General features: G+C 30.5%; 3 protein-coding genes across 8 annotated transcripts; 2 read left to right on the forward strand and 1 right to left on the reverse strand.

The window, feature by feature from the left end:
• Positions 1–1366: 1366 nt before the first annotated feature.
• LOC142331072 (uncharacterized) lies at positions 1367–20630 on the reverse strand. 3 transcript variants are annotated; one of them, XM_075376729.1, is made up of 3 exons: positions 7520–7806; positions 5086–5667; positions 1367–2571 (listed from the first exon to the last, which is right to left on the reverse strand). In XM_075376729.1, exons 2-3 carry the CDS (start codon positions 5417–5419, stop codon positions 2486–2488), a joined length of 420 nt encoding a protein of 139 aa, XP_075232844.1. In that variant the 5' UTR covers positions 5420–5667; positions 7520–7806; the 3' UTR covers positions 1367–2485. The 3 variants fall into 3 exon arrangements, with proteins under 3 accessions (XP_075232844.1, XP_075232843.1, XP_075232841.1); XM_075376728.1 differs by lacking the exons at positions 1367–2571; positions 7520–7806 and adding an exon at positions 20213–20630 and having other exon boundaries at positions 4136–5667; XM_075376726.1 differs by lacking the exon at positions 1367–2571 and having other exon boundaries at positions 4136–5667; positions 7520–7799.
• A 14199-nt stretch (positions 20631–34829) lies between these two features.
• On the forward strand, positions 34830–74513 carry Coq8 (ubiquinone biosynthesis protein COQ8, mitochondrial). Of its 4 annotated transcripts, none has more exons than XM_075377740.1 (11): positions 34832–35065; positions 36405–36608; positions 37818–37986; positions 44047–44690; positions 45051–45276; positions 51548–51672; positions 53563–53785; positions 57412–57552; positions 63313–63515; positions 70273–70425; positions 74155–74513. In XM_075377740.1, the coding sequence occupies exons 2-11, from the start codon at positions 36423–36425 to the stop codon at positions 74428–74430; spliced, it is 2346 nt and encodes a 781-aa protein (XP_075233855.1). In that variant the 5' UTR covers positions 34832–35065; positions 36405–36422; the 3' UTR covers positions 74431–74513. The 4 variants fall into 4 exon arrangements, with proteins under 4 accessions (XP_075233858.1, XP_075233857.1, XP_075233855.1 ...); XM_075377741.1 differs by having other exon boundaries at positions 34833–35065; positions 37818–37899; XM_075377743.1 differs by lacking the exon at positions 70273–70425 and having other exon boundaries at positions 34830–35065.
• Positions 74514–82564: 8051 nt separating this feature from the next.
• Polr2F (RNA polymerase II subunit RpII18) lies at positions 82565–97869 on the forward strand. Its single transcript, XM_075376313.1, has 4 exons — positions 82565–82970; positions 86783–86846; positions 92678–92769; positions 95760–97869. Exons 1-4 carry the CDS (start codon positions 82942–82944, stop codon positions 95968–95970), a joined length of 396 nt encoding a protein of 131 aa, XP_075232428.1. The 5' UTR covers positions 82565–82941; the 3' UTR covers positions 95971–97869.
• The last annotated feature ends 29023 nt before the right edge of the window (positions 97870–126892 follow it).

Below are 126892 nucleotides of genomic sequence, written 5' to 3' on the forward strand. Positions count from 1 at the left end.
AATAGCAACCTAGATGGCTAGGGGCTTGCCTGGGTGCTTACTTTGCCCAGATAAGTGTTTTGGCATGAAGTAATGGTTAGCTGAGATATTCACTGTTAGAATAAGAATGTTTGTGTGGAGAACTCTGTGATGGAGCTGCAGTATGGGAGGGTGTAGACATCCACCTTGCTCCTGAAAACAGACCAGAGCAGAGAAAGATAGGGTATGTTTTCATTAGAGGCTTATTAAATTTGTGAATCTGTTTCTTGATTTTTAAATAGTATAGATTCAGTCCATCTACCTCCATAATTTTTTTCTCTTTGTAATATATCTTAATGCAACCTTCAATCTTTTTCATTTTTCATTTAATTTTTCTAGTTCAGTAAGAATTTATCTATTTAGAAAGCACTATTTTCAGATTTTCTGTTTCTAAGAAAATCTTAAATCTTTCAAAGATTTTCAACAGAAATTCAAAAATTTAACTAATAAATTTGAACTGGATGTTAAAAAAAAAGAGTGGAGTTAATTAAAAACAAATTTCACTTCAAAACATTCCTTTAATGGCCTATTCACCTTTTAGAGCACAACATACCACTTGTTGAAGCTTCAGTCACTGCCAGATGATAAATACCGCTCACTGCATTATACCAGTTACCCACAGTTTACAAGCACCATGTAGGTGCTTGTAAACTTTCATTAATTTTTTAGGAGAACTGCTTCAGTGTTGAAGAAAATAATTTTCATCTGTTTTACTTTCCTGGCATCATAGCTCTAGAACTATGCTACAAGAAGGAAAGTATGGTAATCAGTCAAAAAATGGAGTACGGATGTTTTGGTTTTTTTTATGTTTCATGACCCAAGGACCCCAAAACACAAAAAACAAGTTGGGGAGTAATGTTCCTCCACAAGTGTGTACATGTGTTGGCGTATTTGAGGCTTAATAACTTTTATCTTTTGACTAATAAATTTTGATAAACTTTGCTCCAGATTTATGTGTTTGGGACAATTTGATGGTAAAAGTTTGGGGGCCAATATCTCCAAGATGTGTGGTAGATAATTTCTTTGGGATCAATTTTCTCAAAATTTTACAAATATAACACTACTTTATATTAAGCTGGATACATGGATACATGCTTATCTTACCATTTTAAAAAAAAATTTGCCTCCCCAAATCGAATTATAATTTATTGCATATTTTTTAACTAAATTTTTATATCTTCGTAGGCGTAGTATTTTAATTTTTAATTTCTTCCATTTAACGGAGTAAATGTAAATAAATAAAAACATTTATTTAGGAGGTGATTTTGTGAATGGGGAGCTGAAAAAAGTAATTTTTTTAACTCTTCATGTATCATTATTTTTCCACTGTAAAAAAGTTAATAACATATGCCAGAAAAGTATAAAAACTTTATTGTCAGTTTTTTTATTAATAATTTTCATTTACATTTAATAATATAAGTATGAAATTATTAACACTGTTAGACTATTTTATAGTTCAAGGTTAATTATCTAATTTAAGCTTACATGAAAACCTCTTTGTTTTATGTAGGGCAACATTTTAGGTAGTAAAATGATGCAAACTAATATTTTATGTAAATACTAAATCATATTTATTTAAATTATATGTATTTAAGAAAAGAATAATTATAGTAAAAAAATGCATTTCATATATATATATATCAACCATTAATAAATGATTTATATTATGATCTATTAGCTGGTTGATGACTCAGGTTTATATTTTTATTACCAGAAAATAAAATAATTAAACGATACATATAATAATAAAAACAAATGTGAATAGTCATAATATTCATTAGTATATGTATGTTATCGTATTCATCGAATAAAATTTGAAATATCTTTGTAATAAACTAATAAATGTGACTGCAATATGTCTCGCCTTATGTCTCCTGTTTTCTTTTGTTTCAAGAACAATATTTGTATCTCATTTTGGGTAGAAGAAATACAAATTTCACAATAAGTTTCAGTTTTTCCTGTTTCTTATTTGTTTTTAAATGTAAACACTTGTGTTCTGATTTAACAATTTTTATGAATATTGCAATTCTTGAATCTAGTATGAAATAATTATTAAATGAATATGTACTATAAATATTCATTGTGTTAATTTAACAAAAATATATATTTAAATAATTCAGTTTAGTAAATGAACTGTTCATTATTATTTTTTGATTTTATATCTTTATAAGAGTCTTGAACATATACCTAAAAACATATAAAAAGACTTTGTTTCTAAATGCATTATTTCTATTTTTAATAGCTTTAAGGTTGTTGCATGATGCTGATGTTTTGATCGGTTTTCAATAATACGCTACAGCTTATCTAGACACAGTGGTACTTGATTCTATATTGTGTATGAAGTATTGGAATTATACAAACATTTCCATTTTCCTTTTTTCATTTTCTACAGAAATATGATTGTTCCTTTAAGAACAGCCTTATTTTTCAATTTTTGTTGTAAAACTTTTTATTAATTTGAAAAAGATTATTTTGATACTGTAACAGGATATGTTGATAGTAAATTTTTGGATGTTCCACCGTTGCCAAGATATTGAACCAAACAACCTGAAACTTGATCGGGAAAGATAGAGGTCAATAATTTAAAATTTGTTAATCATGCATTCTACAAAAACATTTTGTCAAAGTTATAGAGGCCAGAAATAGCATATACAAAAAAAAGGCTACAAAATATCTCCTGTATGTTTATTGTTGTTTAAGTTCTTTATAAACTAATATAGAAGGCTTTATTTTTTTAATTTATTGCATTTTTTAAGATAGTCTATTGAGAAATTATTGCAGTTTAAGTTCAGGTGCATTTGTTCATTTGGCAGACTGTAGATAATCAAGAGAACATTGACACTGATATTTTAATGCTCTGGAAGCATAGAAGAGATTGTATGAAATATGAGGCATCATTATGAGGTACAGGTAAAAAATATAATTATTTTCTTTTGTCCTGATATAATATTTTTTTGTTTCATCCATTTACTTTATTACGCTATTTTACTTTATTTAATTTATTACACTTGACTGTATTGTAGTCAAAATTTACATTACAAGAAATTGATGACTTCATGCAATATGTAAATAATAATTAATTATGTTGCATTATATTTATTTATATACTTACATATACACTTAACTTCTGTCTTGATTGAAGTAAGATTATAATTATTAAACATACTTAAGTATGTGAGTAACTTCATTTTTTTATAAAAACTTATTTTTGTAAAATACCATAATAAATAAAAACTTAATCCAATCCAATATAATGCAAATAATTTGAGTACAATACATTGCATCCTATATAATATAATATGCAGGGAGTGGACAAAAGGTATGTTACGGTTATTGTTATTAAAATTTTTTTTAACTGAAAAGTTATCTCAATTTCTTAATTTTTCAAATTGTCGGTTTTCATTGTTAACATAATCTTGTAGTTTACTTGGTACACTCAAACACATTTAGTGTTCTTTACCAATTTAAAGTTTTTGATATACATCTTTTTTTAGCAAATCATATCACGCACAGTATAAAAGCTTTTTAAAGTTAACAAAAACTGAAAACAGTAACGAATTCTAGACAACTCTTAAGTATAATGAAAAATAACCCTGATTCAAAAAAATGTTCAGTCTGAATAGAAACATGGAAAAATTTTCCGGAAGGATTCAATCAAGATTGTCCTCATCGTTTTAGATAATGATATATCTTAAAGGAAATTTTAGATAGGTTAATTATTGTCTTGAACATATACTTAAAAACATATAAAAAAACTGAAAAAATATTTTTTCTGTAGATTTTAATGTGTTATATATATTATCTTAATGTATAAATGTAAAAAATGAAGAAAAATTTTAAAGAAAAATTACTGAAGATGGGCTTACGTCTGAAAGTGATATAATGAATAAAAAAAGTAAAGGTAAGAATGTTCTTTAATTCTGTTTTTTGTGGAGTCCCTGAAAAAATTTTATATTATATGATTAGCTAATATTTACATACAAAGGAGCAATGGCCTACAAAAAGTTTAATTTAAATAAATTAATGAATATATATATATATATATATATATATATATATATATATATATATATATATATATATACAAAGTAATAAAATAATTAAAATATTTATTGTTAAAGTTTAGAGCTATTTAAATTTATATCACTGTTGTTTATTTTCAATTCTTCATTGTGAGATAAAAATTAAGTACTCTGCTGAAATCATTAAATTCTGAATGAAAGATATCTTTTAAAAATTTAGACACAGCAAACTATAATTTCATTATCAGAAGGTTAACTTCTGAATGTAAACTTTTATTATTCTTCAAAATTTGAATTAGTGAGGTTTCATGTAGGCTGCTTATTAAAACTAAATCTTAACAAGAATCTTTTTCATCATTTACATTAATTGTAATATTCATATAAATTTTATTTAATTCGAGAATGTACTTTGTAGAACAAAACTTAAATATTGATAATGATAATGAATTATTTGTAAAAATATCTCCTTCACTCTTTAGATATTCTATAAGTTTATTAAAACTTTCTATTTGTTTCTTTACCATAGCTTGTCCTGGGCATATATTTGAACCAATAAATACTTGTACTAATAAAAACGTATCAGTACAATTTCTATATATCGGAACTGTTTCGCACTTTATTGAACGACCTTCGTACAATAAACCGTCTTCTCCTATACCATAATGGTATATTATATCACCATAACTAAAATTCATATTATGTTGTTGTTCATATTGAATATTGGGACGACATACTGAAAAATTCTTGCAGTTTTGAAAAGAATATATTAATTTAACATTATTTGTTGTTATTAGATTTTGATCACAAGGTTCTGCTTTGAGAGCACCCCATTGTTCACGAGTAACGAACCAAGAAATGTTATAAATCGGTATCTCTGTCGTTACCATTTGAGTAGAAGAAATTTGTGAAATTTTAGTCGATGTGATAAAATCAGTGTTATTATCTTTTTTGTACTCTGTAAAATATAATGCTGATATTCCAATAAAAAGTACTAAAATTATTACAAAACATATTATTAATCTTAGTTTATTAAAACAAACCTTACCGCCGATTAAACAATAAATATCAGTCTTTTCTGTGATATTTTCAAAATTGTTTTTTTTAAGTTTTTGCGGTATTCCTTCAAATGTATCTGCATTCGGATCTAATACAGTTACGTTTGATGTTATTATTTTTGTACCGATTTGTACATTTTTACATGTGGATAAATCAATACCAGAAAAGTTACTTGATAAAGGAGGCATATTACTACAAGATGCTATTTCATTTTCTCTTTGAAACTGAAAATCATCACTATTTGAAAGAGTATCGTTTAAATCAAATGGAGATAATTGTAATTCTTTTAAGGTATTAGAAGAATTTGCATTCTCCTCTTCCATTTCTGTGATTTATAACTTTATCTGTAACAGCACTTATCCACACATTTATTTATTCTTTTCTAAACTTTTTATATTGTTATGAAAAGAAAGCTTTTTAGCAAATATAATCTTTTTCATATTGTATCTTTAATTACATCACTGCTGAATTACATTACACATTTCTGTTAGTACTTTTTAATTATTTTCTTCATATTTCTCTTTATATTATTCATGTTTAGTTGTAATATATGTTCAAAGTTTAATGGTACCTGAAAAAAATAAATTGAACAGTCTTGATTGAAATCTATGTATATTGTTTGTGCAAGCAAATACTTCTTTTGCTTGGAAAATAACTAATAACCTACTAATCCTGTTAATGCCAAATTTTATTATAGATGCCTAAAGGTAGATAACTGTATTGATTTTATAATCGTTGTGTTAACTGTAAATTGTGATTCCGATCTTCCTAATATAATAACTAGTCAGTGTCAACTGTTAATAGGATTTAAATTTTTGACTAGAAATATGTAAAATGTAATCATAGAGAGGTTATCGCATTGTGGTGCTGGAGTTATTTGAAAAAAATTAAGTTACTTTAAAAATTAAGTACTTACTTTTAATAAATAAAACATTTTCTATTTAGATAAAGACATGGATTAATGAGAAAATCATATGATTCCAAAGGTATGGCATGTTATGATCATAAGATCAGTAAAACAAGCTTTTTTAGCAGGCATTAGCAGGGAGCTAAAATCATCTAGTGAAGGAAAAATTTAATTTTACTTTGTAAGTTAAAATCAAAACTGGTTTTTTTCTTTAAATTTCGGCCTCTATTTTAATTAAAAGAATCCGGTGATTTTCATGCGGAAATGAACAAATTTTCAAACTTATTTATTTAGTAAATGTATGCATGTACAACAAATTTCATTAAATATCTCAATCCTTAAAATAGAAATATTTATTAAAAAATATAAAATGGTGAACAGAGGGAAAATAAAGTGAGATAGTGCATTTGTTCGCATGAACATTTTTGTTTATTTCAATATCATGAATCAATACCTTATGTTCGGTTAACAGCCCCCAGGACACATTTGACTTATATTTATTATATGCTTAACAATCAGAAGTGGATTTAGATAAACAAATATTAAAAAATTGGATTGATTAATATAATGAATAAATCCTAAAAATGCAGAACTAATTTTCAGTAGATAAATAAATTTAAAGTTAGTTCTATAAACATAGTCATAAAAGACAGGAAATTCCTGACTTTATTTCTACTACAGTTCATCATAGAATTGTACATGTAATTGCTTGGAAGATGTGATAAATTTCAATGCACTGTTTTTCAAAATCTTTTGTTCTCCTTCCTGATTGTTGACTATTTTATATACAAAAGTATGTTGTGTCATATTCACTGAAATTAATGAAGGTGTTTAATTGTAGCAATCACAGAAATTACAGGTTTTGGAATGATACGAGTAATCTACAATTCTTATAGTATATGAGTCAAATATTGCAGATAAAGATATAATAAAAATATTGTTGTTTATTACTGTGAAGTTAATGAGTATAAATATAAATAGATTTCATTATATAAATTATGAAAATGCGCTTCTAAAAGAATTTTCAGATCTTTTATTCAGTTCCTTCACCATTGGTGTTTGTCGATAGCTATCAATGCCTGTTTTCAGGTGCTAAGTAACCTCCCTCACTTATTATCTACTATACAGCATGTATTCCTTGTTTTATATATTCATTGAATATAATTTGTTGTTTTTTTTTCAAATTTAGTGTGTTAATGGCATCAACGGTTTAAAAATAACTTGAATGACTATTGCTAACTTAAACAATATGAAATTTACAAACACACTGCAAAACCATTAGTGAATTTTTTAATTTAGTTTACAGTATATTATAAAGAATTTTATTCTCAAAATAAATACAATGATTAAAATTTATATGTATGATAAATTTAAACTTAATTTCTGATAAATGGTTATAGATATAAGTGTATTTAATTTAAAAAATTGTCTTTTTAACATAACCATGTACAAGTATAATGTATATTTTGATAATGTATCGTTCATAAATCTAAAGTAGGATTTGAATATCACTTACCATTATCACAAAAATAAACTGAAGTTGTACTATAACTAAATTTGATATTAAAATTTATATTTCTAATTATATAAATTTATCACATAGGTATTACTTATGTACGTAGTTGTGTTATATTTATAATAATTTTTGCTGTGATATTTAGATGTGCGTAAATGCTTTTATAGACACAGATTAGATAAGTTCATATTTTTTTGTAATATGTAAGGTTGTTTTGATAACCTAATTGCATGTTTAAGGGTTAACTACGATTTTCTCATTTGAAAAAAACAAAGACTTTTGTACTTTGTATACTGTTCAGAAGAATTGTTAATTTGAATGTTTGTATATCAGTATATAAGCCATTCAATAGTTATGATAACTTTCTTTGATTTTAGTTTTTCATTACAGTATAAATATTGTAAGCTTGAGCAGAAATTCATGAGTTAAAAATGTTTCTTTAGACATTTCAGATTACGTAAAAAAAAAAATATTTTTAATAATCTTTATTTAGTCTATTTTATATCACTAGTTTTACTATTACTTTATTCCTAGAATTCTTTTAATTACAAGGTATAAATAAAAATTATTTATAAAACTTATTTTAGATTGATATTTAATTTTAAGGTTAAAGCTATAAAAACTTAACTTGATTCTTTTGCCCTACTTCAGTCTTCTTAGAGATTGAGATTGTTTGTTAAACAAATATTAAAATTTTCTTGTTACAGCAGAAAAATGTTCATTTTGTTTCAGATTTAAGATTCTAAAAAGAACTTTCTACAGACCAATATGATGGAAATATAATGTATATGTAATGGGACTATATTTTCTGGTCCCATTATGGTAAATGGTTTCATTTGATGTAAAAATTCTCCAAAAAAAAAATGACTTCTTAATTACTAATCAGCCAAGCTAACTGAAAAACCTACTGTTTGTTATAAATTAAACTTGATTCTATAAATCTTGAGCTAGTACAATATCTTCTTTTGACAAATAGATTACAGAAATTTTTATCAGTTTTATCTTTGAATGCTGTTCGTTCTTAATTTAATTATTTATTAGCTAATATTTATTGTTATATTTAGAAATAATATTTAATAATTATATTACACATAATTATATATTACATATAATTAAATTATATTACATATATATTTCATTACAATTTGTTTTAAAATTGTTTACATTTTTTGAATGATTTTGTACTAGTTAAAATGTATTAATCATCAGTTCATCTAAATCAGCGGTTCTCATACTTTTTTTTATGGATTACAGATCACATCATGATTCACTCTTGTGAATTACAGATCGTAGCATACACTACTGAACCATTAAATGTGTAATATATCATTAGGAAAGTGATGGGAGTTGTATCTCAAAATGATGAAGCAATAAACAATTGCATTACTTTTGAAAGTATCTATTTATTTTATAAAAAAAAATCATGTATCACAATTTTTTTATGTACATTTTTTAATAATTTTTTATAAAACATTTATTTACAAAGAAATGTTACTTTATACATTTACTTACATTACTGATTACAGTATTCTTGAAGACTAAACATTCGAGAGAAGATGGTGCTGCATGTTTGAAACAAGTGATGATATATCTGTTTCAGTTGAACTTAATTTTAATCTCAAATTTGGATCAAGGTCCAGTTTAATCAAAATTCATATTTTACTGTCACCGTAGCAGAAATTTCAGTTTCATAAAGATACGTGATGAAAAATAGAATTTAAAATAACAATGCTTTTCTGGGTAGCAATGAATATTCATTTTTTATCTTTAGCCAAAATTCATACAACAATAATTCAGCAAATCACATTTTCTAACCTCCAATAAAGATAGTTCTATCAAATATTTTGTTTTGTTGTTAGTTACGATATCCAGTAGGAAAGGGTTTCATAACCATAGGAATTCAGAATAGTCTTCTTTAAAATATTCTTCAAAAGTTTCAATAAGCATTAGAGAGTGGTGTTTCATATTATTGGTGAGATTATCTTTTATTTAAATTTTACAAATTGGAAAAGACTGCAAGTTTTCATTAGAAACAATTCATCATTTGACATTTTTTGATAAATGCCTTTATTTTATTGTCTACTGAAAATTTATTGGTTGTTTCACCTTGCTAAGTTAAATTTAAGTCATTGAGGAAATTGAAAATATCTGATAAGTAAGCTAATGTTTTGATCTACAGATCGTGTGTCGATTGATTATGCATTTCAAAATCTGCATCCATTAGAAACTCCTGCTACTCTGAATGTAGCTCATATAACTTGCTTAGCATTATTTCTATAGAAAGCCATCTTATCTTTGTGTGTAGCAGTAACAGAATGCAGTCATTGCCCATTTCAGAACACAGTTTTGAAAATAAGTAAGACTTTAAAGCCCAAGATTTAACACAATTGACCACCTTGACAGTCTCCTGGAGAATATGTTTAAATTGTTCAGGCATCTATTTTACTGTTAAAGCTTCTCTGAGGACACTGCATGAGTGAGGGTACAATTTTCTGTAACCAATTTTACTTTGGTGATAACCCCTCCATATTTTCCTGTCATAACTCAAGCATCACTCAAAAGAAGCCAATACACTGCTTCTGTCCAGTTCATTTTGTGCAAAGAAGTCCAGCTTTTTGAAGCCCAGTCAAATCCAATAAAAGAAATATCCAGGTTGGAAGGTTTTTTCTGTTTTCATATGGTTATTTCACCTGCACTAGTTGATGTCGATAGCTCATCACAAAATAAATTATCCTCTTTAATTGTACTTTGAAATGCATATCACATGAAAACCATAAGTTGAGTGTAGTTTCTTACATCTGCTCTTGTTCAGTTGTATGGCAAAAACATCTGTTTTTGAGTTGAGCTGTTAAGTACTCTTTAATGTTTAATGCCGAGCTTTCATTTCTGTGATGCATTTGACAATGATATTGTACCTAACTGTTTAGCTGACAATTCAGCCAAGATACAAATTACCACATCTTTCACAGCAGTTAACAACAGCTCTTCACCGATTGTATGAGTTTTTCTACACTTCGCTATTCTTAAGCTTGCTAAAAAAGATGCCTCAACTGCTTTTTCTGAGTACTGCCTGTAAAATACAACATAATTTTTTTGTGTATTTTACCTCTGATAATTTTCTAACAAAATAATCCTTAGGTTTGTTTTCTAACATTGAATGTTTAGTACTAAGATGCCGTTTCAATAATAAGGGTTTCATGGTTTGGTTTGAAAGAATTTCAGAGCAAATTACACATTGAGGTCAAGGCTCATTGCTTACATCCATGACAATAAATCCAATATAATGTACTAATCAGGATCATATTTTCTTCTATCTTTTTGTATTTTAGTAAGAAAAAGATCTGGATTTACCAAAATTCTGATTCTGAAGTGGAGCCTGATGGTATAGGGTTTTAACTATGTTTGGTCTGTCTTTGCTATTAAACCACTTTTGCATGTTGATTTGTATTTTACATCAACTAAACCAAATTAATTCAAACACAGTATATAGGCTTGTATACAAGAAAAAAAGTAACACACTAACAATATTTTCAAATCAGATGTAAAAAAATATTGATTTTCAAATATAACAAAGTACTCATTTTCAAATCAGTATTCAATGCTGGAAGCAACTGCATTTATATGTCTGTAGAAAAACCATGACTGACTCTTAATTGCTGGAGAAATGTATAGTAATCCTTTTATGGTTAATTAAGAAACTTGTTTGTACATGTTTAATGTGGTGCATGTACTGAGACAGACAATTTACTACATGTGTGATGTGGCATGTAAGTGCCCACAGGCGTTACATGTTCATTTTTGCTAGCTGAATAATTGATATTCTTGTTCTTGTTAAACACAAATAATTTCTTCAAATTAAGGGAAAAGAAAATGCATGATATAATATTTTCATATTATATCAAAAAGTTTGAAAACCGCTGATCCACTTTATTAATAATAATAATACATAAATACTAATAATAAATATCTATTGTTGTAATAACCCTGTATTTAATATAAAATTTTTTTATTATATTAGTTTTTTTTTGTATTATGTCTGCATACAATCTTGATAAGCTCTGTGAACTACCAGAGGAACGCGTGTCATAGTTTTATAGCAAAAAGTCAGTTTAGTTTCAACTGCGAAGCATGCTTTTGGTGCCTTTATTTTAATTTAAAAGCGTAGTTTAATTGAAAATAATAATAATAATTGAGATTTTGATTTTTTTAGTGTGCCCTCAAATGGTGTTACTGTTTTGTTTTTATTTTTCAATTAGATTCTTATGCAAAATGGATAAATTTGTGAAAAAAACAATGTGAACCATCTACATTCAGTGAATTTATTGGTAAAAAGACAAAGTTGTTTAAATTATGATTTTATCCAATTGGATAAAATGCCACAGTGTGTTGTTTGCTTTTAACTCCTCTCTGATTAAAGTATAAAGCCATCAGAATTAATTTGATCCTTAGAAACTAATCTGGATAATAAAAGGAAACCCTTGGAATTTTTCGAAAGAACATTACATACTTTGAGAAATCAACTTGCTTCTTTTATTTGTAAATCAAGCCATACTGATAAAAGTACAATTGAAGCATTACAAGTCGTAGCATTAAGAGTAGCTAAGTTGTTCAAACCCCTTAAGATTGCAGAAAAAAATAAATTGCCTGCTGTGTTTGATGTAGTCAATGTTTTTTAATAGGCATGGAAGAAACAAAAAAGTTTCTGCTTTCTAACAACACAGTATCAAGGCGGATTGAGGACATGGTTGCCAATATTCGTGATCAGATAATTTAACAATTGAGTTCAAGTGAATTTTTAATATTCAATTTGATGAATCAGCAGATTTGGTAGACATTTCTCAGTTCTTATATTTTGTGAGATATGAGTGCAATTGGGACAGATCAGTCAAAGAAAATTTGTTTTGCAAATTGATAACAGGTCATACAATAGTACGATGTCTTTTTTATATTTTTTATGAAGCTGCTAAAAACTATATCATAGATTGGACAAAATGTATTGCAGTATGTAGTGATGGTGAATAGGTGATATCAGGAAAAAACAGTGGGTTTATGAAAAAATCAAAAGATCATGTTATACCATGGGTGTAAGGGATGCACTGCTTCCTTCACAGATATGCTCTTGCCACAAAAAAATGCCAGAAAATCTGAACCAAATTCTTTTTAAAGCATTAAAAATGGTTAATTTTGTTATAAGTCGACTGTTATAGATTAGGCTGTTTGCTAAAATGTGTGAAAAGAAAAAATCTCTTTTTTTGCATACAGAAGACAGATGGTTATCACAGAGGAAAGCGTTAAACCCAGTTTTTGGAATTGCAAGATGAATTAATAATAATTCTCAAGAATAAACAGAATAATGTGCATATGTTTGCTGTTGGCTTACTTAGCTGGTGTATTTTTGCATTTAAACGACTTGAATGTGAATTTACTAGGACGTGATAAAAACATTTTATTAATAACAGACAAAGTACATGCTTTCATTAAGAAGCTTGATATCTGAATTATTTTCCTTCAAAGCAAAAATTTTCATGTTTTCACTCACTTCTGATTATATTTAGAAAAACTTGGATGAAGAAGACACTATTATTCACCACAGTTTGGGTAGCATTAAGATGCATTTGCATTAGCAAAAAATTCAGTTAGCGGAGTATTTCCTGGAAGATTTAAATGATTTCTCAAAAAGATGGGTAATGAATCCATTTAGTGGGAATGTCTTTGCAGGTTCTATGTTACCAGTCGAGATTCACAACCATCTCATTGAAATATCTGCTGATAAAATGTTACAATTCACATCTGAAGTTTAAGTTATGTTTTGGCTTGCTCATTGAAGTGAATATGAAGATTTAGTCAATAGAAGCATTGTAAATATTAATCCCTTTCACCATGTCTTATCTCGGTGAAAAGGATTTTTCATTTATGGTTACGCTAAAAACTAAATATAGAGATTGTCTTTCATTACTTGAAAACAATTTACTTTTGAGTATTCTAACATAGAATCCACGTAGAAAGAAACTTTTAAATGAAAATAAACACAACCATTTCATTAATTTAATTTCATTACATGTGTACTTAAAAATGTAAGTAAAATGTATATAAAAAATGATTTTTTTCTCATAAAATGATTTCATTATTGTTTATGCGTAAAGTTGTACGCTAATTTTGCAACCCCCCACTTTCATATCACTACAAACCCAGGTTGAGAAACGCTGCTCTGAAGTAAACAGAATGAAGGTATCACTTATAGGTGTGAATGTCACCTGGATTTCACTGGTCTTGATATGTTGATGTATATTTGTATATTTGGAAAGTGAAAAAACAATAGAAAATTCTTCACTCCTCCCTAGTAACCACTCCACTTTCCCTAGTAAGCCTGGCATGGAATGCCTGTTATCATTAAGGATGGCTGTCATTTTTTTGGAGAGTGACTTGTGACTGTAATGGTTACAGTCACAAAGTCATATATTTTAAGGCACTTAAAATATATACGCAGGATAAAAATTTATTTTACATGACAAAAAAAAATTTATTGACTGAAAAACTTTAGTTTGTGATGTATTATAACGATTAACACATAAACCTCATCATATACGTGAAGTAAAAATCACTGTGTCATTTGCTCATTTATTACAAGTATATTTTTTTCACTAAAACAAGTTAGTGCCAGCTAGCTTCTGTTAAATAGCCAACTGTGTAACAGAAAATCAATAGCTAGCTTTGACATATTATGCTTACAAGATATAGGCAAGAACATTGAAAAAAAGATCCAAACAAATTTGCTTAAAATTTGACTTTAAACTCTAAATAATTTTTATTTATCTTGTAGATGAAATTTGTTACTGTTATATTTTAATTACACCACAAAGTTTTTTAAACCATAAGTTTTGCTCAATTCATTAATACTTGAAAAGGTAGATTATTATGTGAGAAATATAGTAACTTTGGAATCAACTTAAAAATTTACATGGACTATTAGTAAATGTTTTGGAAACATTTTCATAGACTATGAATGAAATAAAACTAAATTCAAACTGTTCGATAAACATTGATGATTCATGCACTGATAGAAACAGTTTCTATCAGTAAGTTACATTGCGGTGATGACTATTAGCTGCTTATAATAAGTCCTTTATTCTGATTTCTACATAATAATACATAATATCGATCATATCAAGAATGGGTAGTTATGCTATTACACAGATGAGAAAAGGAAATGTTCAAGTATTTGGCTGGATGGATCAAGAGAAATCCAATGGTAAAACTTTGGTCAGTGCAGGATCACAAAATATAAAATAATTATATAATAACAGGTTGAAGCGATTGAATTTCATATTAATAATTAAAGTTGAGTAGGTAGCTGAAGATACAAAATAAATAAAGTAATTATAAAATAAATTACAAGAATACAGAGAATTAGGAATAATTAATACTTTTTTTAAATTATTGAGTGAGTAATTTTTTTTTGTGTAAAAGGAAATCTGTCAATTTCGTTTAAAATAATTGATGAAAAAACTTTTTAAATAGTTAGGAAGTTTATTAAAAAATGGCAATGTAAGTATAATCAGGCCCTTTCTCATAACTCCCAAGTGTTGTGTTGAGTTATATGAAAGAAAAGATGTAGTTTGAAAGAGGTGAATATCGTTATTTCTTAAGAATAATTGACTATTCTTTTCAACAAAGGTTGCAAATTCATAAATGCATTAATAATTTAATATTTTTGTTATACTAAATATCAGTCTATATGATTCATATTTACATGCACTGTTCAATGACCTGATAGCTAATTTTAATATTTTAAAAACTTGTACTGATTTTTGAAGAAGCCCTAACGTATTTGTAGCCATAAAAATATATAATTATTGCATGCTTAGTGTTCTATTAAGACACTTCAGAGCAAAACAATTTGGTTTAATTTTAATGCAAACAAAATTGATGTGATCTTTGCTAGAGAATTAGGCATATAATAAAATACCCAAAAATTTTGCAATTTGGGCAAAGAAATAAAATCATTATCATTAATGGAAATTCTAACCACAAGATTAACAGTGTTAGTCTATATGTAAAGCACAATGCAATGGTAGTTACAGTTAGGTGGCTATAATTCATCCAGTGAATAGTATTTTTTGAACCACTGATTTAGAATTCTCAAATCGTTTTAAATAATTATCTTCAGATATAGATACAGTTGTGTCATCTGTAAGGAGGGTAACAATTAATGATTTGAGGCAGATATATAAATAATATGAGTAAGAACCGAGGACAGTTCTCTGTGGTGCTCTGAATTTATACAAGTTGAAGTGAGGACTAATGATTTATATGTGTGTTCTTATCAATAGATGAAATTTCAGTTCACTTTTATTGCTAGCAAGATATAACTTAAAAGTGATTGTGAACAGAATCTCTGATACCATAGTAACTAGGTTATTCACTGATGACAATGTGGAATTTAAAAAAATACTTTTTAAAAACTGGAAGAAAAATAGAGAATTTTTTACCAGTCTAATTTTTTTTTAGAGAAAGTTTGTTATACCCTTCAAGAAACTTTAAAAGTTTATTTTTCATAATTTTTTCAAATACTTTAGAAAATCTGGGCAGTAATGAAATTGGTTTATGATTTTTTAAATTAAACGTAGAACTTCCTTAAGGAGGGAAATAACAATTTAAATCTGGCAAATGGCAGCTGAGAAATACTTCAGTAATGAAAGTTTAATTAATTAAATTTCTACTGACATAAATAAGAGCATCAATAAATTCTTTAAAATACTAAGATGAATTTCATCAGTGCCCACTGAATGTTCATTCTTTATATTTAAAATACAATTTTTAAGCTCCTGAGTACCAGTGAAAAATAAAAATACCGATTTATCTGCAAAACTACTCAAGGCTTTGTTTGAAATCTATCAATATTATTATTATTATTATTTGAAATACTGATTTCTTCTACTTCAAGAGCAGAGAAAAGTAAAAGATTGATCAAATTATTGTACCTGAATCGAGTATGAAAATGAATAATGTTGTCTATAAGCAGTGTTCTATATGTTTATTGGAAGTATGATTGAAAATGCTCTATAAGAAGGACTCAGTGTTGAAGGAAAAAGAATATTGTATAAGATTTACGGCGACATGATTTTTTTTTTTTTTAGCAGATTAAGTACAAGATATTCAGCAGATGATTTTAAAATTAATAACTAAGACAAAACAGAATGAAGAGGATCAGTAATTAAGACAGTAACTAAGGTTCAAAGTTCAGAATAGAGGCAGTAAATCAATAAATTTTGTGCAAAAGGAGGAAAACTAAACAAATAGAATAAAACAGATACTTAGTTACTGTGTTAATAAGAAATCACAGAAGTAAAAACAAAAAATTATTGTATAGTAAGATGAAAAAGTTAAGAGCTGAAAAACTATCTTGTGGGATACACTTTTTTATGTGAAACATGGACACTAACAAAAGGAAAACAAGAAAGGTAGAACACCAGCATTTGAAATGCGGTCATGAAAGTACCTGGAGAAGATTGTATGAATGGGTGAAATGAAAAATGAAGTAATGAGGAGAACAAATGAGAATAGAAACTTATCAAAACATTTCAGAATAAGAAAGCTTACTGGTTAGGACATATCATGAAAGTAGAAGGATTGATTAAAACAGTGCTTGAAATATCATTAGAAGGTGCAAAAAAAAGTAAGATTATATACAATAAAGTTAACTTCATTTCTGTTGGTGGCTGAAGATATAGAGAGAGGATTTGGTAGGGGAGACTGCCAATGAGGTGGTGGGGCGAGTAGGTGCGTGGCTGCATGAGTGGTGGTTGTAGTTGGACCCGAGCAAGACAGCAATGATAACTTTAGTTGGACATAGGCAGCTGTGACAATTGAAGATTTGGTCATTCAGTATAGGAGAGTAGAAATGCTAGGTACCTAGAAGTGTGGCTAAATCGATCCTGCCGCTTCATTGTCTACATCCAGAAGGTGATGGAGAGAGCAGAATTATTTATATTTCCCAAATCTATCAGTTCTGATAGATTTGGGAAATATCCTATCTATCCTGATATCTGGGTAATACGTATTACCAGGGTTGGAGCTGCATCCGGCCTTAATCGTAATAGGCTTAGGTATTAGAGTAAGGTTCTTAGTAATTAGTACATGCTGAATTGTAATTTTTCAGGTTATTGTGTTGTTTTTGTCTTGTTTTACATTTGATGTATTTGTCTGTGATTATCAGTGATATAAGCAGACTTGTAATATTATGTAAAATACTCATATGGGATGAATTGTAATTTTAGTAACAATTTTTTGCATCAGTTGTATGAATTTGTGTAATTTGTACTAAACTATTATGTACTTGTAAATAGCTCCTTGGAGTAGTGTAATTTACACCTTATTGTGAATTAAATTGGCAGTGATAATGGGCACTAGTGTGGGTCATGTTGAACTGGTGCTCATCACAGATTTGTAACCTGTAAATATTGTATATAAATGTTGTATTGTGTAATATTAATAACTGACTGGGCACGAATGTCCCGTTGCACTGAGCTGGCGGTCATGGCCGAATTGATATATGTTACGTATCAAATTTATTGTGTTAATATATTTTGTAAACTGTATTTTTTAATAACTTGTATATTGTTATAATACTAATTTTAAGATTGTTGTATTGTATTGTTAAAGCTAATTTTGTTGTGCTCACGGGCACCATTGATTGTGCCGCTAAGCTTGTGATCATAGCTGTTCTGAGCTATGCTGATAAGTATGTGTTTGTAAATAATGAAATTAGGTTAGTGATTTGATTGTATTCTTTTGTATTCAATGTTCCATATTTTGTTGTATAAATAATGTAGCAGCTTCTGCATCCTCAACAGCTTGAAGGTGATCACTCAAGGAAGTATTATGATACCAAGGAGAGCAGGAGACATTCGAATAAAAAAAAAAACAATAAAAAAATATTTTTGGGAAGAGACTTTAAAAATAAAGGAAGTCAGGATGAAATGTGGTGACATCTAGGGCCCAACAGGCAGCCTCTTTGCCTAGGACATCTTAAATGCATGCAAAACAAGGGAGTCAGGATGCTTCCGATGATGGCACGGAGGACCGTGATGTTATGAGAGGGTGCGTTGAGGGGAAGGGCATGCGAATTGCATGCCTGGAACCTAGTAGGTTAGGGCTGGGAAGGACAGCTTCCTTGGAGAGGTGCATCTTGGCTATCCAGAAGCGGAAGTCGGGTTGTTCCTATGATCCAAGGGAGACCCCGATGGGGCCTCTGGGGAGGACCAAGTTATGGTGGGGCGATCTGCTGCCATGACATTCCGGAGTGATTGAGGTAATGATTTAAGGCTGTACTGATTGATTGCTCTTGAACTGGTTAAAAAAAAAAAATTAACTTCAACAGAAACATAAAACCTGTTCAGTTTCTGAGTAGACTTTCATTAACTCCTCGCATAGTTTTAACTTAACCATTTGAATTATATATTAAATTATCATAATTCAATCTTTTAGTATTATTATGAATAAAGTTTGGATAAATTTGCTTGTAATTTTTCAAATAATCTTGGAAGTTATCAGTCAAATTATATTTAGACATTTCTCAGATTCCTTTGCATATTTAATAGTTCTTTTTGTAATCAATCTGTCTCTTTTTATATTTAAAGTGTTTATTTTTTTATTAAAGGATGAGCTAGAAAGGCCTACAAAACTTTATGAAATTGTTATAATACTAAATAAGAAAAAATCTGAACGTTCTTTATACTCATTTTAATATCTGAACATGTATTTCATTAAATACATAATTTATATTATCATGCAAAACTTTTAAAATTGTAATTTCATTTTTTCTGATTTTATTTATTTATTATTTTTACATAGTTATATGATTATTATTTTGGTAATATTAATGCCATTCTATGTGATCAGGTGGTAGCATCTCTGCCATTCATCCACAGATCCAATTCCTGATCAGGCATGGCATTTTTTCACATGCTGAAAAGATTTAATTTCATTATCATCCATCAGCAACTGTTCCAGGCTGCCAGCCAGAATAATGCAAAATATAGATGTGTTAATTTCTGTTGAGCTTTCTTTCCTTCAAGTCAATTTATAGACATTCTACATATCTATTCATTGTTCCAAGGGTGCATGTTGTAGATATTTGATTATCAACAACAAAAAATAATAATAATTAATATGGATTGTAACTACTCTTTTTCATTAATTTCATATTTTGATTTGCTGGTTTGATCAAGTTTTGTTTGTATAGTTTCCCTTGATCCTTCCAAGCAAATACTGAAACAATTCTTTTTTGTTATGTGTGGAATTATACACTTTCATCTCTATTATAATCTATGTAATTTATAATTATTTCTGATCTAAACCAATTATTTATTTATTTTATTTGTAGATGTTTATTTATAAGTGATGCCTACCCTTATGAATAATTATTGTGTAAATTATTGTTTGTTCTACTTATAATTTATTTTTACTATAATTAATCATAAATATAAATAATCACTACAGATTTATTTTTATTTTTAAATTGAACTAAATGTTTTTCTTTACTTACCCGTTTAAGTGAATTAACTCAAAAAAATACTACAGAACTATCTGTCTGTAAATTTATAGCTATTTATAAAAATAAAGTTATCTGAAGTATTATTTGAACTAAAAGATATGATTATATTTAAGATACCTTAATTACTTAAAACACACCTGTATTGGAGAATTTATATGATAAAATAATCAATCACAACTTGTAAAAAAGGTTCTAGCTGATCAGTATAGTTTCACCATAAAACTCTTTTTGTCAGTTTTTAATGACATATCTAAATAATGTTATATATACTGAATTTTAAATGATAAATTAAGATGATTAAATAAATTTAATTAATTAATCAAGATGATTAAATTAATTTCGAACTATATAAATTATAAACTGTCATTCATTAATATTTTTTAACTGCTTCACTGTAGTAACATTTTTATAGGTTAAGATAAAAATGTAGGTTCTTTGTTTTTATAACCATGCGTATTATACAGAAACAAGTATGTACATATATAATGATTCACTATCCTCTTTGAATGATTATTACAAAGTTGTAATCTAGCGTTACTTTTCACTGTAATTCTCTTTTCCTTGTTTATTAAACTGCAACCAGTATTTTTTCTATGTAAATTTTATAGTCTATTTGTATTGCTTGGTGCAAATACAGTATATACATTTAGAAAGTTTATAATAAATTAAATGTATTAAAAAAAATAATTTTTTATCATTAACTTTTTTTTTGTAATAATAGTACTTTTTATTTTAATGATAGTAGTTTTCCTTTTTTTAGTTCAGTATTAAAGAATTTTATTATGTAACCATTAATTATAGCCTCCCAAGGTTAAGTAACATTAGTTTTCTTCGTACTTCAAGGTAACACATTACCTTTTAATAAGTTAAATAAAACAATACATTCTGCTTGCTGATGTACTCTTTATGCACTTGTAAGCAATACTTGTTAAAAGAAAATATCACTCTTAACAAGTTCTTTTGACATACAAAGGCTACTTACAAAAAAATATATATATATTTAAATAGGTTTTGGGTATTTTCAATAAAGTTTTATGTACTTACTGAAAATCAAGCAGTATCTGATTAAATGTTATGTATGATCAACTCTGAGGAAAACTATTTTGGAAATGGACTGTCCAAATTAAAATTATGAAATTTAATTACATTTTAAAAATGTAATTTCATTCAGTTGAATGCTAATTGCTTAGCTTTAAAGATTGAGATGATTTTTAAATACAAAAACAATAATTAGTTCCCTGATTCTGAAGGCTTGAAAATGCATCTAACAAATCTCAAAGTAATAAATTTTATTCTTTTTCATTCTTTATCCTCTTTTAAAATGTGATATCACTGATCACTATCACTTTTAAAAGTATGAGACTCATAGTGTTCATTTCCTTTTAAATTCAGTAATTAAATTAAATATTGATTGGAAGTTATGATGAGTAGATTTTTTATTGCAATATTATTTAATAATTATTATAAAATTTATTAATACATGGTGAAAGTGGCAGTGAAATAGGTACAATTAAAATCATGCTATTCCTTTTGGGCACAAAAGTTTTATTGCCAAAAAGGAACCTGGCAACCATTCATCACTTTGCAGTCATATAATAAAGATTGTTTTTAAAATTAATAAACAATCTACTACCACTCATTTGTCACATATTTTTAATGTTTATTTTCAAACTGAATTCAAGATGAATATAACTGAATGTGTTTTATATCCTTAACATTTTTACAAATAATGAGAAAGATTAAATGTTGCTAATTTATGATTTAACAGATCCATTTGATTAACGGATTCAACAGATCTGATTGAACAGATCTGATTGTTAAATATTAAAGGGAGACTTGTTTCAAAATTTGGAGCACAAAAAATCGTGGAATATCATTTAAATTACAGGTTCCTCTAAAAAGATTTAAAAACCGCCAGATCTATTAAATTTCAATTATAAAAATATACTACCTTAGAAAAAAATTACTAATTAAGAATAACAGGGTATCTAATCCTGGTTTAAATTCAAATATACATAGAAAAAAAAAATTTATTATATAAATTTCACCTAAATACAAAATATTAAAACCAAATAAGACTAAATTCTAAAAAAATTAACTTGAACCTGAGGAATAACCGCAAATGCTGGCACAACATTTTTTGGTTCTAAAAAATATAACTTAAATTAAAAAATTAAATTAAAAAACCTTAACACTGAAAATAAAAATTAACCATTAAGGATATTTAACCTAACAAAAATTTACATGCGTTATAAATTTAAAGCCAAATTTTAAAACAAAAATCAAATTTTTTTCAAAACTATATTTAAAGGGGACCTTAACTAAAAAATTATAAACAACAAATTAAACAAATTACATTTAAAAAAGGATCTCCTCCCTTGTGCAGATATAACTTCAAGTCACCCCTAACTGAAGTTAAATAAATTATAGCTTAAACCAGTAATAAAATCAAAGCTAATAATTTAAAAAAAAGAAATATTAAATAAAGCTATCCCTAGCATTATCTAATTTAAATGAAAAAACAGTAGTTAAAATAAATAAAAGTAAACTTAAAAGTTGATATCTAAAGCCACGCAAATGTAAGATAAAGCTACCCCTAACATTATCTAATTTAAATGAAAAAACAGTAGTTAAAATAAATAAAAGTAAACTTAAAAGTTGATATCTAAAGCCACACAAATGTAAGATAAAGCTACCCCTAACATTATCTAATTTAAATGAAAAAACAGTAGTTAAAATAAATAAAAGTAAACTTAAAAGTTGATATCTAAAGCCACACAAATGTAAGATAAAGCTACCCCTAACATTATCTAATTTAAATGAAAAAACAGTAGTTAAAATAAATAAAAGTAAACTTAAAAGTTGATATCTAAAGCCACACAAATGTAAGATAAAGCTACCCCTAACATTATCTAATTTAAATGAAAAAACAGTAGTTAAAATAAATAAAAGTAAACTTAAAAATTAAGGTATAAAAGCCACACGAAAATAAGTCAAAGCTATCCTAACATTATCATAATTTTATATAAAAAAAAAAACAATGGTTCAAAGTATATAAAAGTGAACTTAAACAACAATAATATTTAAGTAATTAATAACAATAGTATAATAATAAATTTGTTTTTAAAGAACCGAAATAAATATTTAAATAAAACATATGTAATTATTTTATTAAACTAAACCTTAAGATAAAAATTAAACCATGAGGTTTTTTTTTTTTTTTTTTAATAATTATATATTTTTAAATACACTTATCATAATATAATTATATCCCTTAGGTTTTTTAAACTTTAAAATTTATTTAAATGAATAAAATTATTTTTAATAAAATTCTATTTAATTTAATTAAAAGTCAATTTTAATTAAATCCTTATAAATTAAGTATTTAATTAAAATTAAAAATTATTCTTATTAAATATCTTGTTGATGCATTTAATTAAGTAATTTATTTTAGATGATTATTTTTACAAAAACTATTTTACATTAAAATAAAAATCTATATTATATTAAAATCTTTATTTAAATATAAGAGGTTATCTATTATATAATAAATTTTTTAATTTATATAACACATATGAATTAAAATATTATATTTAATAAGATTAAATATTAAAGGGAGATTGTTATAATATTGTTACAATATTTAAGGGAGATTTATTTTATGCTCCAAATTTTGAAACAAGTCTATTTAAGTATTTCATAATTATAAACAGTTAAATTTTTTCAGATTTACCCAAAAATATCTCTGTTAAAGGATCTGAAAATTGTGTAGTGTAGTCAAGAAATGCAAAACTGAATCGGTTAGATTTTTACATTTATTTTTTAAGAAAGTTTGTTAGTCCATTTCCAAGATGACCCTTAAACTTGACTGAACATAATATCAGGTGTGCCAAATAAACTGTGCACCAATGTTTACAAAATTTTAATTTATTGTACTCAAATAATAATAATAATAGAAACAGGAATAGTGCTTACTATAATGGATTTTTATTTGCAAGAGATGCTAGAAATGCCCTTTGTTTGCCTCCAGGCATGTCTGAACACATTTAAACACATCGAAAATAGACGCTGAAGTAACAAAGGAGTGATTGCATTTATAAACGCTTATGTTATTTTTCAGTCCATCCAAGGTATGAAGATTGTTCTTATAAACAGATTCTTTCATTGCTACCTATAAATAAAAAGATGTAGATTTATAAGATCTTTTGGGATCTCGATGGGGAAATGTGGTTTGAAATGAACTTATCCCTGAAAATTCCATGTAGCAAATTTAACAAAATACTGGTAGTGTGTGCTATTGCTCCATCTTATTGAAAGTTTCTCCAGCATTTTATTCCACATTTAGTTAGCCAAAGAAACTATAAATGATTTTATTGCAATAATATTCTGAGTTTACTGTGTTCTGTAAAAACTGAATGATTATGTGCTTTCATGATATAGTACTAAACAATAATTTTCTAATCATGTATTCTTGGTTATTCCAAGATCTATAAGGATTATTTACAAAACACACCTCCTCATTTTTAATGTTGTTGAACATTTGATTGTTCTAGCTGTTGACACAGCCCAAATGGAAAAGCATTTCATCTGAAAAAAAATATTAGATCAAAAATGTCTTTCCTTTTTACTTCCTTGTATGAAGTAAAGGAATTTTGTGATCACGAAAAATTTCAGTTTTCAGATTTACATAAATATCCATTTTGACCATCCCTGTGACTATTTGGTGTGATGTCTGTGTATGTATGTATGTGTGTGTGTGTGTATCTCATATAATTCTAAAACGATTAGCCGTAGAATGTTGAAATTTTGGATTTAGGACTGCTGTAACAGTTGTATCCATCTAGTTGTACACCTCCCCTTATGATTGCAATCGATTGGACCAAAAGTGTCCAAAATCCCAAAAATTTGGATTTTGGATTTTTTTAACTGCACCTTATAATAATACTCCATTGTGGCTTTTCAATGATATATCATAATATAAAAATAATTAAAAGTTTTTGTATCCACCTTACCAGCAAAAACGATATGTTTTCTCAAGATCTTTTGGTTAATTTCAAACCACCATCAGGAGATGGACAATATAGTGAAACAGAAGACAATCGTAGTAACAATATTATTAGAAGACAATCAGCAGAAGACAATATAGTGAATTCTGGTGGAATAAAATAGAAATAATGTTTTATTCAAAACATTTCTATTTTATTCCACCAGAATTCACTATATTGTCTTCAGTACACTCACGACGTTAAAACAGACAGTCATGACTGTATTATTATAATTTTTTGACTTATCATATTATTTTTTATCTCCTGTTGATGGTTTGAAATAAACCGAAAGATCTCAAGAAAATTTTTAATAATTTTTATTTGATTAAAAAATTATCAGCGGAAACAATGTTTAAGAAAGATATATCATAAGTGGTACTTATTTTCATTGGTTCCAGAGTTATAGCCAAATAAAATTTTAAGTAATGAAATATTTGGATCTTACAAGGGCAAGGGGACATCAGTTCAATCTGGTTTCATCTCCTTTTTTTTAACTTTTTTTTTAATTTAAATATATAGATTTATTAATAATTACTAACTCTGATTGTAAATAAATTTTTACAATAAATAATAATTCAATAATAACAATAAAAAAAATGTTAAAAAATATCAGAAGTTATTAATGAAATAAAATTTTTATGTACTTTTCATTTAAAAAAAATGTATGTATGTAATTTAATAGGTGTACAAGGAAGTCATGTGGTGTACACATCAGATATTTTTTGTTTATTAAAATTCCTAAAACTACTAGCAATATTCATCATGTTTAGAGAAATTAATATCTCATAACAGATGCGCAGAAGTTATTTTGCATGGGTGGAGTTTTAAATGTTTAGTCCAGTGCTACATGTGAACTACTCCTTGATGTTTCTGCTTATATATTGTGTCTGGTGATCTGCCAGGGTTTTCTTGTTGGAAGAAGTTCTATTGTGGTTCTGGAACATGTCTGTTGTTTTATGCAGAAGGAAACTTGATTGTGTCTTTATTTGACAGCTCTCAGATAATCATCATGTTATTGTTCGTGTGGATGTTCAGAACTTGCATCTTGTGTTGCTAGTTCATATGTCCAGTTTAGAGATCCTGCTGATTGTCATCTTGAGGTCTGGGATAAAATCCTACAATTCTCTGGCACTGGTCCAATCCTTTTAGGTTTGGATGTGAATGCTAAGTCACTCTTGTGGCATAGCAGATTGTATCATGGTGGAATAGGGTGCTGTCCGGCATGAAGAGGGTGGTTTGTGGTTTGTGGAGAGCTTCTCAATGTGAGAATGATCTGGAATGACAGCAGTTCTTGTTGCTGAATACAGGACCCTTTCTTTTTTTTTTCCTGTTTAGCCTCCGGTAACTACCGTTTAAATAATTCTTCAGAGGATGAATGAGGATGATATGTATGAGTGTAGTCTTGTACATTCTCAGTTCGACCATTCCTGAGATGTGTGGTTAATTGAAACCCAACCACCAAAGAACACCAGTATCCACGATCTAGTATTCAAATCCATGTAAAAATATCTGGCTTTACTAGGACTTGAACGCTTTAACTCTCAACTTCCAAATCAGCTGATTTGGGAAGGCGCGTTAACCACTAGACCAACCCGGTGGATTGAATACAGGACCCTGAAATGTCATTACTTTCATAAAGTCTGGACTGGAAAAAGGGACTCCTGGCATTCCTTTGTTCATGAGCAAGGGAGCAGGGATCCCTGGGATGTAGCATATGGGGTCTTAGGACACAAACGACGAAAGGACGTTCTTCTGTCTGCTCTCTCGAACAGGTTTGGTGTAACTTCAGATACTTCTGAGATTTTATACAAATTACTAGATGATTTACTACCTGATGATAGTGAAGCTGGAGAGACTGCATACCATCTGCGGGTGTGGCAAAGATTGCTCAGTTCTGCGAGGGTGTAGTGTCCTTCGAGATTACCAAGACTGAGGTGCATCAAGCTATCTGTAGTTTAGGTAGGGGTAAGGTCCCAGGCTTTGGTGGAATAGCACAGAAGCTTCTTGTTCGCTTAGATGGGGTGAGTGTAAGAGTTGTCACACATGTATTTAATAAATTGTTGTGCAGGATACTTCCCTGTGTGTTGGAAGAATGGGATTGTGAAATGGTTGTTTGAAGGTGGCGACTAGGATCCTGCTGTTAGTTCATCATTTAGGCCTCTGATGTTACTTCCGGTTATTGGCAAGCTCTTTGAAAAGGTTTTATATCTATGTATAAATGAGAGGTTAACACCGTAAAGATTGTTGATGGAGAATCAGTACATGTTTGTTCCGGAAAGGGTACTGAGACTGAGGACGCCATACTCCATGTGATGAGTGTGGTAACGACCAGTGAGACGGAATATGTCCTGAGGATTTTCTTGGACATTTTTGGAGCATTTAATAATCTATGGTGGCCTTCTGCTATTTACCAACTCCAAAAAAGAGAATGTACTATAAGTGAATTGCAAGTTATGCAAAGTTACTTCAGTCATCAGGATGTGCTGCTCTGCGAGGACAACCATGAGGTTGGCAAGATGCTGTCTAAGGGATGTCCCCAGGGCAGCGTTTTGGTTATTGTGGGTGGTGAGGTTTGATTCTCTCCTGCGATTGAGGTTGCCCTGCAGGTGTTGCATCATGGCTTTTGCTGACGGTGGGCTCCTGATGGTTGAAGAAAGCTCGCAGAAAGAGGTTGAACCCTGAGAGCCACTCAGCTTGCAGGGTGCTTGAGCTGTGGGATCATCAACACAAGGTGACGTTTAGCCCGAAAATACCACGATGATGCTCCTCAAAGGCCGTGTATTGATGGCAGGTCAGCGTATAAAGTATGTTCAGGTTCAAAAGTACTTTCAAGTGTTTCTTGATGAGAAACTGCAATGTAAGAAACACTTTCAATATGTCGTGGAGAGAGCTTGCAATGCCTTCTTCAGTATTCAACATGTGGTGAATCCTGATTGGGGTCTTAACTTTAAGATCATGAGCATCCTGTATAAAGGCGTGTGTGAGGCTACTATGCTGTACACTGCGTACAGCATAGTGCCCAAACAGGCACTGCGCCTGTTTGGGCAGATAGGCTAAAATATAAAAGTTATTGGGACATATTATTAAGGGCTCAATGCCTAATATTGTTAATGGTAACAGGTGGTTACCGTACTATTTCAGGGGAGGCAGTCTTGGGGATTGCAAGCGTGAAACCGAGAGACTTGATTGCATCTGAGAAGCAGCAGCGATATATTGGTAAGAAGTCCGGTGAGTTGAATCCGGATAAAGTTTGAGAAATTGAACAACATGGCAATGCCTTGTGGTAGGCTAGATGGGATGAGAAAGATGGTGGATGTCATACACATGATCTCTCTCCAAATGTTGTTGGTTTATGGAACGCCTCTTGGGTGCATCCTAATAAATATGTGATGCAATTTCTTTCAGGCCATGGTGCTTTTAGGGACAGACTGCAGAAATCCGACCTGGTAGATTCTGGGATGTGTTCTCAGTGTGGACAATTGGACAATACGTACCATGTTCTTTATGAGTGCTCGAAGTACCAGTTAATGCGTACGGAGACCATCTGTCGGCTTGATCTTATTGGGTTGGTGTTGGGTCTCCTTGTAAACTGGAGGAGCCAGGCTGAATGGGTAATTGTGGAGAGTTTTATAGTGTACTTAGCAAAGGAAAGGATTGCTGAGGGGATCTAGAGATCTGCTTAAATTTCTCTTGCATTTTGTTTTTGTTGTTTTTGCCCTCTGTTTTTTTTTCACCTTCATTTACCTTGCCACCTTGGAGCCGAAACAAGCATTTAAGCATTACTTAGCTCTGGGGAGTGCCTTCACCTCAAACTACCTGGGCAGAACACAAGGTCCTGCCCAGGTAGCCGGGGATCGGTCTTGCAGTACATGCCACGTCTCTAATGAGAGGATCCCAAAGGGGTCTCACTGAGATTCCGGTCTTAATGCCCAGTCTCTAATGGGGACCCCCAAGGGATCCCCCACCGGGACTATGGTGTTATATTCCCTCCCCCAGAGGTGCTGCGAAGGAGTCCTCATCCATTCATTGATGGTGGGACGCAGGAGCCTCCCACCAATCCTGGACGAAGCTGTCCCTCACAGACACCCATTAGCACTTAGCAGGTGCCGCAGGTGAAGCCTTGCATCCTCTATCCTGGGTGCATGTTCATGCAACCGACAGGAAGGACACTGAGCCTCTCACCAGCAGACCTTCTGCAGATGACCGGCCTCAACACAAGTGAAACAGTGGCCACTACGATCTGGCCTGGTACATGAATTGGTCCTGTGGCTTGGCTTCCAGCGGCGAAAACAAAGTTCATCAAATGAACGTCTCATAACACTACAAGACACCCATCCGATACGGATACGTTCATCAACCAATAATTTATCTGCAAGTATGAGCGACACAGCCACAGTGACCACCTGCATTGCACCATAGGCCGGTCGCATGAACATAACTTTGATCGACACTAACTCCCCTGTGATTTTCTGAAATTCTGTAATGAACTCATCCTGAGTGGTGAGTACATCCATATCGTTTAAAAGGACGTGGACCCTCCTACCACCCCTCCCAGTCAGAGCCATAGTGGTGTCCTTGAGTTTCGCAGAAATATCCTTGCTTATCCGTTCAGCAGCACTACTATCGGTCCGCACCTGAATATGGAGGTCCTCATCCTGACTCTTACGCGCAGAGGGGACCCCGACTTCACCTGGCGACACAGTTCCTTTCACCAAGCAGAGGAGATCAGCGTAAGTTTTTCCCTTTGCTTTGACTACAGATGTCGTCGTCGGCGGGTCTACCGGCACATATAGAAATTTAAATGATAAAAAACTAGATAGAATATGTGTAATCTGTGACTAATCAGACCTATAATTTCTAAAGAATTATCTATAAATGAAAAAAAAAGTGAGCTTATTTAAATGAAACAAAAGAAAGACAGAACATAACGTTAGGGAAGGGGAGGAATTAAGTACGGTGGGGTGGAGAACCTCCATCCTGAAAAATGGCTTTACTTTTGTTGAAAATTCATTATTTAAAATTTAAATTCTACTTATAAAAAAAGTGGATAATTTTCAATATATATTTTTATTTGTACTAAAAAAAAATATTTTTTTTAATAAAATTTTCAACATCAACTTTTTTATTCTAACTTAATAATACAGATGCTTCAGTGAATCAAGTGTTGTTTTAAAAATTTAATGAACAATAAATTATTCCTCTTATTTAATTTTTAAACATAAAAACAAATTTTATGTATAAAACTATTTAGATAAAAAACTTCAGGTTTGTCTCTGTTGTGTGTAGTCTCTCAGGAAGTTGCACAGTTCATTCACTGCTTTTTGTTTCATCTCCAAAGGAGTTTGTTCAGTTAACTTTTTAGGTGGATTTGATATTCAAAATCCTGAATTGTGTGGGGTACTGGAATTAGAATTTTCTAATAAACCCAGAGAGGAAGAAAATGTCAACCCTTTTTTGTCACCTTGGAATAGCAAACCCTACCGTTCCAGACATGATATATATAAAATGTATTTATTATATTATGATATTAATAAATTATTAAATTAATCCTTATTCTGATTGGCATGTAATGTTATATTATATAAATAACGCCAGGAACACGTAGATATGTTACACCACAGATTAAAAAAAATTTGACTGAGCATTTGCCTAGATGAATCAACAAAAACCATGGTAAAACTTTGATCAGAACACCTCTGCAAAATACAAAGTTATAAAATAAAAAATCTGATGTGGACTTCCTTGTACACCTATTAAATTACACATACACATTTTCTGTTGCACTTCATTTAAACTTATTTCATTTGAAAGTGAGATACGATCCTCCAATTCTTTAATAAAGTGAACAGTTACAAAATTGCTAAAATATTAGTTTTTATTAACATCAAATATTTATACAATTATTAATTCAACAATCTTACCTGAAATTAATATTTCAGGTACCTGAAAATTAATGTATCCTAAAATTTAATATAAATTAATTATTAAAAATAAATAATAATGTAATGAAATTAATATATCCTAATGGATAGAGTAAAAGTTCCTTTATTACTCTTTAAATAAATGTAAGTCTTATATCTATCTAATCAGTATAAGGAACCTAAGATTCATATTACTGTAGCTAACAAGGGGAATACAAGGGGTTCGGGACACAGATTTGAACCATATGGTGTGTCTGAATAGTACAATGTTTATCTGTCTTCATCACAAAATTCTAACATGCAATATTCAATTATACTCAAGAAAAGTAACCCAAAAAGTATCCTTAGCATTTTATATTAGTTTGTATATTAATTTTGTTTCACATCGCTCAGTGGATATGTGGTGTAAGTGAGAATGTGTTGGATATGTAACCATGCACACATCGGTTTGAATCTGACTTCATATATATATATATTTTTTTAACTTTTTTTTTAAATTTAAATATATTGATTTATTAATAATTATTAACCTCTGATTTAAAAAATTTTTTAATTAAAATGAAAAGTACATAAAATTTTATTTCTCTTATAATTTCTGATTTTTTTTGTTGCATTATTATTGAAATATTATTTATTGTTAAATTTTTTTTAGTCAGAGGTTTTTACAATCAGTAAAAACCTTACTGGTATGCCTTCCCCTTGTAAGGTGAAGGCACACCGGTTCAAATTCCTTCCAAATATTTTTATTATTGAAATATTTGGAACTCTGGAACCAGTAAAAATAAGTACCACAATATATCGTTGAAAAGCTCACAACGAGGGCTTATTACTGCAGTTAAGAAAAAGTCCAAAATCCAAATATTTCAAAATTGAAAATCCCCCTTTACACACACCTTTGGCCTAGTCGATTGTAATTAAAAGGGGAGCTGCACAATTAGATGTTACAACAATCCTAAAAACAAAATTTCAACATTCTACGGCTAATCGTTTTTGAGTTATGGGAGATACATACGCACGTACGTACAGACGTCACGCTGAAACTAATAAAATTGGATTCAGTGATGGTCAAAATGGATATTACTATTGAAATCTGAAAACCGATATTTTTCGCGATTACAATACTTCCTTTACTTCGTACAAGGAATTAAAAATTACTATGACTTAAGTCCGTATTAATTGTTTAAGATATATACACATAAATTATATGAAGATATTAAATAAAAAAATGACTATAACATAATTTGCAACTCGGAAGGCATTAATGAAAATTAATTGACCGCATATAATAAAAAAACATTGAACTGGATGCAGAAATTCAGGATTTTTTAAAATTATGTTTTAAACAAATTACTGGAAAGATTTTTTTTTTAACTGGTTCGGTAATCAGTTAAAAATGGCCATGAAAGTGTAATAGGTCGTTTCTGGTAAGCTAAATTATTGTGTTGTTGAATTACATGAAAATAATTCTGTTGCCTGGTATAATGGCTGTGAATAGTATTATTTTTTAAAGAAAATTGTTAAAAATATCCTTTTAAAATACACTTAACATGTCACTTTGTAGAGGCATTACAATTATTACATTCACTATAATTACAGCAACACAAGGTAATAAAATAAATTAAGATACTAAAATTACATGGATATAAATAATTTTAGGCTAACAAATTATTTTAGGCTATAAGAATTTTAGTGATCTAACAAAGAATAAAACTAATGAAAATAATATGTTTTTTAATCTTTATACGCGAATTGCGATTTCTGTATGTGCGCGCGCGCGCGTGTGTGTGTGTGTGTATACCGACGTTCGCATAAATCTTAAGATTCCTACCGATTTGATCGATCTTTTACAATTTTTTTTTTAATCATTTTGAGGATGACTTAGGATGTAAATTTTACATTATTGGCTAAGCGGTAGATGTTTCATATTTTAAACGCCAATTTTCATGTAATATTCTGAATTCCTAATTGGATCACACTATGCGAGAGCGATAGTTATTAGGCGGATGAGGTGCCCGTGAGGTGAATATAGAAAGTAAGACTTTATTTTATTTTGGTATCCCATTTAGAAAATTCAAATAAATTGTGCTCAATATAACAGCAATTAATTAAAAATTGTAAATATTCTACGATTTTGGTAGGTACGTATTTTTGTGCAGTGGACGCTAACAACTGCATATGTGTCATTAAATTTACGAATTTGTACGATTACTAAGATGAGTTTTACTTGCATGATAACTTTAAGTTCCATACAAAACTACAGCAAAATACTTTTGCTGAAATGACTTTGTTTATATCAATTTGTACCAATTTACCCAATTGCCGTTAAAACGCAAAATCTATTGCGTTTCAACGGCAAAACCTGTTTTAATTCAATTTTCAGATACAGATTTTTTTGTTAGTTTACAGGAATGAAACTTTAAAATCAGCTTTCAATTTGTTATAATTTTATTTAGACGTTCAGAATGCACGGTAAAAAAATTTCAAGCGATGAAAATTAAAGGAAAGTTTAAATAAAATTCTGGTTAAAACGTTTTTAAATTTCGACTGGGGAAAACGAAAAAATGATACTAACTATCATTTTGCAATTTAAATTGATTGCTGGTAACAACATTTATTGGCCATTGTGAATCACGCTTTTAATTTTTGATTCTTCAGTTGATTGTATTGGAAAATTGCAAAGTGTTGATAATTTTTTTCAGTAGTGTGGTTATATTAAGTTGCATTCAAGCAAAATAATTTGGAAGTTATGAATCTGTACTTTTGTTGGAGGCTAGGTAACTTAAAACTATTTAAGTATGCAAATTATCTCTTAAATTATCTCTAATTTAAGATATAATGCTATGTAAGATTACTCAAACTTTCAACATTGAACATATATGTATATTAATCAAAGAATTGTATTCCATGTTTTTTCTTCCTTAAAATGATTGACCGCGTATTTTTTTTTTGTAATACCTTCTTTTGATAATTGTTTACAATTAGGGATTCACCTCCGATTTTGATGAAATTGGAATATAACTTATTTAGGAACTAAGTTATTAACATTATAATTGAAATTTTTCGTCGGAAACGCCTTTCACCCGAGTTACGTGCCTCGTAAGTTACATAGTAGTACCCTTACCAAACATTTCGTAAATCAACCCTGCACAAGTGTAAAATGCACCACTTTCGGAGTAAGTAATTGAAATTCAGTTGAGTTTAGTAGATTTAAGTCAAGGTCTCTGATTGTAAATAATTATCCTTTTAAAATTATTATTCAGATAAGGGAATTTTATAATGTGGGAGTGGGTACTAAGAAAATATTTAACTTATTGTAAAGCCAGTACATTATTAATTAACCAACTTTATGCTGTGGGGAAAGTTCGTGACCATTTACACGTTTTGAATATTATAAAAGTTTAATCAGAAATAAAATTATTTTGTTATAACGACAGGGCTATTTTTTTTTTACAATTTTAGAGGTTCAATAACATCTTGTCTTGCTCCGTTATCGTAAGCTATCAGTGTCGAAGGATTATATTATTACTTGGATTTCTGCCAGATCGACCTCGCTGAGCAAAGAGAACGTTAAATACTCATGTGTGTGTGTGTATAATATATCGTATATATATATATATATATATATATATAATTTATTTTTTTTTAAATTACATAATTAAGGGGTTTTTCTTTTTGTGAAATGTGCTACTATTTTTAACATTTCTCTCCGTCGTTTTAAGTGGGGGATGTCGTTTTTGTCAGGAGTTATTTTGCATGTTTAGGTTATTGTAGTATTTTCATCGCGAACAGCTGTGTTGCCTCATTATATAACAGATGATTCGAGTTCAAACTACTGTAACTGGACATTAAAGATAGCATGTCCGGTGGTTTGATCAAAATTTTGTTTTCATTGAATTTCACGTCTGGATAGTCGTCTAGCGTGTATTTTAAATCATAAGATGTAATTTGCTATGTAGTAATCTGTGTTATAGATATTATTTTTTTACTTTGTTACATGTGAAGTATAGTTGTCAGTTGAACTTTTGTAAGTTGATAACTTAAATTTTTTAGAAGAATTAAGTTTATTATTTGGAGAATTCAGTTGTTTGTACTATTTATTAGAATATATTGAATGATTGTTTAATATCTCTGGCAGCGTAATTCTGGTTTTGCGGTTAATCCAAAAATTTTCAATATTAATATTTATTTCCTTTTAACGTTCTTGAATCTTTGTATTATTTTATTTTGTTAATTTATTAAGAAAAATTTGTTTTCTTGAGATTTTCTGTTTTTAATATATATATTACTGTAATATAATATTGTACACAAGTATATTTTTTGTATTATTAGAAAAAATAATTGATTTCACTTGAGGATTAGAAATGAATAATCTGTTTTATTATTTTTGATATTGGACAATATGTATATTATAAATTAAGTTATAGTCCATAAAAACAAGTTTCCTCTTTGAATTGTTATGAAAAGTTAACAGATTATACAAATACAATTTATTACATTACAATATATATTATACAAATACAAATTATAGGAATAAAAATTTGATAAGCTGTAATTATTACCAAAGTTGAGATTTTTTTTAAATTCATTCTCTTTTGAGACTTTTTAAAAATTTTGGCATTTTTGTTTCCTGTAAGAAAGAGTATTGAGATTAGGGGTTGGTCTTTTGCATGATTACACTATTGCTAATGTCATTTATATAATTACTATATTGGAATATATGATTCCAATATCTTATGAAATGATGTTATCGTAAGGGTTTCATGTAAGTGATACTGTTTTATTTATAGTTTGATATAATATGCATTTTTTACTTAAGTTTTAATAATTTTTCTTTAGCACATTTGATGTTACTAAAGTAATACTACTAATTTTCAGTTCTGTTAAAGAGGCTGGAGGAGTGATAAATAGAATGCATTGATGCTTTTATTTTTACAACATATTTGTTAATGTCCCTATTTATGTTGAATAAACTTAGTTAATAATTATTATTCATATATTATAATGTAAATTATGTTAATGATTGGTTTATTATAAAGTTATTATAAAAATTAAGGAAAATATGAAAGTTAGGTTAGTTTGAGTGTTAATGATATCAGATAGTTATGAAATTTCTAGTTCAAAACATTAAATACTCAGAAATTTTTGTTATTTTCAATTTATTAAATATGGAATAATTTTCATATAGAATTAATGTATTGTTGAACATAAGAGGACGTTTATACATCATGAGAGAAAGCATGGTTAAAATGAATGATAACAGTGATTGAATTTAATCAGTGATTTTTTAGTTTTATTATTTTATCTTATTGAATTAATGTATTGTTTTGATTTTCATTCTTTACTAATTAAATCTACTTGTGCAGGTAAATTAAAAAAAAAAAATGAACCGACAACGGGCATCAGATCTGTTAGGAATTTTAAGAGGAGCACAGCAAGTGTTATCTGCTTTAGTTAAAAGCCAACAAAAAGAAACGAATCATCTGTGGAAGAATTCATCTTTGGCATCAGCAAATTTAGCAATGCAAGCTACAATCAATGAAGCTATTAAACAGTCATCAAATCTTAAGGTAACAAATCATAATAATTCTTTAATAATGTATTAGTCTATGTACTTTATAATTTGGTATTTTATATTTGTCAGAAAACAAACAAATGCTTTTTGATGCAGGTTCATGACTTATCTTTTAATGTATTAAGGGAAGACATTAAAAATATTGTTCAAGAGCTTCAAGCTTGAATCGCATACATTAGTATGCGATCCAGTATTAACTGGAGGTTACATGTAACTATCAAAGATTGAAAGGATAGTTGATGAATATCAACTTAACCGCTGAGACGATTTGGTTGGTTCAAAAAGTTGTATATACCTTCAAAATTTAGGGAGATTTTTGGGATCGGCAAAGTGGAAAAATAAAAAAATGTGAAATTAAATAAAAAAATCTAGCAGAGGTCATTTGGAGTCAATTGCACACAACATAGACTAATTTTGCTGTGATTTAGATTGCACTTCATGATTTTTTACCTCTAACTTGTAATATCTTTAACATTTATAAGTATTACTTTTTTAATTTTTCATGTAATAATTAGGTGAATTAGTCTTAAGTGTGGTTCAGTTAATAGAAAAGTACTTTTGATCTTGTAACTAATACTTTTTACAATTAAAAAAAAAACCAAAGCTTTTGCCCAGAAATATTGAAAAATTAAGTTTTTTAATTGATGATTAAAATTTTTATATGACTTTCAGATTATGTTCCTAGATTATGGTCTTATGTTTGTACTTAGTCTTGAAATCTATTTGCTCCTGCCTGATCTACATAGCGATTCCCAATGTGGGCATTATCAGTCCCCTAGAGGCATTAGGGGACTGGATTGATTTGGACACCAAGAGTGCAACAATTGCATTTGTATAAAAAAATTTTTAGGGATAAGGAATTGCATATTTATACTAAATTAATAATATATCCCATTTATTTAATGAAATATTAGTTAAATTAATGTTCAATTGGTATTTTTCCTCGTTTTTGAAAATAGACAGTTAAGGATGAGAACCGGTTGGAAAACATTTGGCAGTTCTTTACTTAAAAACATTGGCCTGCATCTTTACTTAAGTTTTTTTTTGTGTTGGTTTTTTTTTATGTTAGTGTCTTTTATATAATGTGGTATAGTAATTTACATTAAACAGAGTTTTACATAAAGGCTCATATTACTTGTGTTAAAAATTTTAATAATTACTGTTAAGAAAACAAAGTATTATATATCTATATTTATCTTTTCAGTTAGATAAATTATCAACTGAAGCATTACAGAGAAGTTCGATGGTTCTGGAAGGATTGCGTGCTTATATTAAATATTCTCAAGGTAGGGATATAATCGATGTTACTTCACAAAATGTACCTGATACTTTCCTTCTAAAAATAAATATTTCGCTTGAATTTTTCCGTGGAGGTAACTGATTTTTAAATAACACAGTCTTTTACTTTAACTTCTTTATAATTATAATTGTTTCTGTTGATTGCTAGAAAACGTTTGCTGATTTAAATTCAAAATACTAAATTTTATAGTAAATCTTAATTTTTTTTAACTGCTTGATAATTATATTTTTAAATTTATTTATCTTCTTTAACTAGAGAACTATGGAATGTACAGAGATAAAAATGTTGTGGGTTATACATCTTTATTTGTATGTATATATATATATATATATATATATATATATATGTATATATATATATATATATTGAAGGACATAGTAGTCTGATTTGAGTTAGCTAAAATATTGTGGGCTATATACTGGAGGATTACAAAATAAGCACAATTTTTCCAGTTTATAAAATGCTTACCTTTAAATGAAAAGACAGCAACTAAAATGGTTTTACAGAGAATGTTTTTAATTCAGTACAATTACTGTTGTTGATGTCAGTATTAATTATTGTGTTCTATAATTGCATAATCAGTCTGACAAGACGACTGCTACTCGTGTAGAGAAAGCTTTTTTGTGCCTCAATTAGCCAAAATAAACATTATATCATGCAGCAATTTTCAAACAGAATATGGTAAATGACCAGAAAGAAGGCAATTCATCAACAACTGGAAAAACAATTGGAAAACACAGGTAAACATGTCTATAGTATTTACACTGTGTACTGACATGGTCAAGGCAAATTTAGTGAATTTTAGAATTGCAAGTTCCACAACCAACCAACAATTCGAAATGACACCTTATAAATTACAGTTACAAAGTTTAAGTGATGATAAAGTTTTATGTAAAGATTTTTGTGTGAACATGCAGGAATGTGTTGATGAAGAAGAGTGTTTCTTTTATCACTTAATGCTTGGTGATGATTGTAAGTTTCACGTTGGTGAGAAGATCAATTGATACAATGTATGAAAATAGGGAACAAAAAACCTAGAAACATATACTTGATTCACCTAAAATTAATGTTTTTTTGTGCAATTTCCTGAAAAATAGTCTATGGACTGTTCTTTTTTCACAAGCTGGAAGAATCTGTCTTAACATTTTCAATGAATGACTAACACCTCAAACCTGAGAAGTTCTTTCTCATATAAGATGAAGTGAGAAGTTCATTTTCATACAAGATGAAGCAACACTTTAAAATATGTTGAATTTAAAGTTTTTATAAGTAAATGTCTCTCAAAACGTAACTGAACATCAACAGTTATTTACACTAATCTTCTGACGATAAAAATTACAGTTTTTTATACTGGCATATAGAAGTTCCAAATTGAACACCTTCTGAGAAGTTCCTTTTGGCTGTACAATTGATGAAAACATGATATTGATATATTGGCTACCAAGAAGTTTAGCCTTTTGATTATTTTTTGTAAGGTTTTGTAAAGACAAACTTTTTGTCTCTTTCCCTCCACTTGATTTAAATGATTTAAAACAGTGTATCACAAATGGTGTTGCTATTCTTCAGTCGAATATGCTATCACACGTATGGGATAAATTGGTCTTTTTTTTTAAACTCCCCCAAGACGACCAGCCCACGCTAAAAAGCTTAACACAGTTGCCTCAGGGTTACATGGCAGCGCAGTCTGCTCTCCCTAGCTCGTCCGAACTCAGACATCCCATCGGGGTCTCCCGTGCCTCTTCAAAAATATACTATATATCACCTCTTCCGGTGATCAGAATGTTTCTCCGCAGGACAGCTACCCTTTCCGTCCCTATTATACCTGATCCAGACACACATTTCGCTTGTCCTTTACAGTTATGCATCCCCCTGCACACCTCGAGGGTTCCCCATGCCATCATCGGGGAGCTCCAACCTACCCACTCTTGCGCATGAGTAGGCCCAAACACCCTAGGCATAGAGGCTGTCTCCCTGGCTCCTACGCGCATCAAGATGGACTTGTACCTGTCCTCGATCCCCCACACATTCCCATGATCCCTCATTACTTGTTGCACCATGTCTTCCTCGGCATCAGCAGTAGAGCACCGCACACAATATCCCCCCACTCCATGTCTATCGGTATATCCGGCAGCATATTCCAATAACAACATGAGCAAAGACACATAATACAATCATAAATTCCTAACCTAACAAAGTACATTAACAACTACAAAATTAAAACACATTTTGACGCCTCTGATGAGATCGAGGGCCGTGTGCACGTCAAGGGGGTTCCTCCTTCCTCTTCACTGTTAGTACGAGATGAGCCACTCTCTCTACCTCCCTCCATCCATTCTCACTCTGGAGCATGTGTCTGACAACATTATCTGGTGTTACAGCCACCGGAATCTGACGTCTCTTGTTCTCCCACCTAAAACAGTCGAGCCAGGTGTGTTTGGCTGTGTCAGCTGTTGCACAATATCTGCAAACTGCCGTTCTCCTCTTCTTGAAGTGATGCAGATAGCTATCAAAGTCCCCGTGGCCCAAAAGTAGTTCACTATGCTTACGCCCCACCCAAGCACTCACATCCAGAATCAGACGCATAGTCCACCGTCCTACCTGGCTCACCTCCCACCATTGCTGCCAGATGGCCATGATCTGCGCCCTTGCATTCTCTTTGCTTACACCTTCAAACTGCAAGCATCATTCCTCCACCAGTAGGTCTATTGGCAGTGTTCCCACAATGACGCAGATCGCATCATAGGAGACCATCCTGTAGACACATGTCACCCACAGAAGCATCCTCCATGAGTGGCCTCTAGCTTCCTCCTGGACTTCTGAACCGCCACTGCATTTATCCATGCAGGGGCCGCATACGATAGGACTGATGTCACGGTTGTAGCTATGACTCTTCGACGTTTCTCTCGTGGCCCTACTGTGTTCGCCATCAGCCTCGAGATAGCCCTCAGCTGTTGTTCTGCCTTCTTTATTGCTTCCTCTACATGAGGTCCGAATGAACGGTGCTTGTCCATCCAGACCCCGAGGTATTTGGCCCTCGAGACTTGGCTTATCTCTGCGCCATCGATGGTGAAGCGCATCTCCCTTAGCTGGCGTCGACCTGCAAGCACCAGCGCCTCCGACTTTTCTGGTGCTATTTGCAGACCGTGAGTCACCATCCATTGGTGCACCATTGCCAATGGTGCTCCATCTGCCTCTCATCCCTTCCTTTGATCAGTAGGGCCAGATCATCGGCGAATCCGAAGACTTCAACCCCTTCCGGATAAACCTGGCAAAGAACTCCTTCATATGTGATGTTCCACAAGAGAGGGCCCAGCACAGAGCCTTGTGGGACCCCCGCTCGTATCTGAAACACCCGTTCGCCAGTATCCGTGAACGTGCACACTTCCCTGTCACTTAAGTAGTTACTAGTGATCGCTTGAAGTTGTCTGGAGACTCCATTCGCCCTCAATGCCTGCCTGATGACCTCCCATGGTAGGCTGTTAAAGGCGTTCCGGACATCCAACAGTATCAGGGCTGGAATCGCTCTTGTCCGCCACGTACCATTTGCTGCTGCGTCAACAGAGTATATAACCTCACGAATTGGGATAAATTCTACCAATGTTGATATAAATTATCAACATGGTTGACTACCATGTTGATAGTTTGTCATGTGATTCATGGTATACACATAGAACATTTATAGACACAAACTAATTTCATATAAGTAATAAACCCGTATTTGAAAAGTACATTTTTTACATACTATGAAGAAAGTCTATTTCTTTTATAATCACTCTGTATGTGTCATTTGACGCATTATCTTTCTTAATTACATTAGCTTTTTGATTGTTATTTTAATTGATTAGTGTATTGATTAATAGATATTGACTAAAAACTTAACAACTCATTTGATATTTATTTCTACGCTCAATGACTTAACAAATATTCTATTTTGTGCATTATTTTTTTTAATTCTATACGCACATTTGTAAATTAATTTAACATACGTGACATTTAATTATTAATAAAAAAAAAACAAAGGTTAATGAAATTTTATTCAATTTATTTTCAAGTTATAGTTCTGCATAGTCTGTTATTTAATGTCTCGCCATCAGATGACATGTGAATGTGTAAAGTTTTGTTGAAAAAACTAGTCATTATCGAGATGAATACAGTCGCAGAGTATGCTCATTATTTAAGATTTCATGAACCTCAACTAATTGTTATGGTATATGAGAAATTAAAAAATGATTACTTCAAAGATCTAATTCAAAGATTAGTAATTACTCCAATTTACAGATGAGGTGATTCATGTAACACAATAGACATTGTTATTCAAAGAAATCGACTAATAAATTTTAGAACCATCTTAAAAGAGATTATTCTAAAACTTTAATGTGGAGAATGTTTGAAGGAATGAATGCCTGCAGTTTAAGTCACTGCCTGATTTGGAACAAGAAGTAGGAGATCTGACCAGTAAAGAGCTTATTTACAGTCTGGCCTATTACTCTCCATTAAAGAGGCAGCCATTTTGCTGGCTGACAGATGGTACCAACATGACACCATACTTGTAACCCAACTCCAGTGCCGCTTGTCTGTGGAAAAAGTAATAAGAAATGGGTAAGGGAGAGCGACAATCAACCAAAAATTTGGATACATCTGATTAGGATAATTTATCTTCTTACCTGAATGTTGTAGTTGGCATTACAGTCGCTATTTTTTAAACATGTTTACGCGATTAATAATACCAGTTTGTTGTAGTCGGCTGCTTTGAGCATTATGCCAATCTGTTTCTGATGTTTACTATGGAAGGAAGAAGGACACAAGGAAAAGGAAATCTGCTGCGGTCAGTCAACCCAAAGATGGATTACATAAGATAAAAATGGAACTTTTATCATCTTGTCCAAAGCATAAAAGCATTTGCCAAGCATCTTGGCAAAGCATGGTTTTTCTTTTAAAAATTAAAAATAGGTCTCATTGTTACTTTATTTATGTTATTTTTACGTACTGTTTAATTTGTCTTAACTGTTTAATAATATAAATATTCAGTAAATAATCCCTGATAAATTTTTCTTCTATTTGAGTATTCATAAATCTAAAGTATTTCTGTATTAATATACTCGTTCTCAAAAATATGGCAAAGTTATTAGCACATATGTGCTATAGCAGTAAATGTATTTGTATTATAATTTTATGTACCTTTTTTATTCTTATAATGTGCATTTATTTTTAAAATCAATTTACAATGTTATTTTTATTGTATATTTGTTCTTATAACAATTTTTTTTTTACATCCCTCCAATTTTTTAGCAAATCAATGTATTTTCTATATCTGTAAGAGGGAGAAGTAATAGAAGATTGAGCCGTAACAAAAAATTCAGTCTTTTTAATGAAAACTTGACTACATTTTAGAGTAAACGGTAGTCGACTAATTTCTTTATTTTAACAGTGATCACTAAACTTTTAAAGTATCCTAACTTTGTGCTGAAATTTAATTTTCTGAATTTATAAGAAACGTAAAGCTATTCTTGAATCCTAGTTCCTTATATTTGGGGTTCAATGAATATTTTTGAAAAAATAATATTTAATTTTACTCCAAAATTAATATTTTTCAAAACTGTCTAAACTGAGATTTAAAAAATTTTTTATTTACGATTCACCATATATGATTTACCATATAAGCTTCGAAACTTTTGCATGGAAATATAAAATGGAAATATGAAAAGATTTCTTCAAAAATGAAAAATAATTTCATTTTTTAAGATTCACATTAAATTTATAATAGTAATAGTCCTATGGTTGTTGTAAAACTGTGTTTCTGGCACAGGCGTTTTTTGGACACTTTTGGTTCAGTTGATTGCAATCAAAAGGGAAGGTGCACAACTAGATATTATAACATTCCTAAATCCAAAATTTCAACATTATACGGCTAATCGTTTTTGAGTTATGCAACATACATTCATATGTACATACAGATATCACACCGAAACTAGTCAAAATGGATATTTCCGTTGATATCTGAAAACCAAAATTTTCCATGATTACAGTACTTCAAACAAGGAAGTAAAAATGTTTATACTTTTCTTTAAAAAAAATATTAATTTTAACAATTAAAAAGTTTTTAAATTGGAGTTTGTTTTTTATCTTTTTACAGGTTTAACTTTCGGAAACGGGGATTCTGGTTTTCATTTTGAAAGAGAAACCATTTATGAAGATGTTGAAAATTTATTGAAACTTCCATTAAAAGACAATTTATCATTTAGTAATATAAAAGAAAAAAATGCTAAACAAGCTGACAATTCATTTCTAAATAAAAGTAATGGAAATTATCTTACAAAAGCAAAGTCTGTTTCTGGTAGTACAATGCAGTCAAAAGTGAATATCAATGATGGTTTTGTTGACGATGAGGTCAGACAGATACAATTACATTCATTAGTAAATAAGAAAACGCTTAATTTAATAAAAAGCTTAAATTTATCACAAGAAAAAAAAATTGATTTATCAACTGGCACTATTGAAGAATCAAAAATTCAGTCTTCAACTAATAATACAGAAATTTCATCATTTGCTGGTAATACAACGGTTTCACCTTCTAGTGGTCCGGCTGTTTCATCTTCAACTGACCAGGTCCTTACTTCAGGTACTACTACTACTACTACTATTGGTGATAGTAAAGAAATTTATGATTTCACAAATGAAAAACCCAAGCTGTATTCAAGTCAAACACAGACAGGATCTGATGTAAAACCAGCTCCACCTAAACCTGTTGCAAGAAAAGCTCCTAAAAGAAAACCAGTAGTAAGTGATAAAATATTTTCATTTTTAATATTAAAACTAAATTTATACCACTGTTTTATAGTCAGAAAGTATTACAATAATTTATATTAATAAATTATACATTTCAGTAAATCCTAAAATTGAATGTTTAAATTTTATTTTGGATTATCTTTTTATAGTTATAAGTACAATATAGTGGTTTGCTTTTAGGAAATGTAGAGGCAACTGCCCTCTGCTGCCATTTTGTTTTTCTGTAAAAGTGTTACGGATGGTTGCTAGTGAATCATTTGGTATGTGACATATTCCTCTGTCTTGTTGAAAGAAACCAACATTATTTTATTAAAATAACTATAAATATGTTGTTTTGTACTTCTTGCACAGTTAAGTGAATCTGCAAAGCAGCGTTCGGTGCCATCTTCTAGATTAGGTAGGATGTTTTCATTTGGATCCCTCGCAGCAGGTCTTGGTGTTGGTACAGTTACTGAGTTTACTCTTCGTTCCCTTGGATTAAAAGAGTCTCCTAAAGGAACACCGACTTCATTAGACAGTGTTTTCTTAACCCCAGCCAATGCTGAACGCATTGTTAAAACTCTGTGTGAAGTTAGAGGTATGTGTTTGTTTTTTTTTAATATGTATTTGTAGAACATGAAAAAGAATATTCATGTTGATATATATATTTACTTATTAATGAAATTAATGCATTTTAATGTTTCAATGAATATTCTTAGTCCAAATTAAAAGCTTATTAGAATTGTCTCTTGACAGAATATCAAAATAAAGTTTATCAGAGATTACATTCCTGTTTGCATTTTATGAGACTGACTTTTTTATTCCGTGCCGAGTTGACCTTTAAATTTCTTTAGTCAACAGAAGTTGAGTGCTGATTCTTAATGGACTGATTCTTGTACTCCTAGTGTTTTACAAAGGTGTCCTTGAAAGGCTCAGGATAAGAGTGATTTGCGTGAGACCAGACATTGCAGACAAGTGGATACTTAATCATGACAATGCCCTGTGTCACACGGCCATTTCCATCAGGGAATTTTTGACCTCAAAACGCATTCCTACAGTTCCTCAACCCCTTTATTCACCTGATTTGAGTCCTTGTGACTTTTTCCTTTTCCCGAAATTGAAACATGTCTTAAAAGGACGTTATTTTAGAATTCTGGAGAACATTCAAAAGACTGTGACCGACCAGTTAAAGCCCTACCAGTCGAAGGCTTCCAGTGCTGATACCAGGAGTGAGGACAACTACTCTGCTGGTGTATAGCTGCCCAAGGGAACTACTTTGAAGGGGATAATATTGTTGTTTGAAAAAATAAAAACTTTGGTAAGTAAAATGCCAGTCTCATTACTTTTCTCACACACCTTGTGTGTGTGTGTGTATATATATATATATATATACACATATATATATATATATATATATATATAACTACTTTGAAGGGGATAATATTGTTGTTTGAAAAAATAAAAACTTTGGTAAGTAAAATGCCAGTCTCATTACTTTTCTCACACACCTTGTGTGTGTGTGTGTATATATATATATATACACATATATATATATATATATATATATATATATATATATATATATATATATATATATATATATATATACTAGTGAAATTAATTATTATCAATAATAAAAATTGTTATTACTACATAAAATTAAATACAACTTTATCAGATATTTCAAATAAAAAACTTTTTATGTTAAAAATTAAAATAGAAAAGTATGTTTTCAGTAAAAATAATTGCTCTTATTGAAGTAGAAGATGAAACATATGTTTTTTAATACATTTTTTTTTTGACCTAGAAGATAAAACACTTGTTTTCAATTTTAAGTTTTTTCATAAAAAGTGTTTTATATGAAATATATGATGAAGTAATGATCACTTCAAAAGTACTTAAAAAATAAAATATTAAAAACACTTATAAAAATTAAAAAAAGAAAATAAAGTATAGAAATAAAGGACTAAACATCATTATGCAGTATTTAATTAAATATAATAATACGTGACCGATCAACTTTCAGACAGTTTTAGTTTGTTTAAATTTATTTGACATGTTGTAGAAATAGTAGGCATTTAAGATTGTCTCATTAGGTCTTACATTGATAAGAAAATTTTGTCCAATGAAAATATTTAAATGCAGTCAGGAGGCTCTTAATATAGAATAATTACTATTCAGAGCTCTTTATTATAGGGCTGTTATTATTCAGATCCCCACAACTGCATTTAAATATCTTCGTTGGACAAAATTATTGATGTAGGACCAGGTGAGAACTTAATCATTAGTCAACCTTAAAAGTTTGCTGTTTCTACAGTACATTTAAAATTAAAACTGTTGCATAACGATGTTTAGTCCTTTATTTCTATACCCTGTTTTCTTTTTTTTAGTTTGATTTATTTAGTTTTTATGATTTTAGTTTATTATTTTTATTATTTAGTAACGACAACATTTGGAAATGCTTCATATGAGGGACATTAAGAAACCCCAAGAATTCTTTGAATTAAAATTAAAATCATATGAAAAGCAAACATCATTTTTAAAAAAAACATTGTGAATAAAAAAGCTTTGCTTGCCTCTTAACAAAATTTCATATAAACAGCCAGATGTAAAAATTCTTTCACCATTGGTGAAGAGCGTATTTTGGTAGCGGCAATTGAGATTGTAGAAACTATGTTTGGAGATAATTTTACCAAACAATTGCAGGTCATCTATCAAATGATACAAGTTGCCTGTCGAATCAGTGATATAGCTGAAGGTGTACACCATCAGATTTTTGGGAAGGTACGTGAGAAATTGTTTTCAATTCAGCTTAATGAGGCAGCAGATAGCAATCATAAAATAAGATGCTCATTTCATTGCCTATATTCGACTTTGTGATGGTATGTCAGCAGTAGAACTACTACTTTTCTGCAAACCAATAGAACTTAAAGCAACAGTACTCACATTATTTACTACCTTAACACATTGTGGACTGGTCACGAGAATTCTCGTGATTTGTTTCATTTTGTCAAAAGATTGTTCATGAGAATCACTGGGCTTTGTACATTGGTACAAACCCATCTCTTGCTATCTCTTATATTTTTTGTGAACTTCTTGTTAGTTCTAGAGGTTCATAGCATTGACTGAATATTCTCTCAACACTTACACACTTGTTTCATTAATGAATGCCTATTCATCCTTGACTTTGAAGACGTCATTCATTTCAGCTGCGCAAGAGGGGATTTACAGCCAGTCTAAAGACGGTATCGCCCAAGTTGATGGGTTTAAATTGTAACCACGACAAAAAAGATAATGAATTAAGCAAATTAATTTTTTTATATACTGTCAGATTTTCCTAGTGAAGAAGATGATGACCTGGATTCTAGTGATAGTGGAAGTGTTATACTACAGCAAATTACTCATACAAGGCCAGTGCCATTGAATATTATTTTGGATTCAAAATCAATCAATTCAAGTGATGACTCAAATTCAGGTAATCTTTGGACAGTTATAGACAATTTACCAAATTTAGAACCTTTTGAGGATATTCCAGGTGTTATGTTTCTACCTACTAATAATGAAGATATAAATGTTATTATAGAACTAATTTTTGGAGAAGATAATTTTTTTATGATGTGTAATGAAACAAACAGGTACCACCAACAAATGATAGGAGTACATAGTCACCTAAACTCTCAATTGGAAATATGTGACTGTAAATGTAATGAAAGCATTACATCTTCTTTTGCTAATGGGAAAAGTACAAAAAAACCACATTAGCGACTAATGGGCCACTGACTTATATTGAGACACCAGTTTTTCTAAAATTATGAACAAGGTAGCTTCAAACAAATTTGATGGTTTTGGCATTTTAGTGACAATGAACAAGCAGGAAATAACACAGACAAGTTGTACAAAATTACACCTTTTATTTCATATCTTCTGAATAAATTCAAAACTGTTTATAAATCCAAGCAAAATTTGTCTTTAGATGAAGGAATGATTCCCTGGTAGGGTAGGCGGCGGTTTCGAACATACAATCCTGCTAAAATTATAAAATGTGGGTTATTAATCAGAATGTGAAAGTGACACAGGTTAGGTTTGTAACGTGGAACTGTACAATGGGGAAGGAAAAAGATTGGAAGAAACTATTCTTTCTGTCCTTGATTGTAATTTTGGTTTATGGCATCATGTACACCAAGATAACTATTACAATAATGTTTTCAATTGCTGAAAGGTTATTAGAAAATAAAACCAGAGTTTGTGGAACAATAAAGGCTAATAGAGGTTTACTGTGCACTTTGAAAGCTAAATTGAAAAACTTGAAAAAAAGGGGAATCCTCATTTGCCCGTAAGGGTGGTGTGCTACCTGTTGGATGGAAAGATAAAAGGGAGATCAGAATGATTTCAACAATCCATGGTAGTCAATAGCAAACAGCTGGTAAAAGGGATAGAAAAACAGGAGACAAAATATCCAAGCCTGTATGCATTTTAGAATACAACAACCATATGAAAGGTGTAGATCGTGCAGATCAGTACTTGTTATATTACTCAAATATGAGAAAGACAAGAAAATGGTACAAGAAGGTGGCTTTCTTCCTAATAAATTGTCATCTTTTCAATTTATTCAGAATATACAACTATATGAACCCCCAAAAAAAAATTACATTAAGAACTTTCTTTTGGCTGTGTAAAAAATTGGATACCAATAGTAAAGGAACCTCATAAAATTCTGACTCCGATTCAGACACTGACAGTGTTTGTCCAGGTCCTTCCCAACCAACCAAACGTGCCCCATTTAGTGACTCCCCTCCTATATAGACTGAGTGATGAGATGAAGAAACATGCTGTTTGATGTTATTGTTAGTTCTGGTGGGAAAAAATATCCTACAAGAGCATGTAGTGTGCTGCAAAAAAACTTAGAAAAGAAACAAGGTACATTTGTAAGTTTTGCCGGGTACCACATCATAAAGGAAGCTGCTTTCAGAGGTACCACACCTTGAAGCAGTATTACAATCTCCCCTCATGATTTTCAGCAAGTTTTGTGGAATTTGGACAATGGTGAGTGAAGATATGATTTTCTAAATGCAAGGATAGATTTAAAGATCCTGGTTTAAATGCCCAGGAACTAGGGTAAATGAAGGTCATCTAAACCTAGTCCACAATGTGTTAAATTATTTTAACAAGGCAAACATAGAGTGTAAAAATTGCATCGGAATCTGCACCGATGGTGCTTGTTCAATGACTGAAAGATTCGAAAGTAATTTCCACGGTGCGTCTGGACACATTGCATGATCCATAGAGAAGCTCTGGCTTCCAAAGAAATGAGTCCTGGCTGAATATTTTGCTAACGATGGTTGTAACTGAAGTAAATTATCTTTTCTGCACTTTATAAAGACATGGATGCAGTATAATCAGCGTTACTGTTTTATTGCGAGGCAAGATAGCTATCACGTGGGAAATTTTTGCAGTGCTTATGAATTAAGAGATGAAATCGCCATTTTTCTACAAGATGAAAACCGACCGGAAGCTGAAAAATTACGAGATGGTTTATTTGTGATGGAAGTGAGCTACTTGGTCGACATATTTGAGAAATTAAATACCTTAAATCTTCAACTCCAAGAAGCAAATACGTATACAAGTATGTTGGATGTGAGTGATAAAAGTTAATGCTTTTTGTAGAAAATTTGAATTGTGGAGCAGAAATTTAAAGCAAATACACCTAGAAATGTTTGCAAATGTGGATGAATATGTTAAAACTTACAAGAATGAAGAACAACACGTGAAAGTTGTTTTTTGTAATCACTGAAAATCATTTAGCCATGCCAGCAAAGAATTTTAAAAAGTATTTTCTTGCTGATGACAACTCGATAGCAAGTTACAAGTAGGTTAGGGATCCATTTCAAAATACTCCTGAAGGGCTTTCAACTGCCGAAGAAGAAATCTTCATAGACTTCATGGCAAGTGGCGAAATCAAAACACAATTTAGTAATAAATCGCCCTTTGAATTTTGGGTAGAGGGAGATGATGAGTTTTCTTCACTGAAAACAAGAGCATTTCTTATACTATTACTATTTTCAACATCCTACCTTTGCGAAACTGGATTTTCTGCAGTGGCTGCTTTGAAGACAAAATGTAGATCCAGCTAAATATAGAAAAAGAATTCAAGAGTGTTTATTTCTAATATTAAACTTTCTTTGGAAAAACTTTGCTCTGCAAACTAATAATTATTAAACTTGTTTTTAATTTAGTATTGGTAAGTTAATTATTAAATACATTGTGGATTATTGGTACAATCCTATTTGTAAGTGTATTACATCAATGTAAATGTGTATTTTGTTATTTATGTCAGAATATATTTTGTTTTGCTTTCCTTTCAGTAAATTAATAAATTTTTTGAATAATATTTTCTTTTAGATATGCTCATGCCCCCATTTAGTGTTATCGCCCCCCCCCCCTAGTGGGGTGCGCCCCACAGGTTGAGAAACAGTGCCCTAAATACATTACTTTCCTTTTTGAAAAGTCTTGTAAAAAATATTAAAAACAGTAAGTGTTGTAATTTTTATTCTTGATAATAATAATAATATGTTATTATTAAGCAAATAAGCATCATAGCAATATAATAATATTGCTATGATGCTTAATTGAAAATTCATAATAAAGATGATAATAAAATGGATAAAGAGATTGTAAATATTAATGGTTATAAGAATAATTTCATTGATTAATTTCTTAGAAAATATATAAACAAAAATATATCAGAAAAAACTACACTTAAAATTTCATATAATAATTATTATTATCAGTAATAATTATTGAGTTATTTCAGTTTTAGCTTTAATTGTCTGCAGTGTATAGATTTACTACCTTACTTTTTGTTTATAAAGGTGCTGCGTTGAAAATTGGGCAGATTTTGAGTATACAAGATAATAATATTATAAGTCCTGAATTGCAGAAGGCCTTTGAAAGGGTTCGACAATCTGCAGATTTCATGCCTCCTTGGCAGGTGGAGGTATTTATTTTAATAGATTTTTAAAAGTTACTTATTTCTTGTACTGTTTTTTTTTCTTCCTTAATGCTTAATTTTATATTATACAAACAAATTTAAATAGGTTTTTTCATCTGAAAAAATTCACAGTATTTTATAAATTAACTTATTCAAGAGAATTTATTTATTGGACATCTTTCTCATTTTGTGCTCTTTGTACTTTACCAAATTTCATTTACATCTTACATACTACTAAATCATTAATTGTTTGTATTTCATAATATATATATTTTTATGATTATCCATGAGACTGTTATGACTTGTCTATTGATACCACCCACTACTTTATAAACTAGTTATGATTGAATTGATATTCTCATTCAGAAGTTAAAAGTAGGACCTATCCACACTTTTATATCATTAACTGATATTAGATAAAATGTACACAAAGATTTTTCAGACAGGTTCAGTTGAAGCTTCGTTGAATATATTCATTTAAAAATATGTATAGTTAAAAGTAAGCCAAAGAAAAATATGATTATAAATATCAGTTATGTTCACTATCATTTGGAGATGGTCGATGGCACTCTGTAGCAGTCTCTGTATTAGTATGTAGTGTTAAGGTACAATAGAGCAACAAGAAGAAGAAATCAATGTGTATTTTATTTGTTATGGTGCTGCATAAAAACCGGTATAGTTATGCAGTTGTCAACAAATGTTTTGATGCCACTTTACTATCAGTTGTATTGATGAACTACCATTAATTTCTGCATAATTAAATTAGAATCGGGATGCAGAATTTTGAAGTAGCTAATATTACAGTGAAGAAAGCTCTTAAATCATCATAAAACTATACAAATGCCTGTAAACATTGATTCCACAAGAACCAAAACCCTAAACATTCTGCTCTTATCAAATGACAATGTTTAAAAAAAATCCTTTATGAGGATTACTCATAAATTCATACAAAATTTAAGTTGCATACATTACATTACATTAATTTACATATGTACGTACAATAAAAGACATTGGCAAAGTAAAATATGATAGATCTTTATATATTTTTTGGACACAAAAATGTTATAACACTTCAATGAGAAATGAACCAAATTTTACCTGTGCGGTTGTGTAGATAAACAAAACTTTAGGTAATCAACAACAAACAATGCTCATGTTGCTTTAGAAGCAATTTCACAGTGCAAAAGTCACTGTGTAATATATATCAACATCTTTGAAATAATTAATCCGTAATTCTTTGAGGACAATAATGGATATTCTATTATCCATCACTTAGTGTATCCTAATTAAAGAATTTTGTTATAATATATCATATTACAATAAATCTCAAAGAGCAGAGAATAATAAAATGAATCCAGGGATGTGTTTCAAACAGTTGAGGCAACTCGTCGCATAGCTTGGCATTAAATGAGAGCAATTAAGTAATTTTTAAAAATCATATAATTTCTAGATATGGTTATGCTGTGATCTGCAGTCCTGACTGAAAAAACTTGAAGAAGTTTTTTCATGAAGGTATTTAAAAAGTAAAGAATTCACTGATCCATCCTCATAATTTTTTCTATGTAACAGTACTTCTTACAAAGTCGCTAGAATTGTTGTGGACTTGTATTATGTAATGGTAAATACAGAATTTTGCTTTCAAGAACATATGAATGTTCTTGATGTTCTACCTATACCTACAGTATAGGTAGCTTTAAAGTTATGATGATCAGAATGGTTTTGAGGTAGAGATTAATGTTTATTACATATAATTTCAACTTAGAGTAAATATTCCTTTTTTAATTATTAGGTAAGAATGTAATTGAATTTGTATAATTGCTCGCTTTGCTAGCTTGCCTTGCCTTTATATTTTTTTAAATATGAATTAATTATGTAAAAATTTGTGTAATGTTTCAGAAAGTGATGGTAAAAGAATTTGGTCATGATTGGAAAAGTAAATTAGAGACATTCGATGTGAAACCATTTGCAGCTGCTTCAATTGGTCAGGTTCATCCAGCAACTTTATGTGATGGTACTGAAGTCGCAGTTAAAATACAGTACCCTGGTGTTGCACAGGGTATCGAATCTGATATTGAAAATCTAGTCGGTGTTTTGAAAATTTGGAATGTATTTCCAGAAGGTGAGTATTTCTATTTTCAACCGCTTTGTGAAAGGAGATTATTTGAGAATATTTTGAGGCAATAGCATTATCCGTACAATTATTAAGAATATCTACGCTAAGTTAAGTGTAGGTTTTCAAAAGATATATCATGTTATTAAAAATAAAAATGTTATAAACATAGTATGTATTTAGACCAAGTTTTGCGTTATTTAAATACATAAAAGTTGTGTTAAGATAGAAATATAAAGCCCTTTGTAACACAAGCATAAATAAAAATTCTGCAAAAAATAAGGTAAATGCAGTCGTATGTTAATATTCTGTAACTTTCAGATATGTTTGTTTTTTGACAACAACAACATATCTTTCAGATATGTTGTTTGGGGCTATGTATGATCTGTCATGGGATAAATTCACACCCAAAAATTTCACAGCTATCCCTGGATTAAGAAACATCCATTGCCAGGCTTATTAAGAAGAGCGAGGAATGAATTGATTTCCTATTACATTCTTCAATGAGCTGAAAATATTGTTGCTTATTGACACACCAAGCCTACTGATGTTTAGTCCTGTAAGCAACGCATTCACTTGGTTCACACAGGAACTGGCTGTATAAAGGATGTTATTTTTTCTTAGAGAAAGCAGTTCTGTTATACTTCCTGTTATATTTCAAGTGTCTTATATGTGTTGCTTGTATGAAAAACTTTAGAGATAGTATTTAGCAATTTCAGATATAATTAAATTATTCACCTCAAGAAATAATTTATTCATTTAAATAAATATATGAGCTTAAAAGTGCTTTAGCTGGTAATACTTTGAAAAATTTATCTATAAATTCTGAAAATTATTTATTTGCCGGCAAGTCAAATTTTTATTGTATTATTTAAACTTTAAATTCATTAATTTAAAATTTTGAATAATTACCTTAATTAGATATCAAAATTGTGATGATTACTAAGTAGAACAGTATCTGTAATTCAAAGTAGAGCGATCTAAAAATTTAATGTGAGGAAAAACAAGTTTAAAGTTGTCATTAAGTATTAATAATGTCACTGCTAAGTATACTAATGAAAGAATTTCATAATTAGTTGTGAAAGGTCCTCTTGAAGAACAGTTTTGATGCAGTTTGAAAGCAAATTATTAGTAACTTTTTAACTGTTACCTTAATTTATTGAGGTAAATCTTAACAAACTAAAGATGAAATTAAATCAATATAACAAAAAATGAGCGGTTGATAAATTTTATTAAATCTAATATCATATTGGTTTTTACATTTTGGTATCAATGTATTCCAGTATTTTGGCTACAGGTGATTCCCCCATCAGATATAAGTAACCAATTTTTGTTTTAATATTTTTCTTTGAATGCCTGTATTTCTTTTAATATGTTCATAACTGGCCTCCAAAAATTAAGTTAAAAAATTAAGTTGTATAGTTATATAACATGCTCAGATCTTAATTTACTGATATCCTGACTGCAAATGGTTCTTTGTTCATAATTTCACAATGTATCATTTTTAATCTTGATATCTCTGTTGTTTACTGTCTTTTTGTGTTTAGCCTCTGGAACCACCGTAAGGTATTACTTCAGAGGATAATATGTATGAATGTAAATGAAATGATATCTTGAACAGTCTCAGGTTGACCGTTCCTAAGATGTCTGGTTATTCAAACCCAACCACCAAAGAACACCAGTATCCACAATCTAGTACTCTCATATAAAAGTAACTGCTTTTACTAGGATATTGTATACTAAATTTTTGTCTGTCAACTGCTGTTTTCCTGCATCATAATTTAAATATTAATTTATATTCATTAATAATTTAATAGTATACTGGATATTTAACAATATTTAAGAATTTTCTGCTGGCATTGTGATGTTATTGAACATTTTATGTCTGTATTTTTTTTGCATCTTTTTTATTTAAATGTATTTCTCTGTTATATAATGTGATGAATAAGTCAGCATAAGAGAGAAACACATTTAAATAAAAATATAAATATATATATATATATATATATATATATATATATATATATATACATACACATATAGTATCCAATTCTAATCCAAATTAATATGCAATTCTCTACCTCAAAATTTTTTAAACTACAGTAATAACATTTTATTAGCAAATTACTTCTTAAAAATGCATTGTATATCCCAACAAAAAATAGAATTATGTTTTTTATCTGTAAATGTAATTATGTATTGTGTTCAGCTAGGCAAAACATTTTTTAATATAGCAATGAATTTATTAAAATTAAATCTTGGTTAAAAAAATTAGAAGCACTTCAGGTGTAATACATTTGTGGCAGGACTTTCTAATTTTGAAACACCTCTGGAATGCAACTTTCAGTATGGTGTTTAGCTCCTTCAGCGATTCTGTCTTTATCTCTTCAATGTTGGCAAAATGTTGTCCCTTCATTGTTCTTTTCAGCTTGCAGAATAGGAAGAAATCACAGGAGCTCATGTCTGGCGAATATGGAGGCTGAGGCATCATGACGGTGTTGTTTTTAGCCAAAAATTCTTTAACAAGCAGTAAAGTGTGAACAGTTGCATTATTGTGGTGCAATTGCCATAAAATTTTTCTCCACAAATCTTGGTATTTTCTTTGGATTGCTTCATTCAAACAGCGTAGACTTCCAAGTAGTACTTAATGAATGTATATGACCTGGTGGCAAGGACTCATGATACACTACACCATTGAAATAAAAAAAATACAGTGATCAGAACATTTACATTTGATCTAACTTGATGCGATTTTTTTGTCTTGACTCTTCAGGAAGCTTCCATTGGGATGTTTGAGCCTTAGTTTCAACATCATACCCATACACCCATCTTTTTATCACCAGTTATGATCCATTGAGCAGTTCTGGATTGTTGCTCACTTCATTCAGCAACTCCTGAGCAATATTCATTCGGCACTGCGTTTGGTAGAACTTCAACAATTTTGCTGCCACATGTTTCATGCCCAAAACATCCAAAAGAAATTGCTTGGCATGAACCAATGATATGCCAACATCATTACCAACCTTTCTGATAGTGATTCGACGGCGGTTCATAATTACTTTCTGCACTTTTTCGATATTGTCATCAGTTGTTGATGTGTTGGGATTTCAAGGGTGTTTGCCATCATCAACATCTTCATGGTTCTCTTGGAAATGTTTGTATTACTTTTAAATGCTTGTACCACTTGTAAATGCTTGTTTTATTCATAGAAGAATCGCGAAAAGCAACATTCAACATTTCCAATGCAGTGCTGCACTTTATTCCATTCTTAAAATAAAATTTAATGTAAATTTTTTGTCTCATTATTTCACAATTTAAAAACTGCAGACCATACAAAAACTCTTGTAACCTTATTGACAGCCAACAATAAACTAAGGATCCAATATGGCTACCAATGTAAATATAGATTAGGACAAGTGTACAACAAAAAAGGATCACGGCAAGTGGACCAGGAAAGCCCAGGAAATTTAAAAATTCTGTTTTTTTTTTTAATCAGATCTCATATTTATTGTTTAAAGTGCTATCCTAAAAGTTTTCTCACTAATGTAAATTTATCACTTGATTTTAAAATAGTAAATTAACATTCATTTATTTTATCGATTTGATTATTAATAGTTAGTAATTTTTATTTTCAGGATTATTTATCGAAAATTTAGTTGAAGTTGCAAAACGAGAGCTAGCTTGGGAAGTTGATTATGTAAGGGAAGCTGAATGTACAAAGAAATTCCGTGAACTGCTCACTCCCTACCCTGATTATTTTATACCTAGAGTTATAGGTAAGTATTATTGGTGAAATGAATTTAGGTTGACCTCTAAAATGTTTTCTCTGTCAATGAAACCTTTTGGAAAACATTGTAAAAAGTAATCAAAACAAGAATCCAATATCTTTTACTTGATTGATCCTTGAGCTAACTTTATTATTTAAAAGTTTAAGGGCTATTTATAAATTAACCTCAGTTGAGTAAGAAAATAAAATAAATGTACTATATTCAAAAATTATATAGATTTATATTACTTCTTGACATAGTCCCTGCCCAAATTTGAGCATCCCTTATATCATAACACCAGCTTGTCTATTCCTTCTTCAAAGAATGGCGCCATGAAAGTACCCATCCATTCATTGACTGCATTTGTGAGTTCATTACTGCTTTTGAATTGTTGAGTAGCTAGCAATTCAATTTTGTGAACAGATGGTGCAAAATCAGGCCTATAAGGGAAATGGTGAAAAATCTGCCAGTTAAACTTGTTTAGTATATCCTCAGTTCTAGCAGCAGTGAGATGAGTTTGCACTGTCATACAAAAAACGGGGACCCTCTTTGTTAGCCTCCCTCACTTTTAGTTTGTATTGCTTTCATAAGCTTCATCAACGTTTTACAATAAATATCTGCAATTATTGTCATACCCAGCTTCATAAATTCTGCTAACAAAATTCCTTTACGGTCCCACAACGTGGTAACCAACATTTTTTTATGTTTGAATTTTTTGGTTTGTTCGATGAGTGTGTCTGCATCCACTGTTTGGACTGCCCTTATGTCTATGTTGGTGAACCAAATCCATGTCTTGACCCCAGTAAAAATACTGTAAGAGATTCACTTTCTTTGCTCTGGTATGGGTGAAGAAAAATCAATGCCACTCTTCTCATTTTGTGGGCATCTGTAAATTGCTTCGGTATCCATCATGCACAATATTTATGAAAACCCTTTCTCTTTGTTTCAGTTTTATAAAGATTGGACCTTGAAATTTGAGGAAATTTTCACTAAATTTTGTAATTGTGAAGCAATGTTTTTCACAAACAGCACGTTCAAATTTTTGAAGTTTAACTCAGTTATCCACGGGATTGGTGTAGTGGTTAAACTCATCATCACAAATCAGCTGATTTTGCAGTCAAGAATCCTAAGGTTCAAATTCCAGTAAAGGCAGTTACTTTTATATGGATTTGAATACTAGATTGCGGATACCAGTGTTCTTTGGTGGTTGGGTTTCAATTAACCACACATCTCAGGAACGGTCAACCTGAGACTACAAGACTACACTTCATTTACATTCATACATGTCATACTATGAAGTAATACCTTATGGTAACAGAGGCAAAACAGGAAAAGAGAGAGAAGTTAAATTCAGTGGAACCTTCTTCATCATGCACATTAGTTTGACCTTTGCTGAATTTCCTGCTCCATTCTCCCGCAGAACCGTCACTCATTACATTATCACCAATTACATCATATTATAGCCGATGGTGGATCTCAGCTGCAGATGTTCCTTCTGTTTGCAACCTCACAACCGGCAAGAGCTGGAAATTGCCTCCATATTTCATCATGTAATACTTGAGTGGTACAGAATGAAATTGTAATTAAGTGTATACATATGACAGTATTTAAGCTCAGCTGACGTCTATGTGCATGCAGTATGTTAGTGTAGAAACCGGTTTATTTGTAAAGCACAACTAGAGGTTAATTTATAAATAGGCAAAAGCCAAGTCAAACGGTGAGCCCAGACAGGTGCAGCATATAGCATAATAGCCTCACTGACACCTTTATAAAGGATACGCATGGTACAGTAATTCAACCCCCAATTGGGATGAATGACTACGGATTCCACAAAAAAGCATCAGCTTAAATAGGCTACATAATATAATAAATAAAATGTTTTTTTTTTGAGTATGGTTTATTTTTATTTTTAAAAATATACATAAGCTGGTGGAAAGAAGAACTTTTTTTAAGAAATAAATCTATGCATTGATTTTATGTTTAATAAAAATTTTCTTTTACAAAATTGGATAAATTTTTCTTTTCTGCTTATAGTTATAGCTATAGAAGCAAAAGTATGGTAATCGGTCCAGTTTGGCCGTATGTGGTTTTCACTGGATCTTTATGTTTTGACACCTAAGGAACCCAAAAAATCAGATGGAAATTTTCCTGATGTTCATATGTACATGTGTGTGTTTGATGTTAGGTGTTGCACCCAATTTTTTTTTTTTTTTTTTTTTTTTTTTTTTTTTTTTTTTTTTTTTTTTTTTTTTTTTTTTTGTTAAAGATTTGGGGAATCCCATTTATGGATGCCTAAGCAGTGTTTGGGCTCCCTAACAGGTGCCGAAAAATGTTATTAGTATGTAAACCTGTGCACTACCAACTTAACCACCACCCTTCCGCTAATGAAACATTCCTTCTGGAAGGGGGGTTACATGTCCACTCACACTCTCATACGTCATAGTGCAATCGCAACATAATAGGAAAATCAACAGAAACACAGCAAAACAACAGCAAACAAGATACAACATACATCAACGTACAGAAAACAGATTACTAAAATACATATAAAGAAACATGTCATACAATATATACAAGTCTCACTACAATATAAACGCCTGAAAAGAGACATTCATTAATATTACACGATCAGTGTAACAACACAACACTAAAAATGCATAGATCAGACAGCAGAAAAAAAAAAGGTGTCGTACCCTAAATCACCTTATATCTCCAGAACTACTCGACTGATTTTGACCAAAATTGCTCAGATTCTTTACATGTAGCATTGATGCCATTAAATTTTCAACTTAAAAGATCAAGGGGGTGAGGCTGAAGAGAAAGGTTGCCCTCAGTATCTAGAGATTTCACCTAATTAAGGTCTTATTTTTCTTACGCACATTTGTTAACAATTAAAAAATAATATTTCCAAAAACATTTTTGTAAAATCGCACCCCCACCAAAAAAAATGCTCTAAATAAACTAGCAGCTAAGTGGATTATTGCATCATTAGTACTCCCTCTCATCACAAAGTGTAGCGCTGACATATAGCCGCTGTAGTCATCTGCTATTTTGTAATGTCACAGGCGAGCGGTAGAATTAAATAACTGAATAATATTTAAAGTGTAAAAAAATATTTAAAGTGGCCAGTAGTAGTGCCACACTTGTGCAAATGAAATACGGTCTGCACGCACACTTTAGTTAGAATCATTGAATTAATTAAATAAAAATATTATATTTAAGTAAAATGATAAATTTTTTAAATTAAATTTTGTGTAAGCTGCGTGGTGGGAAAGTCTTACAACTGTGTTGTCAGCTTTTTTCAATGCAAAATCATGATTGTATTTATATTTTCTAAGTGATAACAACCTATATGGTTGTCCATAAAAAATGTTCTTGAATAATATTTAACATTACATTGTATTTTTTAAATATATTTTTTGTTGTAATCACTATTATTTTTACTGTAGCATTGCTGTATTTTTACTATAATATTATATAAATATTGCTTAATTGGTATTATTAATATATATAATTGGTATGTATATGTATAGAGTTTTAAGGATTTATTAATATTTTGTTCTAAGATAACTACTGCTCTTTAAATGATTTATTCATTAGCAAAAATTAGATTTTTGAATTACAAGATATGGAATATACTGTTATTACAGAAATGAATAATTCATATAAATATACAAAAAAAAATTTATGAATAGCAATCCATAAAAGTTAAGAAGTAATTCATAAAAATTTCATTACCATGAAATAAAAATATAATTAGGAAAAAAGTCGAGTCATGCTAAAACTAGTCGAACTGTATTGAAGCTAATACAAGGATTGAATTAGACAACATACGAGGTCTGTGTATAAGGTAATAAGACTATTTTTTTTTTTGGCAGCCAAATTGGTAGCAAAGTTACTAATAAACATATGGTTATATAAAGAGCTGATTTATATTAGGTATTAATATTTTTAGTCTGTTGTCGCCACTTGAGATTTAAAAAAACCTTTTGTGAAACGAGTTTTTGTTGTGGGTTACAAAAATGAGAGGTACTAATTTTGAGCAACGTTGTGCAATCAAGTTTTGTACTAAACTCACTGAGAATGATGCTGAAACATATTCAAAGTTGAAAAGAGCGTACGGAGATGACACTCTGTCACGAGCCCAAGTTTTTAGGTGGTTTAAAGCATTTTCAGATGGCTGGAATCAGTTGCAGATGAACGCCCTTGAAGTCCATTAACATCAAAAATGTAACCATTTTAAATTTTGTGGGTTACGAACAATATATATTATGTCATAAAGAAAAAAGTTTCAATATTTAAAAAGTAGTTAAATATTCATTGGCTTAGCTGATATTAAAAACAGAAAATAGGCCAGATAGTATTATATTATTTTTAATAGTTAAATAAACGTAATTAGTTTGATAAGAAATTGTATTACATAACTGTGTTTGTTGATGTCTGATATGGTTTGGATAGCCAGACGGTGATGTCATCGTGGGCTGGTGAGGGCGTATACATTCTCAGAAAAAAGTGTGTATGTGCATAGATACGAACGAATAGATACGAAGAGCCAAAATTCCAATTTGAAATTTGGCCAATTCCAAAAGGAATTGGCTATCTGTAGCAGTGTGTTTGATGATATGAATTGTCATAATGTGCTAATGTGAAGGACTAAAAATATCCATTTGGTTTCTGGATACGTGCAAGATTTGCTGAAAGTGAATATGTTTTGTGCTATTTCAAAGATCATGGTATACGGCTAAGGTTTCTTTGCTGAATCTATAGTTACAGGGATGAGGTACATGGAAGTGTTGGAAAATCGAACAATACTGCAATTTAAGAAAGATAGAGATTATTATATTTATCAGCAAAATGGCCTTCCCTCTACTCAGTTCCTGAATGAAAACATTGGTTTGTATATGTGGGTTGTAATAAAGATGCATTTAGCACAGTAATACAACTCTGTTCACAAAATTAAAATGCGTAGCGATTTTTTTTTTTGTATAGCTCTTTGGAAAGGATTTTTTTTTTTGAGCCTTCACTTCCTGGGTGATCTTGTAGAATTTAAAATTAAACCATTATTGCTTAACTGTCGTTAATTGTACCATTCTGTCACATATACAGATTGAAAAGGTGTATTATATTGATGTTGCAAAGATGTACACATTAGACTCTGATAAGAGTCATTAGACTCTGTATAACAAAAACTTGAGCAGTTTACCTCCACCTCGTATAATACAATGTAGAATCTATTTTATAATTTGTTTGTAGCAATATTTTAAATGTTTCACAGACTTATGAATAATCCACTATGGAGACTGCTTTATTTATCAGGAGTAGTTTGATCTGACTGTGTTGCAAGAGTTTCTCATTGAACGACTCACAACCCGTAAGTCCTGAAATGTGCAAGTAATAGTATAAGCATTGATGTGCTGTGGCTTTAATGATACTATCATCAGTTCTTTCACCACCTATAGTTTAATTAAAAAATATAATGTTAGAAGTATTGCTCCATTTCTTTATCTTGCATCATAACTGCAAGTATATTTGCTATACTTTTGAATTAAAATACAGACAAGATGGAAAAAGTGTTCTTAGATTTGCTTTACTTTAACAATATCATTATATAAGGTCATCTGTCCGTAATGAAAATTTAAAAATAGATAAAGTCAAATCTGGATTAATAATTTATTTGCTGTGTATATGTCTTTGCACATATGTAATTATAATTACAGCACTTTTTTATAATTATTTTTTTAGTTGTCATATAATTTTATGTTTTTATAGATGACTTATGCACAAAACAAGTATTTACAACTGAACTTGTGGAAGGGATACCGGTCGATAAGTGTCAAGATTTAGATTATGAAACTAGGCGCCATATTTGCGGCTTAATTATGCAGTTATGCTTAAGAGAAATATTTCAGTTTCAGTTTATGCAAACCGATCCAAATTGGTCCAATTTTTTCTATAACCCCGATACTAAACAAGTAAGTTATCTTAGCTATAGGAATTTTAATTTACACTGTAAACACTTCACGAATTGATTAAAATTTACCTGTCAAAATTCTGGGCATTTTAAAACTTTTCTTTTTTTTCCACAGCATATTAAATTTGTTTTGCAATGTTACATACGATTTTGTAATAATTTTTTATTGAATTTTAGATGAGGTAATTTCAAATTACGACAAAAAGCTTGAATATAACAATTAAATATAACATGATATTCAACAGATTTTTAATTTATTTTGATAATTTCTAATAATTCTCATTAAATTGCGATTGGAACTGTTTAAATGCATGCTAATTTAAACTAGTACTTGGCCATTTTCAATATTAATAATATTGTCATACTTTTTACTTTTTCTTCAGTTCAGTAATACTAATAGAATAAAATTACTGATATCTTACTGTGAAGCAACATTTATTGTGAAACAGTGAAAAGGAATAACCATTTATTTTTATGGGATTGTTAAAGCTATTAAACAAACATTCTGCAGACATAAGTGCTATTATAAAATCTTAGTTTCTCAGAACAAACATAAAATGATGGCCCAAAGATAAATATGACAAGGACACGGTTTTTAAATATTTCTTGTAATGTTGACCAAAATTTCAAAATTACCAGTAATTATAAGGAAGCTTGTTAGGACTTTGAATATATGAAATTGTGCAAGTGGTGTATTTTGAATATGGAATTGTGCTTCTAGAAGATCTTTTCAGAGCTGTTTTACAATTCCTTTCTTCTCTGTTGGTGAGAATGATGTTGAAATTACATTTTCTTTGATGAAGGAGCTATACAAAAGCTCAAATAAAAATTTGTTTAGGAAGCACCATTTCACTTATTAAAAAAACTAAGTTATTTGAATTTGTTTTTACAAAAGATTAAAATGAGTAAAAGAACTATATACAAAGAAGAATGTAATGTTCTCATTAGCTTAAATATTGTTATAAATACCTTAGTTCGCATCTCGCCTTTTTTTAAATGGTATACCACTGCTGTACAGATTGTGGTTGCATTAATTTACAAAATATTTAGCAATTTTTGTTTAAAAAATTGAATTAAATTGTATAGTTAAATTGTGTTTAAAAACTGAAGTATGTATATACTAGTGTATAATTTAAAATGTCTTTCTATCTGTCATGGTAAGATAATGAATCTTACAATTATGATTCATTAACCTTCTGTACATACCATATAAAACATTCTTTATATACCATGGTATAATAATGTTCCAGTTTGTAAGTGTGTTGTTACTTTTATTGGCTGTATCTGGTGAACCAGATACTATAATTTGTTGTTACTAATTAAATTATTTGATATGATAAAATTTTTTAAAGAAATAATACATATATATAATATTCTTTCAGCCACCAGTAAAATATTCTCAGTGATGTTTTTTATAAATTCTCAAACTTTTACAATTCTCTTTGCACATTGGTGCAAGACATGCTCACCAGACCTGTGGTAGAGACAGACATATATATATATATATATATATTTATGTGTAAAGGAAAAAAATGGACTATAAAAAGTTTAACCTAAATAAAATTAATATATATTATTATCTTTTATGACTGCATAGGATTACTGCATAGGATGACTGCATAGGATTAGTCAGCCCAATATCCAAGTCTCTTTAATGGGACTGTATGGCCTATGAAAAAGTACTGTCCCAGTATATTTTCATATGTTCTGATCTTTTTGCCCTTTCTAGTGTTAAAAATATTTGTGTTGTGAGTTTTTCTTGTTAATATGAAGCAAGTGTTGTTCTTGATTTTCTTGTTTAATTTTATCTTATCTGTTGTGTCTACTGATGTAAGGCAAATTTCCTTCAGATCCTCTCTTATTTCTCTGATCCATCTGCATCCTGTGTTGGTATTTTTCAAGTCGAGATAGTACTAGCTGTTTCAGATGTCCTGAGTCTTGCATCCTTATGATATATCCAAAGAATTCTAATCTCCACTTACTCACAGTAGCAGTGATGAGTTCTAACTCTTTGTACATGACTTTGTTGAGCACAATCCATCACTGCCTGTCTTTCTAGTACTTTTTATCGATGCAGATTCTTCCAATTCTTCTTTCGATTTTCTGGATTCTATTTGCTTTTGATTGTTTGTTCAGATGAAAGAGTGTTTCTGTTACATAAGTTGCTTCTGGTTTTCTAACAGTGCCGTAGTGTCTTATTTTTGCATTTATTGATAGGAATTTTTTATTGTAAGTGTACCAGGTTAATTTTTGAGCTTTAGGTAGTTTGTTTCTTCTTTTTTGATTGAGGTTTTTTTGTTTAGGTTGTTTGCTACTATTTTCTCTGAGGTATTTAAATTGGGTTACTATTTTTATTTTATTAACATTTATGTTTACTTCTTCTAATCATGTTGGTTTTTGGGGCATAATTTCTGTCTTTTTGAATGAAATTTTGAGGCCAATTTTATTTGCAATGTTTTGAAGTTCTAATATCTGATTTAGCTTCGTTGATGTCATTTGTTGGCAGTGCAAGTCATCAGTGAAACCAAGACACTCTGTTTTGATTTTTTTGGTCTATTTTTACTTTTGGGGGGCACTTTTTGAGCCATTTCCTCATTACCATTTCTAGAGCGCAGTTGATTGATAGTGGTGAGAGCCCATCACCTTAGCACAGTCCTGTTTTGATCTCAAATGGTTTCAAGGGTTCACCTCAGAATTTTACTTTTGACTTAGTGTTTGTGAGGGTCAGTTTTATCATGTTGATTAATTTGGTATGTAGTCTGAGGTGTCATAGGATTTTAATTAGGGATTCTCTGTAGATGGAGTCATAAGCTTTCTTGAAATCTATAGATGTTACAACTATGTCTCTGTTTCTTTTCCTGTTGTAATCCATTATTAGCTTGAGACTCATGTTCTGGTCTAGAAAGCTCCTCCAGGGTCTGAAACCTTCCTAGTATTCTCCTAACTCTTTCTCGCGTTGTGAACCAATCCTGTTAAGGATGATTCTTGCAAGAATTTTGTATGTTGTGTCTAGGGGTGAGATTCCCCTGTAGTTGTTAGGGTCTGTTTTGTTCCCTTTTTTGTGTAGCAGATGGATGAGGGCTATCATCCAGTGTTCTGATAGTTTTTTGATCCACTGTTGATGAAGGACAATTTCTGTAGATCTTCCTACATGTTTCCAGATCAATATAAAAGTCTGATCTCTCACAGCTTGGCAATTCTTCATTTCACGCAGTGCTTGGTAGACTTCTTTTATTGTGGGAGGAATGATGTTTTCTGATGTTGTTGTTATCAGGGTGTTGGTGTTGAAGTATAGGAGTTCTGTTAGTTCTTCACAGTTTAAGAGTTTGTTGAAATAGTTTCTTTAGTTAGGATTCTGCATTGTCTATATTGTTACAGGCGATTTTACTGTTTTCATTCTTTATTAGTAGGATATTAGGGGTTCGTATTTTTGAAAGTTTTGAAGTAGTCTCTCGACTGTGTTTTATTGAATTCTTCTTCTATTGATTTCAGTGTGTCTTATGGTGTTGTCTTTTTATTCTCCTTAGGGTTTCAGTGGTTCCTTTTCTTTGTTTTGCTAGATTTTGGAAGGATGTTTCTGATTTTTGGGATTGGTGAAATAGCCATGCTCATTGTCTTTTCTCCACTGTTTCGTCGCATTCACTGTTCCACCATTGATGTTTTTAATGGGATTTTATTGGGGCTAATTCTTCTGTGATTTGCTTTAAGGTTGTTGGCTAGATCTTAGAGTTTATTCATGATGGCCTTTTGGTAATTTTTGTTCTTGTTTAGTTGGGTAGGGTCCATTTTTCATTAGTTTTAGGGGCTTTGATTTGTTACTTTCTTTGGGGAGTAAATTTAATTCTAATTTTGTCTACATAGTGTCTGAGGCTATGTCTACTCCTTGGAGGATTTTTATGTTGTAGATATCCTTGTAGTGGTGTTTGTCCATGACAACAAGGTCTAATTACCATTCTCCTTCAGTGTAGTCATTATGTTTCCAGGTTTTGAGTTTTTGAGGTTATCTCTTGAAATATGTGGATTTCAAGATTAGGATGTGGTTTCTACAGAGATCAGTGAGTAGTATCATATATATATACACGAGGTCTGTTCAAGAAATACGTAGACTGTTTGAATTGCTCGGGTCCAGTTGGTTCCAGTCAATTCCATTTGGTGTCGCCATGTTCGTACAGATCATCTGATTGCAATGCAGTTTTTAGATTGCAAATATCATAGTTGCTTAGCTACGCAGTTGTTTGTGAAGTGTGTTTTTTCATTTGGCAGATTTTAGAATGAATGACTTGAACAAGCAAAGAGTTGCTGTGAAATTTTGTGTTAAACTTGGAAAATCTGTGAGTGAAACTTTTGATATGCTCAACACGGCTTACAGCAACATTGCTATGAGGTGTGCAACATGTTTTAGGTGGCATAGATGTTTTAAAGATGGTCATCAGTCAATTGAAGACGATGGGCATCCTGAATGTCCTTCCACGTCAACTGACGACTCACACATAGACAAAATCAACACCCTGGTTCGGGCAAATCAACATCTGACCATCAGAGAGCTTGCTGAAGTGTGTGGGATATCAGTTGAATCATGTTACAAGATTTTAACCAAAAAATTGAAGATGCACCACTGGTTTTTTCATCACGACAACGCTCCAGCCCATTCAGCCCTCAGAACTCGTGAGTTTTTGGCCAAACACTCAATCACTGTTCTTTCCCACCCACTTTACTCACCTGACCTTGCCCTTGTGACTTCTTCTAGTTCCCCAAACTCAAAAGACCTTTGAAAGGAGGAAGATTTGAGACGATTTCCGAGATTGAGGCAAATGCGACGAAAGAACTGAAGAACATCACAAAAGAAGTGCTCCAGGACTGTTTCCAAAAGTGGAAACACCATTGGGTTAAGTGTGTGCATTGGGTTTGAAGGGGACCCAGACAAGTAACTTCTAAATAAAATACATTTTGCTTTATGACGTTAGTCTACGTATTTTTTGAACAGACTTCATATATATAAAACTGAAATTAAACTTTTTAAGATTCATGTTATTCCTTTCTGTACTTTAAAATTATATTTTAAACTCTACTAATGTAAACTACCTAGTACAGAATATTAAAATAAGACATACTTACCTTAATTCTATCGTAATAGTACGTTCACAGGATCCTGCATCCTCGGTCATGATTGAATTCATTTTATAAAATTGCACATTAAAATAAAAACATTAGAAATATTAAATAATGATATATACTTGGAAATAGAATAAAATCATTCACTTGGTGTATTGTTTGTTATAGTAGTATAACAGAAGGAAAAATATTTTTTAAATTCATCTGTTTTATTGGATCATACATATGCTTAATTTTCATTGCTACATCTTCATAAGATAACAATAATAAAAAACTTTACATATTCTTATGTATAATTCTTTTGTATTTCATAATTAATTCTTGTTTTTATTAAATATGTATTTATTTGAATTCTTTATTTTTATTGTTGTAGTGCAATCTATAAAAAGGTTTAAATAAATCATATTTATATTACCTATATTATTTATCTATATTTTATCTATTATTTTTATCTATATTATATTGTATTATTATCTATATTATTATAGAAGAAACAATGAACAGCATAGATGAAGTCCTACGCAAGAACTATCGCATGAAAATAAACAAGAACAAAACAAAAGTAATGAAATGTAGAAATAACAAAGATGGACCACTGAATGTGAAAATAGGAGGAGAAAAGATTATGGAGATAGAAGAATTTTGTTATTTGGGAAGTAGAATTACTAATGATGGACGAAGCAGGAGCGATATAAAATGCCGAATAGCACAAGCTAAACGAGCCTTCAGTAATAAATATAATTTGTTTACATCAAAAATTAATTGAAATGTCAGGAAAAGATTTTTGAAAGTGTATGTTTGGAGTGTCGCTTTATATGGAAGTGAAACTTGGACGATCGGAGTATCTGAGAAGAAAAGATTAGAAGCTTTTGAAATGTGGTGCTATAGGAGAATGTTAAAAATCAGATGGGTGGATAAAGTGACAAATGAAGAGGTATTGCGGCAAATAGATGAAGAAAGAAGCATTTGGAAAAATATAGTTAAAAGAAGAGACAGACTTATAGGCCACATACTAAGGCATCCTGGAATAGTCGCTTTAATATTGGAAGGACAGGTAGAAGGAAAAAATTGTGTATGCAGGCCACGTTTGGAATATGTAAAACAAATTGTTAGGGATGTAGGATGTAGAGGGTATACTGAAATGAAACGACTAGCACTAGATAGGGAATCTTGGAGAGCTGCATCAAACCAGTCAAATGACTGAAGACAAAAAAAAAATATATTAAGCATGTGTAACATTAAAGTTTTGTATTAGATTCTGTAGATATGTCCAGAATGGGTATTTTGATTTTTATAAATGAAAATAAAGAAAATTTAATTTTTGGGAACCATGTAGCTATATCTTTTACAGATGATGATTTAATTAGCATAATAACAGCTCTATACAAAAAAAAAATCTGTACATGTTTTAATTTACTATCTCACTTTAAGCCATATTGATTGCAAGTTTCAGTTTATTTAAATAAATCTATGAGATTTAAGTGAATTTTATTTTAAAATGCTGCATGGAACCAATTTCAAACGATTATTTTTTCTTAATGGTTTATTGCATATTGCCAAAAAAATAAAAGTAATAATACTTTATTTTTTATATTGTAATATACTGTGTTACATTTTGTAATGAAGTGGAATCATGTTATTTATAGTTAATTCTGCTTGACTTTGGAGCATCTCGAGCTTATACAAAGGAATTTATTAACCAGTATATAAAAGTTATAAAAGGTGCTGCTGATGGAGATAGAGACAAAGTGCTGGAAGTTTCTAAAAAGATGGGTTTTCTTACAGGATATGAATCTAAGGTAAATGAATAAATAACAGATAGTTATTTGAATTTATTTTTGAGATGAAGCATGAATAAAAATGTTAACCATCATTTTTACTTCCTTGTATGAAGTAAAGGAAGTATTTTGATCATGAAAAATTTAGGTTATCAGATTTACAACAGAAATGATACAACAGAAATATCCATTTTAACTAGTTTCAGTGTGATATCTGTACTACGTATTTATGTATGTATATAAGTACGTCTGTATCATAACCCAAAAACGATTAGCTGTTAGATGTTGAAATTTTGGATTTAGGACCATTTTAACATCTAGTTGTGCACCTTCCTTTTTGATTGCATTCGACTGAACCAAAAATATCCAAAAAAAGTAAAAAATCCAAATTTATTTGGATTTTATCTTAACTGCATTAATAAGCGCTCATTGAGATCTTTTCAACAATATATCATTAGTAATACTTATTTTCATTGGTTCCAGAGTTATAGCCAAATAACATTTTAATTAATGAAATATTTGGATCTTACAAGGGGAAGGCACATCGGTTCGAAAGAGATTTCATCTCCTTTTTTTTAATTTAAATATATTGATTTATTAATAATTATTAACCTTCGATTATAAAAAATTTTTACGATAAATAATAATTCAATAATAACAATAAAAATGAAAATATTAATGAAATAATTTTTTTTTCTTTTCATTTAAAAAAAATGTGTGTGTAATTTAATAAACATACAAGGAAGTCATGAGGTGCCCACATGATTTTTTTGTGCTTTATGTGAGTGAAAGTTTCAGGTTTTATTGCTTTTAAGTGAAGTTATTAGTAATTTCCTTTATTTTCTTCTGCATCATCTATATCCTTGTTAAAATCATATAATTCCATCTGTGTTTTGGTCTAGTCACCTTTGGACGTACTAAACATCCTATCGAATTCAAGTAAGATTGTATTACATCATGAAGTCCTACCTTTCCTCTAATCCATATATTTTTCTTTTATCTTTGAATCTTTTTCATTACATTTCTCTAGTCTTTTTTTTATGTTTCTCTTAATGCTTTTAACCTTAATTTAAAAATTTTCAGCATTTAACCTAATATTTAGTAGAAAGTAATAAATGAAGGTTGTTCTATTGATGATAGTTAACATTGTCACCACTGCTGTGCAGATTTCTATCACTTAAGGAGCTTTGGTGTTGTTTCTGTACTTTTTAAAGTAAAAAATAAAAATTGAGGATCTCCTGCAACAATTAAAAATCTTACAGACTAAGAAATGAGATCTACCATTTGATTTCTTAATGAAAACAATATGTAACTATGTGAAATTCATAAAGAGATTAACAAAGTTTATGATATTAAAATAAATCTGCAAACCCAACAGTATCAAATGTTTAATCCCACAATAGAAAACATTGATGATGAATTGAATTGGGTTCCCGGTTGTCATTATAGATGATTTTCTGTATCATGTTGATGAATTTAACTAGCAAAATCATCATCGCACTTTGAATAACATCCGTGAAACATTTCCTAGTCTTCAAAAATTTGTCTGACTCGTGTTACATGCCTACTGATTAACACAAATCAAACCGAATTGGTGTCTTATTTTTTTTTGAACATTGCAAAAAGGAAAAAGATGAATTTCTCAGTGCATTGTGACAGGTAATTGGGTTTCCTGTGCTATTTTGAAAAACAAATACTGTTCACTTGGCATCATCGTCATTAAATATTCCAACCCAAATAGTTGTTAACAAATGCTTTTTACTCAAAAAGACAGTGATTGTCTTCTTCTCATTATAGTAAAAGGAGACAATAAATGACTTTGATATATTAGTGATTGTATGAGATTTTTTTTTACAGACATGGTCTTTCTCCACAACACCTTACCCCAACGTCACATTTGATCATGGCATCATGTTTGCTCACTACTATCCACCAATACTAATTAGTTACTACATTACAGAATGGTTTGGCAATGAACAAGTACATCAAGAATCTACTAAAAAACTTGTTGCAAGTTACTATAAGCTCATTTTAACATTAAGGGTAATTGCATAGGAAAATATCCAAAGGAAAGAAGGAAAATAAAAAAAATTTAGTAATCTTTAATGGTTACTTTGTCACTGTAAAATAGGCACTGTTTTCTGTATAACCTTTGTACAGTGTATAATTAATTGTGTTTATAAAATTTACTTTATATTTTCTTCTTTCCCTTTAGTTAATTTTTCTATGTAGAAGCTAAGTGACTGCTTCCTTTCAGCTCTTTTTCAATTGTGAACAATACTCCTCCCAATGAGGTTTGCAGTTTCTGAGTCAACGCCAAACCATCTATGGTGAATAGTTAAAACTTCCTGTTCAAATCCCTGAAGAAGCTGAATTACACAGGCAGTATTTTAAGACTGTGTGATGTAGAAAAGGGTCATGTTAGCAGACATCAGGCCTCCTCCATGATTAGAGATTGCTCAGCATGATCGCTTAGTGTTTCACAATATTAATAAATATCTATTTGTTTCCTTTAACTGTTAACTCAAGTGATCATTTTTGGTCCCAAAGTTTGTTACTGTGACATTTCAAGTCAAGAGTATCTTCTTAACTGAATTAGTATGGGTAGCAAATAAGTTGATGGCATTTTTGTCGTGACATACATGAGAAATTGTTCTTCAATCTGTATTAAAATTGACTTAAGCAATATTTACACGCTTGGCTTTATTTTGACTGATAAGCACGTCAATTTTTGGACATTCAAGATTAATAATGATAGTTTCATGGATTATAGTTTAAGTAACTATAATCTTTATAATTTTAGTAACTTGTGAAAATTTTTCATGAATATCATTAAATGTGTGATACCAATCCTGCCACACAAATTCATTGATGTAAGGTTGTAAATCATCAGTAATGACATCAGACAAGGTTCATTCATCATCATGGATGTTCTCCCTCTCTATGTTATATTTTCAACAATTATCATTGTTGTTTCATTCATAATGTTATTGTAAACTTCTTTACTCTGTTGTTCTGTTGATGAATTGCACATGGATATCTTACCTTACAAAATAAATTAACAGATTTCAATGTATATAGTGTATATTTTTTTAACATTTTATTGTTTGTCATAAAACACAAAAATAATACAAAGACTTCTGTAGCAATGAAGCTTTTTCAGAGTTTGATAAAACTGATTACTGTAACTGCTTAATCTTAAAGTGACCAAGGTCATTGACATGTGTTACAGCAATCCATGAACGGCAACTATCTTCCATTTGTGATCCTCATATAATTGAAGTAAATAATTAAAAGTTTATTTTCTGATTAAGCCAGAAGATGAATTGAGTTGAATTAGAGGAAATTTTCACTAGAAGTTCCAAGTGGTCAGATGGATGTGTTAGATTTGCTTAATGAGAAATTACTGGAGAGGATTATTAAACATACTATCAATATAAAATATCTTAAATTTAATGTTAATTATGAGAAATTATAAAAAGTTACATACTTCTTTATTACTCTCACATATGTATAAGATGTAATTTCTTTTTATAATGAAATTATTTAAGGTTTTCTGATAAGGGTGTTGCTCTACTAAATTCAGTGTACTTTTCAATATTAACAAAAGGCATGCCATGTTAATTAATTATTATTTCACTTCCTTCTCTGAATATAAAGTACAGATATTAAAACAAAACATGTTGAAATTCTAGTGTAGTTTAACTATTAAAAACATTTTAAGAAAGAAAATTTATCTATTTTTTGTAGGTAATGGAAGAAGCACATGTGGATACCGTAATGATTCTTGGTGAAGTATTTAGAGAAACCACCGGTGAGTTTGATTTTGGAAGTCAGGATACAACTCGACGAGTGCAACGCCTTGTTCCGACGATATTAACGCACAGGCTTTGCCCTCCACCAGAAGAAATTTATTCATTACACAGAAAATTATCTGGTGTTTTTCTGCTTTGTTCTAAATTAAAAGTTAAAATGAATTGTCGTCAAATGTTTCTTAATGTTTATGACAACTATAAAATTGATTGATATTAATTTTTTGTTATTTATTTATTAAAAAAGTTAGTTTATGAGTATAATGTAATGTTATGAAATAAATTATATTTTATGAATTGTTTTTATTTAATCATATTCCCCGCAAAATTAAACACTAAAATTATAGTAAAGTAGATTTTTTCTGTTTATTGTAATTTTATTTATTTGATCTTTTTATTCTGAATTTATGTAGCATTAGTCATGCAGTAGATCTCTAAAGTAAAATTGATACATTCCACTTGACCTGTATTACTAGCACATTCAATAAGTACTTATGTATTGGATTGTGTTTTTTTATCTGTTGTAAGAATTACATAGGTTTTTTAAAACCCTGAGGATAAATAGTAATGGTAATAATTAGTATTTATTTAATTTAATTAATTAGAGTTTTATGGATTTCAGTCTCAATTTAGATATAAAGTTATGATGTATTTTTACAACTTCCATTCTTAAAACTTCATCTCTTTTTGCCTCGTCCTTTAGTCCATTGAAATAGATTATACCGAAGTCTTTAATTCTCAGGTTTTCATTGTTTTTATTTCCTTTTTTAATTCTCATAGGATATGGATTTAATAACAATTGTGTGAGGGCATGTAAAACTGTATCAAAAGTATTTTTCTTTGAGTCTGTTGTAATTTTTCTCATTGTTTAGAATTATTAACCATTAATAAACTCTTTCTATTAACTGAAAAGTAAATTGTCAGTCAAACAGCTACAAGTTGATTTTTACTGTCAGATTCAATACTGCAGAATTATTATCCATCTTATTTGAATAATTAAATACTCTTTTTTTTAATAATTAGAAAATTGTTTAACATAATATTATAAACTGCTGATTTGCCAAATAAATAATTCCATTTTTAAAACCAATAAATCAATTGAATAATCAATCGCCTGTTAGTTTTGGATAACTTTCATAGTGGAACTATCCAATAAATGAGCACTTACACTTTCAAAACATAGAAACACTTTCATAACCATAAGATTGTGAGCAAAGCTTTCTTTCTGAAGTAGTCATAAGTTAAATTAAAAATGTAATAAAATTCGCATTAGTATAGGATTTTCTATAATAAACTTCTTTGTATGTAGTTTATCATATGTTATCCTCTGTATATCGATCGACTATTCCACAATATGATATTTTATGGAAAGACTATGATCACTGCATCACATTTATAAAGTTCTAAAATTAATAAAACAACTGATATTACCCACTAACTGTAAAATTAACACAGATTTTTTTTTTTTTTTTTTTTAATGTAATTTCAGCTGAAATTTACATTACAGGAAAGCAATTAGAGTATATTCTGTTTGTTTCTTTGTACGGCCATTGGCCACTAATAAATGCACACTGAAAAAAAACCAGACCCAGCATTCAATCTGCAAATTCAAACGTCTATAGGAAAACCAGTGTATTGCAGTAAAACTCAGTTGAAATTTTAAAAGTGCAAGAATTTAATATTTAATTTAGTTACACATCTAATATTAAATGTGTCATATTTAATTTCGCTGATTTGTATGTTTACGTCTGTACATGCTATCAGAAGATAGATTTACAGTATTTCTGTCATAGATAACAAATAAAAGTCAGTAGCAAATGTAAATAGAAATGAATGTAAATGCTATAAATTTTAAACAAGATTGTACAACCCTAAAAAATCAAAAGAACAATTTTTGATGCAATTTTTCAAATCTTCGTTCTCATAATTATTTTTCCCCCAATCTCAAGTTTTCTTTGCTCTCACTATCTTATCATTTGATAGAAAATCATTATCTCATCATTAAGATAAAACTAGTGCAATTATGAAAAAAAAAATTTAATGTAGATGACACATTTCAGTGTAACTGGAGCAAAAGATCATGTAATGCTATACCATTTAATATCATTGGATAAAAAAAAATTAATAACATATACAAATGTTCAATTCAATAGCCAAGTAATAACATTAGACATAATATCACAATTCACAAACAACGTAAGATTATAGTAAAATTATCAATAACAATAAATAAAAATAGAATTATATATATATATATATATGAAAAAGATTTAAAAAATACTAAATTCACTTTGAACCATTATCTTATCATCTCAAATACTGTAGGGTAAAAGTAAAGAAAAGAAAAGAACTTTCTAATTAGGTTATTAAGTTTGACACTTAATAATTTTCAGAATAATAAACTGTTCATAAAAATGACAGTTGATTTCATATATAATACACCACAACACACAAACAACAGTGTACGTGTATACAATTGACAATACAGTTTTTAAAACTGTCTTCCATGTGAAAAATATTTACGATATTGAAACTTATTTTTACATACACACAAACTGTATATGTACATACAACACCCTTAACAACTCTCTCTTTCTTTTTTCCTGTTTAGCCTCCGGTAACTACCGTTTAGATAATTCTTCAGAGGATGATATGTATGAGTGTAAATGAAGTGTAGTCTTGTACATTCTCAGTTCGACCATTCCTAAGATGTGTGGTTAATTGAAACCCAACCACCAAAGAAAACCAGTATCCACGATCTAGTATTCAAATCCATGTAAAAATAACTGGCTTTACTAGGACCCTTAACAACTGTAGATGTTTTAACTGTACAGTTGTATAAGAAGTACAATTGTTATAAGCTTCTGATTTAAAAATCACAAACTACTTAGTTGATCTGAATTATTCTTTTACCATTGAATTTAGAGGAAGGTTGTAGTCATAACCCTTTCTTTATAATTCCATTACTGCATGAGCAATAAGGCTTAAACCAAAAGCATGTAATTTTTTACAAGCAAATGCAAATTACTTTAATTTGTGTCCATTATTATTAGGTTATTGGAGTGGACTTATAGCCACTCCAATAAGTGGAAGAGTTCATGTGCAGCTCGCCTAACAGTTGCTAAGGGTTAAATAAAATCTAGAAGATTCATGACTTAGAATAAGATATTTTATGAAAATATGATAATTTTATTTGTTACATGGAAATTGAGTTATAAATGCTTACAACAGAACTAAGAAAGGTTGAGGCTAATGAATTAGTTCTCAAGCTGTAGTAAAATAAAAATTTACAGGGTGCACCTTGAATGATGAAATTTATTGCATTCTTTTGTCTGTCAACATTATTGCATAAGACTGTTAAGCAAAACAATGCATAACATGAATAAATTCTGTTATTTAGCGTTTTCATATTCAACTTCAAGAAAATTAATTGCAAAACTTGAGGTAAAAAAAGACTATTTCACATACCATTAACTCAGTAACACCAGTAAATATGTTAGTTACTTAACTCATTTTTTAACTATTACTTAAAACTGCAAGTTTTAAGCTGAACTTCTTAAAAGCCAAACAAATTCAATAAATTTACTTTTCAATGGATTAACTAATACACAAATATATTTAGCACCTGCACACAATAGTGACATTATTGTAAAACAAAATGTCATTACACTTCTAGACAGCGATACAAGTCTAGAAGGGAGTGTTATAATCAGTTCAATTTGGGCAAATCTGGTTTTCACCAGATCTTGACAAAAAATTGGATGGAAATTTTCAGATGTTAATTTAGTTCATATGTATGTATGTTTGGTACCTTTAAATCACCTTATATCTCCAGAATTACTGGACCAATTTTGACTAAACTTTGTCAAATTATATTTACATATAGAGCACTGATGCCAATAAATTTTCAACTTAAAAGATCAGGGAGTGAGGATATAGAGCGACATCATTCACAGTATCTTCAGATTTCGCCTAATTAAGGTAATATTTTTCTTGGGTACATTTATTAACAATTGTAAATAACAATATTTGCAAAATCCCACTCTCACCCTAAAAAAATGCTGTGTAGTCATTTGCTATGTTATGACATTTAGTTCACTAAATGTTATATTTTTATGATACTCAAATATATATTTCTAAATATGTATTGTATTAAAGGGAAATGGGTCTATGGAATAATTCAGCACTGTGGCATTTCTTGAATATTGAAATATTGCTGAATTCAATTTCATATAGTAAATGCCCAGTGACCATAGCTGAATTAAAAATTTTCATTGTTGGAAAGGTGTGTATGTATAATAAAAACTAAATTCCTCAATTGGAATAATTTTGAAAGTAATTTTAATATAAACCAAACAGGATATTTTTTTAGTTTCTGATAGAATGACAAAAATACTGTAACAGTTTTGAAAACTGGCAACAAGCCAATACACAACTGTCAGCCTTTGTGGCTGAATGGTAACCAAAAGGCTCTAAATTTGAATCCTATTCAGGATGAAGCAGTGTGGGGAAAAGGCCAGTTGTGTGCTGTGTGGCTTGGTGGACCACTGGTCATTGAGCAGGGCTTGTCCTTAATGAAAATGAATATTCTCCATTGAACACCAACAGGTGCAGTCAGGCAGTCGATAACTGCTAGAAGGTGGCCCCCTCCAGCATGGAACTGATATGATTGCTATTTCCAAACCAAATAAGAAGTCGGTCGTGGGCGACAGGTGGCTTGTATACATAGAATGTGATGCCCGCCTTGGTTTCCCTGTCACTGGTATACCATGGGTCAGTTCTGGGATATGTCTGGATAGATGTGGTGCTTTTTGCTGCTACCACTTTCCCAACACTGACTTACAGGTATACGTGGATTTCTTGGACCATCTATTTGACTGCATTGCAGGATTTCGAGGTTGAGGATCTTGGTTTTGGGGGATTTTAATGCTAAATCCCCTGCTTTTGCTGGTGTCCAATGGAACACATGCAGTAATTATCACGGGGATTTTAGCAGTGTGTTAAACTTGATGTGTATCAACAATGGTGATTCTAGATCATGTCTTGATTTGACATTCGTAAGCTCCCCATATGTTGGCTCGCTGATCTTATGGCGAGTCTTTGTAGAAGAAAGTCTGAGTGTTCATTCTCTCATTCTGATAGAATTGCAGTTGCAGTCCAACAACAACGACTGTTTAAGAGGGTATCCAGGTATGGATGTGCTAGGTTGAGAGAATCGATTGCGGTCAGCCTCATTGGCATTTCATCCCCCCTGCGCTCTCACCAAACTTGTTACTGAAGAGTGTGATTCAGCTAGTCGACAGTTTAAGAAAATCTGCATACCGGTGGTTCCCACAGTCGAGCATGAGAAGTAGGTGTCAAGCCAAGCGTAGGATATATCAGCAAGCGGCCAGACATCACAGTCACAGCCTTCATGCTGAGTCGGCATGAGAAGAGTACCTGTTTGGCCAGCGCAACTACAAATTTGCAATCAAGGAGGCCAAGAAAGAAGTGTCAAGGTCTCTCTGCCAGGAGATTGATCGCAATGTGTGGGCGGACGGCTTCAGGATAGTTATGGGACGTTTTAGACGCCGTCTCCCCACTCTCACAGCTGCCCAAGTCTTGGAGTTCTTCGGCACCCTCTTCCCGAGGGCGGCTGATTCCCCCAGGATGAAGATAGTTGCGAACAACCTGCCGTTGTTCGAGATACATGAACTCTTCACAGCTGCACGAGGTACGAAGCTCACAAGAATCCGGAACCGGACGAGAAGTTGTGAACATCGTTAGGGAGGTGGTTTCGATTCCTGTACTTAATAGCATGAATACATACCAGACGAGTGGAAGATCTATAGATTAGTATTCATCGATAAACCTAGTGGTCCTAGTGAAACTACAACTTACCGACCGTTGGGCCTGACTAACAGCTTTTGTAAGTTGTTCGAAAAGTTATTTGTGGCTAGGCTGCAGCAGGAAGTCAAGGTAAAAGACGGTCTGAGCGACATGCAGTACGGCTTCAGGCAAGATCGTTCTACGATGGACGCTGCGAAACACATTATGGATTTGGCAGAAAGGGCTGCCATTGGGACTCGGCGTTCCAGGAGTATTCCGGCTGTGATATTCCTTGACGTCCAAAATGCTTTTAATTCTATTAGTTGGGCTTCCATCTTCAGAGTCCTGGATAAATGGCGCATTTCCCCGTATCTTCAGTGAATTTTACAGAGATATCTCCAGCGCAGAGAGGTGGTGTACGAACTGGGAGACTAACATCTATCTTTCAATGTACAGTGCGGGGTTCCACAGGGCTCGGTTGTTGAGCGCTGTGGAATCTCGTATATGAGGGTGTACTTGGCCTGACTTACCCCGAAGGAGTCTCAACTGACGCATATGCTGACGATTTAGCTCTCGTAGTAGTTGCCAGAGTGAAAGAGATGTTATCTCGAAAGCGAACCGTTCAATAATTATTGTTGACGAGTAGTTGACTAAGCAGGGTTTGAGTTTATCTTCCTGCAAAACTAAAGCGGTAGTCTTGGCTGGAAGTGAGGCGGCTAGAGCCTATGCGTTTGAGGTGAAGGGGTACTCCACAGTACGGACAATGAAGTAAAATACTTGGGTTTCTGGATCGAGCGTAGGCGATCATTTTCTGCACATGTCGGCCAGGTTACGAAGAAGGCTGAGAAGACCATCCGGACTCTGAGTAGGTTATTCACAAATGTGTGTGCCTTAAATCTTCCAGGCGTAAAATATACGTACATGTAGTTAACTCTATAATTCTTTATGAGATCTCTGTGTGGAAAACCTAGAGTTCGAAGAGTAATGTACGCGCATTGGAGGGTTTACAGAGGCTTATGGCCCTGAGAGCGTGCTCCATATATAGGACTGTCTCTAGTGAGGTAGTCTTTGTTATAGTAGGAACGCCACCAATCGAGTTGCTTACTAAAATGAGATGCACATATTCAGGTATGAAGAAAAGTAAGGCGTATGACCTTTTGTTAGAGCGATGGCAGGTCCGTTGGAGTGAAGCGTCAACCTGTGCGTGAACTAGATGCTTGATCAGTGAGGTTAAGCTATGGGTCCTGAGGGGATTTGGTGAGCTCGGTTACGAGCTCACACAGTTCCTGACGGGCCATTGCTGTTTCTGCCAATATCTTCTCAAGTTGAATAGAGTGAATGATAATGCGTGTCCAAATTGCGGAGACCTGGGTGACGTGGAACACGTTGTGTTCCATCGTTTACGTTGGGAACCCTTGAGGCATAATTACAAACCCTTGGGTCCGCTCACACCAGAGAATATCTTAAAGAAGATGGTTTACAATGAGGATACATGGGATTCCATCTCTTGTACGGTCACCCGTATTATTAGGAGTAAGGAGTCAGATGCGAGGACAGAATAGCCTGAGAAAGTCCTAAATATTCCAGCTGCTAGGTGAAGAATTGGACCGTTGAGCGAGGGGGGATGATGGACAGCCTCCTGCGGAGCCGTAGTTCGTTCTCTCTTGCGTGGATGGGCTACGGTGATGATGCACGAGTACTCACAAACTCCTGAGCCTGAAGGCACTCCCTGGGGCTGAGAGTGCTTCATTGTGGCCCGCCATAGTGGGGAGAAGTGGTGAGATAGGAGTTTTAGTCGGTAGGGTGCAGGTATATATACGTTTTTAACAACATCTAGCGGAACCTGTGCGAGTTCCACACTTTCCCATTTATGGAGCGTGCGTAAATAGCATTTCTCCGACTCATCAAAAAAAAAAGTTAAAAAATGTCAGATGTCTTGGAAGACACATCTTCCAAGATATCTTGGAAACATTTAACAGTTTTTTTTTTGCCATGAAGAACCTAGCGGGCGAATCCGAATTCAGAACCTTTTTGGGGGATTCAGCAATAATAACCATCGGAATTATATCTGGACTAGCAACCATCCATTTGAGTGCAGTAGAATTAGTTACGAGAACATTACTCAGATGAGAATTTTGGTGATATTTATTAATTACAAGTTTTATATCTAACTCAAATTATATGATGAGAAACAACTGATAGTGCCAGTTAAGCAGAATACTCCTGAAATTTCTCATACGGGAGTTTTTTTAGGATAGCATGACGTTTTATGGGTGCAATTTGCGAATAAATGTTATTAATACAGATACCAGATGTGACTGATAGTACTTAACGTATAATCATCTTAATGTACAATTTCATCATATTCGCAGAATATGGTTAAGGTTACATTAATGTATCAAAACAAGCTACGGAGTGTTAAGATGTATAATAACAGTTTCATTAATATTTCACAACACGGTTAGGTATGGCTTTTCCAATACTTTTGTACATTTACATTCGTGTAAAATAGTACAACTCCCTGGGAGTATGCATATATCACAGGCGAGTGAACGAAAACTTTGGCAGTTCAGAATAACAAAATCTTATCTGATCATTAAAAAAAAACTTGTGTTTTATACAAATCTTAATTTTTTATTCTACTAAAATTACATATCGTTCCTACAAAAACTGTATTGCCCGATGATATATTTTTATGATTAATGTTTAAAAAAGTTTAAATTCTGTATTACATTAACGGTCGTAATTTAAAATAGCTTTCATTGTTGGAAGTGCCATCTTGTTTTACACAACGTGTTTCAGTTACAGTAAATTAGTGATTAAATTGGTGTTGTCGTTTTGTAGTGAGCTACAAAATCGTGAAATTCTTCTAAACATCGACAGCAGCATATTTAGTTTATAAAAATTTCATCTAATCATGGCAGACGAAGAATTTGAACCCGATGAGTAAGTTTTATTCAAATTGGTTTGTTAACTACTGAATTAAAGGAACCTAACCTCCATATACTGTAGAATTTATTGTGTATAAGGAAGAATTTTTGAGGCCTTCAGGTTTTTAAGTTGTTTCCAGAAACTGTTGCATGTAGGAATTACGATTCTTTCGAAATGTATAGTGTACAATGTATAATTGGGTACCTCTTACCCTTTAATTTTCTGTTTAGCATCCGGAATCACTATATGGTATTACATCAGAGGAATGTAAATAAAGTGTAGGTGTTGTACAGCCTCAGGCCGACCATTCCTGAGGTGTGTGGTTAACTGAATTCCAACCAACAAGGAACACCGGTATCCACAATCTAATATAGTTGTCCTCTAACCTGTATACTTATTAGCCCGATTGCTAAAGATAATAGATTGCATAAGTGTAATTTTTTATTATTCGCCTGCATTTAGATGTGGATTAAAAGACTTGAATGTGTTTTATGCCAATCTTTCTTTAATAATGGAATTAGTTGAATGCTTGAGGCTCAAACTTGAGCCAATCGTGCCATCCGTTTAGAGCCTAGTATATTTTATTGATTATTCTGTGAATAAAATATTGAAAAAGGTATGAGGTAAAGCAGTTTGTTTTATTCTCTTTGAAGAAAATTATTAATTATTCAATAAGGAACTGTATATGGCCAATAAATACCATTGTTAGATATAGTCAGGTATTTATAAAAAGGAATTATTTTCTAGATGAATTCATATTGTCTCATTTCAATATCACTATTGTAATTAATTTATTATTATTGTGCAATAGTGATTTTCATGAAATGATGTTACATGTACTGAATCAAAATTTTTAGTATTTATTGATTACCTGAACCTCAAACGAAAATCTTCATATGCTAACCTTAAATATTGTGAAGTTTTAAGCAATTTTACTTAGCAACTACCGGCATGCTCTACAAATCTTTCGTTGTTATGCTTAAACATTTGTTATATAGTGAACAGATTTCTTAATCTCTTCATTGTTATGAGTTGTCTTTTTTTTAAATGCATTAGTATTAAACTAAGTTTAAGCAAAATTAGGTTAATTTGGCATTCTTTCAGATTTAGTAAAACTGTATGTTATTAACTAAACACCTATGAACTCAAATCAAAACTACAAGCATAATGTAAACTTATAATTTATATAAAATTTTTTTTGAAAGCAGTGATTCATCATCAATAATAAGATATTACAAAATGAGGTAATGTATTACCATCGTTACATGTAAAAACTGATAGGTAATTATTTTGATCAACTAGATTAAATATTATTTAAGTTAAACTAGTTATTAAAGCAGGTGTGCTAATTTAAATAATTTATTTTTTCAAAATCTATGTAACACAATTGTGTGTTTATATTTGTATTTCTAAATATTCAATTTTATTATTATTTTCTATTATTTGGCAGTTGAAATGATAATCATCTTTGAAAAATTCATTCTTTTATTTTTTATGTTCTTAACTGTTAAAAAAATTTTGTTGAAAGGAACCTCTTGATTTTACCAATATATATTTATTAATCATTTCAGTTATGGACAAGATGTGTCAATAAAATTTTAGTAATATGTAACCTTATCAAAATAATAAACATTTAATAATTTTAAACAAATGAAATTCGTATGATAATATATTGCAGTTCACTGTGGAAACTGATTAATAAATTTTTTTATGTAAAAATAAGTTTTAATGATAACAATAAAAATTTTTATTAGAATTTTTAGTAGTAAGCCAGTTCATCATAATATTACAATCTACAGAAAATAAAGTCAGTCTTGATTACACAAATAAATTCATATAATAGTATGGGAAGCATATAAATACGAGTACATATACAACAATGAAATAGAATTAGTCGTGGAATCAAAACAGTCTAAATTTTTAACAAACTAATATTGATATTTTTGTATGGAGTATAAATTAATAAGAATAAAAACAAATAATCACTTGACAAACTCCACTTGAGGAAATAAAAAAAATTAAGACTAGGAAATGCATTACTTATAACTGCACTAATAAAAATACAAATAAAAAATTTATCTTTTCAATAGTGAAAGTTTATTTAATAAAAATAGTAGTAAAATATTTAATTCTTACAGTATAGTGAAAGTTATCATATAACTTTTTTAAACCGATAAAAATAATTTTACATAATTACAATGTTTCATGATCATAATAAAATTACATCAGAAGATAAATTTAATACTAGTACTATTTAAAGAATAAATTGTAATGATTGTAAAAATATATATATTGATAAAACTGATAGGTCATTTAAAGAACCATTTTTAGAACACTTCAAGAACATTCATTCGTAAAAGAAAGAAAGAATTTTTTCAAATTTTTTTGGTTACCTCACTTCCCATTGACATACAAATAAATAGAAAAAATAATCGAGAAATAAGTAATAATAAACTTGGATATTTGAAAATAGAAAATATAAACATATATTTTTGTATGAATAGGTAATTTTTGAAAATGATACCTAACCTAAATTGGCACACCTCTTTTAATAGTTTAACTGTATTTAATTTATGATCAACTGCATTTAATTCAGTTGATCATAACAACTACAGATGTTATATGTAAAAAATGGTAATGCATTATATCCATTAATATATCAATTTACTTGTATATATTTGTATTGCAGTGAAAATAAAATTGTTTTGTTTGATGTTTTTTGATTATTAATCACAAAACCCTATGCAACATGTGTAATAAAAATAAAGCCGCAAAATTGCACAGCTTTGGACTTGATAAATTTTTATTTCTATTATACTACAGTATTTTCAAATATGGACTTAATTTTGCAAATACAGTTGCAAAATTTCAATTTTTGAGTACAGTTTTACAATTGAGTATAATTGCAAAATGTTCAGAAAAAAATTTGATCTGCTTAATTAAGTGATGTTTTTACCTTAAAAATTATGCAGTATTAAAAATACAATTGAGAAAAAATTTCTTTGTTTAACAAAATGGTGTCTTTATCGTTCAAATTATTTTGTTATTAAGAGTATAATTGCTAAAAAAAATAAAAATTTCAAGTAATAATGTTTGACCCTCTTTCTCGACAATTACCTCATATAACATTTTTAATAACAACCAGAACATAAAAACAGAAAAGTATAGAAATTTAAAGATTTCAAAAAATTTCTGATTGGGTCCCATATGACCCTTTTTAAAAGTTCCATGTCATCTACATTAATACTAAATACAGTTGGATTTGCAATCTTGAAATTAAAGTGTAAAAAATTGATATTTTAAATATGAGTTTCATTCAGCAGCCCTGTATTTTTTTGTTGGAGTTTAAAAGTATATTTATGAATAAATAAATAAATAAATATATATATATATATATATATATATATAATTCTGTACTTTGTGAAGGGTGAAAAAATATTATATAGAAATTTAATGAGCCATTTTTGCAGAATTTATGTATACATAGCTTGTATGTAGTTATTAATCAAAATACTGGCCAATAAACATACTTACATCTTAGAGAAATTTCTGTCACTTTTTTTATGTACTAATGGAATCTTGAAACGGTGACATTTGCAAAAACCCCAATATCCAAAATTTTTCCTAATCGCAATACCTTCCATTTATGATTATGCTGCTGAATCAGTAATAGAACTACAACGGGAAAGTAAAAATAGTAGTGTATATCTATATGTATTTATATAGATATGTCTAGGAAAAATTAATTGTATATAGTTTAGTGTGAGGTAACAAATTTCTAAATGGCATATTCCTATTTTTTTTAACATTATTTTTATTTTGTCTAGTGTTGGTGATGATTTTGATGAAGTTGAAGAAGATGGGGATTTAGAAGATATTGATCAGCAGGAGGTAAAAATTAAAATCAATTGAATTTTATTTTTATGAATAGTTTATAGTTGCTAAATTACACAATTTTGTATTGAGATATTTTTATTTCATAAGAAGTGTCACAATGAACGAGAGTGAATAAAGAATCAGCATTGTCATCAGATATGAGATATTTTGCTTATGATTTAATTTCTACTCAGGTTTGGCATGTTTTATGTGCCATAAAAATTCCATGTCATAATTGATTACACAAGTTTTATAATGAAGTAAAATCATACACAAAATAATTCATTTGCAGCACTACTTACCAACAGGTTGATGTTTTTGATATTACCTTCCAACAAACATAAGAAAATAATTTAGAAGTGTTCATCACTTAAATTATGGAAAATTACTTTTTTTGTGTAATTTCCCCATCCAGGAAAAATTGTTTTTTTAACCTTTTAATTAAATATTGATTTTTACAAGAAAATATCAAGATATATTTTTTATTTTGTAGAACATGAAATTCTTTATAAAGAGTTGTGAAGTGAATTGGTGGAATCTTTAAAAAAATAACACATTTGAATCTTTGGGGAACTGGAGGTAAATGTATGATATTTTTAATTAAGACTTTTCTCCAAGGATTTTACTGTAGGGGGAGGGGAAACTTCATTTTCAATATTTAATTGAAAAAAGTCTAAAACACACACACACATATATATATATATATATATATATATATATATACAAAGTGCGACAATAACGTAATGAGACTGGTTTTTCTTTGCAAAATGTGGCAACCCTGCAGCTTGCGTAGGCACACCATTTTTGACCTTAAACTATAAGCTACTTCTAGTCCAAGCGGCACATTGATGCAACTGCTCAGTTGTGAGTTGTGCTGTAATAAGTGAACACGTGTTTGTGTCTCTCGTCGCAGAAATGAATCCGCAAAATATTGCTTTTTGACATCTTCTGTTGTTTCAAAATGGTGTCCCTTGACCGCCATTTTGACTCTTGGAAATAGAAAAAAGTCGCACGGAGCGATATTTGGTGAATAAGGTGGCTGTGGTAGTACTGAAATTTGTTTTGAGGTTAAAAATTGCTGTACTGACAGAGCAGTATGGGATGGCGCATTATCGTGATGCAGAATCCAATTATCAGCAATGTTGGCACGGACACGAAGAACTCGTTTACGAAGTCTTTCTAAAATTTCTTTGTATAAATATTTGTTAACTGTTTGTCCAGGAGGCACCTACTCTTTATGAACAATTCCCTTGGAATCGAAGAACCACACAAGCATGCATTTCACTTTTGACTTTGACATGCTAGCTTTTTTTTGGTCTGGGTGATCCCTTTGAGCACCATTGCGAACTTTGGCGTTTTGTCTCTGGATCGTATTGAAAAAACCAACCTTCATCACCAGTGATAACACGGCTCAACAAATCTGGATTGATTTCCATTTGCTCTAACAGATCGGCTGTCACATTTTTCCGTGTTTCTCGCTGTTGTTGTGTGAGATTTTTGCACAAATCTTTCTCATACCAAGATCTTCAGTTAATATTAGACGAACCGTTTCTCGATTGATGTTGAGTTCTTCTGCAATCATTTTCACGGATAATCTTCGATCAGATCGTATGATTTCACGCACCCTGGTCAAGTTGACATCTGTTCGTGAGGTTGATGGCCGTCCACTGCGGTCTTCATCTTCAACATTCATTCTGCCTTCACTAAAAATTTTATGCCACCGAAAAACTTGAGCTCTTGACATAACCTCCTCTCCAAAAGCCTTAAGCTTACCATAAGTTGTCGTCGTGTTTTCACCCAATTTAACGCAAAAAGAAATGGCATACCGTTGCGCAATATTTTGCGGTTTCATTTCTGTGAGAAGAGACACAAACACGTGTTCACTTATTACAGTACAACTCACGACTGAGCAGTTACATCAATGTGCCGCTTGGACTAGAAGTAGCTTATAGACCAAGGTCAAAGGTGGTGTGCCTACGCAAGCTGCAGGATTGCCACATCTTGCAAAGAAAAATCAGTCTCATTACTTTATTGTCGCACCTCGTGTGCGAGTCCAGACTCAGGGTGACCATTTTCGACATGTGTGGTTAATTGAACTCCAACCACCAAAATACATTGGTATCCTACATCTAGTATTCAAATCCATATAAAAGCAACTAGCTTTTATTAGGATTGAACCTCAGAACTTTTGACTTTGAAAATCAGCTGTTAAACAACTGATATGTCATGACCAGTTACACTAGACCAGCCTGCTGGGCTGCACATGAAGTTGTACATAAAAAAATTATCACTTGCATTTTGCTATGTGATAATTAAGCTGCTTTTTTTTCTAAAGATTAAGTTCTAGGGGTATTTTTGACCCCCCCTCCATCACCAAAAAACCTTTTTATTTCAGTGTTAAACATTATATATATATATTTGAATATTTTTCTAACATCAATTCAGAGGTAAAATATTAAAAAAATTGAAACTGCAGGTACCACTTAATAATAATTGTGTTTTTTTTTATAACCATCGTTGGTGCCCTTAGTCTGGACACTTTAAATAGTTGCTTCATTTTTCTGTGTATATTTCGAAAAAGTATTTTTTTTTACTAATTTATGAGCCAAAAAATATTTTTTTTTTATTGAAGCATGTTTGATAAGTTCATGCAAAGTTAAGACATATGTAGTACATGATGTCATTCTTAGTTTCCAATAGCTACATACACAAAGTTTCAGTCAGATTCATTCAAAATTCTGTTGTTAGCGGTCATTGTTGGTCAAGTATTGTGGTTCAACAAGCATGGAGAAAAAAATTTCAAACGGGGATCAAATATTACTTTTCTTTTTTTTGAAAGGCAAGCATAGGAAACAGCCAAGCTGGTCAAATAGTATGGTAGGCAGCTCCATTGATCCAGAATGATTTATAAGTGGTTTAGTTATTTTTAGAGTGGTCATATGATTAAAATTTCAACAAGTGTTCCAGAGGGTCTGTTGAAGTTACAACTTAAAAGAATTATTGAAAAAATGTGTGATTGGTAATAGAGGATGGAAGATTCATTGTGTGAAATTGCTAAGACAATAAGCATCTCACTTGTTTAGGTGCATCATATTTTATGCAAACATTTACGCTTGTGAAAAATGTCTACAAGATGGGTGCTGTGTTTACTCACTCATGATGAAGTATTAGTGCTACAAGTGAACGTGTAAACATTTCTAAGCATAATTTGAGGGTGTTTCAATATTATCAAGAGAAATCCTTGCATCATTTCATAAGTAAACTTGGATAAATCACTAACAACCTGAGACCAAGGATCAGTCAAAGCTGGGTTGCGTGGGGAAGTTGCAGTGTAATTAGAAGTTTAAAGGAGGTTAAAACTGGAGGCTACTGTGTTTTGGGATGATTATGACCTAATCTATTTTTACTGAGAAGAGTGAAAATAACCTGGCAATATTATATATTGTTGGATTGTCTAAATGCAGAAATAATAAAAAAAACAACCATATTTGGCAAAAAGAAGGTTCTTTTTCACAAAGACAATTACTCTATTTACTCTATGCATTTGTAAGTGTTATATATGGTTTGAAAGGCAGTCTTTTTAATTAAGCTCCTATTTTCTGTAGAAAGTTATAGAACTAATAACAATACTTTTTCAATTATTTGTGAAGACCTGAAGTTGAGAACTTAGAGGGACATTCAGTATTTAACAAGACAAATTGATACAGAGAAAAACCAATTCATTCAGTGACATGTTTGAATGGTTCAAACAGCAAAATAAAGACTTCTATGCTGTGGGAATCAGAATGCCCACAGAACGGTGGGACAGGTGTCTAAATTTTGCTAGAGACTGTGTTGAAAAGTGTTGTATCATTGCCATTGTTTTTTTTTTCTATATCAGTTTGTCTTGTTAATTATTGAACACCCCGCTCATATATTTCCATTGCTGTTTTTTTTTTTTTTAAGTAAACTAGAATATCAATTAGTCGTAAAAGTTGAAACAAATTTACTAATTATTATTTTCTATATTTGATAAATGGTTTTTTGGTACTAAAATCTTTTACATTGCGTATATTTTATGAGATTTTAATGTTAACTATATCAATTTTAGTAAAAAGAAATCTTTTGCATAAACAAGAAAATTTGAAATCTGTAGATATTTTACAAATAGACCATATATCATAATTTTAAAAGTTATTCAGTGATTTTAAGTGTCCCCTTAAAATTTTCTTATGTTATGAACATCTCACAAATCAATTGTAAATTATATGAAATTATTCCTGAGAAATTTCCTGATAAAAAACTTTTGCGAGGATATAAACCCATGGTTTGTATTATGTAGCCTTGCAGGTACAACTCGCCTCATATGTTCTGAAAAGCCATTGAAATCTTTAATGCAGCTCCATCAACTGCAAAAAAATTTTTTTTATTGTAAAAGTCAGTATTTCATTCTTTGTAAACAAAAAACTAGACACTTTTTGATGATTAATTCATTACTTCAATAATCTTAAATTTTAAAAATATTTAATTTTTTATGGAGTTCTGAATATTAATAATTTTGTTTTCATTATAACTAACATTTTTATTTGTTTTTTCATTTTCATCTATAAACTTTTGAGCATATGGATTTTTATTTTGGAATAATAAAATTGATAATTATTAAGCAGTGTTGGTCTATCAATTCATTTGGGATCGAATTAATCAACCTTCCTTTTTTCTAAAATACTAAGTTGCAACTCACCTTTTGGAATCCATCCATGCTGCAACAAGTTAATGACTACGCTACTCATTATTTCTGCTTTATCTGTTGAATTCAACTTACAAAAAAGAAGTTATGCATCTATTTTTGTTCCATTTAAAGAAATTTTTTTTTTTCAGGTCAGTATACTCAGCAGAGTACTAACACTAAAATATTAATTCAATCCTAAAATTTTATTTTTACTTCTATAAAATGCACTTTAAATTTCAGATCTTCCTTGTAATCATTAAACAGTTATTCAATCTTTAAAACCATTTTATAATTAGGATTATATGACATGGATACAAACGTCAAAAACATCAAAGAATTGACCGTGTTTCTACACAGTGCAGTTCTGAAGATAAAAAATCATTTTATCTTCAGAACTGCACTAAATAATATGGATAATATAAATTGAATTGCAGCTCGAAAGTGGTTAAATGAAAGATATGAAATTTGAGAAGTTAATGTAATGGGTACCTACTTTATGCAAAACGTTTAGCAGGATTGATTTATTGTTCTTTAATGTCAAGGTATACATCAGAAGACTAAAAATAAAAAATTGTGTCTTTTTTCTAGTATCATTGCAAAAAAAACACCTTAAAAAATTACTAAAAAATAAAAAGTCAACATCATCAAACGCTGAATAAAATTATTTAAATTTTTATATAATTTATTTTAAAATCAGGTGCATAATTGGTTATTTACAAGGCTTCAAATTATAATGAATATAATTTTTTGTGCAAAGGTAACTTACATATTCTCCATAAATTATGTTGTGTACAGACTAATGAGGCTTGAATTTCATTACTTCAGTGTTTTTTTATTATTTTATTAAAAAGATCAGCATTATTATTTCATTGTTATTTACCTCCTTTCTTAAAGAAACTGAATAGCTGCATCTTTGATGGGAATTATAATAGACTTAAATTAATTCAAGTCTAGCATAAAGATATCTCACACTGACAGTTTAGTGATCTATGTAATTATTTTATAAAACGCTTCCTGTTAACAGAAAAATTCAAAACATTGTTAAAATTTTGTTATGAGATTGTTCTATCTTTTCTTTTTTTTAATAATTTTTTAAATCTTATCAGGTTATACTTTTTTATATCTATATTCATTACAGGATGAAGGTGAAAACATTGAATTATTATCTGGTAATGATGCAAGAGGTGGTGTATCAAGATCAAATAGAATTACAACACGATATATGACCAAGTGAGTTCATAAAATATGTTTGTATATAATTTTAATATTTTGTGTATATAAGTGCTGTAATGGTTAAAGGCGATCTGACATGAGTTATAAGTCATTCCCAGAAATGTTAGCATGACAATGCTAATATTGTAGCTTCGTAGTTGATGTGTTTTGGAGGTACCCCAATTCTCATAAATATAAAAATCTATTTTGAAAAAAAATTTTAATTACGATTTCAGCGGTACTGTTGCAAAGTTTGATTCTGCCACTTTTTTTATTCCCAACATTCATGTTTCCTTCCAGTATTTGTTTTTGTGTGATATAACACATTCTAATTTCCCTTTTAGAATACACATGTAATAATTTTATTTTTAAAAATATATCTTTCAGTCTTTAAAAGTGATTAAAAAAAAAAAAAAATCATCATTTTGTGAAGTACAAACTATGTGTGAAATATGTTGTGTGACCTGTTTAAATAAGAACTTAAATTTTATTTGCTAAATCTTATATGCAAGATGAAAATGGAATTTTCTGTGATTTTTTTTTTTTTTTATACTGTGTGACCTACCAAGTAATTGTTGATCACTGCCAATATTTTGCCATCAACAGATGGGTAGTAAAAATACCAATACAAAGTATATATTTTTTTTCTTATTTCAAAAAATAATTCCTATTGCAAAAGTTTAATGAGATTTATTTGAACACTTGTTGACTGAAGATTGAGAAAATTATGTGTTTTTTAATTTTTTAATTGGCATTATTTAAAAGTTCATTTTCAGAATAATATTGTTTTTGTTAAAGAAAAGCTTTAAATAAACTGTTGGAAAATTTTTTGTAGCGATTCAATAATTTATTCAAAGTGGCAGTAGAAGTATACTGGTTTTTTTTTTGGAGGTAGATATTACTTTTTAAGAACAAGTACATTTAGCAAAGATTGTATATTCATAAATATAAACACAAGGATAAGTTAACACTGTAAAATGTTTTAATTATTTGTCTGCATAATCCATATTTGGGGATGCTAAACAATGATCTGGCAGCCCATTTTTGGTAACTTGAAAATTCATTCTGCCTTTTTGTAGCAGCTCAAAAATAGATGATACAGAATTCCTGGAAAAGAAAAGTAGATAATACTAAATACACATTAGCATAATAAATATTTAATAATGATAATAAATTTAGGGTTTTATTAGGACCACTTCATCAGAGCAAAGTAGTACGTGATTTTGTTGCAAACTATTTAAATTTGATCATTCCAAAATAATTTTAGCCACGTGATTAGTGGTACTACATCTATGTGAGATTTAAAATTAGATAGTTTCATTCCATGCAGTGGATAGTGGTTTGAACTGCTAATATAGAATTTTAAGTATCATATAGTGTGTAGGATATTGAGAGATAGTATGAGGAAGAATTTCTTATAATTACAATTTATTATTTTTAAATAACTTATAGCAATTCAAATTAAATACAAAATTAATTTAATAACAATCACATTATAAATACCAATACACAATTTTGATTTACGAAAAACTGTATAACTAATAGAAACTAATATTGAATTAAGAGTAAGGTAGCATTGAAAAACCAACAATTCACTTAGTATAAGTATTATTACTGTTTACAAAAGAACTACCCTACACTTTATAAATTAATAGAGTAATGTCACTTTTACTCCTGTTCATAAATAAGTTGCTGAACTGCTTCTTGTTTTCAATCGCTGTTGAAAATGGAATGCTTGTGACCCACTCTTCACTTGCTTGTTACCAAACACTTACTCTGAACGCTCCTGGACTATGTGATTGCTTTTATCACACAATGAACTTGAAAATCTGTTATTCTGCTGGTCCCTGGTTAGTATTTATATCTCCTGACTTTCAGTACCAGTACCTTACTCTTCCTTTTTGGTTGTTCAAGCATAATAATCTCCATTGTTTGCACCTTCCGTGCTTTTCTATAACCCTTTTTTAGAAAGAATCCCTTTGTCATTTCTTCTAGATTCTGCTTTTTTCATTTTCTCTCTTTCTTTCTGGAAGCTTCTGTACCCGTTACAATATGTTCATATGAAATGCATATGTTTGTTTTTTGAAATACAATTACATTTTAAAACTCATTTAAAGCGTAAGAAATGAAAACTTTATTCTTGTTAGTAAAGCAGAAAAAGTTCAAACAAAAGCTCATAGGTCATACGAGAGCTACTCATAGGTATCTGATGTCAACAGTAAATGCACCAGCAAGGATATGATGCAACTGCTGCTTGACTGTGTGCCACATCCTTGTGATTACGTGTGTTATGCGGCCTTGCTTTTTAAATTTAAATTGCCCAGGAACATTCATCAAATTCTGGGCAATGACAAAAAGTTTCGGGTCAGTGGTTTTATTTTTATACTGTTATGAATTTCATTTAAAATTTTTATTTTTTTCTGTTATCCATGTTTAATGTTTTAGTTTAAGTTTTTATTTTGTTTCTGTATATCATTTAAATTTAAGTTTTAATTTTGTTTTTAAGTTTCTAGTGTATGTTTTATTTTGTTTTCATTTTTATTTTTTTATTAGATTTTATTATTTTTTTCTATATTTTATATTTTTGTTTTCTGGTTGATGATAACGAATAAACATTTTTTGCCAAAAAAAAGCTCATATCCAAGTTTTTTGTCAACATGTTAAGAGTAAGTTAATGAAACAACTGGTTACTGGAAGATTAAAATGGAAACTTGTTAGAGAACAATCAGTTTGATTTTAGATTAGAAAGAGACAATATGAATGAATTGCTATTCCCAATGCATAGATTAACACTGCTTTTTAGCATGAGAAAAAATTATTGCAGCGACCCGATTGATTTTGAATCTGGTTTCAACATGGTATCACATAGATCCATTCTACAATTTATGAAAGAAAAATAGTAAATTTTATTACTATCACTATTTATATCTGTGTTTATTAAATACTATTACTTTTATGTTGATTTGGTTGTAAATTTAAATGTTTAATGTATTTTATTTCTTTCACAGGTATGAACGAGCTAGAGTATTAGGTACGAGGGCGTTACAGATTGCAATGTGTGCACCGTTAATGGTGGAACTAGAAGGTGAAACAGATCCTTTACAGATTGCTATGAAAGAATTAAAACAAAGGAAAATACCGATTATTATCAGAAGGTATTTACCAGATAACAGTTATGAAGATTGGGCGATAGATGAACTTATTATTATTGACCATTAAAGTGACTATTAGTACAACTAATGAATAGCTTCATGTTAAAAGGGCACAAGTGCACAAATAATTTTAACGGCAAACCATGAAAAACTATTAATTTTTGATTTGCAACAAAAGTGTAGCGATTTGTTACCTTAAAATGAATGTTATATAAATTATATTACATTTCTTTGAACACATGTATGATTAGAAGACCTACAAATTTACAAACTTCGGCCCTTTTAACATGAAACATGCTACTCTTAGTAATAATATATACAGAAACACATTATACTTGAAAATTCTTTATTGTTTTTCACTATACAAAACAAATTTAATACATGCTAAACACACATTACTAAAAAATTAGTAATAAAATGTGATATTCTAACCATCATTACAGTCACTAACTCGCTGACAACCTGAAATTATACTGTCATAATATCTCTTGTACTCATCTGGTACATATTCTGTGCATTTTTTATTTCTTCTAGATTAGATGCCTTTACAGGGATCCCTTGTTTATACGAATAGATTTCAGGAAGCTGCACTTAATTTTTTGGTGTTTTAGATATCAAAAATATATCTTGTACCACACCTGAATGTTGTTTAGTGTTTTGCATATGTCAGGCCATTCTTGATCAAATTTAAATTGATAGAGACTACTTATTTTAAAGGAAACTTTTCATTCCTATGTTTATGCATGGTTTCCTACAATAACTGCAGTTTTTTTTGTAATATTTTGGGCACCATGCATGCCTTAAAGTCCAAAAAGTCATTGTCATTGATTTGTAAAACAATGAATTTTTGATTTTTTACTGCTATTTACAATAAAATCTGATAATCATCAACAATACATAATCAGTCTCACTTTCTAAGAGCTCTTTTTATGATAGAGAAATCTCTATCACAAGGCAGCTAACTGACCTCTAACTGGGAAGAATCTTTTAGAATCTATTAAAGCCATCGGAAACTTCAAAAATGTATTTTATATTTTCTATGCCAGCAACTACAACCGAAACGAACAAATAAAAGCAAATCACTAAGAGACAAAATAGAAAAATTAGCTATCATTAGAAATTGAATATTCTCAATTAATTAGTAAATTAATTAAACCTGAATATAGAGTTTTAATAAAAGTGAAATGTAAATTTAACTATTTAGAATATTTAATATTTAGAACAAATAAAATAAAAAGATTCTCAACAAAAATTACCCAAATTTTAGTTCATTCTCTGTTAAAAAGTAAGGCAGGTCTTACATTAACTGGATTAGATTTTGTTAACTAATACCAAGGATTAAGAACATTATTAATCCTTATTTTAGGCTGAAAAAAGAGTATAAATTTAAAGAAAATCTTCCTGCTATGTTCTAGCTGAAGAGAATCTGTAGCACTTCCTTTGTGATTAATATAAGCTTCTCAGTTTATCTTACCTTTCTTAATAATGTTTTTTTGCCGACAGTTCTGGCTGACTTGTTCATTTTATCTTATTTGTAAATGTGAATTCATTTGTATTCACATCATTTTCCTCAATTTTTTGATAGAAAAATTATGATAACACCAACAACATTAACAACAAAGCAATATGTATGACCGTACAACAAACTCTTGTTTTCTACGTTACATTGACAATATGGGTTTCATGTTAAAATGGCCAATGTCTACTACACATGCCCTTGCCTTGAAATGAAATTTAGTTCTGTCATTGTATGCTTTAATGATTTTGAGGTTCAAGTGTCCTTTTAACACCAAATGAAAGATGAAGTTAAATAACATATGTAGGATGCAAAAACAAAAATCGGAAAAAATATAACATCACCCTTTTTAACATGGAGCTGTTCAATTTACAGTTTTGATAATTTAAATAGAGAATAATTTTTGATTGTAAAGAAGTTTTTAATTGTAAATAAATATAATTTTAATAAGAGTGTGTTACTGTGTTTAAACCTTTTCGGATCATGTAGCCATTAAACTGGCTATGTACAGTTTTAAAACGCTGTTATAAAATCATTTTGTATGGCATCTAAGTCAGTTATTTTGTTTTGTATTCACAAAGGAATCAGTTTTATTACAAAATTTGAACTAATTTTATACGATGTAAAATGTTTTATTTAGACTAAAAAGAATATGACCATTTTTTTCTCAGAAATGTGCTTGTGTTTGTGTGTGTGTATGACTTTTGTATTATAATTTCTATGAGGGTTACGGATTTATTTATTATTTACAAAAATAGCTTATTATATTAGCATCATATCGATGTATTGAAACACATAATAAATTATGTTATACGGCACACACAAAAAAAAGAAGGAATTTGTGGTCATAAATACGTCACTTTTACTTGAGGTCTAAAATATCTAAAAGCTATTTATGTAACACATAACGATTCGTAATGAATAACAGTATACAGTAAAAATGTTTTTTTATCAATCTGAATAGCCTTTTGAGTGGTGGGAATTTTTATAAAACGTAGTTTTCTGAATCTACTTTCACTTATACTAACATATGTTACTAATCTGTGATTTATGACACGGGTTTTTCATCATATTTTGCCAATTTTCAACCGATTTGCTTGAAAGTATTATTTTTAAAATCAGCAAACTACGTTTCATAAACACAAAGCAAAAAAAAAAATTTCGCTAATGAAAAACGCGGTAGAAATGCCAAAAAAAATTCTGCAATTAAATATGGTAATTTTTTACTGTTTCAATTTTTTTTTGTTACAGGCATAAAAAATATCCAATCGTAACGGTTTTTTTTATCAGAATCTGTTAATTCTCTTTAATATACTGTAATTTTTTTCACAAGAGGGTAGCATAAGAATATGAAGGGGAGGCAATCAGATACCAACATATTTTCACGGAGCGCTAATCAACTGCGGATCATTGTGATGGGAAAAGGTTAAATTATATACACATATGGTCACTATTAAAATTTGCCTCACAAGATATTCTTGCCGTAATTCTTTTATACACATTATTTATTATATACATAGCTGAATTAGCGATTTAATTTGTAATTAAGTCTTAATTATTTTTTTATTTTATAAATTTAACCCTTCGTCACATATTATGGTGTAACCAACATTCCAGTCCCGAATTTTTTTCATATTTTAAAAATCTCTTAAAATGGCTGTACTAATTTTATGAAGAAGCTTCCTTACTATTTTTTTGAAGAGAAAAAAAATACCTCATATATTAAAAAGTAAAATTAATACAAATATAAAAAACTCAATATATCATTAAATAACTCAGAAACTCTGATTATAATTTCTCTGTATGCTTTTGCTGGCTAAAAGGATCTTGGCACACAATGTCATCAAAAACAAAGAAGAAACCTGTAGATGAAAAATAAAAAAACAAACTTATTTTGAAGTAAATAAATATGTTATATGAATAAAATTTTTCAAGGTTAAATAATATTATAAAAGGGACTGGATCAGGAGACAACAGAAGATATTATAAAATATATATATAACAGAAGATATATAAAAATAAAGTTATAATAAATGCATACTAAAAATAACTAAACTAAAAATTACCACAGAAATCAAAAATTAAATTCATTGGACAAGTATAATTTATGTAAAAATTATCTGTTATCCAATAAAAATGGTGTTGACAATACACCATGTACAATAATTAAATAATAAAATTTAAATACATAAAAACAATGGAACCCATACAGGAGTTGAAGGGAATCATAAACAGAGAATAAAAAGCAATCTTGCAAAAACAGAATTGTTAGGTTTCAGATATTAGCCTTTCAAAATTTAACAATGTACATTAACTGCATTATCACCTGTAATACCATATCCTAGTTTAGTACGAGCATCTACACAATTCAAGAACATTTGAACAACTTTAATCATTTGATAATAATTCATTTAAAAGCAATTTCTTAAAATTCATTTTTTATTGGAATGTAAAAATATATTAACAAAACCTATGTTATAGAAAAGTTGTACTTAATTTTAAGCCACTCATTTTTGGATTGATCACTGAAGACTTGTTTGTAAATAAAATTTGTTTTGTATTGATGCAAAAAATTATTCTGTATCATAACATTTTACTCCGGATGGAGAATTTATTAATACTTGACATGACATTACAATGGCAAATTGGATCTGAAATTAATTCTGTTGAATGACTGATACTTGTTTATTACAAAATTATTTTATTCATACTTTTCAAAGTTATTTTGTGATAATAAATGCAATATGAATATAAAAGGAACAAGGACACATACTTGTAGAAATGATATCGCCCAAAGTAGTTACTACAAATGATTTACACCAATGTAAATTAAGATCAGAAAGTATTTATTTAGTTACAATTACAGGGGATAGAAGGGAAGATTTACTGAAAGTAACATTAAGTTGCAAAAATATAGATTTCAGTTAAAAAATCTGCTATAAGGATAAGTAAATGCTAACGAGCTGGCTAAAATATAAAAGGTTATTACTACAGCTGTTCTGTGATCATGTATGAACACTGTATGCTAGACATTTGATATGAACGGTCCCTGTATCCTAGCCCACTGAGCTGGTCTATGAAACAGTGACACATATAGGTTAACGGAAAAGACAAGCACTTAAGGATAAAAGAATTGTTAGGAGATATTATAAAAGTTGGATGAAGAAGGTGAGAAAGACAGAGGTGGCTGATGTGAGATGTGATACAGGTTTAATGAATGTAAGGAAAATCTTTGTTAAATATTTAATTAAAGAAAGTTTTAATATCTGGAAAATCAGAAAGATATAACTTGCCAAAGAAAATAATAATCCAGAAAAGTTGACCTAGAGGTTTAAACTAAATACAGTTCAGACGCACTGAGTACTGCCATGTTGGATATTTCTGATGGTAACTGAGGTACGCAACTTAATATAAAAAGAGAAGTATAAGGTGGGGTTCATTCAGGAAACTTTAGGATCTGGACTTATATGTACACTGCCATCTCATAATTTTGTTAATATGACAGACAAAATAAGTCGGTTTAGAAAAGGATTTCAGCTACCATATGATTAATTGAAGATAAATCGTAAGTCTTTATAAATAAATTCTATGCCAGCAGATTCTGTCACAGTTACTGGACTGAAAACAAGATGTCCCAGTAAATTAGTACTATTGTTTTTATTATTTGCTATCGGTTATTAAGAATTCAAGTTGTTTAATGTTTGTGAATGACATAAACATTTTTGAACTGAATCTGTGGTGAAATCAATGAAATTTTGGTCTCTGCGAGATCAACTGGATCAATTTGGTGATGATCCAGATGGTATATTTAATTAATACGTAGATATAAAATTATTTTGTTATGTTGCTTTTTAATTTTTTTGTCTGATTTCTTGAATCAAACGTCTAGTGTTTAATTTGCCGTCACAAATCAGTTATTTAACAGCTAATTTTCGAAGTCGAAGGTTCTGAGGTTTGAATCCTAGTAAAAGCTAGTTGCTTTTATATGGATTTAAATACCTAGGTAGTAGATACCAGTGTATTTTGGTGATTGGAGTTCAATTAACCAAATCTCACGAATGTCGGCCTGAGTCTGTACAAGACTTCACCCCATTTACATGTCATCCTCATCTCATTGAGCTTGGGGGGGAGGGGTTGCTTATTATTCACTAGCTGAACAGATTGCAACGTACATATTAGGAATATAAACATAAATAGAAAGGTATACATCTAATACACTTTGACAAAGTATTACATTTTTTAAATTAAGATTTTTCAAAATTTATTCTATAAAGTAATTTAAAACCAAAAACATTTGACTAAATTTCATCATCATTATCATTACAATAAAAGTCCTGAGGTTGTTAGAAATCTCAGAAACTTATCAGTTTTTGGGATTGATTTTTTTGTAGTACTTAGATATGAGAGTATCATTTACGGCAAAGTTGTTTTCGGCCATAAAGATATATTTTAATATAGAGAAAAAAGTTGTAAAGTTTTACTTCATTTAGATCTAATTTATTTAATTGTATGAAGGAAGGCGCAATGATGTAGCTTTTTGGTTTTATTTTCGGTTGTACAGTTGTTTTTGTTTAGAATATTTTATTAGCAAACATTTAAATGAATTCATGTAAAGTTGGTCCAAGCTCTGAAGGAGGTAGGACAGCCGAGATTGCTGTATATGATGCGTTAGAAGCTAGTAATTAGATATTATGATAATTAAAGTAAATAATATCAGTTGGCACAGTCATTTAATTTATAGTAGAGTTGTAAATTACTAGTTGTATGTTATTATTGTGAAGGCTGTTATTATTCGTGTTTGAACCAATGATTTCATTATTAACTGTTAAAAAGTTTTTAATCGGACTACATTTTGAAATACGTAATAAAAAATTTACAAGGCGTTTTATTACTATCTTGATATTTCTGTTTTTGTACATTTGATTCCTTATAACTCAAAACCCAAGGCATTTATCGAGAACCGGTTTTCACCATCGTTTTTCTAATGAAATTTATATTAAAATCATCGTCATATGTCTGTCTTTTTATTATTTAAAAGTGACAAAAAATTTGATTCAATATGGCGGGCAAAAATTTCAAACACACAAAGTGGTAATTTTGTAACTAAATAGATTCGAAAATCGATATGGGAGTTCAGGAGTTACGGTGGCTTAAATAAAAATGTTAAGAAAATAAATTTTCGTTTTCTTGGAGTGGTCGCGTCATTAATAAATTTTATATTTTTCATCTTTAGAGAACATACCATGTCCTATGTTAATCAAACCTTGGCCAGAGCTGTGGTAAAAAGCGGCATGATTTTACCTTATCGCGCCTTATGGTGAGGGAGAGTTTCTACCAAGAATGACTGATTTCTGTATAATCAAAATGTCACGGAAACAATGAAGGCCAACTGTACCTTGATGTGATCGTTAGATTCTGGCAGCTTCATTACGCGAGGAAAAAACCCCTTTTCGATTAGTTATCAACAAAACGGAACTGAGAAGCCAGAGTTTACTACTGTCACAACTGGTTCGTACGTAAAGTACGAACCAGTTGTGACTTATTAAATGCTCAGGATAGAGCAATTGTTTACAAAGTTAAGTTGAAACCCATATAGATCGTATAAAAGCTGTTATTACTGAAATAAACTATTATTATCCTTATAAGTTCAACAAAAAAATTATAGAAAAAAATTAATTAAATTTATAGATTTGATTTGTAAGATTATTTTATTTATTATTTTTTTTTACTGAATTTTTTGAACTTTTTATTGAAAACGAAGAGAAAATTTTGACGTCATATTTAGCTAATAGTCTCTAGTAGATATTACTCTCGGATATGTAGCTGAATCGTTTTCTTCCCGAATTTATTCTACCCCGTGGATTGAACTTTGGGTTTGTCCAATAGGCTATCAAAAGTTCGAGAAACACTGTATACTGTAAGGAAAGAGTTTGTTGTTTAACCGAAATGGTTTTTGTCATTCTAATGTACGCTACAACTGCTAAAATATTACAATAAATGTTTTAAACACGTAAAAATAAGTTTACAAACAATATATGTTTGAGGAAAATAGTTAAAATTAAATTATTTACTAATCAACAGGTATAAAAATATTAATTTGAATTATATATATATATATATATATATATATACGAGGTGCGACAATAAAGTAATGAGACTGATGTGAAAAAAAATGTGTTGCTTACGTTTTAGTCATGTTTGGTGTTGTCTCCTTCAAAGTAGTTCCCCTCTGATAGCACACACTTATTCCAGCGCTTCTGCCATTGATGGTAACATTTCTGGAACTCATCTTCTGTAATATCCTCCAAGACCCACGTCACAGCTTTTTGGACATCTTGTGTTGTTTGAAAATGGTGTCCCTTGACCGCTATTTTGACTCTTGGAAATAGAAAAAGGTCGCACGGAGCGATATCTGGTGAATAAGGTGGCTGTGGTAGTACTGAAATTTGTTTTTGGGGTTAAAAATTGCTGTACTGACAGAGCAGTATGGGATGGCGCATTATCGTGATGCAGAATCCAATTATCAGCAATGTTGGCACGGACACGAAGAACTCGTTTACGAAGTCTTTCTATAATTTCTTTGTAGAAATATTGGTTAACTGTTTGTCCAGGAGGCACCCACTCTTTATGAACAATTCCCTTGAAATCGAAGAACCACACAAGCAAGCATTTCACTTTTGACTTTGACATGCGAGCTTTTTCTGGTCTGGTGATCCCTTTGAGCACCATTGCAAACTTTGGCGTTTTGTCTCGGGATCGTATTGAAAAAATCAACCTTCATCTCCAGCGATAACCCGGCTCAACAAATCTGGATTTATTTCCGTTTGCTCTAACAGATCGGCTGCCACATTTTTCCGTGTTTCTCGCTGTTGTTGTGTGAGATTTTTGGGGGCCATTTTTGCACAAATCTTTCTCATACAAAGATCTTCAGTTAATATTAGACGAACCGTTTCTCGATTGATGTTGAGTTCTTCTACAATCATTTTCACGGATAATCTTCGATCAGATCATACGATTTCACGCACCCTGGTCAAGTTGACATCTGTCCGTGAGGTTGATGGTCGTCCACTGCGGTCTTCATCTTCAACATTCGTTCTGCCTTCACTAAAAATTTTATGCCACCGAAAAACTTGAGCTCTTGACATAACTTCCTCTCCAAAAGCCTTCTGAAGCTTACCATAAGTTGTCGCGTTTTCACCCGATTTAACGCAAAAAGAAATTGCATACCGTTGCGCAATATTTTGGGGTTTCATTTCTGTGACGAGAGACACAAACACACGTGATCACTTATCACAGAACAACTCACGACTGAGCAGTTGCATCAATGTGCCGCTTGGACTAGAAGTAGCTTATAGACCAAGGTCAAAGATGGTGTGCCTACGCAATCTGTGACAGGGTTGCCAAATCTTGCAAAGAAAAATCAGTCTCATTACTTTATTGTTGCACCTCGTGTGTATATATATATATATATTTTTTTTTTTTTGTAGGACAAGCATATTTCAGAACATATGAACAAACGAAATTAAGTGTAAAATATAATTATTATAAAATAAATCACTTTCTTATTGCGTGATAAACTTTCCTCTTAATTTGTTAAAACATTAATTCTAAGATGTTATAAATTGTATATTAGATTCGTGTTGTGTTCCGACGTTTTAATCAACGATCGAGATATAAAATTTTATAAATATATATATATATATATAGTTCTAACATTTATAGAGCAATAAAGTTTAAAATTAAATTTATCCTTTGGAATTTTATGAAACAAATTAACTTAAAAAATTTATTTAAAAAAATAATAAATATAAAAACTTTCTTGCGCAGTTCTGCGTAAGGAGATCAACTTTTCGTTAATTTAATTTGGTTTTAATATTTTTTTTTAATTTGGTTTAATATTGTGAACTGTAGCTACCGCAGATAAAGAAACGTCAACGTTCCAACTTGCAGCATCACAACAAGCCACGATTCTAACTTGCCTCGCTCAAATCTTTGTGATCTTAAATCGAGCGTAACCCAAGAACAAATCAGCCAATCTTTATCAAATTTTTACTTGCGTAATATGAAATATACTACCAGAGAAATCTAAATATGAATTACAATGAAATTGATTTAATTATTTTGAAGATTTTCGAGCCACAGAACTTTATATAAAAATATTCTTGGAAACCCCAATTTAATTTAATGGTATTTTCATATCTCTCATACCTAAAAACGTAAAGAAAATTCATTTTCATCCTCTCTCACTATGTGACCGAAATAATAATACCTTACTTTTATTCGAAAAGGCGATAAAAATCTATACTTGCTGAAATAAATTTTAAGAGAAGAAAATTTTCAAAATTCGTTTATAATTTTTTTATTTAAAATCAAATCACTAGATGGTAATTTCGATTGTTAAAAGTTATCACTAGTAGATACTAATGAAATACTGCATAAACCAGTAAATAAATAAAAGAAGAAATAAATATTAAAAAATAAATACTGATCTTAGAGGAATGGTAGTATCTTAACCTTTCATCCAGAGGTCTTGGCTTCAAATCCCGGTGAGCATGGCATTTTTCATACCTAAAAATTCCGATTTCCACATACAAACTTCTGTAAGTTTCTGTCGTGAATTAATTCATCAGTTAAAAAAAAAATCAATAGTTATAAAACTAGAATGTCAAATTGCGTTTATAGAGTAAAATTTAACAAAATATTATCGTATAATAGATATTAGTTCCGGAAAATAATCAAACGAGAGGAAAACTATATTAGAGATCCGAATAAACGTTTAATTGGATACTTTTCCAATTCTAAGGATAGCTGATTGTTTTCTTTAAGAAAAATCTGAGTCTTGGTTTAAGTGATCTTTAATTATTACCTAAAGAAAACAAACTTTATTTTATTTCAAAAGGTCAACGCATAATCTTTTAACAGTAAAGTGGTTTTCCCGCTGAAGATATACCGATCTCCAAATGGATTTTATCTTGGATGGATCTACATTTCCTAAGAGGATCTGAGATACTCTTTTGGGGTCTTTGGATCGTTTTTGCAGTCCCTCTGTAGATCTTTCCTTTAGTAACATTATAATATCTTATTTTATATTTGATCCCTTCTTCGCTTATGGTTTTCTGTATCTCACTTCCCATTTTGACCAATCATAAAAATAAAACCGCATCAGTTTTCTACGTATATTCAGAAATAATATTGCCAAATTTCATTTCATCCAGTCAGCAGATATCAAGCGAAAACTAAGACAACATACATACAGAATTTTTCATGTTTTGTTAGAGATGTCACGGAATTTCAAGTTTTGCAACAATCCTGATGTACAAAAATTTTATCCAATTTGTAGGCAGGGCTCGCTTCAATCGTCCCCTCTCATTGAGCCTTCATAGGCTCCAGGAAGGAAACTAATATTCCCTTTGCGTTCATTATCCTCATGCGTGTGAGAATAATACGGATTAATAACAATTAAAGTCTATTCAATTTATAAAAACTAACAGTGCGTTGTAATTTGTTCAAAGCAAACAGTGTGATAAGCACAGGACTCAAAACTTCTGAAGTATTTGATTTTAGAAAGTATGCCAGCATCTTAAAAATAGTGGTTGTAGCTGGTTACCCGTCTTTCCTATGGGTAAAAAAGTATTCTGGATGGTTCATAGCGTTATCCGACAAACACCACAAGATCACAAGTCTTCTTTATTTTTTTTTTAACAATTTTCTTTGTGAAAAAGTTTGCGATACATTATGTTGAAACATCATAGTCTAAACACTGGAATTGCATACAGAATTATAGCTCCTCTCTCTGGAATATGCATAAATAGATTGTTCCTACATGAGAATTTGGGTCAGGCTACATACAGCTGCCCATGCGAGAAACATTAACCCTCCAAACGGAGATCAGCCACTTGAAAAGTCTGCTCTTTTGACTTTTCATTTTCATAAAGAAAGAACCTTTATTTGAAAACTGGAGGTATTTTATTGTAAAGGGCAAGCCTAAAGGAATGTACGCCGTACACCATCGCACCTTTAAAGGTACATTTACCGATAACCCAAAGAGATATCGTAAAAGATGAAGACCTCATCTTGTAGAAAATTTAATTTAAACTGTAAATGGGTCAGAATTCGATTTTATCAACGGCTTGGCCATAGTAAATTTAAATATCGGAAGGAACCAACCGGATTATGTTACCGCAAGCAATTTAAACGACTACCATCATGAAACGATGGAAAATTTCGTTACGGCAATAGTTGTAAATTGTTTCCAGGTGTAAAACCTATTATGTTAGTGTAAAATTTCACCTCAATCGGTCGAGTAGATTTTGTGTGGAAGAATAACAACAACCTCATAAAAATTACTAGATATTTATACAGATTGTATCACAAACTTCTCCTAGATCTGATGAATGATTCACCATAAAAGCTTACAAAGAAGTTATTTCAAAGAAATGTGAAAATGGAAAATGTTACGCCTGACCGGTATTCGAATCCGGGACATCCAGATGAAATGCCTAGACGCTACCACTCCGCCACGGTGATTAGAAGAGTGGTATGCTTAATTTATTACATCAGTAAGTTTTCTAAAACCTGAGTTCGATTTTTAAACTGTTATTAATTTAATTTTTTTAATATTAATCTATTTTTTTTTAAATAAACCAAATTTTAAATTATGTTTAACAATTTATTTTAAAGCTGTTTTAATAATTTATTTTATTATTTTACAAGTTTTAAATAAATCTTGAGTATATATGTGAGGGTGTGCTAACGTGTTACGTATTAGATAATACAAAACTGAAAACAACACAGTTTATTCGTATACATACTCATTCATACATACACCGAAGATCCCCGAATGTACGCGGAGATTGACGAACATATTACAGAAACTCAGTCGCTTGCAGCTACGGGTATTAGTAAGGTCTAAATTTACGTATCTCGATGTGTGTTTTATTTAAACAAAATTATTGTCTTTATTTTAAAATTTTGGTATGTTTTTTTTTACAATTTTATTTGTTCTATCTAGTATATAATTATTAAAACAGAAGGATTTTAATTAAAAAATTAAATACGTATGTATTTAATTTTTAAATGATCACTTATGTTTCGCCTTTTAATGATATAGTTATGATATAGTGAATATTGAATATAGTGTGTTACCTTTTTGTATTATATTATAAAAATATAGTATTGAATAACTTGTTTCAAACCTGGTTGTGTGTGTATGTGTGTGTGTGTGTGTGTGTGTGTGCGCGCGCCGTAATACTTTATAATCAAATTATAGTTGATTTTTGTTGATTGCTTGCTTATATTTTTGTGCGAGTTTGTGCGCGCGCGCACACACACATCTGTGCATGTGTATTTAATTTATTCGTATAACTAACTGATTGTTAAAAGAATGGATTTTGACTTTTTTTCATAAATCAAGCATATCTTAAAACATTAATTATGATATATTTTTCAGTCTACCGGCTGTAAATTATAAACATACAAATTAATTATTTTTTCTGATTAAACTTTAGAGGTATTGAACCGACTTAAAAAAATTTCATTGTTCAAAATTTCGGTTTTTCTACATAACCTAGGAAAACAAAATAAATTATATATACCTCCCCTCTTATTTTACGCACTACGCCACTCGTGTCTGTAGCACAGGGGATCGTACGTAAATAAATGATTTCCCATAATTAAATAATAAAATAAAAAATGGAGTACAATAAATTGATATAAAAAGGAAAAAGCTGGTTACCTCATAACCGAACATGGACATTGTCCTTTTCGTTATCTTTAAAGTGAACTGTTCGTTCACTTTATCTACGAACGTTCTGGCAAATTTTTTCTCTTGTTTCCTCTTCATTTTTTTTTTTTTGTCTTCAGTCATTTGACTGGTTTACTGGTTTGATGCAGCTCTCCAAGATTCCCTTTCTAGTGCTAGTTGTTTCATTTCAGTATACCCTCTACATCCTACATCCCTAACAATTTGTTTTACATATTCCAAACGTGGCCTGCCTACACAATTTTTTCCTTCTACCTGTCCTTCCAATATTAAAGCGACTATTCCAGGATGCCTTATTATGTGGCCTATAAGTCTGTCTCTTCTTTTAACTATATTTTTCCAAATGCTTCTTTCTTCATCTATTTGCCGCAATACCTCTTCCTTTGTCACTTTATCCACCCATCTGATTTTTAACATTCTCCTATAGCACCACATTTCAAAATCTTCTAATCTTTTCTTCTCAGATATTCCGATTGTCCAAGTTTCACTTCCATATAAAGCGACACTCCAAACATATACTTTCAAAATTCTTTTCCTGACATTTAAATTAATTTTTTAAGTAAACAAATTATATTTCTTACTGAAGGCTCGTTTTGATTGTGCTATTCGGCATTTTATATCGCTCCTGCTTCGTCCATCTTTAGTAATTCTATTTCCCAAATAACAAAATTCTTCTACCTCCATAATCTTTTCTCCTCCTATTTTCACATTCAGTGGTCCATCTTTGTTATTTCTACTACATTTCATTACTTTTGTTTTGTTCTTGTTTATTTTCATGCGATAGTTCTTGCGTAGGACTTCATCTATGCCGTTCATTGTTTCTTCTAAATCCTTTTTTCTCTCGGCTAGAATTACTATATCATCAGCAAATCGTAGCATCTTTGTCTTTTCACCTTGTACTGTTACTCCGAATCTAAATTGTTCTTTAACATCATTAACTGCTAGTTCCATGTAAAGATTAAAAAGTAACTGAGATAGGGAACATCCTTGTCGGACTCCCTTTCTTATTACGGCTTCTTTCTTATGTTCTTCAATTATTACTGTTGCTGTTTGGTTCCTGTACATGTTAGCAATTTTTCTTCTATCTATGTATTTGAACCCTAATTTTTTTAAAATGCTGAACATTTTATTCCAGTCTACGTTATCGAATGCCTTTTCTAGGTCTATAAACGCCAAGTATGTTGTTTTGTTTTCCTTTAATCTTCCTTCTACTATTAATCTGAGGCCTAAAATTGGTTCCCTTGTCCCTATACTTTTCCTGAAACCAAATTGGTCTTCTCCTAACACTTCTTCCACTCTCCTCTCAATTCTTCTGTATAGAATTCTAGTTAAGATTTTTCATGCATGACTAGTTAAACTAATTGTTCTGTATTCTTCACATTTATCTGCCCCTGCTTTCTTTGGTATCATGACTATAACACTTTTTTTGAAGTCTGACGGAAATTCCCCTTTTTCATAAATATTACACACCAGTTTGTATAATCGATCAATCGCTTCCTCACCTGCACTGCGCAGTAATTGTACAGGTATTCCGTCTATTCCAGGAGCCTTTCTGCCATTTAAACCTTTTAATCCTCTCTTAAATTCAGATCTCAGTATTGTTTCTCCCATTTCATCCTCCTCAACTTCCTCTTCTTCTTCTATAACACCATTTTCTAATTCATTTCCTCCGTATAACTCTTCAATATATTCCACCCATCTATCGACTTTACCTTTCGTATTATATATTGGTGTACCATCTTTGTTTAACACATTATTAGATTTTAATTTATGTACCCCAAAATTTTCCTTAACTTTCCTGTATGCTCCGTCTATTTTACCAATGTTCATTTCTCTTTCCACTTCTGAACACTTTTCTTTAATCCACTCTTCTTTCACCAGTTTGCATAATTTCCTCTTCATAATGACCTCTAATATAACATTTTGTAATGTGGGAAAAATTCAGGTTGGGGGAATACTTGCTTAGAATTACCAAATTATATAATACAACTAATGTAATTTCACAACTTACATAGAAAAAATTTCGCCTGTACGGTCGGTAGACTGGTGTATCCATGACGCTTAACGCACTAGGTACCGAGTCGACCGGGCGATCGATTTAGACACCCCGCCAAACCGAGTTACTCTTTACATTTTAAATATTATTCATTTTTTAATTCTATCGCTCACCTGTGACGTCATAACATAGCAGTAAATTAGATCATTTTTTGTGGTGTGGGTGGGATTTAAAAAAACGTTTTTTTGTAAATAATGGTATTTTTTAATTGTTAACAAATATGCCTAAGTAAAATATAACCCTAATTAGGCGAAATCTCGAAGATTGAAGGTGACCTTACTATACAGCCTCATCCCCTTGACCTTTTAAGTTGAAAATTTAATAGCATGTGCCTCATATGAAGTAATCAGACAAAGTTTGTTCTAAATCGGTCCAGTAGTTAGATATAAGGTGATTTGAGATATAAGGTGATTTATATGCCAACACCGAACACATGTTTATATGAACATTAACATTAACATCCGGAAAATTTCCATTCGGTTTTTTGGGTTCCTTAGGTTCAAAACATCCAGATCCGGTGAAAACCGCATATGCTGAAATTGAACCGATTACAGTACTTTCCTTTGTAGAGCTGTAGCGCTATCTGGACGGGAAAGTTAAAGGTAATTTAGTAACTCTATGGTAAATGTACAATATACATTATTTGCGGAGTAAAATGCTTGGTTTAAATGAAATTTAATCGAGTATAGGTAGGTTTAGATCAGGTTAATGTTAGGTTTATGAGTTAGTTGACTGAAATTTACCGTAATTTATCTTATTAATTCACACTTCAAGATTTCTATTTAACTCAACTTTAAGCAAATCTAATTATATTTAACGTTAATTAAACAAGGTTAGCGAGTGAAGTGAGTGTAGGTTATTCCTTTCTTTTATACTTCATTTCTTTACCAGAATTTTTCGTAATCTATTAACCTTAGAGATCAATATCGGGTGATTTTTTTTTTTTTGTTTTTTTAAATTTTAATTTCTAGTTATCGTTTCGACCGCCGCTCCAGCTAATCTGTGTTTGTCGACATATACCGGTGAAGTTCCGAATGTATATTAGTAAATATTTCGATCTTTCACTGACGTATTTGGTATGTGTCTACATTCACTGGAGAAATTTCTGACGAAAAATTTGTTTTATAACTCATAATTTACGTCTTAAATAAGGTAAGATTGTATTTCAAATTTTATCAAAATCAGAGGCGAGTCCATAACAATTGTATTTAACTATCGTTATGTTTGTCATGTAATTTTAAACCCAGTGTGAAAATAATCCCGTTATTTAAAGGCCGTTCTGTCAAACAGGAATATAGATCTATGAGAATTATGTTAATGCATTAAGATGTGTTCAGTATTACACAAAGTGAAGCGTAGAAAAATATTATTTTCAACAGCATTAATGAAAGAAGTTTCCAACATATGTTTTGCAAGCATATATAGTGTTTCGTTAACGTTCCTTTTCTACCTTCAGCGGGTTTTATTTTACTTATTTTAAATTAAAATACGGAAACGGGTCATATTTTGAAACCGTGGAATACTAGGAGATAGAAACAAAGACGGATCTACGTAGTTACAAAATTTCTATTTTATGATGCGTTTGAAATCTTTTGTCAACCATGTTGAATCATTTTTTTTTTTAAATAGTAAACGATACATGATTTTAATGTAATGTTTTACGGAAAAAACAATGGAGAAAACCATTTCTCGATCAACGCCTTCGCCTTTTAGTTATGAGCAATTAAAGTTGGAAAAACGGAAAAATCGCTATATAAATAAAATGAGTTAAAACCCCCCGTTGTAACTTTTTTATTACGTATTACCTTCAGAATTATATCCGTTCACAAACTTTAAACAGTTATTTTGGAATTATGGTCCAAACCCTAATAACAACAGCATTCTCAATGATTATAACAAAAAATAAGTAATAATGTGCAAACTACTTCAAATTAAACGGGTAGGTAAACTGAGATATTATTTACTTTAATTATCACAATATTTAATTTTAAAATTTTGTTAAATATTTTCAGTTCTAAATTACTTAATACAACAAACTGAAAAAATTTAAACAATTTTGAAATTTAAAAAAATTGTTCAGATTTAGAAGGTAAATCAATTGTTTTTTTACAACAATGCGAATTAACTTCTCTTTTCGGCTTCTTACTTCAACATATAAGTACAGCAATTTTATGTACATATACTAGCATTCCCATACGGTTTAGCCCCCACTATATGGTTACTTGCGTTTCCCGTCGCAGTAAATTTTTTAATTTTGTGTTTTTTAAAGTTATAGCGTGCTACTACTTGAGATGTACTGTGACCATTTTTGAAACAAGTGGTAAAAAATCGTAATAGCTGGAATATGGTAAGGGTTAACATAACCTGAATTTCTTTTTTATGAAAAAATTATTTTGCAATGAGAATTAAAATGACGCAACTTTATCCTACACTTTGGTCCTTCTGATGCGTATAATCAAAGTTTTTACCGTGACTTGAGTCTGCTTTGTAGTATTTAAATCAGTGTCAGGTGGTTACCATCCTCCGGCTTAGAATTCTTACCGACTAAGGCTTTAACAGCATCTGTATGAAAAGCGTGGAGCGTTCATGATTTGCCCGTTTTCGCCGTGTTCCTTCTTGATGTCTGGTGTTTGATTTCGACATGCATCTGCCTCAGAGAGGGTCCAGATCTGGCTCAGAGAAGGTAAATCGATCAAGTTTGTGTTCTACAAAAACTTCTTTGCAGGTGGCAAAGAAGTGGCAACGACTGCTGGTGTAAATACCCTTACCCTATAACGAGCAATGATTCGCCGAGGTAGGGCGGCAACCCTTATCTTGGCTAGTCCTAGTACTACCTTGACTAATCGCTTTAGCACGACTAAGGCCATTAGTCCTGCATACACTGTTTTCAGAGCGGGGACCGCAATTAGCGTTTTTATAATTGCTTTCACTTGCATATATTCAGAAGCGGCGAGAGGTACGAGAACTGACAAGAAGACAATCAGGCCTCCGGCTGCGCGTACCTCGCTGCGGGCAGTTGTCACATTTGTGAGCTTCCCGACAAAATCCCATGGACTCCTCTTGCTGGCTGTTATAGGCGATTATAAAACAGTCTCGCGGGAGGCAGTCTTTGTTATAGCCGGAGTCAAACCAATAGATATCTTGGCTAATGAGCGTAAGGAACGCTATATTTCCAAGGTAAATAACTTACGTCAGAACGAAAGCAGGAGATTGAAGACCGGGGCCTTGCGACTTGGCAGGTTAGGTGGGACTAAAACCCCCCGCAGATCGCTAAACGCATGGTGTATTTCCTACAGTGTCTAATTTAGGTGCGATTGGATGGGTCTCCCCCAATCGGTGTTCACACGGTTTTTCTCCGAGCATGGTGCCTTTCGGGTGAGTCTGACTAGGTTTCGTTTGATGGATTCGAGTCAATGCCCGGATTATGGGACTGATGATACAGTGGACCACGTCCTCTACGTCTGTTCCCGATACGAGGTCGAACGTTCACGAGCTGTTAGGGAACTTGAGAGAATACATTCCTTTCTGGATTTCCGTATTAACTGGATGATTCGCGAGGAGTGGTCTATAGTGGTTGGTTTCCTCCACGCCCTTGCGGTGAGTAGGTCTGCAAAGGGAGTTTAATCGACCGTGGTAGGATCCCGGATGGCTAGGGTTCCGGCTTAGGCATTGGATTAGTTGGAGGTAGGCGCACTGGTATCGTGCGACGGTTATATTGGTATCGTTTGTGATTCGATTTGAGGCTCCCGCTGGTTGGGGTCGCCGCCGGGGTATGTTAACCCGTGCAACCGGGGGTAACCAGTGGCGGTCCTGATCGTGACTTTGTAACGCCAAGCGAGACACCATGACTGGACCGGGTGAGATGCGGGGTTTGTTCCCGGTTTCTGCGCGGACCGGAATGAGGTTGCGTTTCCCTCGTTAGATGACATAAATTGGTCGATTTAGTTGGGTGCAGATCTAAATTTTTATGTTGCGTAAAACATAATTTTAATTGGTATGAGTGTAGCGCTGATTTAAGTTTAAACTCGTTCGTTTTCTGAGGCATTCACAGTCACGAACGGTGATGCCAAATCTGGACTAGACGCAGGGTTCGCGCTTCCGCGTTTTCGGTCAGTAGTTTGAGAGAATCATGTTAGGTTGGATATGAAGATATCCGTTTGGGACCTACGTGAAGGGGAAATTTGATATGTAATTTACTGATGCAAATGTCTACCGAGGCATTTACATCGGTGGCATCCCGACCGAGGCCTGGCTGATGACTGTGAGATGTAATCAGTTAGAGGGTCTAAAGACGACCTCCGGTAAAGACCCTCAGGGCTCGGAATGGAGGAAGTGGTGTGACGACCGGTAACATTACAAAGTGGGTGTCTTCCCTTTACGGGGTTGGGATACCCTACAAATAATAGATAGATTAGTTTTGCTTATTTTATTTACTTAGGGAAGCATTGGCAATGACATCGGTTGTAGAGTCTAAAGAATTTTGTGTGAAAACTCAGAAGGAGGCCTCGAATCAGTGTCTATGATGAGGCATTGACCTCACTCCCAAATGCGGATCAGAGCAGAGAGAGAAGGGTATGTTTTTATTAGAGGCTTATTAAATTTGTAAACCTGTTTCTTGATCTTTAAGTAAATCAAGAGGACTTTCAGTAAATTGAATTGTAGGACAAAACTGTCGTTTTTGCAGTTAACAGTTGTTTTTTTGTTGTGAGGATAGTATTTTTTGGCGATTAAAGACACAATCATAAACGATTTGAGTGCATAGTCTAATTAAAATAAGATAAAAGAGAATTTTTTGTGAAACTTTTGGTGTTAGGGAAGGCGCGGACGTGGTATATCCCCTTTAATAAAAAATATTATGTCTGGAAATTAATTTATGACTAAATTCAGTTTATATTTAACAATTTTAACTGATATTAATTAACAAGTTTAATACCTTTTTCTGTCTTAGAGAATATAATATTACCACATTTTTTCTTTACTTTTCTTAACTTAAAAAATAAATGCCGGTCCAAAAACAAAAGTTCAGTTCTGTAAATTAATATTCAAATAAATTTCTGTTAATTTTCAAGTAGATTGGGAATTCTTACGGTGTAATTTGTTTTTATTAATATTTTAATACGGATAAAAGTAAAAAAATCAGTTTGAAATTAGTTCCTTCTTTTATTTTAAATTCAAATATTATTTTAAAGCGATTACATTGAAAATTACTAAGTTACGTCAGGAGGGATTCGTTAAGACAGAGTAAACACTGTAATACCATTGACCAATCAGAAAAGTAATTAACTTGTTTTTCAATCCATGTAAAAAGTTGTTACGTCACGAGGGAGTCGCTTGAGTCTCTAACGAGTAAACAACTGATATGATTGACCAATCAGAAACATTGTTTTTGAATCTTGTAACGTTGTACAAGTAAGAGACGTCTCTCAGTCTCGTCGAAATCGTTTACGTGTGAGCATCTTATTTGTGTGGTAACTTTGAACAATCTTCTAGAAAGGAAAACCACACAATTTAGGACATATTTTAAAGTGAGAAACATTTATTTTATTTTATGCTACATAATTTTATTTTTTTAATATATCGGTTTTAAATTAAACATTTCTTTCTTAATTTACTTTTAATGAAAATTAAAATGTAATGTTGTTTTTAAAGCACTTCGCTACAGTTTATATGATGTACTTTTTTACATGAAATCTTGTTTTTTAATGCTTTTTTTTAGTTTAAAATCTATTGTACATAAATAATAATCTTCCATTTTACAAAATTTGTTTTATTCAAAAAAAGAAGGTTGATGTAATCTTTTTTGATATGGATACATCAATATGGCAAAATTTTTATAAAGTTAATTACAGATAAATGAATGTTAGTTAACTAAAATGAATTTTATTCAAAAAAATACTATAAAATGTATTAATATTTTCAATAATTTTATAGGAATTGCCTAATTTTTATATTACATCTGAATACATTATTTGTACTCGTATAAATAATTATTTTTGTAATGCAGTTTATATAATATTTAAAATACACTTAATTTTTTTTTTAGTTTTTTTCAGATCATATTAATTGTGTTATCTCTCCACTAGAACAATCTGAATCTTCTTTCATACAAAATCGTTGAACCAAGTGTTATTGGACATCCACACATTTTTACATCTATGTTGTTCAATTTCTTTTTTCTGTAATTGTTTAGAAAATTCTAGAAATAAAAGCCAATTATCACTTGTACTAATATTCTCCATTATTGCAGATATATTCTTCATTTAATTCTCAAGAGTTTATAATAATAAGAAATTATTTTTATTTTAATTAAAGATAATTTAAAATTTATTTTTGTTTCCTATGTTTCTAAATTTTTCCTGGATGTCAGTTGTAGTTAACTGCATTCATTTCTGGATCTCTCAATTGTAACCTGATAAAGAAATCTTTTGTAAACTGTTTTGTCGTGTAATCAACCGATCCTGTCAGATATTCTGCCTAAATTTATTATAATTTTTTTCAGTTCACTAAAAATATGAACAAAATATTCAAATCCAAATAAAACTTGTTCTAATCCATTTTCAATAGTTTGGTTTGACCCATTACCATGTTTAGTGAATTACAAACTGAATGCTGTAATACAATCAAAAATGTTTAATCGTATTTTTTAATTATTTTCTGGCAAGTGCAGGTGACTGGGTAGAAAGAACTGGGTAGAATTATAAGCGCATAATTTTTTTAATTACTCATTTTTCTTCTGTTTTTTTTCTAAATGAATTTTAGTCTATGCTTTAATATATTTTTTACGTAATTCTTAACTTTGTTAGGTTAGGTACTTTGGTAGTTAAGGTTCTGATGCCTTATACCTCTCTTGTCACTAGATTCATATCAAAAAGCTAGTCAATTATTTCAAATAATTTCTTCAGTGAAATCATTTACAATTTTTCTCTCCGCTTTTTCTTTTCAGTTACAGTTATTTTATTGAATTTATTTAATTATGTATAACCGTTGGTAAAACTTCATACAGGAAGAAATATACAATTACAGTTTATATATAGTTTTAAGTAAGTTGTCAAATGACCATATACTGCAAAGGTTCCATTTATTCTCATAATAACAAGTACTACACTGTAATTTTGTTCTTTGTGTGAATTCTCAGTTTTTTAATGTAATGTAAATAGCAGAATTTTTCAAAAATATTAATAAATATTATTTTCCTAACCTTTTAATTAAATATTTAACTTTAACCACTTTGGAGAGACATAAACGTTTCTATTATGCATATTTCATATACAAATTATGTTTACATGCTTTTGTTGGCTCATATACAGTAATTTTAATAATATACATAGAATAATTGGGTAGCTTGTAATTGCATGTTCTTTTTATGTAGCTTAGAAATAACTGTTTTATCATAAAAAAATTGTTATACTAACTTACTAAAACTATTATACTAATAAAAGTTTAGTTGATGGCTATTTTATGTGTATCATTCATTCTGCTGTATTTGAGTTAAATATCTATATTTAAATGTAATATAAATCGATTATCAAGTATTAAATTAGAAGTGTGTCTTCAAAGAGGTTAAATTAAAATATAATTGATTTTTAGGAAGAGTGTATATTAACTACTAGGCTGTTTTTACAATTTTATCAGTTTTCTTTAAATTTATTATTTTAATTGGAGTTTTTTTAAAAATAAATAGAAATTTGTGATTTGTTAATTCATAACATTGGCTTTTTTCAATCGTATTTGATCTGTTTATGTAAAACAGCCTCTCGTCTTATTTTTCTTGTAGATTCGCTTTTATTTTTATAATTATATAAAGTAATTTCTTAAATAAATAATCATATTTAGCATCAAAATTAAATCCAAAATGTCCCTTTTATTATCTATATATAAATAAATTTAAGGATACAACACATCATCAGATTTTTTTTTAGCTTTTATTTAAAAAGATTTTCTACCTCACTCTAAGTATTCTAAAAGCATCTTACATTACATAAATCTATTTTTGACACCATCACACAGTATTTGAAAGTATACTGGTCTTCTGCCCAAAAGATCAAGGAACTAATTATAGTATATACATTACATTAAATATTTTGTATGAGCAAACCCCCCTGGTTAGTCTTCTAAACCCCCTGGTAATGAGTAAACCCCCTGGTTTTTTAGTCTTCTAGGGTATATGCCCTATCTTGCCTGTTGTTTATCAACTGAAATTATTAGTTTATTTCTGTAAATGTATATGTTTAATGAATCATTTTCCCAATTCATGTAAAACAGAAAACGAATATCTTCACTTTTATTATATGAGATTAGAATATGTTTTTGTAATCGGTACCTGTCATCTGCTATTAATCATTCTGCACCACCCACTGTTCACATATATAATTTTTTTCTAATTATATTTCATAACGTTAATGAAAATGGACCTCTTTATGGATTATAGAATAATAAGATTTAATTTTTTCTATAATCCTACAGACATAGATAACTTCAATATTACATTTAGTATCTGCATTATTTAATACCCCGTTTTCACTTGGATTATCATCGATCACAACTTGATTCCATTTGCTGTTCATCAGGTAACTTGCAATTTACAAAATTTAGATTTAAAAAATTTAGATCATTTTCATCAAACATACTTTTCTTTATCTTTGTTTCACTAGTACAATTTATAGAGCTTTTTTTTAATTCCAACCTGGATCGGCCATATTATGTTGTGTAAATGCAAAGAGAATCTTAAAAGGGGTAATTAAGAGGTCTGGATAGTAATGCATACACCTGCACAAGCACAAAAGGAAAAAAGAGTAATATGGAAAAAGGAGTAAATTCATTTTGATTGAAAACTCTCTGAGTAATATCTTTTGAATTATTCTATATTTATGTTTCTTTGTCTTTTCAGCTCATCATTTCACTACTTGTGGCTGAAGTCCTCCAGTTAACCTTATAACTAAATTTTATATAATTTTTTTTATTATATCACATTAAAATGCATTAGTTTAAATTGTTTTTATAAAATTTTGTTTGAAATATTATTGACTAGGTTTTTAAAATTACCCTTTTTTTATAAATTATTTAATTTTATTCATTTCATTGATAAAATTGATCGTTTAATTAAATATAAGATTAAGAAACTTAAACTGAAGTACTTAAGTACTTAAAGTACTACTTAAGTACTTAAACTTAAAGTTTAAGAAACTTATGGTTCATGTAGGATATAATATATATTTATTTTCAAATATTTTTTTTTTTACTTTGATATTTATTATTTTACAGAAGCTTTTTCTTAAATTTTTTTGGTCGGTAGTTAACCAAAGTGAAGGTTAGGGCATATCTATATCTATAGTTTTAACATTTAAAAAAATTTTTTTTTTTAATTTGAAATATTTTAAATTTTGAATATCTCCTTTCTTTCCCCAATCAGCATTCAGCCACCTGCTTCAAAGAAGATGCATGCTTGCATGTTAGTTTAATTTTTTCAAACCAGGGTCAGCTGATATTAGAGGTGCAATAATAAATTATCTCATTTTATTCGCTAATTTTGTTATTAAAAAATTAACTTACTTGCAACATTTACGATTTTTTGTCATAAAAACCTAAGTAGAATGATTATTTGAAAAAATCATCTAGCTTAACAGTAATCCAAATTACTTCAAAATTTAATCATTTTTATATGTAATATAAAAAGGCATGAACTGATTCATATTTTAGAATTGTGGGGGAAATAAAGTGATTGGTGTAAATAAAGTGTGAAATTTAAGTGCGATCAACATGAAAGTGTGAAATTAACATTATATTCCTCACTACAAAAATATACAAACTGTAAATAAAAATGAGACTTGTGAAATTATACAGTTTACCTGATTATATTCAGCATCTCGTCAACTTTTCACTTCATGCTGCATCCTATATCTTCAGAGTACCAGATCGACCAATTTTTTCAGCTGCTTGATGGCCTTGATCTGTGGATTAGCTGTGGTGATAAATGCATTGCTGTATAGCCAAATGGTAAAATATTAAGGTACTACTAATTCTTTACTACATTATATATATTTCATGATAGTACTAATATTTATTAAAAGACTCCATCCATTTATGTAATGTTTAGCTTCAGTTAGAGCGACCAAGTAATGGAGCTACTCGCTCTGTGACTTCAACCAACCATTATCACTTACCTTGTAGCAGGGGCCAGGGTCAGGGCATTAGCCCACCCGGGCTAGTCTAGTGGTTAAATCGTCATTGCAAATATTTAGATACTAGATTGTGGATACCGGTGATGTTTGTGGTTGTGTTTCAATTAACCTCATATCTCAGCAATGGTACACCTGAGACTGAAGAACACTACACTTAATTTACATCCACACATATCGTCCTCTGAAGTAATACCTTATGGTAGTTCTGGAGGCTAAACAGAAAAAGGAAGTGATACTGCAGTTACTTTTATTTCTAACTTTAATTATAATAAAAATTAATTTTCTGTACTTTACTAATTGAGAATGGGTTTTGATAAATGAAACAAAGCGATATCTTCATTTAACATATTATTAATAGAAGATATACTGTGTGAGAATTTACAAGTGGTTTCACAAGCTTTTTCTTTTTTGATATGGAAATTTTGTTTAGTCCTGTATTCTTTTGCTTGCTTTGGTGATGAATCTCTTGCCTGACAGCAGTTTGAAAATATAATGAAACCATGCTTGCGCCTCATTTTTCAAAAATCGTTGTAGAATGTACTTACAAAGTAGATGGTACATAAATATTTCATGAATTTTAAATACCATAACATACAAAGTAGATGGAAGCCTATATAAAATTGTAAAAATAAATAAAATACATGATTTAGTTCATACTATAAAAAACTTAAGTATGATGTAAAAAAACAAAGAATATTGAAAATTACTAAAAGGAAGATCAGGTGGTGTACCAATATCCTGTAATTGTCGATTTTTGTTACCATTTAACATTATTCTTAGCTGAAAATTTTAGCTCGGCCGAGTATGTTCATATAACATACATTCCTGGATGCGTTATAGATCTGTTACCATCTATATCAGTGGAGCTTAATTCAGAATGATTTTTGTGCTTCTTTTCTTGGTAAAAGCGCTCTGATCTTGCACAAGAGGATCCCTGCTACCTTAAAAGGGGTTTAGGACTTCTCTGAGCGAGTTGTCTTGTTTAGCAATCCTGTGGATTACTCCTTTCTAACCTCCACTTTTTTCCTTTATTTTCTTTTAACTTGATCTATTAATATGGTGTTTTTCAATGAATTCTCACTGGATATCTAAGGATGAGGGGGACGTTAAAAATTCAGTATCCTTGGTATCTATCTAGTCAGGAGGAGGGTATAGTTTTTGAACCTACCTAGCTAGTGATTCTATTTCTGTAAAAAATGTTTATAAATAGTTCTATCTCAGGCTGAATCTTTAATAAGTAAAAATGGATCATCTAATCATTCATAACAAATATTTTTGTTAGGAAAAGTTCAATGCTATCTTAAATGAAATGAACTTAATAATTAAAAAAAAATTATTAATTAACACTACCACTAATGGAATTTGTCTTATTTTCTTTTGTTTAGGCATTTAAAAATCACACATTCATTTAATAATCTAAGGGAGAGCTACTATGTAAGTGGTCCTCCCTACATTGTGGTACTCCTTTTACTATATGATAATTTTCTACTAAAGGTACTTAATTTTGTTATTATTGTTTAATATTATTAATTTGCATGTTACACTTAAGTTGTGTAGTTTTTAAGTTGATAATATAATATTTAGATAAAGTCGCGGTAGGTCCCAAGGGTCCATTATAAGAAACTTTCCTGTAGGGATTTTTTTATATGTACTTTTGTGTATGTTCTGTTTCAGGTTCAACATAAATTTTACATTAAAATTACTTAGATAAGCAATGTAGATTAAGTTTTATGAATATAGATGTAAAGTTCTGTATATGCTGTGTATGTTTTTCAGGTTCAACGTAAATGTAATTTTATTATTAAGTCGCATCCGCGATCCCAATCCCTAATACGGTCTCAATAGGTTTTCCCATTGATAGGATATGATTTTTTCACCATATTTGTGTCGCATGGCAACTATGATCATGCTTTATGGGTAGGTGCAATTCCTATTTCATAAAGGGGGAGGTTTTTTCATCAGTGAGAGCCTGACACTACCGTCTGTTGCGGGCGCAGACGGTGACTGGTAGAGCTTTTTCCATCCTCCTACGCAAAACAAAAAAAAAAACAAAAATTAAAAACTGCTTTTATATTATGCACCTTACTAAACTTTTTGCCAAGTGATTTTGAGTTGTAGGCGCTATACGGGGAGTACTTTTAAATTCATGGAAGTTGTGACAAAAAAAAATTATTGCTGATTCCTAAAATGTAATGTTGAATGTGGAATATGATATGGAAGCTAAAAATATTTTAGTTAAAATGACTATCACCATTGCTTCAAATCTGAATTGAATAAAAAGTGAGTACCATTAATGTCTAATAGAATTCTTAAAATGCAACAAAACATAAAAAAAAGATTTTATGTTTATCTGGAATCATACATGGTGATTTTAACTAATTTTTGGGTGCTGAATTCAAAACTTATAAAATTTTGTGTAATACATCAAACTTTTAGATACATGAAATTTATTTACCAATGAATGCTTAATCAGTGTGATATTAGTATTTTAAAAAAGTTATTATTTATGTGTATTCATTTATAATTTTTTTAAATGAACTAAATTTTTGTTTATTCAAATACAAATAAATTGAAATAAATTAATATAGTTTATAAAAGTTTAAATCACTGGAATTGAATTTTTAAAATATATTATCAAATATCTTCGCTTGTACGATGTTTAATCAGCTTCGCTAAATAAAAACCAACAATAGTTGCCCATTATTCCATATCCTGACTGAAATGCTCTCCCTGCTCATCACTGACAGAACACAAATTTTCGGGAATAAAGTCTAGGTGGTAGTGTAGGAAATGAATTTTCAATGACATCCTGCACACTAAATGTTTGTAGTTTTTTAACAGCTTATTAACAAAAAAAAATAGTTTTCATCTTTTCTGTTGCCTAAAAAACCACCAACAATGTCTTTGAAGGACTTCCATGCAGCTAATTTACATTCACTAAATTTATCCTCAAAAGTTGAATCTTTAAGCATTTTTTGATTTGTGGATTGATAAATGTACTCTCCTTGAGGTTATCATCATTCAATTTAGGAAAACTTATTGTTAAATGATTAAATCCTCGTCCATTATCGTCTGGTGGCTTTACGAAATTTTTCATTAGTTCAAAGTTTATCTGAAATGGCGACAGTATGATTTTAACATTTTTTAATTAATGATAAATGCTTTACATTTTTTCACAGGCCATAACTGCCAGAATGGCCAGTTCTTTACTTAGTAAAGAACCTTTTGTATCATGACTACCCCAAAGACAAAGAAAACAATATTTTGTAAATACTATTTGTAAACCAAGAAGTCGCGCAACAACTTTCAAATCACTGCAAACTTGCACATATGCTTTTTGTATTTTATTGCTTTAATATTGATACCACAGTTTCATATATTTCTTTCATGTAGACTGCCTGAGCTAATGGAATGGATGGCTTTTGTTACCATTGTCCAAAAAAAACTGCTTTCATGCTAACTTTAGAAGAGTCAATAAAAAGATGTCATTCTTCAGAAACATGCTGAATTCCAAGCTCTTTCATGAGGCCATTGACATCAGTACAAATCCACAATGAATTTTTCATAGTAAAGTAATTTTGAAGAGTTTTATTTCGTGTTCTAAACATAGTAATTTTTGTTTGTTTTGCTAAAAGATTCCACTGTTGCAGTCTAGACCCCAGATGTTCATGTTGCTGTTTTAATAACTTTAAATCACAAACTAAATCATTAAGTTCATATTGTTGAATTAAGTGAGGAGATTTCTCATCAGATACAGGAAGAAATTTTTCAACATCCACCACATTTTCATATTGTTTTCTAGCAATGTTGGATTAGATGGCAGTTCAGGTACCGGTACAGGTAACTCCTACTCATCTGGTACTGGCTTTAGAGCTAAGGATAACCCGCATATTTTATGAACTTTCTGCTTTTGAATGAAAATCCAAATATATTTGTTGTGCAAAAGAAGCAGTCTGTGAAGTGTGACCTTAGGTTCACACCAAACCATTGGTACAGTAAATGGGATGGCTTGTCGTTTCCCCTTCAACCGTTCAGTTACTCAGCACAATATAGAAATAACATGAGGCGCCCTGATTTTATTTTGATCCCTGAGTGCACAATCAAAATAAAATTTATAAGCTGTTTTTATCAATTCATAAATAAGTCTTTCTTTGAGATTTATGTGTAAATTTACCTCTGATGTAACAATAATTGTCTGGATGATTTGAACATCCACGAATGTTTGCAGAGGCCATGTAGTAAATCATAATCTCTTCTGTTAATACACAAAAGATTTTTTTTCTATATTTAGTGTTTTTTTATATTTTCATAAATTCTTTATAATTGAAGAATAAATACAAAATTATTTTCTTTATAATTAAAGAAAATATAGCATAACACTAATAACTCTCTGAACACAACACACAGTATAGACAATTGAAGCTAGACTGAATAAGATTTTAAGCTTTGTTGTAGACAAAAACTGATGTCTGTTTGATGTCATCATATTATATAATTTTTTTTTTTTCTTTATTAAGCATATCTGCATATTGTTTAAAAGTAAAAATATAAAAACTATTCTTAATTGAAACCAGTAGTCGATCAAAATGAGTTTATTATAAAAAAGCATTACAAATTTACTATTTATGTAATACCTTTACATAGTAACACAATTTCAATAGCATATTTGAGATCAGCATCCAAATTACAGTGAGGAAAGTTGTGTAACATGTTAAATACAAATTTTGTGTTGATAGTGTTATTTCAACATTTGACACTATGTTTAAATTTAAACAAACAATGTATTATTTATATTTAATAAAATATTTCATTATTCGTATGTTATTTAAAACAAATAATTTTAATTAACTATTTTACATCTGCAATGATATTAGATTAGAAGAATTAATTACATTTTGTAGTAAGTAGAAGCAAAGTATATAATGTGCTGTCACCAATTAGCTATCTATAATGTAATTACATGTTCATTCATTTCATTCTGTTTAATTCTGGTAAGAGTAATCAATGAAACACATGATGTTATTGTTCCCAACTCTGTGAGATGTGTTTAACATTTTCTGTGACCCTGCAGAAGTTGTTTCTTAAGTTGTTGAATTACATAATATGTCACAATCTTCGTTATTGCTGTGATACATATAAGGCACAACAGAAGTAAGAGGTACAATTGCTTTCTCTTTCATTAAGAATAATGATCATAACAGCTATGGTTTCTCGATCATGTTTTAAAATAAATATCAAACTTCAATCAAGTTTAAAGTAATTCTAATTACAAAAAATTGTTCAGCTGCTCTTATGCAATATTAGGACAGATGGTTATAAACTGGCAAGTTTTACTTTACTAAAAATCGAAAGCTATCATGAAAAGTCCAATCTACACAATGTATAGACAAATATGATGTATGTACATGAATTCTGGTAAAACAATAAAATAATGTTTAAATACTTTCTTATTTAGATCACTATATCCTACAAATCTAT

Source organism: Lycorma delicatula, chromosome 10, assembly GCF_047948215.1.
Source record: "Lycorma delicatula isolate Av1 chromosome 10, ASM4794821v1, whole genome shotgun sequence".
In the NCBI taxonomy this organism is placed as follows: domain Eukaryota; kingdom Metazoa; phylum Arthropoda; class Insecta; order Hemiptera; family Fulgoridae; genus Lycorma; species Lycorma delicatula.

Excerpts from the sequence above, each read along its gene's own strand:
- LOC142331072 (XM_075376728.1), bottom strand. The coding sequence starts at position 5,419 with ATGGAAGAGGAGAATGCAAATTCTTCTAATACCTTAAAAGAATTACAA.
- Coq8 (XM_075377740.1), top strand. The coding sequence starts at position 36,423 with ATGAACCGACAACGGGCATCAGATCTGTTAGGAATTTTAAGAGGAGCA. Across the intron at positions 37,987-44,046 it reads GCTTGAATTTTTCCGTGGAG|GTTTAACTTTCGGAAACGGG; the intron begins GTAACTGATTTT and ends ATCTTTTTACAG. Across the intron at positions 45,277-51,547 it reads AACTCTGTGTGAAGTTAGAG|GTGCTGCGTTGAAAATTGGG; the intron begins GTATGTGTTTGT and ends TTGTTTATAAAG.
- Polr2F (XM_075376313.1), top strand. The coding sequence starts at position 82,942 with ATGGCAGACGAAGAATTTGAACCCGATGA. Across the intron at positions 86,847-92,677 it reads AAGATATTGATCAGCAGGAG|GATGAAGGTGAAAACATTGA; the intron begins GTAAAAATTAAA and ends TATTCATTACAG. Across the intron at positions 92,770-95,759 it reads ACAACACGATATATGACCAA|GTATGAACGAGCTAGAGTAT; the intron begins GTGAGTTCATAA and ends TTTCTTTCACAG.